Here is a 144,179-nt window from a genome sequence, read left to right as displayed (position 1 = left end):
CTTTCTCTCTCAAAAAATAAATAAACTTTGAAAATTAAAAAAAAAATTTTTTAATGAATTTAAATACTAATGAAACTTGGTTTCCTCATGCAGTAACATTTAGGATAATTCTATGGTTGGAGAAGATACTAGAGAGTGTTTACTCACCGTCCTCCCCGGTGCCCAAATTTCCTATGCAACCTCCTTGAGAAAGGAACTTTCCAGGTATTCTCACATATTTTACTGCTAATAAAGTAAAACTATAGAAAGAGTTTGGTAGACTTGAACTTCGTCTTTATATCCAAAAGAACATGAAGCATTAAGGGTCAAGAACATGGGCTCTGGAACCAGACTGTCTGCTTTCAAACGCTGACACTATGACTTTCTAGATGTTGCCCTTGAGCAAATTACTTAGCCTCTATTATTCCATCTCGCCACCTCTAGGATAGAGTAATAGCATATCCACCGCGTGGGATGATCTTTGAAGTAGATTTAACGCAGTACGTGGTACAGATTAAAACACTCTTCTATACACACAATATCCATTTATCATCTAGCTATCATCAGTCGACCTATCTATCTTACATAAACCCCACCCCATATCCCATCTTAAATAGGCAGCTGGACCACTACAGTTCCTCTCCTTATACTTACGTTCACATTGTTCTCACTGAAATCGTGAGGAAACCTTTGGGGAAAGCACAAAAATAAATTTCATTAAGAAAAAAGATATGGCTATTTGCATGTTTTTGTAACAGTTTATCCTAGGGGAAACGAATATCTTTTGGGAGACATATTGTAAAACTGGGAACCCGAACTCTATAAGGAAATTGCAGAGTAGATGTACAAGGGGGCTCTGTTCTGCCCTTTTTGTGCCCCAGTCCGTGTCCTTCTCAAGGACTAAGTGACCCAGGATACACATGTCACTAACAAGCTGTGTGGCAGCAGTGAGATGTAGGGACAGGCTGATGAGGACATAATAATAGTCTTGTCACTCCCTAGTGCCCACATAAAAACCTGCTGACATTCTGGCTGACCTTTATCATATCAGACTTTTCTTCTCTCCACTCCCAACACAGATATAAGGGCGGATTAATATTTATGTCAACCAAACTGCAATTTGATTAGCATCGTGCTAGGATCTGGAAAGGACATAAAAGTCTCAGATGAAATAACATAATCACAACACAAGCGAGTACGTGATTCATTCCTATTGTGTTGGCTTAACAGTTATGCTGTGGTCATTGGGGAAAGAGAAATCGTAATGTGAGTTATAATGGCCAGAGGAGATTTCAGGAAGAAGTTGGGTATTTAAGATTTAAAGAAAATGAGGGGTGCCTGAGTGGCTCAGTCAGTTAAGCATCCTCCCCTGCTCACACTCTGTCTCTCTCTCTCAAAAATAAATAAACATTAAAAAATATTTATTTATTTATTTATTTAATGTTTATTTGTGAGAGAAAGAGAGAGACAAAGTGTGAGTCGGGGAGGGGCGGAGAGAGACAGAGGGGGACACAGAATCCGAAGCAGGCTCCAGGCTCTGAGCTGTCAGCACAGAGCCCGATGTGGGGCTCGAACTCACAAACTGTGAGACTATGACTTGGGCCGAAGTTGGACGCTCAACCGACGGAGCCACCCAGGCCCCCCTAAAACATATTTAAAAAAAAAAAAAAAGAAAGACAAATATCGTATGATCTTCTTTACGTGTAGGACCTAAAACAAAACTAAACGGAACAAAAAAACTAAAAACCAAGAACCAAGCCACGAAAACCAGGCTCATAGATGCGGAGAACAGCAAAGTGGGCGGAGTCAAAAGGTACAAACCTCCAGTTATAGAATAAGTAAGTCATGGGGAGGTCGAGTACAGCATGGTGACTGTGGTTAATAATACTGCACTGCATCTCTGAAAGCTGCCGGAGAGTAGATCTTCCGAGTTCTCATCAACAGGAGAAAAAAGTTTGTAACTATGTGTGATGAATGTTAAGTAGACTTACCGTGGTGGTCGTTTCCCAATAGATAACAAAAACAAATGATGACATTGTATACCTGAAGCCATTATAAGGTTCTATGCCAATTATGCCGCAACAAAAATAAAGCAAAAGTAAATTCAACTAAAAGGAGACTATGCTTATGTGTATTTTCTAAAGCCTTTTGCTTACATTCTTCTCTTGTAATCCACACTAGGAGTCCGGTAAGCAGACAAATATTCCTAGATCATTCCCCAAAGAAGAAACCAAACCTCAAACGGAGAAGTGGTTGCCTAGCAGCATGCATTTTGTGACAACCTGATGTGGAGACCTGATGTGGGTCCTCCAGGCCCGAGCCCCGGCCTCCTTTCTTCTGTTTGTGGGTCTCCTGCATGTGCAGCCTGAACGTCTACACAGGGATCACTGATTTCCATATGCCCATCTCTCGTTCTGTTCCATTTTACCCTTCCTAAAGACCAGTCAGCCCTCCGACTATGAGAACGTAAGTGCTCCTGAGACATGGAGGTGAGCGATGAGGACAGAAAAGTTGTGAATAACTGTTGTGAGTTGATTTGCGATAAATGTGAAACAAAATCAGGTCTGGCCCTACAGGCAGGATCCAGGCCAAACGACATTAGGTAGCTTGTTTGATGTTTTTATATGGATGAAATCAGTTTAGAATTAAAACCAAGGGCAAACTAGAATTAGGAAAGGAATAATGAAAAGATACATATGGCTTAGAGCCTGGAGGCTATGTGTCTGTGTGTGAGGGACGGGTAATGGGGGAGGGGAGGACACCGCCGGGCAGAAATGGTGCAAAGCTGCCCCAGATGATGGCTGGGAGAGAACTCGAGGGCTAATTATACTGTTGAAGGCATTGGATTGGGTTTTTCTTGGACTGGGCGGGGGTCAGATTGCTTAAGCAACTGAAATGACAGTTAGAAATGACACTGTGTGGAGCACCTGGGTGGTTCAGCATTGGACTTTGGGTCATGACGGCCATGGTCTCACAGTTCGTGAGTTCAAGCCCCACATCTGGCCCCTGACCAGGGATTCTCTCTCTCTCCCTCTCTCTCTGCCCCTTCCATGCTCTCTCTTCTCTCTCTCTTTCTCAAAATAAGTAAATCAACTTAAAAAAAAGAAGAAATGATACTGTGTACTCAGTCAGTGCACACTTAAAGAAACCCCATGCAGAAACCCTCCTAGACTTGCAGTTAAAATGTGTGGAAGTTTGAGAAAATGCCAGACTTGGTGCACTGAGGAAATGGTGGGCAGGGTGGGCCAACCTTCAGAAGATTTAGGAAACTTCTGGTCCTCTTTGTCAATTGGACAAAAAGAAATAAATTCCCAAAAATGGGAATAGGAGTGCCCTTCCTGGAGGCAGGACATCGGTGCAGTCACCCAGTGTCCTGTGCCCTAAGGGCCCTGCTCGTGGTTTCTCGCTCTGCTTTCACCATCCTGAAATTATGTATAATTTTCAACAGGGGGTCTTGCTCTGGGGACCACAGTTAGTGTACCTAGTCCCTCTTGCACAGTTCTGAGGATTAAGTGAATTAATACACACAGAATGCATAAAATCACTCTAAGCATCATTGTTGTCTCTTGATAATGTTATTTATTATTTCTTCTCCTTCTTCGTCTCATCTTTGATGGTGTCACCCTCTTCCTCCTCCTTCTATTCCTTCTTCTCACTAGTGCCTGCGTTCCAGAAACACCGGGAGAGGAGGCAATGACCTCAGTCCATGCAAGCCTCACTAACCTCATAACCATCTGCCTAAGGCAGGTAAGTAATTCGTGAAAGACAAGGAGCGTCCTAAATGCCAGCATTGGTTTTAATGACCATGTATCCATCTTAGAAGAGTAAATGTGGGCCGTTTCTATTAAGCAACCACAACAGCAATAGCAACAAAAACAAGCAGCAATCAGGAAGTGAACCTCACACACTAAGCCTTGTACTAGGATCACATACACACACGCACACGTGCGCGCACACACACACACACACCTCAAAGCCAACGGCACCTGTAAAGAGAAATGGAAATATAGCATAGAACACACCTATTGGAATCATGAGGAAATAACGAAGTGGGTCAGAGGGACACGGGCTTAATTAGAAAAAAAGGCTTTCTGGGGGGAGCAAAGCTTTAAGCTGCATTTTCAAAGACAAGAGGATCAACATAAGTGAAGAGGAGGGAATCGGGCAGCCTCTGAGGAGAAGGTCATGACCGAAGCACGGAGGCCAGAACAAGCACTCCGTGCACAGGAGACAACAAGCAGGTCTGCTCGACAGCAACAAGGTTTTAAGCAATCCAAAGGCATCATTCCCGTGCAAAAATATTTAAGGACTCAACTACGTGTGCTTATATGTGAAAGTGGTCTGTGCCCGAATAGGACCGTGAGCCTCTACTGAGACAGCGTTAAAATAATGCTGGGAACTGCGGCCTGCTCTTTCCAGTTCCTTAATAGTTTTCTCCCAAAGGGACTGTTCAATTCTCCTTGTCTTGGGGCTGCTCTGAATTCTAGCAGCCCTCACTCCCTTGGGTCTACAGACCCAAAAAAAGAAAAGTCACAAACTTTCTATTTCCCTGAGTGCGGAATAGAATCTTAATTTATAGTTGAAATGTATTATCGGGTGTTTTCTGACATTCTTTCCCAAAATAATACCACAACTATTTGCTTTTTTTTTTAATTTATTTAATTTGAGAAAGAGAGAGAGAGAGAGAGAGAGAGAGAGAGAATGCAAGTAGGGGAGGGTCAGAGAGGGAGGGAGAGAGCAATAATCCCAAGCAGGCTCTGCACCGTCAGCGCAGAGCCCCATGTGGGACTCGAACTCACAAACCGTGAGATCTTGACCTGTGCTGAAGTCGGACGCTGAACCTACTGAGCCACCCAGGCACCCCAATACCACAGCTCTTCGTACTGAAAACATATTTTGCAGTCCGACATGTGGAAACTCATTTTGGTGAGATACTTTAATGCTTTACTGAAGAAATAGGTTTGCTTTGCTGCCTGTTATTTTTATAGACCACTTATTTGTGATGGCGAGAGCTTTAAACAATAAACAATAAATGAACACAACTCCTCCCGCCCCCCGAATCTTCTCTGGGGAGGATGTGGGGGATCTGGATGTTAACCCACACCAGGAGGAGGGGCTGACTGGAACCCTGGGGCCGATTCCTGGTTTCAACATGTCTGGGTTACGGTTATTCTCCGTGCCTCCGTTTCTTTACCTATTAAGCGGAGATTGTCATTTTCATTTCCTAGTAAATGCTTATAAAACATGTTCAAAGTCCTTGTGAAATACAAATATAAATAAATATATTTATTTAAATACAGGCATGAGAGTAATCCCTCCTAGTTACGGTAGAAATACAAAACCTCTGTGATGTTACAAGAAAAGTCCTCAGAATAGGGCACTGATCATTCCCCTCGGCCCTCTCACATGGCAACCCAAATGTCACTGACAATTGTACTCATTTATATGTGGCCCAGTTCTGAGGGAGGGGCCTTAGTTCTGGTCTTTGAATTACCCTCCTACGCTTCCTAACATGTGTATGTTGGCGGGTTTCCTTCCCCAAAATTGCAGATGTCAAAAACTGACACTTTTCTAAAATAAAGCAAAAGTGAATGTATTGAAAAATTAAAAATTTTAACTGTAGGCATACAAAAGGTTAAATGTATTCTTAGATTCCATGGACATAAAATCACTCTGTCAAATTCTGCGTGTTCCTGCACACTGTCAGCACATCAGCGAAGGACAAAAACCAATTTGGGTTCGGTAGAAGTGTGCCAAAGGACAACACTTGGAGCAGCACTACCAGAAAGCACTTTCCTCAAGCTTTCCTTCCATCGTTCCTTCCTGTGCCCACCCAAAAACTATTCTTGACATCGACAGCACGACTCCACATGGAGGCATCTGCAGCTAATGTTGGAGTTTTAGGGACCGCATCTTCCCAGACTTTTTTCCATTTCAAGTCCCAAGGTGCATCTGACCAGTTCCTCAATCACTGGGAACGGGCATAGCTTTCTTGTGCAGTAAGCGAATTAGGTGCGCCTGGGTGGCTCAGTGGTTAAGCGTCGGGCTCTCGATTTGGGCTCAGGTCATGATCTCAGGTTTGCGGCATTGATCCCCAAGTCAGGCTCTGGGCTGACCGCGTGGAGCCTGCTTGGGATTCTTTCTCTCCCTCTCTCTCTCTCTCTCTGCCCCTCCCTGGCTCGTATTCTCTCTCAAAATAAGTAAATAAGCATTAAAAAAAAAAAAAAAGCAAAATATTCTAGTCTTGCCCAAACAGCTCCAAAGTCTCCCACCGATCCCGGGCTATCTCAGAGACTCCCGAGATGTGTTGTGGTTATGCTTAGTCGGTCAAGAACACCCAAGAAAGATGCTAGATCCCAGGTCTTGTCCCAGTTCTTGTCTGCATGTCCCAGTTCTTGATCCAGAGCCAGTGGGGCCCAACTGAGTGAGGGACTGTAGAGGTCCTTTCTTCTCCTCACCCTTTGGTTTTGTTTGTTTGCTTTTGTTTTTGTTTTTGGTGACCTCTGCACCATGGTAATGACCACTGCCTCCTCAAAAAAAAATGTTTCCAGTCGGCCATCCTTATTCCTTGGCAACATTTTTTCTCTAATAACTGCATTCCTGTGATATCAGATAACTAGAAAATAAAGAACAGCCAATGGGTATCAATCTTTATGACTTTAAGACCTAAAGGAAATAAATCGCTGGAACTTCAAGCTCAGCCCTGATGATGTAATGATGGGAGGCTGCAAGGAGTGACAATTAAAGATTGTTTATCTGTGGTCCGAGGAAGATGGAGATCCAGAGACTCCCTGAAAAGCTATGAGAAGCTATGCATATACATGAATTTTCCTGTAAAATGGGGCCTCTGTTTTCATCAGATTTTCAAGAGTTGAGTAAAGAGAGGTTTAAAACCTCTAATTTAAGCAATCCTAAGTGGAAGAGTAGATCTTTTTTTACATCAGTTTTTACAGTGTTAGATTCAAGCCTTAGTTAACATTCCCTCTTCATCTAGACACTATGTTTTACAAATTACGAGTCGTGATCTATACGATGAATCACAATGGGCATTAAAGAATAAATTGGAAGAGAGTGAAATAATCACTAGGGCCTCACCTGTAGTAAGGTAGATACTATTTTACGATACTTTTGTCGTGTATGTGTACCGGGTCTTGCTATGAAATATATTTCTTTCTTCTTTTATTAAAAATGTTTTTAAATGTTTATTTTGAGGGAGAGAGAGACAGCACACAAGCAGGGGAGGGTCAGAGAGAGAGAGGGAGACACAGAATCCGAAGCAGGCTCCAGGCTCTGAGCTGTCAGCACAGAGCCCGATGCGACTTGAACCCACGAACTGTGAGATCACAACCTGAGCCGAAGTTGGATGCTTAACCGACTGAGCCACCCAGGTGCCCTGAAACGTGTTTCTTACACAGGCAGAACCAAAAAGAGTTGACAGCCACTGATGTAGAGCTTTCATTTTTTTAAAAAAATTTTAATGTTTACTTATTTTTAAGAGAGAGAGAGAATCTGAAGCAGGCTCTGCACTGTCAGTGTGGATCCCAATGCGGGGCTTGAACTCACAAACCGTGATATCATGACCTGAACCAAAATCAAGAGTTAGGTGTTCAACCGACTGAGTCACCCAGGCACTTTGAGCTTTTGCTCTTAGACTTGAGTGTATGCAAGGATGACCCAGGCAGTGAACTAAAATGCATAGTCCCAGGCTCCACCCACAGAACCTGCTCCCGAGAGACCTGAACACGCCCAAGCTCTGCAGGTGAATCTGATGGAGGCAGGCTCCCAGAGCACTCAGATGAATACCCATTTGGAAGCACAGACTGAGTACAAAGTCTTGGCAGTCACCCCGATCAGAGTGGAAAGACCAGCTCAGGTACACTGGCAATTTGCCCTGTGAGCCCCAGTCTCTTTATCTATGAAATGGTATTGAATATGCCATCATGTGGAGTAGTTGTCAGGATTACAGGAAATAGCGTGGGTACCCAGTCCGTTATATAATATGCAGAGCAAAATGAAAACGCAGCGTGGCTAGTTCAGACAGTATCCAGAATTTCAAGGTGCTGGTAGCAGATTAAGGCAAGCGGGGTCTCTCTGAGCCTAGGGATCTTGTGCGGCCACATACGTCCACACCTACGAAGCCAGCCGTGTGTGTGTGTGTGTGTGTGTGTGTGTGTGTGTGTGTGTGTGCGTGCGCGTAGAGCATCTAATACTGTCTGGAGTACACAGAAAAGGCTCACAGCGAGGGCAGCTTTATCTAGCTAGAGCATATGTAAATATAAATATGAAGCATTTTCTATAAAAGCATTTTAAACAAAAGCACTCCACTATAAATAGACCAAGGCATTAACGCACTTAAGCTAAACCATTATGATGCTGATAGGAGTTGATTTCAACTTTCTTAATTAGGTTTCCAGGATGCTGTGTTCCACAGTTTGGTGGTTGGAAAGAAAACAGCTGGGTAGGTACACCTGCAGGATCATGTCAGGCTTGTCCTAGCTGCGCTACCCCCAGGGGTACTCGCTCAGCGGGGTCCCAGTCAGGAAGGGCTCCACCTCCTTTCAGACGGGCACCCCGAGTGTGTTGGGGGGGAGGGGGAAGCCAGGTCCTGGCACACACACACCTCCACCCCCCTGCCCTCCGCATCAAAGCGTCCCAGGAACTATTCAGCAGCCAGATGAAGTCCTGCTCCTTTGATCAATCAGTACAAGAGAAATAAAGCACTTTCAAGATCTAAGAATAATTCTCAGAACTTCATATGAAGTGGAAATCAAGTATTATTAATGTCACTTTAACAATGAAAAAATAGCATGTAGGAAAACGCACTCAGAACTTCCGGGCGACTCATCCACATGCTTCAGTGGTTGTTATCTCTCTGCTTCCAACTCGCCCAATTACATTCCCACCAAGGCCACTCGTAGCTGACCTACCGCCATTTCTACTTAAACGCCTTATCCTGGAATGGGCTCAAAACCAAAGTTTGCATCATTGGTCCTCACAATGGCTTCTCTTCCTCCTGACTTTCCATTTTTGTGTTAGTATCCCAGGCCAAGACCTTGGAATATTCTGTAGTTTATTTTTCCGTATGCCGATTCCACCTAACACGTTGTTTGTGTTCTAGTTTTGTGTGTGTTCCTCCCTCGCCCCTACTGAGTTCAAGTGAGCCCAGGGGGCGGGAACCGTGATTCTTTTCGCCCTGCCAGCATCAAACAAGGCCCATCCTCCATTTCCTTAGTGGTAGAGGGTGGGGGGCATTTGTAGCAAGCCCTGTTTGTATGACACCACTGGCTGGTATCTCCACCCCCATCTCCCAATGGTTGGGACCCACAACAAATGTCACATTTGGCAATTCTTGTGTTTCCATTAAGACATAGCTGCTTGGGATCAAGTTAGGTGTGTGGGACTTCTACTTTTCCCCTTGGGTAACAAGATAACACTTAACTTGAAAGTACTTAAATTTAAGTACCTCAAACCATTCTTGTATGACTTTTTTTGATATCTTAATATCCAGGATTACCTCTGTGGTATAACGATCAGTCCACAGGCTTAAAAATAACACATCAATCAATCTAATGTGATAGGGCAGGTTCTGATACACTATTCCAAGGCCCGATTCTTGACTCCAAGCATCTTAAAATTGAATTGAGGAAACTGCCTATGAAATTCGAAACAAATCCAAGAGTCTTAATGGCTGAAAGAAGTCTTCATGGAAGTGAGTTTGGGCTTGAGCTTTGAAGGATGAGAAGGGTTTGGAAAGACAGAAGGGATACAAGAGAAGGCAGTTGGGGGAAACAGCAAAGACCCTAATATTACCATGTATAAAACATTAGCAAGGAAATCAGCCTGTCTAGGGATAAGAGTTTATATTTGGGGATAGAAGTTACCCGAGTTTGTATGTTTAGGTAAGCCTGGAACGTTAAGTCTTGGAATGATGAAATGACCTTGAACTTAATCTGGTAGGCAGGAGAAAACCATCACAAACTCTTTTTAAGGAAGCGGATGAAAGAGTCTGGGCATAAGCATCTGTCACTGGGGCATGTGATGATTTGGAAGGATGAGGACTGGGAGATGGAGAAGAGGGGGGAGGTTTTGCCATAATCCACATGTGACAGGATGAAAGTTTGGCCAGCAATAGAGGTAGTAAAATGGAAGAGAAAAAAAGAGGAACAGATCTGAGAGTTGTTGAGAAAACTTAATGCAGTCCACAAGTATCCACTGAGTGCTTACTAAGTGCTTCTGGCATGTCCTGGGAAATCAATGGCGAATAGAACACACATGATTCTGCCCTCCCAGAGGCTGTCTTCTAGTGGGGGATACAGACAAAGAAGCAGGCAATCACAGTACAGCACTGTAAGGACTCTGATGGGAAGATGGGGAGTATTCTCCACGGGCACATACAGAAGAACTCCCAACCCTAATGGGTCAAGGGCAGTGGGGAGAGTCAGGGAAGACATCTAAATAGAAGGACATCTGATATAGGAGGAAAGGGTTGAAGAAAGAAAAGTATTCTAAGCAAAGGAAATCACATGCAATAAAATGTTGAAGTCACATGCTCAACACAATACATACAGGAAAACAAATATACCTTAGCAGCATCTCTCAATCGTCAAATCATTTCTCCTTGAGTAGGACCCAGAAGGGATGCGAAATGACGATGTGATGATACAACCTTGGGGTTAAGTCTTCTTTCTGGACTTGAAGATAATGGAGACTGACCAGTTTTGTATTCCTGCCTTTTTCTCTGAAAAAGTAAAGTCCCAAAGTATCAGAAAAAGGTGCGAAGATCCTTGCTCCAGGCAAGATGCTGCCTGAAATACACTTCACGATACACTTCGCGATATGTACAAAGACAGCAAGGCTTTGGAGAACAACATGTGTCTGGTTGTTGCATCTACAGTGATACCCCATTATCTGCTTAAGGTTGGACGCCTAAATTGTTTCTATAGGTTGTAAAGACCCATTTGCAAAAGGGCAAATGGGAGGATGGATGTACCAGCCTGTGCATTCACGAGCAAAGCGATGGCAGGACAGGTAAAGTGTATGAAACAAGCTTATGGACCAGTAGCATTGATGATGTCCTCCTTATTTAATAAAGGGAATAGCGGAAAAGAAGCAGATTTGGGGGCGAAGGTAACAAGTTGAGTTGTGAATAGAGTTAGTCTGAGGTGTCTATGAGACCTTCACGTGGAGCTATCCAATTTGCAGATGAGTTTGGAGCTCAGAGGAGAGGTCAAGACACCTTGTATAACACATGCTTTCTTTGAAAAGAAAACAGATCTGGAGTAAATATTGAGAAATGTTAACACCTGCTAAGTTTCATTAGTGGAGATATCAGAGTTTGAATCACCCACGGAACAATTTTCTTCAGCTAATATTTTACCTTTTCATTAAATGAAATATTGCAAACATAGAGAAACATGAAGGGAATCATTTAACAAACATACCTACCAATCATCCTCAGCCCTGAACCTTTCAATCAATTTACCCAGAAACCACTAAGGCCGGCAGATGAAAAACCCACTCTTTCTCCTCTTTCCCATCTCTTGCCTCACCCTCTCTTCCTCATCTGTTTACTCCTCCTCCTTCCCATTTTGTCATGCCCTTGTCTCTCTTCCCTTCCTTTTCTCTTTTTTAAAATAAAGTATTTTTTAAGGTTATTTATTCTGAGAGAGAGAGCATGGAGGAGCAGGGAAGGGGCAGAGAGAGACAGGGAGGGAGATGGAGAATCCCAAACAGTCTCTGTACTGCCTGCACAGAGCCCAATGCAGGGCTCAATCCCATGAACTGTAAGATCATGACCTGAGCTGAAACAAGAGTCTGACGCTTAAGCGACTGAGCCACCCAGGTGCCCCCCGCTTCCCTTTTCTCTTGACCCTCATTCATCATCTCCATCTGGTATAGGTCTTCTATGATGTTACCTTTTCCTTCAACAGGACTAAGTTTACAACATCTTCCTCTGTATCACCCTACCTTTCCACAGCCCGTGATGGAATCTGAGAAAAAGATGGTAACTGTTCTCCAAAGAACCCGTTTACACAGGTGCTACCTCCATTCTGCTCTGAAGAAGCTCCAGTCTACAAATGCAATTTGTGAATAGCACCCATACGCCCAATAGAACACACTGCCCTCCAGACTAAGCAGGCTTAATTCTGTAACCCTCTCACCGTGTGCGTCGTACGCACTTTGCTCTTATACTTCTGCTCACCCTCTCATTTCTTCCTTGGCTTCACACCTGCATTCAAGTCATTCATTGTGGTCATAAGAGATGAAACATTATTGTCAATGTCAAATCCCTCAACACCTAAAAACTGAAATAAATATTGTAATCCCCCTTCACCAGGAACAGGGTGACCAACATCTTGTGTGCAACTGAGCACTCCATTTGGAGTGCTACATTTTGATCCCTGTTCAACTTTACATCATTTTTCTTGACTCTCCTTAAACAATTAATCATTTTTTAAAAATCTTTTTGTTAATGTTTATTTATTTTTTTGAGAGAGACAGAGCATGAACAGGGGAGGGGCAGAGAAAGAGGGAGACAGAGAATCCGAAGGAGGCTCCAGGCTCTGAGCCATCAGCACAGAGCCTGACACGGGGCTTGAGCCCACGGACCATGAGATCATGACCTGAGCCAAAGTTGGATGCTCAACCCACTGAGCCACCCAGGTGCCCCCCGTATTTGTTTTTCTTGTCTGGCTTATTTCACTTAGCATAATGCCATCAAGCTTCATCCATGTTGTGCAAATGTCAGGACTTCTCTTTTTTTTAATGTCTGAATAATATTCCTGTGTGTGTGTGTGTGTGTGTGTGTGTGTGTGTGTGTGTGTGTTTTCCCTTTATTCATTCATCTGTTGGTGAACATGAGTTGTTTCAGTAGCTTGGCTATTATAAATGGTGCTTCAATGAACATGGGGTGTATACTTCTTTTCAAGTTAGTGTTTTCATTTTCTTCGGATAAATGTGGAATCGCTCGATCATATGGCAGTTTTATTCTTATTTTTTTCAGGGACCTCAATACCGTTTTCCACAGTGGTCGCACTGCTTCACATTTCCCACCAACAGTTGCATGAGGGTTCTCTTTCTTCCACATCCTTACCAAGCCTTGTTATTTCTTGTCTTTTTAATAACAGCTATTCTAACAGGTGTGGGGTGATATCTCATTGTGGTTTTGATTTGGATTTCCCTGATGATGAGTGAGATTGAGTACCTTTTCAGATACCTGTTGGCCATCTGGAAACCGTGGCTCTTAATGAAGATGATGATATGTATTGATGCTCCTCTATGAAGCTGCTTCTTCACCCGTGTTTGCCTCAAGTGCCCTTTGGACACTTAACAATTAACACTGTATTTTGTCCCTTAACTTTTCACGTCATTCTGTCAAGATTTCATGTTCCCTAACTGCATGAGCCACATGACCATGTGTGGAAGTGATTATAAAACAATGACAACATCTCTTAAAATAGTTACTTGTCAAAGTCTTATGCTTATTCCAGACAGCCTGTCATCTTTCAGTGTTTTAAATGTCTCTTTAAAGTATGATCCACGGGCGCCTGGGTAACTCTGTCAGTTAGGCTTCTGACTTCGGCTCAGGTCATGATCTCACAGTTTGAGTTCGAGCTTTGCATCGGGCTCTGTGCTGATAGCTCAGAGTCTGGAGCCTACTTCTGATTCTGTGTCTCCTTCTCTCTCTCTCTGCCCCTCCCCTGCTTGCACTCTGTCTCTCTCCCTCTCAAAAATAAACATTAAAAAATTTTTAAAAATAATAAAGCATGATCCAGCTTGATGAAGACAAGAAAATACTGTTGCAATTATTACATTTCTTTTTTTTAATGTTTATTTATTTTGAGAGAGACAGAATGAGCACATGTGCGTGCGAGTGAGAGAGAGGCAGAGAAAGAGGAGGAGAGAATTTCAGGCAGGCTCCACATTGTCAGCACAGAGCTGTATGCAGGGCTCCATCTCATGAACCGTGAGATCAGGACCTGAGCCAAAATCAAGAGTCAGACACTTAACCGACTGAGCCACTCAGGAGCCCTGCAACTATTCCATTTCAAATGTTTGATCAGATGTGAGATTAACCAATTTATTCATTTATGCTACCCATCAAAGATGATTTGGAGTGAGTTTTTGTTAAAAATAAACTCTCAAAAGACAAAGACTTACCACCACTGAGAATACACAAAACTCGTGTCACAGGCTCCAGAGGCAATTATAAAAGAGGAGCTCCTTGGGAATGCAAACTGGTGCAGCCAGTCTGGAAAACAGTATGGAGGTTCCTCAAAAAATCAAAAATAGAACTACCCTATGACCCAGCCATTGCACTACTAGGTATTTATCCAAGGGATACAGGTGTGCTGTTCGAAGGGGCATGTGCACCCCCATGTTTATTAGTAGTGTTATCAACAATAGCCAAAGTATGGAAAGAGCCCAAATGTCCAACGACAGATGAATGGATAAAGAAGATGTGGTGTATATATACAATGGAATACTACCCGGCAATCAAAAAGAATGAAATCTTGCCATTTGCGACCATATGGATGAACTAGAGGGTATTGTGCTAAATGAAATTAGTCCGAGACAAATATCATTTGACCACTCATATGTGGAATTTAAGACACAAAACAGATGAACATAAGGGAAGGGAAGCAAAAATAATACAAAAACAGAGAGGGAGACAAACCATAAGAGACTCTTAAATACAGAGAACAAACTGAGGGTTGCTGGAGTGGTGTTGGGTGGGGGGGATGGGCTATATGGGCAAGGGGCATTAGGAAGACACTTGCTGGGATGAGCACTGGGTGATGAATCACCAAATTCTATTCCTGAAGTCAGTATTACCATACGTTACCATATGCTAACTACCTTGGGTTTCAACTTTAGAAAATGCTAAAAAACAATAACAACAAAAGAGGAGCTCCTGAGGCATAACATCACATCACTGTATACTTTCTCAGTGATCACTTTAAAGGTACAGCTCAGCTTCTGCTATTTAAGTTTTGCCGTAATTATGTAAAACTTAATTGCAACAGGCTAGTGCCAAACCTCGTGCCTAGCTCCTCTTAGAATAGCACTAAGCACATAATAAGTGCTCAAAAATACGTAATTGATTTGGGGCTCAGTACTAAAGTGGAATTAAGGGTGTGTGTGTGTGTGTGTGTGTGTGTGTGTGTGTGTTAAGGTGGAATTAAGGTTTGATCTGACACAAGCAGATAGCAAAGAATAGTCAAAAATATTACAAAGGAGGGGCGCCTGGGTGGCTTGGTCGGTTAAGCGTCTGACTTCGGCTCAGGTCATGATCTCACAGTCCGTGAGTTCGAGCACCGCGTCGGGCTCTATGCTGACAGCTCAGAACCTGGAGCCTGTTTCAAATTATGTGTCTCCTTCTCTCTCTGACCCTCCCCCGTTCATGTCCTGTCTCTCTCTGTCTCAAAAATAAATAAACGTTAAAAAAATTTTTTTTTTAATTAAAAAAAAATATTACAAAGGAAATACATTTTCTCACATATAAGTAAACCTGGATTCTGGCCATCGATTAAGGGATACATAACCTGGGTCCTTCACTCACTAATGGCAGTGTATAAAGATTGCCTGAAAGAAATTGGGGGTGTGATAACCTATGTTCAAATTCAGAGAAATGATGAAATCTAGGATTCTTTCCTTAAATTAATGTTGAGTAACTTCCGACCCCTAGGCACTGTGATAGGCCCTGGAGATACAGCCCTGGAAGGACCACCCAGAGGGCCTCCCTGGTAATCATTGTGATGAGAGCTCGGAAGGAAAAGTGGGATATACCACCAAAGTGAGTAACAGGGGGCTTACGTTTTACGGAACAGACAGGGAAGAAATTTCCAAAACTGTTCCTTGATCTGAAAAAAAAAAAGCACTGCTTAAATGGTTATAGATATAGATGCATCTTTATGACACGGTTCTTGCTGAGCTACCAAAATATTGACAGTATATCTCGGACTAATGGAAATAGGAAGAAAACTATCAATGATTGAAGGTGAAGTAGTTCATAATGGTGAAATGTAGGAAGTATACTGGGGTCAATATAGTAAAGCTCAGATAATATTACAGAACTTAGTTCCAATACAGGTCACCTGGTCAGGAAGACATCTTTATTATGGTTTTAAAGTACCCAACCTACTTGTGGAACCAGTTGAAGCTGTTTATATAAAAGCTTATTGGAGAGAGGCCAAAATATTAAGAGAGAAAGCAATCGCCTTTGGATTGGAGAAAAGATCTAGCTACTGCAATTCATTACTTAAAAAAAAAAAAATTAAATCCGGGTGCTTATGTTTGTTAAAAAAGAAAACGAACCAAGGGATAACACAAAATGTTATTTGTATGATAGGAGCCTCTGGTTTCGAACTGTCTAGACACCAAAAGTGCTTATCAAAATGTAAACTTCATGTGGGTGGGGATTTCTGTCTATTTTGTCTACTGCTCTTTCTGAAGAGCTAAGAATAGGGCCAGGCGTTAGCAGCGCTCAATATTTTTAAATGAGTGAATGAGCGAGAAGCAAAGTAAGAAATGGTGTCAGTATTTATGTAGGAAAGGAAGAAAATCCTCAAAATGTAAATCGTGTCGCCTTTAACATAACAACAATTTGAAGTGATTGAATACATTAAGTTCATGAAAAGAAACTATAAGACATACTTTCGGGCTAACCGAGGAAGTATAAAAATATAAGCGGACAGTTCACTCAGGATGTCGTCCACGAAGTCAGATAATCAAATTACAAAGCTGTTTAAAAGGGTGTTGAATTACATTATGTTCAATTTGTAGTTGCAAATTGGGTGGTTTCCATAAGACTTCCATCCAAAGGATTGTTTTGCTTGCCATGTGACATTACCAAACTGCAGTTTGGAAGGTACAATGATGTGGGTGTATCCACACCTGTATGAGTCTATACGGAGCCAGTGTCCTTCTATTTGAACATGATACTATTTTTTTTATAATTTTTTTAACGTTTATTTGTTTTTGAGACAGAGAGAGACAGAGCATGAACGGGGGAGGGTCAGAGAGGGTGACACAGAATCTGAAACAGGCTCCAGGCTCTGAGCTGTCAGCACAGAGCCCGACGCGGGGCTCGAAATCAGCGACCGCGAGATCATGACCTGAGCCCAAGTCGGCCGCTTAACCGACTGAGCCACCCAGGCGCCCCTGAACATGATACTATTAACGCTGATTTTTATCTGCATTTTTTTCAATGTTCCCACAGACCAATGTGTAACTCACCACCAGTAGTCACTTCCACGTGTCTTGTCCTTTGTTTCGCTGTCCCAATTTGCACTGCCAGGTGATGCTGTCATGCTCAGTCTGCTGAAAGACTTTTGCTTAGGAGGAGGCACCTGATTCCTGCTGACTCCTCCTGGGGCTGATATGCCAGCTCTATTGTCTTTGGCACCCCATCATTATGTCATCCAACTTTTCATTTTTTCACCTACCTTTGAAGGGCTTTCTCCTGACCAAGTGAGTCCTTGCTGTCACTGCACCTTGGCTAATGCAGATAGTCCTTCCAAAGACTGCTCTGCTGAGGGGCACCTGGGTGGCTCAGTCGGTTAAGCATCCAGCTCTTGACTTCGGCTCAGGTCATGATCTCGTGGGCTGTGAGTTTGAGCCCGGTATCAGGCTCTCTGCGGAGCCTCTGTACCCGCCTCTCTCTCTGCCCCTCCCCCTCTTGCACTTCCTCAAAAATAAATAACACAACGTTTGAGAAGAAGACTTTTATTGAAACAGCGATGACCAGCAACTCCTACGTATGGATAAAAATGAACGATTACAGTAAGACCACAGAGTAATAAAATTAGCAGTACTTTGTTCAGCTACTACTCCACAGCAGACAGAACAGAGTCACTTTACTACTCAGTCAATAACATTCATTGGAAAGATATTTTATATACTGTGTGAACTCTTATCCACTCCAATAGCCCCTAAGTGCAAACTTTAGTGATTCTCCTGATTATTTTTTTCAATTCCTATATGATGCTTCTTAGGATTCAAAAGAAGGTGGAAATGCAGGAAATTTACATGGAACAAGTCAATAAACATCCTTCGGGAAACTGGGGATCTACTAGCTGCTAGGCACTGTGCTGCGCTCTGGACAAAAAGAGTCAATTAAGTAAGGTATATTCCCAAGTCGTGGGAATAAAAGGCACAATGTAGGGATCACAGTCAATGATATAGTAAAGCATTGTATGCTGACAGATGGTAGCTACAGTCGTGGAGAGCCTAGCGTAGTGTAAGGAGAGGTTGAATCACTAAGCCGTGCACCTGACACTAATGTAACATTGTGTGCCGACTGTACTCAAATGAAATTTTTTAAGAAGACATATTCCCTTCCTTGACCTAGCTCACAGCTGGGTGGGGGACCAGCCAGGTGCACAGTGCAAGGGGAGAAACAGCAGAATGACCAGGGTCCCGGGGTAGCACCAAGGGATTAATTACGTCTGTGGGTGTGGGGAGGGGCAAGGATGTCATGGAAGCCTTCAAGAGAAGGTACTTAGAGGCCAACTCTGAGTCCATCAGGCAGAAGAGAGGGGAGGACATTCCCAGAAGAGAGAACAGATGACAGAGAGGTGCAGAGGAGTTAAGCAGTGTGGTGTGCTCCGGGATTTCCAAACTGTGCCCTGTTGCCAAGAGTAGGGTGCTTGGGGAAACGGAAAGAGGTTAAGTATTACATAGGCAGAGATTATGTTTGTGAGGTGTGGAATGGGCCCACCTAAACTCCCCATGAGCTGGATGGGGCTGACCCCGACAGCCGCGAAGACAAAGGTAGTGTGTATAATCATAGGACTCTTCTTTCTATGACCATATATACAATGTAAAAGGCAACAGTCTTATATAGTTGTTTTTTTAATGTTTGCTTGTTTTTGAGAGACAGAGAGTGCCAGCGGGGAGGGGCAGAGAGAAGGGGACCCAAGATCCGAAGCAGGCTCTGCGCTGACAGCAGAGAGCCTGATGTGGGGCTCGAGCTCCTGTCCCACGAGATCATGACCTGAGCCGAAGTCAGACGCTTAACCAACTGAGCCACCCAGGCACCCCATATAGCGTTTAAAATAAAATACATCTTTTCCCTTGAGGTCCATTTCCATTTCAGTGGTTCTACATTTTATGTGGTGATTCTGACGTGTAATAAAAATGTACCTGTTAACCATAGGAGAGCAATCAGGACCCAGTTTATTCTTTTGAAAGGAACAGAGCGTTCTTTTTCTGATGGACATTAACTATGTTCCTCTTTAGCTGGGACAACTCTTTGTTACCTTTACAGAACTGCCCACCTTGTAGTTCTCCCTGTGGGTTAAAGGAAAGATTATAGATAGCCTTGTATCCTACTGACACAAAGTATGCCTTTAATAGTAAATAGCTGTTGGCTGGCCAAGTCTATCAGACATTAGCTACATTTGGAGCACATGATACAAGAAATGCACAGTTTGGGGGCGCCTGGGTGGCTCACTCGGTTAAGCGTCTGACTTCTGCTCAGGTCATGATCTTGTGGTTTGTGGGTTTGAGCCTGGAGTCGGGCTCTATGCTGACAGCTCAGAGCCTGGAGCCTGCTTCAGATTCTGTGTCTCCCTCTCTCTGCCCCTCCCCTGCTTGCTCGCTCTCTCTCTCTCTCTCTTTCAAATAAATAAACATTAAAAAAAAATAAAAAAGAAAGAAATGCACAGTTTTACGAGTTGCTTATGAGCTCTGCTAAATCTGTCACATTTGATAAATTCTTTGTTTACAAATGAGTGCAATCTGTTAACGCTCATTTGTACGAATGCACCATATTTTTCATTTAGCTCTGTTAAAAGGATATTATAATGCTAACTGCTGGTAACTATTAGGCGAAGAATATTCCCTTTGAATAGTACAGTGTTTGGCATGTGGTAGAGTGGTAGTTAATACAATGTTTGTTGAGTCAAAACGGGAATTATTAATAGCTTCTAATCAAGGCCTTTGATTCTTCAGCAATCACATCTCTTTATTTTCAAGTTCTATTTTATGGACAAGTGCTGTCCAGTAGAGATATGATTTACATCACATGTGTAATTTTATATTTTTCCATATTCATATTTGTAAAAGTAAAAAGAAAACAGTTGGAATTAATGTTGATATATTTTCTTTAACCCAACATGTCAAAGTGTTAGCATTTCGATATGTAATCAATATCATATTTATTAAAGAGGTATCTTACACTCTTCCCTAAGTCTTTAAAAATCTGGTGTACATTTTATACTTACAGCACATTTCAATTCAGACGATAAATTTTCATCAGAAATTCTTGAGCTGCCAGTTGGTTAAGCGGCTGACTTTGGCTACCCTCACAGTCTCATGGTTCGTGGGTTCAAGCCCCACGTCAGGCTCCGTGCTGTCAGTGCAGAGCCTGCTTTGGATCTTCTGTTCCCCTCTCTCTCTGCCTCTTACCCACTTGCACAGTCTCTCAAACATAAATAAACATTAAAAAAAATACTTGAGCTGCATTTGGATTTCAGAATATTTCGTTGAAAGGGTAGGCTCCTATATCCAAGTTTTTTTCCCTAATGATTAAAAATTCCCCAATAACTGAATCAAATATCATCTTTTAAAATGGTTTAAATTACTTAAAAATGAAATCAAATAATAAATTCAGTTCCCTAGTCAATTCAGTGATACATCAAGAGCTCAATAGCCACATGTAGCTAGTATGTAGTGTACAAGATAGTGTAGTTCTAGAAAATTCCACTCCGGAGGGCTGCTGATGGACAATGCTCTTTTAGCACATTTCAGTGGAAGTTTAGAATCTTGAAGATCTTTATTTTTCTTTTGTTTTCTCGGTACTTCAAATTTTTTTTTTTTCTGAAATCTTTGTTACCCTAATACCTTAAGTTAGAAACCTCTGAATTCAACATGCCACATTTGGCTAATAATCCTAAAGAAAATTGCTCCAAGCCTTAAATTATTCCTTTTGTCACTTCTTCGCAGTCACAGACACTGGGAGCTATGGATTCTGCTCATGAGCATTCTCGTTATTAAGGAGTATAGCTAAATAAATTGTGATTCATTCCCATTACTGCTTCATGCCAGTTTGAGGGGAGGAGAATTCATACAGGTGCACATACGCAATGACTCAATGACTTTTTTTCCCCTAACCTATGCCAAATGAATTTTCATTATATACCAACCCTAACATTGTAGGCATGAAGGAGGATTATTTGAATGCCATTTTGGGGGGATAGAGTTGTTCCTAGTCTATTTTGGTAGCCAGGATTATGGACTTGAGTTATCTACCCAACAAAGACTCCCTTTGAACGTAGTGCCAGTATTATAAAATTTTCTTTATGGATTGATCTTAAAAATAAGTATCCCTTAGTGTTGCTACATAGTTTTCAGTAAGTTTCAGTACATGAACACAGCGTAGCAAACACAGCTAAGGGATGTGCCCATGACTTTTAACATACACTTTAAAAGTGCCAAGAATCTTGGGCTCTCCTTTGAGCGTTGTCTTTAATTAGCCACTACACCTTATAGGCATAAAGAACCCAATGGAGATGAACCTATGGGTACTGTAACCAGTACATGATTGAAAGTACCACATATTCCAGTAATCCCCTTTTATACACTATCAACCCAGTGCGTCTGTGATCTTCAGTAAGTCAGATGCGTGGACTTTTGTTAACATGGAAATTAAATGTCTCTCTGGGTCAATACAAGGATAAAGACATAGGCTACTATGTGAATGGGCACTGAGAAGCAAAATCCAAGCTACCAGTTGAAGGGATGATTCCTATTCCAATGGGGTTGGGCACTGTTTCATAGATCCTTGTTTATTTCCATGTTGACACGTGGACCATTATAGCACAGGGTACACTCCCGTGGCTGCGGCAGCCAATGGTGCTGCCGACACTGCATCAGCAGCCCCTATAGGCAGCAGTGGCTCTAGTTGATCCGAAAAGTACAGGCTTCTGCCCTGGCAACTTCAGTACATCTTGGTGATTCAGGATCTCCGCAGAGGGACTGTGAAAGCTTGGCATTCCCTGGTGTGCCCCATAATTTGGGATGCAGCCTCGCAGTTCTAAAGCCTGAATTTTATTCGAGGGGTGGTGACAAATGCCAACGGGATCTTGTGACTTTTATTTGTTTTGTGAAGTGGAGAAGTGTTTACAAGATAAACTGCTAAGGGAATAAATCCATGGATGGTGTTCTAGAAGTGAATATATGCTGGGTGAGAATTTTTTTCTCAGAGTATCTTTGTATGTGCTATTTTAGGTCTCTCCCAGCATGTTTTAAGGGTCGACTGTTAACTTTTCAGAAACAACCTTTAATGAGTCAGGATAAAAACCATCTGGTGCACGGATTCTTCCTTCAAATGGATGAACTTCAGGAGAGAGGAGGATTTCCCATCATCTTAAGACTCCCATTGGAGGCTTGGGAAAGTAGCTCAAACATTGGATCTACCCCCTTCTATCTACTTATTGCTCCTTTTATCTTCCTGTCCACCCATGCAAGGAAGTGAAAAAGAAATATTGGAAAGAAGAATAGAGCGATGGTGTGGTTTTTGTCCTAGAGGCTGAGTGTGCAAAATGTAAGCTCCCGGATAAGATAGAAAGAAGTGGGATTGCTGTTTAAAGGGCTAATGGGCCCTGGACAACTGCATTGTACAGGGATGTCTAAAGGATAATGTGGGAGGCAGGTGGGTGGAAGGGTGAGGAAGCCACCTGGAGGAGATAGGACTGGGCCAAAATCAAACACAGCTCTCCACCCTCCCTAAACAAGCTCGCCTGAATGACACTTCCTTGTGTCCCAGGAAGTGACGATCAGCCAGTGTAGACACTGGGACTCCCGGTCTCACCCACTCCGGGGGTGCTGCGGTGGGCGCCGGGCGACCTCTTCTGCCGCCCCATTCCGGAGGAGGCGGCCCCGCGCGGGCACCTCGGCTGGCCGCCCGGCCCGAGCCCTGTGCAACCCGCGGAGGCTTGCTGGCGCCTCCGGGGGGTGGGGGGTGGGGGGTGGGGGGCTTTTGTGCCTTTTGCCCAACTACTAGGGTGACCCTGAACCCAACGGCTCCCTGAAGAAGGGGACTGAGAGGGGGCTCAGGGGTGCCCGGGAAGTGAGAAAGCTTGGAAACGGGGGCGGGGGAGCAGAATTTAAGCACGGGCCAAGTCCCGAGGTGGGAGACTGGCGGTGGAGGATCGCACCCGTTCTTCCCGATGAAACGGACAAAAGGGGGCCGCTTAATTGCACCAGCACCCTCTCACCTCGCCCGGCAAAACCCAAACACGAGTACAAATAAAAGCCACCAGAGGCTCTCAGACGACCGTACTCCGCGGGTGGGGCGAGAAACAAAAATAAACAGCGGGGCCCGCGGGCGAGAGCGCGCGCGAGGAGGGGGAGGAGCGGCCCCGCATCCCTAATGAGGGAATGAATGGAGAGGCCCCCTCGGCTGGCGCCCGCCCACCCGGCGGCGGCCGCCAAGTGCCTCTGGGCGCTGCGTGCCGCGCCCGCCGCTCCGCGCGCAGCCGGCTCGGGCCGCTCCTCCGGCTGAGGCGCGGCGGCGAGCGCGCCGAGCAGCCGGGACGGACGCGCCGGGCAGCGGGGCGCCGGGAGCCGGGGCGCCGCCGCCGCTGGGCCCCGGGCGCGTGGCTGCGGCTCGGCCGGGCGGCGCCGCACACCTGAGGCGGGGCGCGGGGCGCGGCGCGGGCGGCGCTGTCAGGGCCGCGGCTCCCGGGCCCGAGCCGCGCTCGCCGGGACGAGCCGGGCAGTGATTTGCGGGGCGAGCTCACCTCCAGCCATGGCCCGGGGAGCCTAGCGGGGCCCGGCCGCCGCCGCCGCCGCCGCCGCCGCCCACCCCCCCCACACACCCCGGCCCCCCTTCCCCGCCTCCCCACCCCTCCCCTCGGCGCCGCATCCCGCCGGCCTCGCCGCCCGGCCCGCGCCGGGCAACCGCCCTCGCCCGGAGCCCGCCCTCGCTCCTGCCCGCGTCCCCCCGCCGGCGCCGCCGCGGGAAGCGGCTCCCCCTCCCCTTCCTCCGCGTCTTCCTCCCCCTCGCCCCGCCGGGGCCGCTTGTTGCACCGCCCCGCGGCCTGCGGGAGCCGCTCGGCCCGGCCCCGCGCCCGCACACCCCCCGCTTCCGCTCGCCACCCCCCCCCCCCGCGGGCCCGCACCCCAGCCCGGCCGGCGAGACCCCGGCCCGACCCCGCCGCCCGCACAAAATGTCGGCCCGGACGCCATTGCCGACGGTGAACGAGCGGGACACGGAGAACGTGAGTAACCCGAGCCTCTCCCCTCCCCTCACACACACACCCCCTCCTCCCGGGAGCGGCGGGGGCGAGACCCCGGGCCGACCCCCGCCTCGCCCTCCGCCGGGCCGCCCCCGGGTCCCCCGAGCGGCCGCCGCCGCCGCCGCCGCACGGTCTCCACCTGGAGCCGGCGTGCCCCTCGCCCGCCGCTCTGCCCCCTTTTCATTCCAACCCCATTTCGCTGCTTTTCCCTGCAGGGCGAGGGCGGGGGCTGTACGGGGAGCCCCGTCCTGGGTGGTCCTCCCGGAGAGGACGGGCTGATGGAGGGCAGGGAGGCACGGGCGAGGGCAGAGTGGGCATCCCAGATTGCTGTATTTGACCCTCGGCATGCTGTATCCCCACCCGAATGTTCGCTCCGCCGCCGCGGGCGAGCCGGCTGACTGCCTTTCCCCCCCCTCGCCCCCCCGCTCTTCTGGCCCTTTCGGTCCCCTGCACCCCCACCCCCCTGCATTGCCCCATGACTTTGCTTTTTGTAACACTGTGCCCCATTTGGGGTCGTGGGCTCCGCCGGCGGAAGGTCGGAAGGGAAGGGGCAGAGCGGTAGTAGGATGGATGTGTGTGTTTGTGTGGATGAGTTCCTGCTGCTGAGATACTCTTCGGGAGAGATGAGTACAAGAATTTCCCGGACAGCCTCTGTGGCCCTGGGGTTACAGCAAAAACGTTTAAAAGCCGTAGGAAGCCAGCGGCTTTTCATTCCCTTCCTCAAGTCTGGGGCGATAATTCAGGGCAGGTTTTACTTTAAATATCTCTCCTCCTCCTTGGAGTGTCACACGGTGCATTTCTTTGAAGGAAGGATTTGCTGTGTCTTTGATCAAATTGCCCTCAGGAGTTTTTATCTGGATGCAGATGTCCCTGGTGTTTCAACTCTTGAAAACCAAAAGGACCAGATCAGTTGTATTCCCACCTTCTGAAAAGTACAATTGTGTGTGGGTGTCTGTGTGAGTTTCTTTGTGGAAAAGGGTTTGTTTCCCCCCCACCCCCCCCCTCGTTTTTGTTTTGTTTTGTTTTTTTAAATCCGCATGACTTGTAAATAGGGCCTTGGCTGATTTTCTGACTGCTTTTTAAGGAGCTAGCAGGTACCAAGTTTGGTGGGCCGTCCAGATCTGTCTGGTGGTCTAGTTTAAGTTAGACTCCAGCTCTCAGTGGACCAGTGCCGTCGTATGGTTGGTAACATAAAAATATGAAGTGCTTTGGCGTTCTTAGACAAAAGGTATGCAGGAGAAGACACAAACTCCCCTCTGAAGTGTTGGCGGCTGGTATAAACAGATTATTTAATCTTGGGAGCGCAGGGGAACACAGAAACTTAATATAATTATATGAAGGGAGAAGAAATTCTAGTAAGAGACTATTGTTAGAAGACCTGGGAAGGTATTTCAGAGTGTGCTTTTGTCCTCGCTAGCTTGTCATGCATTTAAAATGGTCAACACGGTGTAAGGCTGCTGCCAGCATAAATTATAACTTCATTTTGCATCATAAGTGTTTTAAAAAATAAATAATTGATGCACAGTTTTGATTGGAAGATTGAAGGAGGTCGGGGGTGGGGGGTGAAAAATTTGGTTAAACTTGATCTTCAAGTCAAGTTTTGGTACAGAAATTTTCTAATCGTAACTCTAAAAAGGTTCTTGTCATTCAGTGTGTCATTTCAGTGTGAATGGAAAGTAGGATAGATGATGGATGACCTTTGTGTTTATTAGTAAAACACTGTGTGCTAACCTAGGAAGGGTGGAAAAATACATTGTTTGTATTTTCTTTTGGATTTCCAATAGTAAAGCTCTTTCCATAAGTGTGAGTGAATAAGGTACTTTTTAAGGACATGGGATAGCATTGTAAGAATATGCATCAAGGAATAGCACAAATTGCAGCATCACAAGTAAGACCCCTGCCCCCCTCCCAAAAAAAAAGACCCTAGTGGATTTTTAAGCAAAGCAGTGATTGTGTGATAAATTTTGTTGTACCTTCTGAAAATAATCATGCTGTATAAACACATTCGCTCCGGTTCTGAACATGTTATTTCAAAGTCACGTTTACGGTCTTGTCTTCTGTCCTTGTGTTGTAAATGACTGTATCTCCCCTGTACCTTACTTTATCTAATTCTGATTTTCTCCCAATTGCCTAATCTGTCCCAATTTGTGGAAAGTATTTATTGTTACACTCTGGCTGTTAATTTATCAGTTAATGTGCGCCCAGCTTTGTTTTTGAGCTGGAAGGCATACAGAAGTACTACTTAAGATAAGGCCTCTCCCCTCAAGCAGCTTACCCGAAATATAATCCCGAACAAATCATGTACAGTAGAAAATTGTGTCAATAGGGCTAAATTGGTTTGTGCGTGCCATAGGTGTTTACCAAAGGGACTACCAGAGATGGCTATTAAGTCGTTGCTGTTATCTCTCTGTATTCTCTGGCCTGCAGTAAGTGTCCTAATCCGTTTTTACTCACCTCTCATCAATGAAATAAAGAACAAACCTGCTTGTGAGCTAATATGTTAATGCCAGTAAGACAATCAAGATGGTCGTTGGCAGTCCTTTTCAGTTCAAGTGACATATTTAAAAAGATGGTTGTGAAAACTTATTTTCATATGACTGTAAAGGTTTCTAGGTTCTTTGAAATATTAAAGACATAACTAAAAATATTCTTTCACTGCTGGAAATGTTTTAAACAGGGCAATTTTAAAAACCATCTTTGTGTGTTATTGTCATTTTCAGCTAATATAAAATTTTGTTTAGTCATGTGAACATATTTGGATTTTGTATTCTTGGGAATATTCAATACCTATCCCATGTGTGTCACTAATAAATGTTGAGGATAAATTAAGGGTTTCAAAAGAGGTGTGTTACACCACTAATCTCCTGTTACTACCACTGTCTCTAGTAGAGGCAGCAAGAATTGCTTTTCTTTGAGAACATTCTGTGTGTACTTTTTCAGGAGTTCTTTTCTCATGGGTGAAGGGATTTGTGTGTGCATCGGTGGTAGGCCTGAAATGGCTAAATACCACAAGATAACCCATGATGGACTTTTCATGCCATCAACACTTCATAGCCAAGTAGAAAAGGCACGTTACAGATGATAGAATTAATTTATGCAAAATGTGTTTGATTTTAGGTTGGGAAGAATCCAGAAAAAGAATGGGTATTTGAAATTTTTTTTTCTTCTCTTAGATTATGCTTGGTTAGTGCCAGCATGACCGTAGGCAATCTATTACCATTACTTGTAGGTGCTTTTAAATGAAGCAAGATAAATTGTTTTTCTGTGTTTCAGAAAAACTCTGATCGTGCTGATTTTTATGAATGCAAAAGGCCCCGACTAGCTTTCTGTGGTGAATTTTAATCAGTATGAAGATAATTGATTTGACCCCTTCTTGGAATGTTTTGGTTAAACTTAACTTTGAATCTTTTAATAATAAAACCTTTGAAGGTGATTCTTTGGATAGACGTGAAACTCACTCTGATGAGTGTAGCAGGTGCTTAGCGTGTATGAGGCGCCATCAGTAGTTTGTGCTGTGGGAATCATTGTTAGTAATGTGAAAAGGCAAGAGAGAACATGCCATTGCCACTACCTTTGGGTACCTGTGCACACCTCACATGTCACAGTACCTATCCTACGGCACTCTCATTGCTGGCTTATTTTGTCCCTTTTATTCTGTATCCCCAGCACCCAGCAGAGCATCTAGTAGTAATCTGTAAGACATCAGTGCAGGAACATTCCCCTTTTGAATTTTTTCATTTATCATCAGATTAAGTTAGTGACACTGGGAAGTTATGGTAAATATTGCACAGTACAGACAGAGGCAGAAGCCTTCAGAAAGTCAACTGACCACCCAAGGTTATGATCTCTGACATCTTCCACTGTTGCTGCACTCATGCTGTTGCTTCTTAGAGGTGTTTTCTTTTTTTTTTTTTTTTTTGGTTTGTTTTTGTCTTAGAAATTTTAAAATAATATATGAAATGATATAAAATGCGTTATTAGAGGAAGAACAGGCTATGCCCTGCTCCTCTTTATTTTGAAACTTTGCTATTTTCTCTGTCTCAGGTGCCCTGCTCTTTCCGCCTCATCCCAAACTCACAAATCCCTTAAGGTATGGCTCACGTTTCTAAGAAAAATTCTGACACGGTTGCAGCAAGCAGTGCTCTCTGCTGTAGCTGAACATCGGTCTGTGCACAGTCCACACTTCTGGTCTGACAGTCCATTGTGAGAAAACATCTCTACCTTCTATTCCTTTCTGTCCAAAGTGCTGTTTTTAACTCTTCTTTTTTAAAGCCCAGATTGTTTAAAATCAGCTACATAGTTTTTGAGTTATTATTTTTTCACCATGTCTTCCTCCTTCTCAGACTTTCCTTTTTCCCAATGAACACCTTTGAAGTTCTTTTGGTGAAGGATAGTTAGCCATAAACCTTGTTTTTTAAATGTGAAATGTATTTTGCCCTTATTATTCAATGATAGTTTTGCTCAGCCTCTAATTCTAAGATGACAGTTATTTTCATTCATTGCTCAGAAGATAGTATTTCATGGTCTGCTGATTTCATTCTGCTCAGAAGTCATCTGCCAGTAGCTAGGTGATCTGTTCCATCCGCCTCTGTAAGAGTCTCTGCTTTTCTTTAGGTGTTGGACTTTACTACAGTGTATTTAGGTGTGGATTTCCTTTTTTCCTTCTTGCTTCCTATGCCTGTGATTTCCTGTTTGTCATTAGTTCTAGATACTTATCAACTTTTATCTTTTTGAAAATAGCCTTGTTTCTGCTCCCTGTGGCAGTTCATTTGGGGAGTCTGATTACATAACATGAGGCCATAACTCCTCTGTGTGCCTTAACTTCTTACTCATTTTTCCCACATGTTCACTGCCTGTCTGTACTATAAGCTGCATGATTTGTTTGGATTTATCATCTGTGGATTTGTATCTTTCATCACTTCTGAACTGAATCAAGCATGCTCTCTTTAAATATTAACTTATCTCTGTTCTCTCTAGTGTTTCCAGTGCTCTCATTAGATACGTTAAAATTTCTCATTCTGTCCTACATATGTCTTAAACTCTCCTTTCCCCCCCATTTCATTGTTTCCGTATACTATCTGCAACAGTTATGTAATATTTAGATTTGTCTTTTAGTTGGCTAAATCTCTTTAGCCGTATTTAAATCAGTTAATCTTTCTGTTAAATTGTGTTCAATTGTGGTAGGCACATAACATGAAATCTACTCTCTTAAACTCCTAAGTACGGTATTGTTAACTGTAGGCTCAATGTTGTATAGCAGGTCTTTAGAACTTTTTCATCTTGCATGACTGAAACTTTATACCATCGAGCAGCAACTCCCCCATTTTCCTCTTTTCCCAGCCCCTGGCAACTACAATTCTACTCTCTGCTTTTATAAGTTTGACTAAGTTAAATGGAATCATGCAGTGTCAATCTTTCTATGATAGGCTAATTTCACTTAGTGTAATGTCCTCGAGATTCATCCATAATGTAGCATGACAGAATTCCCTTCCTTTATGGCAGAAATACTCCACTGAATGTATATCACACATTTCTTTATCAGTTCTTCCGTTGATGGACATTTGGGATGTTTTCATAACTTGGCAGTTGTGCATAATGCTGCAATGAACGTGGGATTGCAAATATCTCTTTGAGATCCTGATTTCAATTCTTTTGAATAAATATCTGGAAATGGATTGCCAGATTATAGGTTCTATTTTAAAAATTTTTTGAGGAACCTCCATATTCTTGTCCATAATGGCCACACCGTTTTACATTCCCACCAACGACGCACAAGGGCTCCAATCTCTCCATATCTTTGTCTGTTTTGTTTTTTGATAATGGCCATCCTAACAGATGTGAAGTGATAATCTCGTTGTGGTTTTGATATGCATTTCTCTGATGATTAGTGATGTTGAGCATCTTTTTAAATACCTGTTGGCCATTTAGATGTCTTCTTTGAAAAAAATGTCTTCTCACGTCCTTTGTTCATTTTTTTAAAAGAATCAGGGTTTTTTGTTTTTTGTTTTTTTTCTTCAGTTGAATTGTAGGAGTTCCTTACATATTTTGGATATTAACCCCTTTCAGATATATGGTGTATAAATACTTTCTTCCACTCTATAGTTTGTCTTTTCACTGTGAGGATTGTTTCCTTTGCTGTGTAGAAGCTTTTTACTTTGACGTAGTTCCCCACATTTTCACTTTTTGCCTTGATTGCCTGTGATATTTGTGTTATATCCAGGAAATCATTGCCAAGATCATTGTAATGAAGCTTTTCCCCCTGTGTTTTCTTTAAGGGATTTTACAGTTTCGGGTGTTATATAAGTCTTTAATGCATTTTGAATTAATTTTTGTGTATGATATAAAAGGTCCAATTTCATTCTTTTGCATGGGGAGATCTGGCTTTCCCAGCACCATTTGTTGAAAAGATTGTCTTTCATTCCTTGTGTATTCGTGGTACTCTTATCAATAAAAGATCATTTAACCATATATACATAGATTTATTCTGTGCTTTCAATTGTCTTCCATTGGTCTGTATGCCTGTCTTTATACCAGGGTCATACTGTTTTGATTATTATAGCAATGTAATATGCTCTGAAGTCCTAACCGTGAGGCCTTCATCTTTGTTCTTCTTTCTCAAGATTGCTTTGGCTATTCAGGGTCTTTGTGCTTCCTTATGAATATTAGGATTTTTTTCTTTTTTTGTAAAAAAAATGGCATTGGGGTTTTGATAGAATTTTGTTGATCTGTAGATCTCTTTGGGTAGTGTGGATATTTTATCAGTGTTACATCTTCCAAATCATAAACACAGATGTCTTTCCATTTATTTGTGTCTCCTTTAATTTCTTTTAGTGATGTTTTGTAGTTTTCAGGGTAGACATTTTTTTGCTTCATTAGTTAAATTTATTACTAAATATTTCATTCTTTTTAATGCTATTGTAAATGAGGTTGTTTTCTTAATTTTCTTTTCACATCACTTGTTGTTAGTGATTTTTATTTGTTGATTTTGTAGCCTGCAATTTTATTGAATTCGTTTTTAGTTCTTTTTTATTATTTTAGAGGGAGAGAGAGAAAGAGAGGGAAAGAGAGCAGGGGTGAGGGGCAGAGGGAGGGAGGGGGAGAGAGAGAGAGAGAGAGGGAGAATCCCAAGCAGGCTCCATGCTCAGTGCAGAACCTGAACCCGACACAGGGCTCTGTCCCATGACCCTGGGCTGGGACCATGACCTGAGCCAAAATCAAGAGTCAGCTTCTCAACCAACTAAGCCACCCAGATGCCCTGAATTTGTTTGTAATTCTAACAGTTGTTTGTGTTTCTTGGTGGAGGTCATATGGTTTTCTACATATAAAATCATGTCATTTGCAAACAGAGATACTTTTCCTTTTTCCTTTCCAGTGTGTATGGCTTTTATTTCTTTTTCTTGCCAAATTGCTTAGGCAAAATCCTAAGATTTTCAGTACTATGTTGAATATAAGTGGCAAGAGGAGGCATCCTTGTTTTTGATAGCAGAGAATAAGCTTTTGGTTTTCATCATTGAGTATGATGTTAGCTGTGGGCTTTTCATTTCATATATGGTATTGATTATGTTGAAATAATTACCTTCTATTCCTAGTATATTGAGAGGTTTTGTTTTTTTTATGATGAAAGGGCATTGAATTTTGTCAAATGCCGTGTTTGCATCAATAGAGATGGTCATGTGATTTTCATCATTTGTTCTGTTAATGTTAATTACACTGATTACCTGTGTTGAACCATCCTTGAATCTTAGGGATAGATCCCATTTGGTCATCATGTATGATTCTTTTAATGTGCTGTTAAATTTGGTTTGCTAATATTTCATCTAGGATTTTTCCATATATATTCATCAAGGTTATTGGCCTGTGGTTTTCTTGTAGCATCTTTTTCTGGTTTTGGTATGAGAATAATGCTGGCCTCATACAATGACTTAGAAAGTGTTTCCCTCTCCTCAATTTTTGGAAAAGTTTTAGAAAGACTGATGTTGATTCTTCTTTAAATGTTTTATAGAATTTACCAGAAAGCCGTCTGGTTCTGGGCTTTTCTTTGCTGAAAGTTTTTGATTACTGATTCATTCTCCTTACTAGTGTAGATCTGTTCAGATTTTCTTTTTCTTCATAGTTCAGTCTTGGTCAATTTTATGTTCTTGGGGATTGCTCCATTTCTTGTAGGTTATCCAACTTGTTGGTATGTAATTAAGGTAGTTTCTGACCATCCTTTCTAATTCTATGGCATAAGTTGTAATGTTTCCTCTGATTTTGTTAGGTTCTTCTCTCTCTCTCTCTCTCTCTCTCTCTCTCTCTCTCTCTTTTCTTAGTCTGACTAGAGATTCTTTCATTTGTTGATTTTTTTTCTTCAAAAAACAAATTCTTTGTTGACTTAAAAATTTTTTTCTATTCTGTATTTCATTTATTACCTCTATAATCTTTATTCTGATTTCCCTCTACTAATTTTGGGCTTAGGTTTTTCTTTTTTCTAGTTCCTTGAGGTGGAATTTGAGAACATTCTTTTTGTTTTTTAATCTTTTTTGTTCTTTAATTTTAAGGTCTTTATTGCTATGAACTTCCCACTTAGTACTACTCTTGCTATATCCTGTAAGTTTTTGTATATTCTATTCTATTCTATCCTTTTCTTTTCTTTCTTTCTTTCTTCCTCCCTCCCTCCCTCCCTCTCTCCCTCTCTCCCTCTCTTTCTTTCTTTCTTTCTTTCTTTCTTTCTTTCTTTCTTTCTTTCTTTCTTTCTTTCTTTCTTCTCCAATTTGTTACTATTTTACTGATGCCCATGCTCAGGCCTTGACCCATACTAACCCAGTAGGCATAGCTGCTTCTTCCACTGCTGCTTCTTGGTCCTCAGGTTTTCGTCCTTGTTCAGCAGGGCGCGCACGGCATGTGTGTTCTTCAGCCACAGATCCAGGGGCTTGTACTTCTTGTCCTCGTAGAATTTCCTGAGGTTCTCTTTCTGAGTCTGGCTAATGGTGGTGAGAACACGGGTGATGGATTTGCAAACAGCTCAGATCTTGGAGAGCTTGGAAGCCACGCCACCTGTCTCTTCCACGACGCACAACTGGGACAGCTCCACCTTCAGGTCTCCCATCTGTTCAGCCAGCTCCTCCTCCTTGCCGCAAAGGTGTGGAGCCTTAATCTTGGCCGTAGCTGCACAATCTGTCCCTGCTGCCGAAGGAAAGAGGATTGTACGTTGTTTTCATTTGTCTCGAGATATTTTATAATTTCTGTCTTGATTTCTTCCCGACCCAATGGTTGCTCAAGAATATGTTGCTTAATTTTCACACATTTTCCAGTTTTCTTCTGTTGCTGATTTCTAGTTGTATACCATTAGTTTGCATAAGATACTCGGTATAATCTCAGTATTATTAAATTTGCAAGACATGTTTTGTACCTAACATGTGCCCTATCCTGGGAAATTTCTATTTACATATGATAAAAATGAGTTCTGCTGCTATTCAGTGAAATGTTCTGAATATGTGTGTTTGGACCTTTTGGTCTGTAGTGTTGTTCAAGTCCTCAGTTTTCTTCTTGATAGCTGTCTGGATGTTCTATCCATGGTTGGAAACGGGTTGATGAAATTTCCAACTGTTACTGTGTTGCTGTCTATTTCTTCCTTCAATTCTGTCAGTATCTGTTTCATACATTTTAAATGTTCTCATGTTGAGTCTATAAACACTTATAATTGTTGTATCTTTTTGGCCCATTGACCACTTTATCATTCTATAATGTTCCTATTTGTCTTTTCTCTGTTTTGTCATTCTTTTGTCTTTCTAACCTTTCTTGCTGTCTACCTATGTGTTTCGTTGTTATTTTTTTTAATGACATGCTTTGAGTGGTTTTTTTTTTTTCCATTTTCTTTTGTATCTTCTCTAGGTATTTTCTGTGTGGTTACCATGGGGCTTACATAAAACATTTTACAGTTATGACAATCTGTTTTAAGCTGATGGCAGCTTAACTTCAATCTCATACAAAAATTCTGCTTTTATTTCTTCCTTCTTCACATTTTATATTGTTGTTGTCACAATTATATCTTTTTGTATTGTGTATCTATTAGCATATTTTATAGTTTTATAAATACTTTTGTGTTTTAATTTATATGCCAGGATAAAAGTGATTTACATACCATATTACAATATTCTGTGTTTGTGTTTATTTTTCCCATTACCAGTGAAGTTGTATTTTCATATGGTTTCCTGTTACTATTTAGTGTCTTTTTGTTCAACTTGAATGACTCCCTTAAGCATTAGGCAGGTCTAGTGGTGATGAACTCTCTCAGCTTTTTTTTTTTTCCTCTGAAAGCTTTTATTAATTTTTGAAGGACAGTTTTGCTGGATATAGCATTGTTGGCTGGCAAGTTTTTTTTCCCCCAGCAGTTTGAATATTTTATTGCACTCTTTCTGGTCTGCCAGTTTTCTTCTGAGAAATCTGTGAATAAGTTTATGAGGGTTCCTTGGTACATGACAAGGAATTTTTATCTTGCTACTTTCAAAATTCTCTTTGACCTTTGACTATATTTGATTATAATGTGCTTTGGTGAGGACATTTTTGGGTTCATCCTGTTTTGGATTCATCCTGTTTAAATTCTGTTAGGTTTCTTGCATCTGGAAATCCGTATGTCCATTTTCGTCCTCATATTTGGGAACTTTTTGGTCATTTTTTAAAAATGTAAGCTTTCTGTCTCTTTTTCTCTTTTTTCTGAGACTCCCATAATGCATATATTGCTTTATTTGACAGTATCCTATAATTCCCTTAGACTTTCTTCACTCTTCTTTTCTTTTTTTCTTTCTTGCTGCTGCTGCTATTATTGTTGCTGTTCTTGTGGCTGGATAATTTCAAGAAAATGTTCAAATTTGCTCATTCTTTCTTCTGCTTGATCTGTGATTGAACCTCCCTAATGAGTTATTGTATTCTTGAGTTGAGTTCCAAAATTTGTTTGGTTATCTTCTATATTTTCAGTTTCTTTGTTGAAATTCTCATTTTGCTCATTTATCATTTCATGACCTCATTGAGCATCTTTATGTCTATCATTCTGAATTCTTTGCCAGGTAATGCATATACCCCTGTTTCTTCAGTGTTGGGTTTTTTTTTTTTTTTTTGAAGATTTATTTCCTTCCCTTGATTGGGCCGTTTCCCCCTTTATTTCTGTTCTTTATAACTCTGTTAGTATCCACACATTAAAAAAAATGGCTACCTCTCCCAGTCTTTCTGGACTGGCTTAATAACGGAAAGATTTTTTTTTTTAAGTTTTACTTATTTATTTTTTGAGAGAGAGAGAATATCAAGCAGACTCCACATTGTTGGCACAGAGCCCAGTGCAGGGCTCGAACTCACAAACCTTGAGATGTGACCTGAGCCGAAATCAGGAGTCGGCTGTCTAACTTACTGAGCCACCCAGGCGGCCCCTTACATTGAAAGATCTTCACCATTCAGTCCAACTAGAGATTCTCAAGGCTCTCAAACCTTTCCTGTAGATGTGTCTTTTCTGGATGTGTGCTTGTAGATGCCTGATTAGAGGGATTTCCTGGTTGTGTTTTTTAGGAGCTGTAAGCTCTTGCTCCCTCTGGTGTCTGTCTGCTGTACTGTGGTTCTTCTGAAACAGCAGCATCCTGAGCAGCCCGTGTTGCTCTCACCATACCCCTACCCCTGGCATCTAGCATATGCTGGTTCCCGTCAGCACCCTGTGTTGAGCTGGACACAAACTAGTGGAGTGTTGGATGCATGTTCCACTCTTCTCTTTCCTCATTGTTAAATTTGTAACTTCATGAATTTTATTTTTCATTCTCAAAGTTCTAAATTTTTCCCTCAAACCAGTCTGGACTAGTTTATAGTTTTTTGGTCTTTGCTTGTTTTTGTGATTTCATCTTCATTTCCTTAAACATTCAATATGTATTTACTTCCTGTATCTGGAAATTCCACTATATGAAGTCCCTGGGGCTTTAGCTTTATGGTTTGTGTCTGCTGATTCTCATTCCCTGTGGCTTGCTTTTTTCTGTATTTGCTGGTCTTTGTGGGTGAACTAGTATTTGCCTGAGTTTTATCTGTGTGAAACTTGGGGGTCTGAACTGAGGATGACTTCTAGAGAGGATTTGTTTTGCTCCTACTGGGAGCCCCTGCTGACCTGGGACATTTTTTTTTTAAGGTTTTATTTTTAAGTAATCTCTACTTCCAACATGAGGCTAAAACTTACAACCCCAAGATCAAGAGTCTCACGTGCTTTACTGACTGAGCCAGCCAGGAGCCCCTGACCTGGGACATTTCAGTCTCCTAAAGGTGTCCCAAACTCAATGAAGGAGTTTTAAGTTCAGCTCTCCAGTGTTGTAGTAGGTCCCAAGCTTAGTATGTGGACCCCAGGGCAGTGCTGGGTTTTGTAATTGCTTTCAGCTGGAGATTTTAAATGTTTGTTTATTTTTCCCTTGGATGTTTCTCTTCAAGCTCATCAGTACACTTTTAAAAAAGTGTGTTTTTTCTTGGAGAACCTTTCACACTATCTTGCCTACTGTACTACAGAGAGACTGGAATAAGCTTTTTGAAAATGGGTGTTCAGAAATGTCCATACTTGTTTGATTTTACTACCCTTAATTATATGTCATTTCTAAAATTCTCATATCTACACACTTAAACATGTAGACAACTTTCTAACCTGTTTATAAATCTTCTAGGTCAAAAATCTTAGTAGATTTTGGAAACCATTTGTTACAGATATTTAAGTGATTAATTTTCAAAAACTGCTGATTGTCTTCAGGAAGGTGCCCTACTAACATGACTTGTATAAAAAATTGTCACATAGTTGGTGAATGAATTGAAATATGAATACAGTCATTGATGAAGTCAAGTGTCAACATAAACAGAACTTATAATCAGGCCTTCAGATCTCAGTATCACAAATTGGTAAGCCAAGATTTAAAAAATCAAGAAATCTATTAATATTGCATAGTGATGTTTTTACTAATCACTGAAAAGTTGGTCCCATTGAAATTTAATCTATTTCCCCAAATTTTCGCCTTTTTGGTATTATCTGTTTTAATGTATATAATCTGTTAGTAGAATAGTATATAATGTGGTATATGTAATTATTCCTATAGTAGCCCATACTTAAAACTTTTAAAGATGCGGTAATTGATCTAAAGTTTGGAGACCATTCTGTGCCATAGAGTTTAACATTGTTCTAGAATTCTCTATGTGTAAACTTTTTCTTCCTAACTAAATTGAAAATACTTTGAAGTCAAGAACTTTTTTTTTATTTTTTATTAAAAAAATTGTTTTTTCAATATTTATTTTTGAGAGACAGAGCATGAGTAGGGAAGGGGCAGAGAGAGAGGGAAATACAGAATTCAAAGCAGGCTCCAGGCTCTGAGCTGTCAGCACAGAGCCTGACGCGGGGCTCAAACCCACAAACCGTGAGATCATGACCTGGGCCGAAGTCAGACGCCCAACCGACTGAGTCAGCCAGGCGCCCTGGGAACTACTTTTTTTTTTTTAATGTTTATTTATTTTGAGAGAGACAGGGAGAGAGCGTGAGTGGGGGAGGGGCAGGGGGAGAGAGAGGGAGAGGGAGAGAGAGAGAGTCCGTCCCACATAGGCTCCATGCTGTCAGCACAGAGCCCGACACAGGATTCAACCCACAAACTGTAAGATCATGACCTGAGTCGAAATCAACCCACTGAGCTACTCAGGTACCCTAGGGACTACTACCAATATTACTTCTGTGTATCCTATATTACCTACCATAGTATTTGGTGTATTTTTGGCACTCAGCAATTTAATAAATCAAGGTCTAGTTTATTGATTCATTCTCAACTATAGTGAGTTTATGAGCCAGCTTGGGAGATCATTTCAAATTCACATTCCCTAACCCCTGCTCTGTCCCACTCTGTATTCTGAGTTAGTTTCTCTAGGGTGAGATCGCAGACTTCCTCTTTGTAAACTTCTCAGTGATTCTGATGCTGGTGTTCACTGGCCAGGCTTTGAAAAAACCGTGATTTATGTGATGATGATGAAAATGATTGCATTGTAATAAACCTCACCTTTTGGTTAAAATGAAAAAAGGCATTATGGTTGCTGGTTATGTTCTAGAAAGTGGGGTTGGAGAAGTGATAAATCAGTCCTTCCAGTGGGTGGTGACAGCGGTAGAAAACAACAGGGAATTGTCTGTCTCGGAGGTAATCAGGTACACGTGCGTGGTATTTGTAGGTGTAAGATTGATGAAGGAGGTAATGAGGAACTTCATGTTCCTCCCTTTTCCCAGCATTATGTGCTCAACCGTATTGGGGGAGGCGGTAGCATCAAAATAAAGGGGTTCACGGCGTGGTGCCCTTTCTTTTGAGAAAGTATTATTTAATACTGTTTTGACCACTGTATTGGTTTAGTTCAGGTTGTAAACAAATCAGAAGCTAAGCAATAGTCCAAGGTTTTAATGAGCTACCTGTAAAGAATATAGTAATAAGTTTATTTCAAATGTTTAAAGCATGGCTACCTTTTATTTTGGAATCAACAGTGCTACTTTCACAATTTCAAAGGAGGGTTTGCTTTTATTTCCTTTTCTGTTTGTTTATGTCAACCGGAGACGATAGGGATACAAAGGCAAATGAAACCTGTTCCTGTTCTGAGGGCCTCAGAGCCTGACGGGGAGATAGACACAGAGACAAACAAGTGCAGTAGAAAGTTACAGTCCTTGTCACCTGAGTGATCAGAACGCGGAATAAAGAAGGCGGGGGGGGGGGGGGGCTGGGGGAGCCCAAGAACGGTTCGTAGCCTTTGAACTAAGGCTTGAACCATAAGTACTCCTTTGCCAGGTGGCTCTGTGGGAAGCAGAAGAGGACACTGGGCTAAAGGAGCATTGTGCACAGAGGCCCTGAGTGTGGGGTTGAGAGGAGGGGGCAGCAGCCCAGGGGAGCATTAGTGAGAGGACCAGGCAGGGCCTTGGCTGTCTCCGCAAGAGCTGGTCCTGGAGACAGTGGTAGCCCGTGGATGATTGAAGTAAGGGGCCAACACTACTAGATTTGTATTCTGTATGCCTGAGTGTTTTAGAAATACACTCATTTTTAAATCTAGTGACCTGGGCACCTGGCTGGCTCAGTTGGTAGAGTGTGTGACTCTTGATCTTGGGATTGTGAGTTCATGCCCCACGTTGGGTATAGAGATTACATAAAATCTTGTTTAAAAATTTCCTCTTAAAATGAATTTGAGACCTCCTTTCTCAAGGTTCACTAAACAGCTTTTAATGTAGTATTTATAAGAACTTGATTTGGCATTATCAGGAGAAGGGTTTAGTAAAGGGGAGGTGCCAATGCCAGTGACAAAGACTCTTCTTGAACCAAACTTCAGGTGGCTCCTCGGGGCCTTTTTCTCAGCTAGGTTTTGACCTTGGCCTTCATGTCTGCCCTGTCTTTGCCAGGCCTGCACAGTCTCATCTTGGCAAGAATTCTACTAAGTCAGTTAAGTGAGAAGTCCCCCCACGTTTGATGTCTGACCGCCCTGGGTATCTAATCAAGTTCCTCACCCCCCAACGTTGATGTCCTCGAAGTTGTTGGCCTGCTTCAGCAAGGATTCTCTTAGACCAGTTTAGCAGGAATCCCCTGACCCTGAGGTCTCCTCTTAGTAATTTTCCATCCACTCACCTCCTCGCTTGGTGCCACGACTGAATCCCCAGCTGTCTTTACCATAATCAGGACTGATCTCTCTCCCCTATCATCATACCCCTGCTGTAATAATGTTGAATAAAACCTTCCTTACCACTTAACAAGTGTAAGAATAATTATTTCTTTTTAACACCAGTTAAGGAAAGATTCACATTGCCTTATGAAATGCCATACACACTGCACTGTGGTAGAATGTATTGGGAGTAAGGTGAGCGAAGCCCACAGTAACCATAAAAGTACTGGTGGACCGGAAAGGAGAGCCTGCCCAGACTTAGGGCAGAGGGTAGTATGACCTAAAGGGACTAGGACAGGGATTTAGCTAAGGCTACGGTTGGTAATTCATCATTCTTTCATGGTGTCCTGTCTCTGATTTTGACAAGTGGTGACCACAGTTGACCCCAGGGAGATGATTATTTAGCCGGGTTATCTTGGAAAAGTCACTTAAGCTCTCTTTCTTCTTTCTGATGCTTACTGGTACATCTCATTTTCATATTTACCTATAAACCTGGCATGCTTTTCTCTGTAGAGATTACTAATGGAATGGCAGTACTAAGTCATGGCAGTGATCCTTCTGGCCACTCTCAATTCTGTTTTCTGCTTAAATAACAAAAACTGGAGGGAAGTAAGTTACGTACCAGTGGCCACTTGTTTAAACTCCGGGAATTAACTTTTCGGTAAATTCTTAAACACAGATACCCCGAGAACATTCTAAGTAGGAAAGCCTTGAGTTGAGAAGGGTGATAACCAGCCTGGGTGATTGTCTCAGCCTTTCTCTTTTCCCTTCCTCTCCTGGAAGGGAGAGAAATCAAGGGGAGGGAAGAGTGTGTCAGGAAGGAGACTGTGTTCTCTGTTCTGCCAGAAGTGAATTATTCATCATGCTCCTGGTTCTAGCTCGAATGGGCTTTGTGACAGTACTTTCAAAGTGTACTGACTGTGATTTCCTTAAACCTGTCCCACATATAATGCTGCACACTGCTTGGGACCGAGAGCCCCAGCTCTGAGCCAGCCGCAGTGTCTGGCATGATTGGCTTTCAGAAGTGACTGGAATTTCTTGCTGTGTTGTACAGAGAAGAGCAAGAATATGTCAGTAAAATACATTCCCTCTCTTAAAGTACTTTAGCAAGGTGCTGCGCGCGTAGTAGCTGCTTGATGAGCGTTTAGTAAATAGATACAATTCAGATTCACTCATTCTCTGGCAAATTTTGAAGTACTTCACGAGTCTACTGTGTAGACACGGTATTTACCTTTTACATTCTGGTCATTTTTCAATGAATGACGTGTTTTGCAGGCAGATTTCCTTTCACCCCTGGTATTCATGTTCATAACTGAAAGTCATCAATTAAATTTTTATTGTACTTTAAAATTTTTATTCAGAAAATGAATGTATTGACATTTAAGTTGATATGAATATTAGCTTATGTTAGGGGATAATTACTGGATCTTGTTAGATTTACTAAATATATCAGAACCTGAAGGGCTTAGAATAAAGCTTTGACTGCTAGAGTGTTAAATCAAATCAAATCTAAAGATTTAAAGAACAAACATCCATTGTAATTTCTGGCACAAGTTTGCTGTTAGGTTTTTGTACTCGTGGGAGTGAAAGAACTAGGAAGTTTCTGAAAGAATTTAATACCGTATTTTTAGATATAATTTAAGCAGATGTTTTCTTTTATCCCCAGGGGACTCAGTCGTGTTGGCTCATAATATCTTCTGGCAAGCCGTAGTGAAAGACCTCCCAAAGGAGTTTTTTGGGGGCAGGGGAGTATCTTAGGAAGGAGTGCCTCTAGAAATAAAATGCGGGCTCGGCCACCCTCTGTCTGCCCCCTGAAGGGGAGTGATTGCCCTTTGTAATACCCCAATTCAGATGTAAAGCGGTGTAACTTCTTGGTTAAGGGCACATGCTCTGAAGTCAGACTTGGTGGGTTCAAATCCCAGCTCTGCCACTTATTAGCTCTATGATCTTGGGAAGCCACTTATTTTCTTTATTGCTCTGGCTCTTTATCTGTAAAATGTAATAACAGCAGTGACTGCTTTTGAGGTTGTCGTGAGGTTTAGACGACTGAATACATCTAATGCCCTCAGAACAATGCTTGGCACCTAGTGGAAGGCACCTGTGTTAACTGCTCCTGCCGTTGTGGTGGTGGTGGTGGTGGCACATTTAGATAAAGGAGGTAAATATGCCAGGGTTTTAAGTGTTTACCTCAGAGCTACTGGATTATACATGATTTTCATTTCTTTTAATGCCTGTATTTTAAGCCATGGGTTTATATTCCTTTTTATACCCAAAATTATGAATTTATAATGTGAAGTATAACTTTATGGTTTACTAGAATACTTGTATTAAGTTTAAGAAAGCCAAGTGGGAAGCCAGATTACCTGCAGGTGGCTTGGTGAACAAGGTATTGGCAGGGTACAGAGGATAGTTGTGTAGTGACATCAATGTTCTCAGTGGGTACAGACATACCTGTAGGGTTGTGTAATGCTTAAGAGCACTGACTTGTAGACAGGACTCCCGGGGGTTGATTTCTTCCCAGCTTAGTCATTGATAAGGTGTATAACATTAGGCAGGTTTCCTTATCTCTAAAATGAGAATAATACATACTTGGTTGGGTGGATTGTTGGTTTTCAGTTATTAGGTGTATATTACAAACTTTGCAATAGCAGGTGTTCAGTGATGGTACCAAAGAAACAAAGAATTCAAACAAACGCGTTGAGGAAGTTCACATTGCTCATCGAGATACATTTCTTCTCTTTCCCCATGGTAAAGAAATGCGCAACTCAACTCATGTTCTTTGGGGTTCCCTTTTTCCCATGCTCACCATTTTCTTCATGTCAATACATCCATTCTTTAGGCCAAGTACAAATGCAGTTGGATTGATTACTGCTTTAAACATGCTAATGGAATCTCTCTCTCGAGACTGCATTGATTTTATTGAACCCAAATATAAAGACAAGTCTTAAATCAGACATTTGCATGTTGAAGATAAGTTTGATGTCCTTGTGTATGCTGGAATATAGTATCTTCTTTTGTCTTTTCTGAATCGTAGTGCTTATATTTTTTGCCTCTAGAAGTTACAGAAAAAGCTTGATAAGCAAGGTTTTGGTGGAGTTATGAAAAGTTCTTCTAATTTTATTTGGGTGCTGCTTTGGAGTCTGATATTATGAGGCTGAAATCCATAGTGCCATCAGTCAGGAAGGAGCGATGAATGTGATGGGAGAGAACGGGACACAGTGGAGTCGATGAGGACAAAAGGGAACTCGTTTCTCTCTCTCACTGCTTTCCAAGCTCTAAGAGGGTGACCGGCAGGCTGAGCTGATGACCTTCATCACAGGGCTGCTTGAGCACCTGGACCGGGATTCACAGCAGCCAAAGCAGGTGCTCCAGCAAGAGTTGGAGAGCTTCGAAGCCCGACGACTGCTCCCTGCTTGCAAGACGTGCCAACAGATCATCTAAACCAGGCGTGAGCTGCAGCTGTGTCTGGTGCAGCCCTGACCTTCAGAGCGTATAAACGACCACTGTTTTACTTCTGCCTTCCAGATCTTCGGCAAGTTTCTTGTGTCCAGTATTACCCAGGACCATAGAGGGAAGAGACTTTGGGGCAATAGAATTCCAGCTTGGCTAAATTTACATTCTAGACACCATCACAGCCCACCCCATGGCACCTCGGCCATCCCTTAGAAGTATGGGGTTTGGCCACACTTCTCTTAGCCATACCTTCTGAATGAAGGTAATAGCAAAATTATGCTTTTGCCTGATATGACACAACTATTCTAGGTATATGAAAAACACACTAACCCTCTCCTCGAAAGAAGATACGAAGTCCCTTTAGCCATCTTTGGGTGATGTTCGTTTCTCTTCTGAGTCCCACTCTTGTTCTTGTACCTTGTAACCTCAGTATTGAAATACAGAGTTAGCTAATGTTAACACTTCAATGTTGGGTGATAGGCAAATGGGGAAAGGGAATAGAAAGAAAGAAAGAATTGGTTAATTTATACACAAATATGTTCATACCAAAATAAGAGAGACTTATTGCAGTCCTTATTTCTGCAACTGGTCACGTGGTCACAGATGGTGTTTATAATGACCTTCTTCTACTAATTCCGTGTTGTATTTGTGCTCAACAAATGCCTCAGCTGCTTATAATTCCTTGCCTGGGGAGGTAACCCCAGACTTGATTCCTGAAAAGTCTGGGCCGTCAGAAATCATGCCTCCATTGGGTTATCGTAATTTTCCATTGACTTGTCTCAGGACAAGGGAGAAATAAGAGGTGCCCTAGAGGATCTCGTGCATTTAAACATACTCCTCCCTAAGCCGTTATGCAATAGCAACCCAATTTCCCCTTTATAGTCAGGATCAGTCACCTCAGCCGGTATAATAACCCTCTTCTTGGTCTACTTATTCACTGCCATGAAGCAGTCTCAACTTGCAACGTAATGGACCATTGCTGTGATCCCTGGTGGAAGCATTCCTCCCTTAGGTACTAAGATATCTATGCTAGCAGAACATAAAGTTGTAGGGGCTAGAAAGAAAAAATTTTCTGATGGGTCATTAAGAGTGATAGCGAGAGGAGATATTCCAATTTCTATCTCTTGATTCCTAGACCTATGAATCCTGGCTATGGGAGAAATGGCCCTATGTATTAGTCCCTGACTCAGAGTACATGTTGTATCCTGGAAGATGTTACCCCAGCCCTGCAAGGTGTTGTCACCCAGCTGGCATCATAACAGTCTTTAAAAGGCCTTTTCGCTGGTTCTCAAGCCAGCTGCTTCAGGGTATTGTGCATATAATAAGAACAGTATAGTCTCCCAGCATGAACCCATTGCCATGCTTCGTTTGCCATAACATTAGTTCCTTGCTTAGAAGCAATGCTGTGTGGAATATCATGATGGTGAACTATGTATACTGTAAGTCTCCCCGTGGTGGTTTTGCCATAAGTATTAGGATTAGGGAAGGCATCTTCATATCTGCAGCAAGTGTTTATTCGAGTGAGATTAAAACACTGCCCCTTCTGTGCTGAAAGTAGTCTAATTTAATCAACCTGCCACCAGGTAACTGGCTGACCTCACCCCTTCCTCCTGGCACTTGTCATTTGGGGAGCTCAGTCTTAACTCTCTGCAGTTGGCAGATTAGCCTTGGTGAGTGTTAGTCCATGTTGCTAGGCAGATGAGTGGCTGGAGAACAGCTGATAACTTTAGCATGAGTCATCTTTGGTGAGCATTCACTTGGGACACATCTATGTCCACATGCTGTACTCATTCAGAGAGACCTATCCCATACTTCTTCCTCACCATTAATTTTCAAATCTTGTTCCTTCTGAGTCCTTGATCATTCATCCAAGACGCTAGCGCTAGTCTGTCAGTCTCTGTAGATCCAGACTTTTACACTCTCTTTGTAAGTGAAATAAACAACTGGGTGCACTGCTTAAAGTCCCCCCCCCCCCCCCGCTTTAACCTTGCCAGTTTAACTTTGCCACGTCCCTTCAGTGCCACCCAGAGTGCAGCTGCAGGGCAGCAGTGGTCGAGCCCTGAGCCATCCTAGCATATTGTGCAGAACCAGCTGTAAACTAGGCTTGAACGCTTTTATTTCTCTTATCAGCTGGTCTCCCCAGGAGTCCACGGACGTGTATTTAGACGAAATAAGCACTGTAGCAAGAGTGTGGATCAAGGGGCATCTCTGCCACTTGCATGTGCAACTGGTTTGTGCCTTCAGGACTTGCTCAAGTCCTGTCTGACATGTGCCACTCCCGCTGGCTGGTGGAACGTTGCTGTGGGAGCCCAGATGTTTTGGGATTGATGAATCAAACAGCACCCCAGTGATAACGGCAAGCTCACATCGAATGGCAACTTGGTGGTCTGTGGTCACCTGTTCAGTCTCTTGTGCCTCCCGATGGCAAGCCAGAAGTGGAGATATTCTCTCTCAAAGAGAATAGTTATCTGCAGAGGGTGGCGTAGCTTTGCTCCCAAATGTTCAAAGTTCACCCTGTGATTCGCGTGTTAGGGCCCAATGAAGGCTTGGTGCTTGATTTCTCTGTGCCAGAGTCTGCAAGCCCCAGTGAGGCTTCTGGGTTCCAGTAGTAGACTAGCTTGATGACAGCCCGAGACTTATTACAGAGTCCTGTTTTTCTGGCCCCTATTAAAAATTGGCCAGCTTTCAGGTTACCTATACTGGTATAATGAAATATATTTTACTTTCAAAATTCACACGTATGGTGTCTCCTTTTTAAGGGTAGGAGGGACCAGATGCAGCAATTTATTCTTGACTCTGGAAGAGATATCCCAACATATCCCAGACCATTAGATTCCTAGGAATTTCACTGAGGAAGCAGGCCCCTGAATTTCTGTGGGATTTATTGCCTACCCTTGGTCACACATGTATCTTAGTCAAGGTATCTAGAGTAGTTGTTACTGCCTGCTTACCTGATCTAATCAGCATAATATCATCAAAATAATAGACCCGTGTGATTTCCTGTGGAAGGAAAGGTGATTAAGGTCCCTGTGGACTGGGTTAGTGGTTCTCAACTGAGGGCAGTTTTGTCTCCCAGAGGACATCTGGCAATGTCTGGAGACATTTTTGGTATCACAAGTCGGGGGCAGGCATCTGGTAGTAGAGGCGTGGGATGCTGATAAACATCCCCTGATGCCCAGAACGGTCCCCTACAGCAAGGGATTATCTGGCCCCAAATGTCTGTGGTGCTGAGATTGAGAAACCCTGGGCCACATTATGACATAGGCTGGAGGTTTGAAGTGCCCCGTGGTAGCATAGTGAAGAAGCCACAGTCTGTTCTAATGTTCTTTACTAGCATGCATAGAGAAAAACCAGGGGTTTCATTGACATGATCCAGCAAGGAAGCCACATCTAGAGTAGCAGTTGTAATTGGAATTACCAACTGCTTTGAGTTTTGATAATTTCCTGTCATTCCCTGAGATTTATCTGTCTTTTGCACAGGCCAAAGAGATGAGTTAAATGGAGATGTGGGAATTAGCATCACTGCATCTTTATGGTGGCACTAATTCCTGGGCCCCTCCAGAAGGCAGTATTGCTTTTGGTTTACTATTTTGCTAAGATCGTGTAGTTCTGGTCTCTTTCTCCCGCCCAATCCCGGCATTTTAGCCCTTATAGTCATTCATGGACTGGGGAACCAGAGTGTAGGTTTGGCAAATGCCAAGTGTGTAAATTTCAACTGTGTATTCCAGAACTGGGAAGGTAAGCACAGGAAGCATTTGGGCACTTACTGGTTCCACTGTGAAATGGGCCCAGTCCAAAAGTTCAATGAACATCTGATTTCTTTATGCTCCTGCTCTGATTGGTTTATCATAGTAGAGTTTGGGTCTTGAGGAATTACTGTTAGTTTGGAGACAGTTTGGATTTTTTCCCCACGTCCTTCAGTGCGTAGTCACCCTAGTAAATTGCCACAGTTCTCTTTTGAGGAGAGTTGGGAGGAAGATTTACAGAATGCGTTTTGGGGTGAATAGGATTTGTTTGAGGGACAATGGCTGTATTTTGGTTTGAGTCACAGTGAGAGCTACAAAAGCACCTGACCTAGACCCAGATCATAACATTTTTACTTTCTAAGTCTTGCACAAATTTCACATGGCCAGTAACTCAGAACCATGTTGAGAAGGGAATTTCGGGAAAACATTGCATCTTAGCTAAGGCGACAGTACCAAGCCACCACAGTTGTGTTGAGCACAAAGATGTTGTTATTGTTCACGATGACCATGGGTAATTGGACTTTCCAAACTGATCTGTGTTGCTTATATATACTCATATCAATTCCTGCTTCAGTTTATTACTCATTTGGAACAGCTGAGATCAAGGCCACTAAGTGTGACTGTCTACCAGTCCAGGAGCACCATTCCCATGGATTGGAACGTATCAGGTGTGCTTTGGAGTTGCACAACACAGCGGCCTTGCCAGGGTTAACATGTGACTCAGTGTGTGACCGACACACGGCGAGGGTATCTCTGGCTTCTGCTGGTTTGAGTTCTTTCTGAGCAGAATGTTAACTGGTGATTTAGAAAGTTGCAGCTTTTAGGGCACCTGAATGGCTCAGTCAATTAAGCGTCCGACTCTTGATCTCAGCTCAGGTCTTGATCTCAAGGTCATGAGTCAGGTCAAGGTCTACGCTGGGCTCCACACTGGGCATGAAGCCTACTTAAAAAAAAAAAAAAAAAAAGTTTGCAGCCTTTGATAACTACTCTCTCAAGGAAGTGATATTGTACAATTTGTTTAGATAGCACATGGGAGATTTTTTTCTCTAAATATTTGGACGGTGTTCAGTACAGTAACTTTGGCAAATAAAATGATTCTGAACATAGTCTCCCCCCATCCTAAAAAATGGCTAAAAATCTATATATTTTATTACATGAATATTTAGAACAACCGGGTGTATATATTTAATATTGAACTTCATGGTGTGGTTTTCACTCTCCTTAGTATGTAAGCATGTAATGGTCACATGAAAATCAGACCTCTAAGTTACAGTTAAGTAAAACATTGGCGAGTAGTTGTTTCAAATTGAGGTAACTTTGACATACAGAGAAATGCACAGATTGTTTGAGTACAGTTAAGTGAGTTTTGATCAAAGTATATATCACCCCCAATTGAGATAAAGAACCTTTACATAATATCCCAGAACTCACTTCTGCCATCTTTGTAGAGAGTTAATAAATGCAAAAAAAAAAAAAACCAAAAAAAAAAAACTCCAAACAGACAGAGAAGGAGCACCCCAAGAAGTGAAAATAATGGGACAATTTGGATGTAAGTTCATTTAAAATAATTTTTAAGGCAGGAATAAAAATCATAATCACAAAAGCAAATAAATAAGCGAATTAAAGAGCTATACAGAAATTGTAGAAATGTAATACATAGTCATTGAAATTGAAAATTCAGTAGAATATAGCAGCATTTAATTCTCAGTAGAATTCAAGCAGCAGATTGTACCTACATTGAAGATGGACACGATGGACTGGGATGTAGATCTGAGGAAATGACTTAGAATGAATCATAGAGAAATAGACATTGAGAATATTAAAGAGTGATTAAGAAATACGGAGAATAGAATGAAAAAGTACTACTTACATTTAATAGACATTCTAGAAAGAGGTTATGGAGGAAATCTTTGAGAGGCAGTATTTGAAAAGGTGATGGCTAAGAAATATCCAGAATTGAAAAAATGTTTATCTTCAGAGTGATGCACACTGAATACCCAGCAGAATAAATAAAAAGGAAATCCATTGGAATTGCAAACTCAAAATAGAAAGAAAATCTGAATGGCAGTCAAAAAGAAAACATGATTTCCAAAGCAACAACAGTTAGGTGAACAGTAGAGTTCTCATCAGCAATAATAAATATATTAAAAATGGGATAATAGTTTTACATAATGTGACAGAAATAGCTATCAACTTCAAATTCTCTTCTTAACTAAAGAATCCTTTAAGAGTAAGGACCAAAAACAGGTATTTTCAGACAAATGAAGACTGGTATTTTCTACCGACATAGCCTTACTTCTTAAACTTCTAAAAAAATGTAGCTCAGGAAGAAAGAAATAGAATCTAGAAGAAGGAAGTTGGGTGGAAGAAATTATAACAAGCAAATAAATTTTAGGTTGATAAATGTAAACACCTTAGAACCAACAGAGAGGAATTGCTTATGTTTCAGATGTTGGGAGAAAAGTGAACGGAAATTCTACATAAGAATTAATGTGGAAAACAACAGGAGAAACATTGGAGCTTAGGTTGCTAGGGAGAAGGATGGAAAATGGATTGGTTTTTAAATTTAAGGTATATTTTGCATTTTAAAATTTTAAAGAAAGATTCTCTCAATAGATGCAGGGAAAGCATTTGACAAAATACAGCATCCTTCCTTGATACAAACCCTCAAAAAGTGGGGATAGAAGGATCATACCTCAAGATCATGAAAGCCATATATGAAAGACCCACCGCTAATGTCATCCTCAATGGGGAAAAACTGAGAGCTTCCCCTCTAAGGTCGGGAATACGACAAGGATGTCCATTCTCACCCCTGTTATTCAACATAGTGTTGGAAGTCCTAGCCTCAGCAGTCAGACAACACAAATAAAAGGCATCCAAATTGGCAAGGAGGAAGTCAAACTTTCACTCTTTGCAGATGGCATGACACTGTATGTGGAAAACCCAAAAGATTCAACCAAAAAACTGCTAGAACTGATTCATGAATTCAGCAAAGTTGCAGGATATAAAATCAATGCACAGAAATTGGTTGCATTTCGATATACCAATAATGAAGCAGCAGAAAGAGAAATCAGGAATTGATCCCATTTACAATTATACCAAAACCCATAAAATACCTAGGAATAAACCTAGCCAAAGCGGTGAAAAATCTACACACTGAAAACTATAGAAAGCTTATGAAAGAAATTGAAGAAGACCAAAAAAAAGAAAAAAAGAAAAATTTCCATGCTCACGCATTGGAAGAACAAATATTGTTAAAGTGTTGATACTACCCAAAGCAATTTACATATTCATTGCAATCCCTATCAAAATAATACCAACATTCTTCACAGAGCTGGAACAAACAATCCTAAAATTTGTATGGAACTAGAGAAGACCCTAAATAGCCAAAGCAATCCTAAAAAAGAAAACCAAAGCTGGAGGCATCACAATTTTCAGATTTCAAAATGTATCACAAAGCTGTATTCATCAAGACAGTATGGTACTGGCACAAAAACGCTTAGATCAATGGAACGGAATAGAGAACCCAGATATGGACTCACAAAATTAGTATGGCCAACTAATCTTTGACAGAGCAGGAAAGAATATCCAGTGGAATAAAGACAGTCCCTTCAGCGCATGGTGTTGGCAAAACTAGACAGCAACATGCAGAAGAATGAACCTGGACCACTTTCTTACACCATACACAAAAATAAACTCAAAATGGATGAAAGACCTAAACGTTAAGAAAGGAAGCCATTAAAGTCCTAGACGAGAAAGCAGGCAAAAACCTCTTTGACCTCGGTTGCAGCAACTTCTTACTCAGCATGTCTTCAGAGACCAGGAAAACAAAAGTAAAAATGAACTATTGGGACCTCATGAAGATAAAAAGCTTCTGCAAGGTGAAGGAAACAATCAGCAAAACTAAAAGGCAACCAACAGAATGGGAGAAGCGATTTGCAAATGACCTATCAGATAAAGGGTTAGTATCCAAAATCTGTAAAGAACTTATCAAACTCAATACTCCAAAACCAGTCCACTGAAGAAATAAGCAAAAGACATGAATAGACACTTTTCCAGAGAAGACATCCAGAGGGCTAATAGACACATGAAAAAAATGCTCAGCATCACTCATCATCAGGAAAATAAAAATCAAAACCATAATGAGATACCAACTCACACCTGTCAGACTAGCCTTAACAACTCAGGCAACAACAGATGTTGGTGAGGATGCGGAGAAAGAAAAACCCTTTTATACTGCAAACTGGTATAACCACTCTGGAAAACAGTATGGAGATTCCTCAAAAAATTAAAAATAGAACTGCCCTGTGACATAGCAATTGCACTATGAGGTATTTATCCAAAGGATATAGGAGTGCTTCGAAGGGGCACATGCACCCCAGTGTTTATAGCAGCGCTATTGACAATAGGCAAATTATGGAAAGAGCCCAAATGTCCATTGACTGATGAATGGATAGAGAAGATATGGTGTGTGTATGTATGTATATTTTATATGTGTATATATATATGTGTGTGTGTGTGTGTGTGTAAAGTATTAATATAATATACATACACATATATAATAAGAAGTATTACTCGGCAATCAAGAAGAATGAAATCTTGCCATTGGCAACAATGTGGATGGAACTAGAGTGTGTTATGCTAAGTGAAATTAGAGAAAGATAAATATCCCATGATTTCACTCCTATATGGAGTTTAAGAAGCAAAACATGAACACAAGGGAAGGGAAACAAAAATAATACAGAAACAGGGAGGAAGACAAGAGACTCTTAAATACAGAGAACAAACTGTGGGTTGCTAGAGGGTTTGGGGTGGGGGGATGGGCAAAATGGGCAAGGGACATTGAGGAGGGCACTTATTGGGATGAGCACTGGCTGTTATATGTAGGGGATGAATCACTGGATTCTACTCCTGAAATCATTATAGCACTATATGCTAACTAACTTGGATATATATATATGTATATATATACATATATATGTATATATATATATATATAATAAATGGAAGACTTTACACAAATAGAACATATGCCAGCTTGGAGCAGGGAAGAAAATCCAGTAGAAGGAAGAAACGTTGGGGGGGAAGAGGGGGGAGGTAAAATAATCACAAAATAAATAAAATTAAACTCTCCTGTGTAAAGAAAGGGTTTCTCAGCTTGTGTAAAAACTAGTAAAACCTCACTACAACTATTTAAAGGTGACTAAAGCTTAATGACAATGAAAGGAGGAAAGGTGATAAAAAACCTGGTATATTAATGTTACTGTCAGATCAAAAAAATAAAGAACATTATTAGAGATAAAGAAGGTTAGTAGCCTAGGGGCTCCTGGGTCGCTCTGTCGGTTAAGCGTCCGACTTCGGCTCAGGTCATGATCTCACGGTTCCTGGGTTCAAGCCCCGTGTCAGGCTCTGTGCTGACAACTTAGAGCTTGGAGTCTGCTTCACATTCTGTGTCTCCCTCTCTCTCTGCCCCTCCCCTGCTCATGCTCTCTCTCAAAAATAAATAAACATTAAAAAAAAAAAAAGGTTAGTAGCCTAAATCATCAAAGATATTATTCACAAGGAGCTATATTCAGTAATCTATAAATATATAACAATGTGCCCCCCATATATTAAGCAGAAAAATTTTGATATGTTAAAGAAACTGATAAATAGATGGTCTTTAACAAACATCTGTAATGATAAAATTAGTAAGAATAAACAAAAATTGAACAAACAGAATAGGTTTTATTCATGTGTAAAATTGTGTACTCCAGACAGAATATACTCTTCTCTTTGAACATATATAGAACATTTCAGCTAAAATACAATTAGGATGAAAATGTATTACCCTTATGGCACAAATTAGAAAATAAAGGACTAAGAATTAATTTGTGACTTTTAGAAAGGAAACTAAATAGGTTCAGGTTATTTGTGAGGCTTAAAGAACAAGTTAAACATAAGGAAAATGCAAGGAAAGACATAATGAAAATTAGAGCAGACATTAATGAAATAGAAAAACAAAGGAAGCAGAGAAATCAGTAAAGCTGGCTCTTTGAAAAGATGCAGAACTAGAAAGGGGTGCTCAGGACAGGGCGCTGGTCCATGCCAACGTTCTGCGCTAGAGAGGAGGCGCGAAGGGCACTTAGGAAAATCTGGGGAGTGTTGTATTGCTTCTCAAGGCCAAGAGAATAAAGAAAAGGGTCAACGGTGTCACAGGCAACTTGTATGTTTTGACCAGAGGTAACCGATAACCTTGACAAGACTGGTCCCAGTGAAATGATGGAGATGAGCCTGGCTGGCGTGGGTGGAAACAAAGATTGAGAAGTGGTGACAGCAACTTACAAACAACTGCAAAGCCTTCTTTGCAGAATTTTTTATGTGGCGGGAAGCAGAGAAATAGTCTCAGAGTTGGTGGGGGCGGGGGGAACCTGTCATCCTGGGAGAATCTTCTCTTAAAACGACAACAAGGGGATGTTTATATGCTACTCAAGTCCATTTGTGAGGGAGGAATTAGTGAGGCAGGGGAGCAAGAGCAAGTGCAGGAGCAAAGCCCTTGAAAAGGCGAGACTGAATAGGGGCCAGACCAGGGGAGGTGGTTTGGGTCTTTGGTGACAGCAGGGACATTTCACGAAGGCTGTGGGTAGACTGTCGTCGTGATGTGAACACTGAGCATCTCTTTGAAAGCATGACATGAAGGTTGAGAGAAGGGGAAGGTGAGGGTGCGGGTAGATCCTCACGGTAGAGAGGATTGTCAGAGGACTGAGAGTCCTCGTTTGGGGTTTGAGGCCAAAAATGTAAGTGAAGTCAAGGAGCCCACTTGTCTGTGCATGTAGCAGTGTTGAGTTGTTGAGGTGCGGGTGCGGGTGCGGGGAAGGAGCACGGCGGGCTCTCACAGCGTGAAGGTTTGCCAAGCACAGGCAAGAGGTTGTGGAAAGCAGGGCAGTTAAGGATGTTTGCAGGGCGGTGTGCTTGTAGTGAAGGATCCTGGCACACCACGTGGGAAGGAGATAAGGGAGGACGTGGTGGGAGTGAGTGGTAGTGAGCACGGGGGAGGACTAGTGGATCAGAGGTTTTAAGGTTGAAGAAAGCTCTGAATATTCCAGTGCGGGGTATTGGGGACAAGAGTTAACTGCATCAAATAAATGCGCTAAATGCTCTGAGCTTCTCTGTGACAAGACTTAATCGGAGAGGATATGTGACAAGTAAAGTCACAAAGAACAAAGTCAGGAGCACAGTTTGATAATAGTATTTATTTCAGTTCGTGACAAGCTTTAAGCATTTTCCGGAAAGGTCCATACCATTCTTAAACACATGGTCAGAAGAATTTTCTTAGTTACAATTAAGATCTGCTGGATAGTGTAGACAATGGTTCCAGACAAGTGGTTAATGAAAATTGGGCTTGGGTGAATGAAGGGACAGTGTGTTAATGAATAAAAGATCAAGTTTTCTGCATTTGGAGTTTGGCCAGGCAGCTGTTCATTGTATTCTGTTTACTTCTAGATATTCTAGATTTCAGAATTTTACTGATAAAATTTGTAAAAACAACCCCCCCACCTCCACACGAAACTAAAAATGGAATGGGGTTGCCATCCTTTTGTAAATGGAATGGGGTTGCCAACTTTTTTGTCAAGTAAGTGGGGAAAACTTACCATGAGCTATTAATATAATTACTTAAAAGAAAGGACCGCACAACACCAAACGAATACAAGGACTTGGCCTTAAAAAAAAGGATGGTCCTTGGGGCGCCTCGGTGACTCAGTTGGTTGGGCATCCGACTTCATTCAGCTCAGGTCATGATCTCGTGGTTCCTGGGTTCGAGCCCCAAGTTGGGCTCTGTGATGACAGCTTAGAGCCTGGAGCCTGCTTTGGATTCTGTGCCTCCCTCTCTCTGTCTCTGTTCCGCCCCCGATTGTACTGTGTCTCCCTCTCAAAGGTAAATAAAGATTAAAAAAAAAAAATTTTAAAGGGTGATCCTTTTAAGAGGGACCATTTGGCAATTTTATACTAACATACATTTATACATACACCCAAGTATATTTTCCTTAGTTTGCTTAGGACCTGTGTAAGTCTCCACCCATGTGGGTACATTTCAGAACCACCTAACTTGGGGCAGGGGACGGCTGAATGGCTTAGTCTGTTAAGTGTCTGATTCATGATTTCGGCTCAGGTTATGATCTCACAGGTGGTGAGTTCGAGCCCCGCGAGAGGCTCTGTACTGACAGCATGGAGCTTGCTTGGGATTCCCTGTCTCTCTCTCTCTCTCTCTCTCTGCCCCTCCCCTGCTCACGTGTTCTTTTTCTCAAGACTAAATAAATAAATTAAAAAAAAAGAAACACCTCACTTGAGAGAACCTAGGCAGGTGCCTTTTGGTGATAATGTTACCAGCACAAACAGTAGCTAAGGTAGAATCTGAGCCATAATGAGTGAAGGACTTTGAAGAGCCTCATAGAATCATGTGAGGTTTTCCACTAAATGGTCAGGATCCTCTAAAAACTCCCACCCGCTGCCCCAACCCAGTACATTCTGTACATATCCGTATCCCTCCTTACACTGCATTTAAGTAGGTAGCTTGATCAGAGGCAGGCGCTAGGCTTAAGGTACAAACCTCTTGGCTAATTGGGATAGTCTTTCATTGCTATATCTGCAGAATGTGGCTCATAGAGTGGTGCTCAGTAAATGTCTGAGGTGAGCCTAAATGAAATGAAATAATCTTTATGAATGGCAGCTCCCAACAGTGGAAGGAAAAAATCTTTTGAAGGTAAAGTAATGCAATTTTTGACTTTGGTGAATAGTAAATCTGCAAAGACAATGAGAAAAGTTACTTAAGGAGATAACACAAAAGCCTGAATTATTTACCTGAATTAATTACCTGGATAATAACGGGTAACATTTATTGAATGCTTACGGAGCACCTCACTGTATCGTGTATTATTAATCCATTTACTCAACATATGGAGTTCCTCCTTGAGTTTTCTGGGCACTGCTTCTAGCTAGGCATGAGGGGTGCAGAGAAAAGTAAGTCAGACACATTTCTGCTGTTACAGGGGAAGTTATATGAAAACAAGTACTTTCTAAAAAAATAACAATGTTAGATAGCAGTAAGCAATACGAAGAAAGCAAAGGAGAGTTAGAGGGTGGAGAGAAGCCCTCAGGAAGCTGTTTTAGGAACAGTGCTCAGAGAACACCCCTCATGCAGGTGGGTGACAGTTGAACTAGCTCTTTGAAGGAGGTACTATCATCACATCTTTTTCCACTTGTGGTAACCCAGGAATACGCAGGTTCAACAACCTGCTCAAGGTCACACAGCTAATAAATTGCAGGGCCAGGATTTCATTAAGCCAAGCAGCCTAGCTCCAGACCCATTTCTCTTAATCACCATGCCAGAGGCTGTAGAAATGAATAATCAAGTCATGCTTTCAATAGAAATGTTTTGTTTGAACCCAGCCATTTTTTGCTTTCGAAAACTGATAATCCAGCGTGCCTGGCTGGCTCCAGTGGAGCATGGGGCTGGTGGTCTCAGGGCTTTGAGTTCAAGACCCATGTGGGGTATAGAGGTTACTTAAAAAGAAAAATCTGTAAAAAAAAAGGAAAAAGAACACTGTTAATCTTACTTAGGTAGACTGAATGCTTTCCATTGTGTGGTCTTCCTTTTGGCCATTTCATTGTCAATTAGCACTTCTATTAGAGCACATCACTAGCAAAGAGAAGGGTTGCCAAGTAAAATGGATTACATGCTTATTTATTAAAAACATTAGCTTGGTGAGGGACAGAGCAGAAACCGTTGCATAAATGGCTTTTAAATAGCCTTGCAATTTAATTTCTCCCTGTTTTCTCTGATTTTCACTTAATATGGATGCTTTAGAGTTTGTTTCATGATTTTTTTTGTTTTGTTTTTTATTTTGGGTTTTTTTTTTCGTCCAGAAGTTCCATTAGTGGCTCAGAGTGAACCTATATTTAACTAAAGGTTGTGTGTAGTCGCAGCAGTATCAGAGACCAGATCAGAGAGCCCAGACACAGACCTATGTATTTTTGGATGTTTGCTCATGCATTCCACACATAAGCGAGCCTGTTGTAGGCCAGGTATCTTATACAAAGTGTTTTGCTTGAGGTGAGGCAAATCAGCACTCTCTCTGCCCTCTGGGGATGTACAATTAATTATTTACTTATAGTGGTAATTGCTGGAAAGGTGAAAGTCCAGATGTATGTGCAAACTGTTTCCTATATATATTCTCCAAATAGGTCCCATATGGGACAAGGTGGGTAATAGAAGATTTACTGAATTACAGCTCTGGTGGCCTGAGAATAACTGTTTGATGTTGGGAAACAGCTCGCGCTGACAGGAAGACAGAGTCGCGTGTAGCATACCCAGCTTATCGATTGCTCTATCATAGCCAAACTGTACTGGTTGTTCCCACTAACCTTGACTGTATAGGGCCATTTCTTGCAATTACATTTATTCCTTCAGCAGTTAATACTTAGCAGTTAACAGATGATCAATTAATATTTGTTAAATTAAACTTAATAATGTGATGATGTTGAAGTGTAGTGGTTTCGTTTGATTCCTGAGAAAATACTATTTTTTTCATCTTTAAGGCAGTTTATTCGAGTACCAAAGGGGAAATTCTCAAAAGTTTCCTCTTTATTCTCATTCTCTTCCTTACAAGATTGTGGGGTTTCTTTTTCTCTCATTCTGGTTTTTCTTTTTCTTTTCTTTTTTGTTTTTGTTTTTGTTTTGTTTTGTTTTAGTTTTTGTTTGGTTTTGAGGGAGGAAAATTCTATTATAATTTAGGTCAGTACAAAGCTATCTATTTTATGCAAAAGGATATAAAATCCCAAGTGTGTACCATTCTGCTTTTATATTTCAGTAAGGTATTGTTTGAAACAGCCCTTGCATTAAGAATGGAATAGTAGATGTGAAAAATGGGTATAATTGGGGGGGGGGGGTGCGGAATTACTACATTTTAATCACATCACTCAGATATTTTTCCATTTCTTTCTCCCTGAGCATTTAAGCCATAGTGTGATCACAGATGATCAGTTTTCTTAGCAGTAACCATCACTTGGAGCCTGTGGATCAGCCAGTAGGTGATTTCAGGTTGATGCCACTACAGTGAGTTCATTCTGGAAGCCCCCAGCACCCTGGTGGTAATATCTGGAGAATATTCCTTTAATACTTGCTATGGTGAACTGGCCCACAGTCTCAACTTGTTGGCATTGTCCTCAGTGTTTTGCAGAAATAGAAGCAGATACTGAAAGAGGAGAGTGTGCTTGTATTTTGCGCTGTTCTGTGAGGGTTGGCTCCTTGGTGAGCCCTTGGTCTTGGGTCTACTGCGGAGGGGTATTTAGAGCAACAAAGCATAACTGGGAGTGACGGGAGGCAACGGCTTCCCAGTCGAAGTTCTAGCCATGGACTCTGCCATGTCACACTGGCCAGTGAAAGAGACCAATGGGATTTCTCCTTGTCCCTATCCTAAGGTCTTTCGTCAGATTTTTGATCTCTTCCTCTTGGCACCTTGCTTTTAGCTATTGGCGAGGCTGACCAACAGCGGGCCTCTGGCATCAGCAGAGTCTGCCTTGTAAATGATGAGCTGGTAAGGACACACGTTCTCTGTACGCACTCAGCTCCACGAGGGACCCTCTCTCCCTTCACCCTCCAGTGTCTAAGCAGAGATACAGTGTTGGAGTCTTGTACATACAGTTTAGCTTTTGAATAGAGAGTTTTATCTAGACTTTCTACTTGCTTAAGAATAGTGTGGGTGGATTCTCCTTGATTTACCTCTCCATTTAGTGGAAATAGAACTCGAACTGACAGCCAGGTATAAGTGCTTATAGGTTCACAGTCTCTTTTCAGTTCTTCAGCAGCCTGAGGGACGTGGTGAGTGGTAAGGAAAGGGAGACTATGGTGAGGTTGGGGCAGAAGGGAACAGGTGACCTCAGGTAAGGTGTATTTTTTTTTTTAAGGTATATTTTCTTGGAATGATTTTTATGAGTATTAAGGGTTTTGGCCTTACATCTGACCCACAGGGGAATGCTTCTTGGATTTTGGTCTTTTTTAGAATGAGCAGATTTACCATCCTTTTTACTAGTTAGGAAGTTGAGTTGGAGAAAGGTGAACTTACCATGAGATTCTTTTTTCAGGCACCAGATAGTAGATTTCTTGCCATTTCTCCTGCGGTCTGCCTATGTATCTGGTCATCAACCCTCCTATTTAGGGGTCATTAATAAGATCCCTCTGAAACTGTTCAGTTGCCATTTTTTATTTAATTTGGAGTTGGAAGAGTGGGGGTTGTGGCTGCATGATTATTATGCTGTAACTTGTTTCTTTTTAACTTTATTAATTGTGTGGGTTCTACGGAAGGAATTACGCAAGTGTGCTGTCATTCTACTATTTACCCTCAAAGCTGCACTTCAAATTTTAATTTTTTAATGAAATTCCCTCTTCTTTAAATTTTTTTTAACGTTTTTCATTTATTTTTGAGACAGAGAGAGAGAGAGAGAGAGAGCACAAGCGGGGCAGGGGCAGGGGCAGAGAGAGAGAAAGACACAGAATCTGAAGCAGACTCCAGGCTCTGAGCCATCAGCACAGAGCCCAACGTGGGGCTCAAACCCACGAACCATGAAATCATGACCTGAGCTGAAGTTGGACACTTAACCAACTGAGACACCCAGGAGCCCATAAATTTTAATTTTTAGCAGTCCATCACCTTAACCACCTGGCCACCACGTCCCCTAAATTTTAATTTTTAAAAACACGTCTCCTTCAGGGCACCTGGGTGGCTCAGTCAGTTGAGTGTCCGACTCTTGATTTCAGCTCAAGTCATGTCTCACAGGTTCGTGAGTTCGAGCCCTGAGTCAGGCTCTACAATGATACCACAGAGCCTGCTTGGGATGCTTTTTCTCTCCCTCTCACTGCTTCTCTCTCTCTCTCAAAATAAATAAGTAAACATTTTTTAAAAGTTAAATAAAAAATAAAAACACATCTCCATCTATGTGTATAGTAATAAACATCTGAGTTTGAATCCCAGTAATGCAACTAATTATTAGATTGAATTTTGGGAAGTTATTCAACCTAACACAATGTATAGCCCAGAGTGAGCATTCAGTAAATGCTGGTTCCCCCTTCCCTTTGCCTATTCTCTTAGATAAAAGTTTTTAAATTGCTTGTTTCATTATATTGAATGGTTAATATATATGCATATAGAACAGGACTCCAAACATTAAAAAGTTACATTAGGAAGAAACAATGTTCTACTTCTGTTTCCACACTTTCACCTTCCTAGAGAGAGCTGCTTATGCTGTGTCTCTTGTGTAATCTTTGGGGCATAGTCTATGCTTATGCTTATGGAAACCTGTGATGCTTCTACACTCGCACACACACATTTACAAAGAGCATACCGTACGTACATAACCAGTTCCCTACAGATGGACATTTGTGCTTGTTTTATCTTTTGCTGTTACAGAAGGTAATAAATATCTTTGCATGCATTTCTTTTTTTTAAAGCTCATTTGTGACTCTGTAGAATAAATTATTGCAAGCAAGTTTTCTAGTGCAATGGTTATGGAATTTCTTTAATAATAAATACTGTGAAATTCCTTTATGTAGAATTTGTATCAGTTCTCACTCTGAGCTATAATATACGAGTGTATGTATTTGTACTATAGTTTACTTACCAGTGCTGTCAAATTCTAATCCTTGTTAATCTGGTAAATGAAAAATAGTATTTCATTGTGCGTTTAATTTATGTTTAACTTTTGATTGACTATGCTTTCATATGTTTAAAAATCCTGTATATGTCCTTTTCTGTGAACTATTTATACCTGCCCTTTGCTTATTTTCATTTTTCTCATGAGTGTTTTTTTTTTTGCTGATTTAACAAAAATTTTACTATTAAAAAATGAAGCATTTGCCTGTCGCATGTTACAAATATTTTTTATCAATTTATTATTTAACTCTTTGATGTAAGGAGAGTTTTTAAAAGAACTCGGTGCATTTTTTTTTCTTTAATTTTATGACGTCAAATTTAACAAAAAAATTGAGGTGAGCACCCGGGTGACTCAGTCAGCTGAGCAGAGTCTGATTCTTGGTTTTAGCTCAGGTCATGAGCCCAGAGTTGAGGTGGGATCGAGCCCTGTGTCAGACTCCTCGCTGAACATGGACCCTCTTGAGCTGCTTAAGATTCTCTCTCTCTCCTTCTGTCCCTCTGCTTTCTCTCCCTCTGCTTATGCTCCCTCTCTCTCTAAATTAATCACTCCTAGAGATCCAACTTAACTTGTTTCTGGTTGTTACAATACCATTTGTTGAATTCTCTGTTGATTTCCTTATTGACATGAGATACTAACGTTGACATTGACATATCACTGATTCTCCTTTGTGCTTGCGTATATTCCTTAGAGAAACTTTTGTAAAAATTCTGTCACCTGGAAATTCTGTACAATTTCCTCTTTTATTGTTTTGTCATTCATGGGTCACAGTCCAATTGTAATGATTTTCTGGTTATCAGCAAATCATGATTCTAAAAAATTCAGCCTTCTTGAACAAATCTGGAAATAAAGTGGGGAAATGTTCCTTTGTACCTATTCTATATCCAGCTGTTTTACATATAAACCTAAAGAAGCTGCAGCAACTCAGAAGGTATATCATCTGCCCACCTACCTGAAAAAAAATTGCAAATAGAAAAAAGCAAGTCTGAGAAAGGGAAATATAGGGGTGTAAGAAACTACTGTTGAATAATGTAACCAGTGAAAATCATAGATAATTAAAGGTTAATTCTAATAATGTGGCTATGAAGTTTAATGCAGTTCTTTAAAGCATTTCAAAAATAGAACAGGACATGTAAAAATAAATCCTAAAAAAAAAAAAAAAAGAATAATTCTTGGTGATTTTTAATGAAACATTCTATACTAGTTGCACCTGCCATCTGTCCTTCTGGTACCGCGAATCCAGCCGCCCATACCTCTGACTGCAGGTACCTGGCTGTTGAGTGGCTTTCTTAGCGAGTCTTGCCTTAATTATTTCCTGATCTCATTGAGTCCTCCAGTATATTGGCCTCTACTTCTCTCCCTGTCCATCAGCTCTGTCTTCTCCTCCTTCACTATTCAGGTTAGACTTTAGGATCCATCATTTCAGTAACTCACAAATAACTGAACTCCTACTTGTTTGTCAAACCCCAGACCAGGATGAACTCTTACATCTGCTTCCTCAGTAACCTGTCTATGGACATTTGAGTATTGATGAAGAAAATGACGCAGTGGGACAGGTGAGAGCCAAATCAATTTGTGGTCACCATTCTGAACTAGACTGTCAGGACTGCGCAGCAGCCCTACTAGGCTTCTTTGGTTCACTCGTTTTTTTCCTCTTTCTACAGAGATTATTTCAAATCTTTGCTGCTCTCTGCAAACCTGTGCGGCCTCTCTTCACTCTTATCAGATGAGAGTGACACGAGTCACACAGTGAGAGACGTCGCACTGGAACTCCCTCAGCTTCCTACTCTCCAGTGTTTGCACATTTCTACATCTAGGCCTGATTTCTCTTCCTTTCTGCTCATTACAGGGAAGAAGCGTCTTTCTTCCTGAGTAAGGGCCACATGTGCTCTGGGTCTTTCTGCTTTCTGGGAACTCTGTCTTTCCCCTCTCTTGCCTCATCAGCTTCCCTCTCTGCTGGATGCTGCCCTTGGGATTTAAGCATGTTCAAGTGTCTCCCGTCTTAAAACAAGCAGATGAACAGGAACCTCCCTCACCGTGCCCCTCTTTCTTCCCCAGCTGCCACACTGTTGCCTTGTCTTCAAAGTCAAACTTGTCAGGGCCCTTACCTGCCCTTGCCACCTCCTTTTCCTTTTCCACTTTGCCCCTGGCCCACTGCACCTTGACTTTTACTCCTAACATTTTTAAAATAACTACCAGTAGACTAGACGCGGGAGGTGGGGCTTCCGAATCATTAGAAAATAAAGGAAAAAAGAAAATGCAATGAATATAGGAAAAATAAAACACTAAAAATACAAAATAAAATTTTTAAAGCTCCAAATATGTCAGTAATTACAGTGAACTTGAAAGGTTAAACTATACGGTGTGATCTGTTTTCCTTAACAGTCTAGAAAAGGTAAAAGTATAATATCAGAAGGCAGATTGCTGAGAGGAGGGCATTGTCAGCGCAGGGCACAGGGAACTTTCGGCTGTTATGCAAACATGTGAACATGATCACATGTTTTACATGTTAATTGTTGTGTTTCATGGCTTTATGTTTGCCACAATGTGTATATTTACATTTAGTGATTTTAATTGGGTGTTATCCCACCACGAACCTGACAAAAAAAATTTAATAGAAACAGAATTACATACCACTTGGCTCCTAGTAGTTTGTATTTACAAGTCCTAATCATGTAAACACAATACTTCATTAACTGAAAATGTGATATATTGCATTAGGAGGATGACCAGAGGGGAAGGGCAGCTAAAAGATCTTAATCCTAATTGACCGTTAATGGGAACTTGAGAGAATGTCTAAGACTGATGAACCAAGAATTAGCAATGAAAGCAGTTTGTTTAGAAACACCTAAGCAAAAATTGGAAGAACATGCCAAAGGAGAAGCCTCTAGGAGGCAGACTTGGGGGTCTGGAAGGGGCTGTAGGGGGGACTGATAATTTGTTGGCAGCCTGTTAGAGTTCCTTTACTTTTTTGACCTTGTGCCTATATCATTTGAATAAAAATTAATTTTAAAACGTGGGACAGTGCATAATTTAAAAAAAGAGAGAGAGAGAGAGGGCGCCTGGGTGGCTCAGTCAGTTAAGTGTCTGTCTTCGACTCAGGTCATGATCTCTCAGTTCACAGGGTCAAGCCCCGCATCGGGCTCTGCGCTGACCACACACAGCCTGGAGCTTGCTTCAGATTCTGTGTCTCCCTCTTTCTCTGCCCCTCCCCCATTCATGTTCTGTCTCTCTCAAAAATAAATAAAACATTAAAAAAATTTTTTTAGGGGCACCTGGGTGGCTCAGTCGGTTAAGCATCCAACTCTGGCTCAGGTCATGATCTTGCAGTTGGTGAGTTTGAGCCCCACGTCGGGCTCTGTGCTGACAGCTTGGAGCCTGGAGCCTCTTCAGATTGGGTGTGTGTGTGTGTGTGTGTGTGTGTGTGTGTGTCTCCCTCTCTCTCTGCCCCTCCCCCACTTGCACTCTGTGTCTCTCTCTCTCTCAAAAATAAATATTTTTTAAAAAATTAAAAAAAAATTGTTTTTAATGTGGGCCAGTGCACTGCTAGAAGTAACTATAGAAAGACCAGAAATGGACGTTGAACCCAGCTTAGCTGAAAGGGAGTGTGGAAGCTCTGATAGGAGGGACGGCTTTTCCCGGGAGCTGTTGTCCTAGCTGAAGGCAGAAGGGTGAGTTGGGGCACACCAAAGGTCCTGGCAGAACGTCACTGGTCATCAAGGATGTTTCCTTGCAGCCTCTTTCACTCCAGCAGTATTTGCAAAAGAGGCTTACTGATTTATTGCATTTTCTAGCTTTATATTCACGCCAGTGGTGGAAAGACAACACAGATCTCTCCTCTGTGTATTTTTCTCCTTAAAAAGCATTGCTGGTCTGTCTAGCACCACTATCACATCGAGTGTTTGATGGGATATTCTTACTTGTTTCTGTTTTTTTAGGAGTTATCATTCAGTGCTACTCCGTGTTTTTCAAATTTGGTGATAAATTGTGATGTTTCCGAGTTACCTTTTCCTTCCTCAATATCTCTCGTTGACTGTGATGAGAATTCATGTTGTTGCATGATATTGGCAAAGATTGTCTTTAGGTTTCTTAGACCTATATTAATAAACTGTGTTGGCCACTGTTTTCCACTGGTATCCTGCTTTTAAGGTTTTAAAATCACTCCCATTTCTGACTCCTAAAAACAATCAGGTAAATGATCACTTAGAATATGAAGGTTTGAAATACACCTATTTCTGACTTCTAAAAACAATCAGATAAAAGATCACTTAGAATATGAAAGTTCGAAATACTGTGCAGTTCCTTGTTAAGGGCAGGCAGGGTCACCGTACTGTGCACTCATGTGGCACATGTCAGGGGGCTATTAGGAAGTTTTGGAGGCAATTTATTTTAATAATGACCATCTTAACAAATTTGTTGGCATCTCATTGAAATAAGCTTTGATATATAAGATAAAATTAATTTTTTTTCTATTTGTAATTTAAGTGGGGTACCTATAATCAAAAATAACACTTAGTGGGTCCATTCATGCAGCAGCCACTGTTTGAATGATTAAGAATGATAGGTGCTTGACCACTTAGAAGCTCACAGTTTATTTAGTAGGAGGTAGTTTAAAAAAAAAAAAAGGCAACCACACTGTAAGGTATTAAGGGCTGTGTAAAGAAGCGTACCGGGGCGCCTGGGTGGCTCAGTTAAGCGGCCAGCTTTGGCTCAGGTCATGATCTTGTGGTTTGTGAGTTCGAGCCCCACGTCGGGCTCTGTGCTGACGGCTGAGAGCCTGGAGCCTGCTTCGGATTCTGTGTTTCTGTCTCTCTCTTTGCCTCCCCTGCTCGCACTGTCACTCTCACTCTCAAAAAGAAAAAAAGAAAAAAAGAAATGTCCCAAGTGCTGTAGGGAACATAGGCAGAGAAGCTACAGGCCTTCCATTTTCAATAAGTATTCTTTTTCTGCTATTTACAAGTTTTTATCACTCATAAAGCTACTGTTTTTTACTGAAGCCATTCACTGTTTTGCCATTTAAAAATGAAAATTCACCTTGAAACACTGACGTGGGGAAGGAAGGAGACATTATTGTATGATAACATAGTATAATTAAGGAAGTATACCATTGGGAGAATTTTTATTGTCTGGCTCCTCATGAAATAAGCGTTAGTCATTATTAGTGATATCTTCAGTCATGTTTTCTTTAAAAAAATTTTTTTTAATTTAGAGAGAGTGTGGGGGAGGGGCATAGAAAGAGGGAGAGAAAATCTCGAGGAGGCTGCACACCGAGCACAAGGCCCCCCATGGGGCTCGATCTCCCGACTGATCATGACCTGAGCCGAAGTCAAGAGTCGGATGCTTAACCTACTGAGCCACACAGGCACCCCTGTGGTCATGTTTTCTTACAAGAAAGATGTGACTGTTCTTTAACTTGTCCTTTGATAAAAATCCAAAGTGGTCATCCTAAAGAGAACTAAAATCATACCTGTGTACAGTTTTTCAGTAAAGTAACTTGGTGCATAGAGCGACAAGGATGTTGAGAAGGGTTCTTGACCTGGAGTATGTGCACTGTGTGCTTCGGGAACTTTTGACTTAAGTTGGCAGCGTTGTTCAGATCGCCTTTACCCATTGTGTTTTGTGTGTCTGTGTGTGTGTGTGTGTGTGTGTGTGTGTGTGTGTGTGTGTGCGCGCGTGCGTGTGTGTGGTTTTTCCTTTGAGAGTGGTGTTAAAGTCACATCATGGCCGTGGATTTGTGTACTTCTTTTCTTGTGTCATTTTTGCTTATTGAAAAACTCAGTTATTAGGCACATAGATATTTACATTTAGGATTATTACATCTTCCTGATGACTTGGCCCTTTTAATCACTATATAGTAGGTCTTTTTACTTTGTTGGTTCAGTTCTCCTTGTACTGAAGTCTAATTTGTCGGATATTATTATAGCATCTCTAGCTCTGTTTTGCTTAGTGTTTGCATTGTATATTTTTCCCCATAATTTTACTTTCAGTCTATCTGTGTATTCAGACTTAAAGTGCATCTCTTGAAGACCGCGTACATTTGGGCCTTTTTAAAAAATTAATTTGATAATCTCTTTGAATTGTCAGTTTATGTTGGATATAATTATTGATCTGTCTGGTAAGTGTAATATGCTCTGTTTTGTTTTTGTCCCATCTGTCTGTTGTTATTGTGTTGTTCCTCTCTTCTTCCTTTCTTGCCTCCTTTTGAGTTAATCAGTATTTTTTAGTATTCCGTTTGAATTCCTCTGTCAACTTCTTACCTAGGTCTCTGCATTTTTTTAGTGCATTTTTTCCAGTGGTTGCTCTAGAGATTACAGAATACGTTTACATATTATTACAGTCTACATAGGACTACTATTGTACCAGATCAGATAAAATGTAAGGATTTTGTAAGAGTGTTTTAATTCCCCTGACCTTTGGACTTTTATTTTCACATATACTCACATCTGCTTACACTATAAACTCCATCATATGGTGTCATAATTTTTTGCTTTAAACACTCATATGTCTTTTAAAGAAATTAAGAAATAAAAAAAAATCTGTACCCTTTTTCTACTCACCCACATATTTATTCCTTTCCAGAGCTCCCTATTCCTTTGTGTAGTAGCTTCAGTTTCCATCCTGGCCACTTCTCTTCAGCCAGAAAGCCTTTCTTTAGCACTTTATATAGTATATGTCTTTTGGCAGCAAGTTCTCTCATCTCTTGTTCATCTAAAAATGTTTCTGTCCTGTTAAAAACAGAGAACAAACTGAGGGTTGATGGGGGGTGGGAGGAAGGGGAGGGTGGGTGATGGGTATTGAGGAGGGCACCTTTTGGGATGAGCACTGGGTGTTGTATGGAAACCAATTTGACAATAAATTTCATATATTAAAAATAAATAAATAAAAAAAAATAAAAATGTCTCTGTCTTCTAGTTTGAAGAATGTTTTCATTGGATGAAGAATTTGGGGGTTCCATTTGGTTTTTTTGCAGCACATCAAAAATCTTTCACTGTCACCTGACCTCCATTGTTTCTGAAGAAAAGTGGGCTGCCATTTGTATTGTCATTCCTTTGGATGTATTGTGTTGTTTCCCCCACCCCCACCAGGGCTGCTTTTAAGGTTCCCCTCCCAGGGCACCTGGGTGGCTCAGGTCATGATCTCATGGTTTGTGAGTTCAAGCCCTACATCAGGCTCTGTGCTGATGGCACAGAGCCTGCTTGGGATTCTCTCCTCTCTCTGCCCCTCACCTGCTCGTGTGCACTCTCTCTGTCTCTCTCTCTCAAAATAAATAAATAAACTTAAAAAAAAAAGTTTCCCCTTCCCTCCTAAACATGATTTTTAGCAGCTTGACTGATAAACAGATACATAAAGGTTAAACAGTTTGCCCAAGAATGCATAGCTAGTGAGTAGAAAAATTCATTTCAGTTGATGTTGAAGGCAGGGAAAACTCTGTTATTATTCAAGAATTGGAGTATGGATCCATGGGATGCAGACTTGAAGAGCCAATGAAACAATGGCATTTAAGGACTGTAAATATGCTGCACACTCAGGGCAAGCCGTGGGGTCCCTTTGCCCCTGCTGCAGTAAGAATGAGGGAATTCACGGTCTACTGGGTTGAGTGGACAACTTGAAGAAAGAAAAATGCCAAGACCTAAACCTGTATTTTCAGCTTAAGATGGGGACTAAAACTTGTAGCTATTCTATAATTAAGCTAACACAATTTCTTGTATCTACTAGCCTTAGGGCTAAGATAGTTCTTAAACTCACTGTTTGATCCAACATGAGCTGAATTCATTTTCTTGCCAGGTTTTCTGTTTGAGAGTTAAGCTGTTGATCAGGAAGGAATGAGATCAGTTATTCCAAACTCTCCTTCAAAGAGTTTCTTGGGGAGAGAGTATGCTCGTAAGTGGTGCTGTGGCAATCTAAGAAAGAAAAAAGGCAGTTGTGGGGGGGTGGTATTTGTTTGAATGGGTGTTTTGTAATCAGAATTCTATAATATAAAATATTTTCCCTATATTCTATTTTATTTGTAATATAAGACTCACATAAATGCATTCTGAATAAGTTGGATGGCTCATAAAATGATCATGTTTAATGTTGAAAGTTAAGAGATCTTATTTTTAAAAAGGATTTTGGAGAATATGCTACCTTTTCCAACTCAGGGGGTGGGATGAGAAGGAATACTATTTCTAGATGAGCCCTCTGTCTTCTCCTCTGCTTTCCAGGTACAGACACAGCCATACCTGTGCTTGTCCACCAGTCTCCTACTCTGTTGGTACAATCTGCCAGAAATAATTTAATCCTGCATCCAAAAATACATGTTACCCTAGGGGTCAGTTGTTATCCAATGGGCCAAATCCAGCTTTTTGCCGTGTTTTTGTATGGCCCTAAACTAAGAAAGGTTCTTATATTTTTAAGAAGCTTGAGGGTGCGGGGAATGAATATGCAACAGAGATAGCATACAGCCTACAAAGCCTAAGATATTTATTATCCAGCTTTTTATAGAAAAAATTTGCTGACCCCTCTTTTTCACTGTACTTGCTGGAGATACAAAAAAGTAAGGATTCTGCCCACATATAGCTTATTTGATCAAGAATTTCTCATTAGGGAATTGATTATATAACATCCCCTTCTTTTTTTGTTTGTTTTTGAATTTGAACATGTCTGATAAGCATCTCTAAATTATTCATTGTGCTCTCATGTTTACCTCTGAATTTAAAAATAGTGATAGCTATGTGTATCAGCTGACATTGCTGTGTAACAAACCATCCCAACACTCAGAAGCTTAAACTAACAAGCATATATAATTTCTTAGGAGCCAGTGGGTCATCTGGGGAACCAGTTGATTTAATCTGGGCACAGCTGGGAATGGTTCTGCTCTGTGTATTTCTCATCTTCTGGTGTCAGCCCAGGCAAGTCCTTCTCAAGGTGATAGCAGAAGTTTGAGACCAAGCTGAAGCACAACAAAGGCTCTTGATGACTAGTTTGGGACTAGCTATACTGTTACTTCCAACTCATTCTTTTGGCCAAAGCAAATCATGTGAGTGAGCCTCCAAAAAGTGGGGAGCTTTGCCCTGCCCTCACTGGGAGGACATTGGAGAGTTACATGGCAAAGGGCATGGAAATTTGAGGCCAGTAATGCAGTCTGTCTTAATATGGGTTAGCACCAGGATGTGCCTTGCAACTAGCATTGGGAGGTGGGTATCATACCCAACAGAGATAAGGACAGGAAGGAATCATTCCTCAGAAGTCCTTCTCTGTGGGGCATCAGGAGTACAGGGGCCCTAAATTCCTTCAGGTTAGCTTTTATTTACTGAGTGTCTTCTTGTGCCTAACACTGTACTAAGTTATGGGACTTGGGGAGCTTCAGGTCTCACAGTGAAAACAGACCATGGACACATACTTAGAAGATGGTGTGACAGTTCCAGTAGTAGAAGTTTTTACTGGATATAGAAATAGCAACAGAAGAGAGAGGGAGTCAACTCTGCTTGGTGGAAAGACATAGGAAGCGTTGTTGAGGAAGAGATAAAATTAACTCTTGAAGGATGGACGGGCCCACAGTCCCTGCAGAACAAGTTCAGGTAGAGAAATACTATTTATGGGAAACAGTACGGCAACCTGTTAACGCTTAGAAATTGATTGTAATTAACATCTGTTTGTGCTCGGATAATACAGAATTCTCTAAGAGCCAGTGAATAACTTTGGACTTACCCCTTTTTTACATTATTTATTGCAGTAGTTTTCACACTTCAGCGTGCATCAGAGTCACCTGGAGGACTTGTTAGAACACAGATTGCTGGGCCCGCCCCTAGACTTTCTTACTCGGTAGGCCTGGAACAGGGCCAGAGAATTTGCATTTCTAACAAGTTTCCAGATGATGCTGATGGTGCTGGTTCAGGGACAACCCTTTGAGGACTATTGATTTATTGAGTCTTTCCTCTGTGTCTGGCAGTTTGCATTGTGGTGAGTATATACAAATGAAAAGAAAACATCCCTGTCCTCAGATCGCCCGTGGTAGGGTGGCAGAGACGGAGAAGTAGGTGTATAATGATAGTACGGCGGGGTGGACGATGAGCTCCCTGAAAGCACGGTGTGCAGTGAGAATGTACCGAGGGGGTACTAGTTCCCAATGAGGCTAGAGGCTGCAGGTGTGTGTGAGGCACAGCGAAACCCATTCAATTCTGAGCCAAGTTTAAAAAAACTTGAAAGTAGAAGGCTCGTATTTTTACGGAGCCCCTTTATTTGATTTTCTCCTTTAAAACAAAAATCCTAAAGTAATAACGAATAGAAAAATGACCTTGAGTCATGCTTTGCATGAGATTGGTAAATGGAGTCACCTTTAATGTTGCCCTTAAGAAATTTTCTGATCAAAATTTTTTAGACAAGCTTTTATTTAGTATTTGTTTATTTAAGAAATCTTTACCTCCAAGGTGGGGCTCAAACTCATGACCCTGAGATCAAGAGTCTCATGCTATTCCTACTGAGCCAGCCAGGTGCCCCTAGACAAACTTTTAGTTGTATGGGGAAGATGGCAAAGGCTGAGTGAGTTACTTTGTAAATAAAAGATGCCCCCTTTCTTTTGTTAATTTGTGCTACTCATCTTCAGCTATTTTAAAGAAGTTTGTTGGAGAAAGATATTAGCGTTTATTATGTGTGAGTCTATTTTCACAACTGCTAGAAATGTATGTATTTTAGGATGCAGACAAAACTGAACAAGAGCAGAACAATCAGAAGTGATGACACACAGTTCACTAGGCAGGCTGACCTGGGGCTCCACGTGCTGAGCTTGCATTGGACCAGCTGTTCAGTGCAGTTGTAGGCTAGTGTGACACCGTGGGACAAACTGACGTCCTTCCCTGAAGAGTAGCACTGAGGAGGAATTCAGGGGACGTTAGGTCATGGACACAGGCATCGCTGTCTCTCTTGGTTGGGCACAGTGAGCTGAGAGAGAAGGTTGGGCAGGAATGGACTAGAAGGACACCTGAAGCAGGCAGCTGGTTGGTCAGCTGACCAAACTATATGCCAGCAAATGAAAGAGTGAACATGGCAAGTAGCCAGGCCAATTTGGAGAAGCCGAAATGTACTCATGGAATCGTTTGTCTTGGCATTAAAGACATTCTGCCCTCGTAATGACACAGCCCTAGACTGTGTTCTCATCTCATCCTAAAGCGATAGTACCCTTAGAGGAGTATTGGTCTATATGGCTTCTATCTATCTCTTTATATTTTTTTAATCAAAAACATATACCTAAAGTTATGCAGAACATTTCATTTTAAATAGTTCTGTTCCCTCTGGCAAACCGAGCTGAAGTCAAGTAGAAATTATAAATAGAATTCTTGCACCTTAAAATTGTGTAGTGTGATGTATTTTTGTTGAAGTTGAATTACTCATGAAAATTATTTGTAGTCTTTTTAACTGCCCTTTTTAAAATAAATTTCATTAACAATGAAATCTTGTTAACCTTTTTCTTAGCATACATCTGTGGATGGATATACTGAACCACATATCCAGCCCACCAAATCAAGTAGCCGACAGAACATCCCTCGGTGTAGAAACTCCATTACGTCCGCGGACGAACAGCCTCACATTGGAAATTATCGTTTACAAAAAACAATAGGGAAGGGAAATTTTGCCAAAGTGAAATTGGCAAGACATGTTCTAACGGGTAGAGAGGTAAGTTTTCGTGATGCTTTCTAATATTTACTTGGACCTCTCCAGAGTCTTTAAAGCTTTCCTATAGTTGATGCTGGGAATGAATGACAGTTGAAATATGGTAAAACACTGGGATGCGTGTAAATGGAACATCCGTGGACACAACTATAGTTGGCCTTTGAACGTTTAGAAAAGACTCCTCCCTTCACGTAGCATCTTTTGTAAATCAGGTGTAACTACAGAGGAGCTTTTCTCAGACTTCTGTCTTCATTATACGGTTTCTGTAAACATTTCTGACTACCGTTGTTCCCTGGCCCCAGGAAGAGGGCCAGGGAAGTTCACATTAATTATTGCTTCATGTAAATTGGGTATAAATGTATATAAAGTCACCCACTAATTTTTATGTATTTAGAGCCCACATTGCACAAGTGTTATTATATTGATGTTTTTCCTCAGGTAATAAGAGAATTGGGTTTCTAAAATCCCATGTGTTTTAAATTATGTGTATGTATATAGAGAAAAAATTTATGTATTTAGTAATTATTATTGTTACTAATATTTATTTAATACTTTACATAGTAAAGACTAAAAAACAGTATTACTTAATGTTTCCCTGCTCTAGTGAGGACATTGTGAAGATCTCAGTCATAATTTGTTTTTAATAAGTTTTTCCTTCTCTCTGTCCATAATATCACTTCTGGTTGATCTTAGTCCACTTCTGGTTGATTTTAGTCCTCTGCCAGGAGCTTTTCAGACATAGGCTCCATCAGGCAGAGACCTTGAGGACATTCAAATCCATTTGCTTACTTTGCTTCTATAAGTGAGCTTGAGCATTCAATTTGTCTTATATTATTCACGTGATACCTAACCTAGTGAATTTACCAGCCCCTCCCCTCTGATAATTATAAGTTATTAAAATCATAAGTAAATGATTACAGATGATTTTTACTTTAAAAGGGGAGGCTTGGAAAAAAATAAGAAAGGTGTAATTTTATTGACTCACGATCGGATGTGTTAAAGACTTAAGTCAGTGGGATACACAGTAAGGCTGCCGGATTATCACAACTTCACCATCTGTTTATGTGAACTCCAATTATAACTATGTTACATGTAGTTGGGAATGAAACAAAAGATTTTTTTCTTTGTAATTTTTTATCCATCAAAATATGTATTCTCAAACATAGTTTAATGATTCTCTTCTTTTAGGTTGCTGTGAAAATAATAGACAAAACTCAGCTAAATCCTACCAGTCTACAAAAGGTATTTAATTATTTTAACAGTAAGTAATTAGAATGTGAGTTTATTAACATGTGATCTTCTATAAAGTCAGTTATCCTAAATTTCCTGTTAGGTAAGATACTATATTCATCAATATGTGAAGAAAAGACGTGATGTAAAGCATTGTATTTAATAACACTTCAATTATATTTATCAAGTGTTTGCTTGAGAAGTATCTACGACTCAAATGCGTGTACCATATGAGAGGAATTTACCTCTTCTAATTCAGTAGAATAAAACTTTATAACAAATGTGTTGAAATACTCAGGATTCTGCTTTGTTAAAAGTGTATTTGTAGTTACATTGTGCATAGGTGGGTTTCCTTTTATTGCTTCACTTGCTTTACTTTCTTCTTCTGCAAGAACTAGTCTCTCAGCTAACTTCGAGTGAAAAATAGGAACATTTCTTTAAACAGTGCCAAAAAAAAAAAAAAAAAAGGAGGGAGAGGAAAAAAGGTAGTTAGGGTGGAAATTGCCCTGGTAATCCTAGAAAAGCTGTTTCAGGTTGCTTCATTACTCATGTGGGAAAAGTTTCACATATTCATTTTAGTACTTTAAGAATGAAGCAAATACTTTAACACTTACGCCATATATGTTGTTTTATGTAGTGAGATAGTAAAATACATTGTAATTTTTATTAGAACGTAATGGGATCACGGTCACATATGTAAATGTGACAAATAACTTTTGAGTTCCTCAAACAGAATCTTTAATATGAGAACTTTTTAGTATGGTGTGTTTAAACTATTCCTGCTGTGATTCTAACATCTAAATAAAAATTCAGGTCTGTGATAGCAAGACTTTCCTCTTGGCTCCATGCCAGATAAGTCAGGGTATTTTTATATACGTACTTCTACTCGGAGATCTGTGTTTGTACTACTTACTGAGATCCCTTTTAAGTTTAACAGTTAATGTGACTTTTCATAGCTTTGCTATTTCTGATCAGAGAGAACAGAAAGGTTTGCTGCATTTTTTTTCCTCTGTGACCGTGAGATGGTGTACCTTATGCCTGTCTTCGGAGAGAAACTTCTAGCACCAGTCTTTTAGCTAATCAGTGATGCAGTTGTATGACATCATGCATCTGGGAAGATGCATTATCCAAAGATTGTCTTTTTCCCTGGGGTGGGGCTTCAGTGGGGCAAATTTTGCCACCCTTCTTTTTGCTGGGAAGCTTTTAAAAGTGAGCCATGGCCCTGCCCGTCACCCATCTGTCTTTCCCACCTCTCCTCAATTAATCTGTGAGTGACTCTGGTAAACTGAGTGATTTTAGATGACATTTAGAGACACTTGAGGCCGGTTTTGCTAGCTGGATGCACAGTAATAGGACCCCCATTCTGTTCTTCCCAAAGGGGCCCGGAGAAGTGTGTAGAACCACAGTCATACTTGTTGAAACGTGCAGACATGAAGCCGAATGTTGCTTTATTTATCTGAATAACTAAAAAATGTACTTGGTGACAAGTAATTTCTGTTGTAATTCTGCTCATCTTGCTGATGAAGTGTTTGCTTTTCCAAACAGGCATATAAAGACTGATGGCAATTTTGTTTTCTTTAGTCTATGAAAATAGAATCCAAGGAAAGATGAGCATTCACTTAATGTAGCCTTTACACGTGTATATGTCATTGTTTTTGAAATAATTTTCATTTATGTTCATAGATTTGCTCTCGGTTAAGAGTTTTGGGAAGAAACAAAAAACAACCCAACAGATCAAGGCTTGGTTAGTTCCCATGCATTGTAGAATATTCAGCATTTGTCCAGTCACATCCCCCGGTCAGTTATATCTAAAAAAGAAATAATGGAACGAGAAGTAATCCATTTGTTTTCCTTAGCATTGACAGTCAGGACCTGTAGATAAAAAATAGCAAAATATATTCTCCGTGTAATAGGTGTGCTTATTAAAAGGCAGATAATGGTAACACATGTATTTGGAATAAGGGTTCATTTTAATCTCATCTCCAGAAGGGTTTGGTTAAATCTTGTTCTGGACTTGATCTGAATTTAAGCTGATTCCCATCCTTTATATTCTCTTCTGTGTGTAACATATTTTTAGGAAATAATACTTCCCATTGCCAACATCAGTGATAGACAAAGTAACCTAAATTCGATACCCCAACTGTTCAAAATTTCTAACATACAAAGTTCTCAGAAACAGTTTGGACTTTGGAATTGTTAAGCATCTTTGGCATCAACATTGTTCACATAAGATGCTCATGTGATTTGTATCACATATCTTGAATTAGTGGGATCCAATTTAATGAGCTGTCATAGTTTAAAAATTAGAGTTTGATGCTATATTTACCTCTTCCACTTTGGACCATGAGTCTCACCTCATACTTTAATCGGTGTCTTTGGGGGTAGGGTTTATGAACTGTACTGGTGATTCCTGGGGATCTTTTAAGCAGCCTAATAATGTTGGAGGAACAGCAAGATAGTGAAACAGTTCTGTTCATAGTTCACGTACTTGAAATGTAAGATTGTCATTTTCTCAGAAATTCCACTAGGTTTTTAAACTTGGGACACACTAGTTTATACATGGTTGACAAAGTTTGTGTTAGCTTTCTAGTTCATAGCCACCAGGGTACAGTTTATCTGCCTTCTATGTGTTGTTTATTAATTTACATTTTCTGTTGTTTTACTGTGTTGCATTATATTCCCAATTCACAAAAATGGCTCAGTGGTTCAGAATTGATTTGCTGAGTAGTAAAGCCTGTAATGAGAATAGAAATAAGACTGTCATAACTCAGCATTATGTCCTTAATAAAGAGGGCTGTTGCATTGCAGTGACATAAACCGTGTATCTCTGCGTGAGGACATTGGTTTTGTACAAGTAGGGAAATTACAAACAATCTCCAGTAACTGATATCTGAAAATTAGACTTATTAAATGAATAATCTGCTTACTCCTAGTGTCTGGTGTGTTATCTGTTGTATAAAATGTTATCAAATGGTGACCTAAGCCATTTAAACTTTGGTGAGTTTTCAGATAAAGCCACCAACCTCCCTGGTAAGCTAGTTATGTTTTCCAGAGCATCTGCAAAATAATTTGTATCACTGTCACTACAGGCAGAGAGGAGGACAGAACCACAGAAACAATATTCAGAATTAAGTTTCTTTTAGCAAATTATCAAGAAACCAAACTTGTAAAAGCAGTCATAAAATTATTGCTGAATAGTTTTATCAAGGAGAAAGCAGAAACTCTTTGGCAATATTCCTTAACAAATACCTCTGTTGGACATATGTTGAAATGCCAGTTACTGTCACATACGTATGCTTTATAGCATATTTCGCTTTATTGTTCTTTTCACACATGCGGATCATTTGAAGGAAAAGTCTGAACCAGTCTGTTTGTGGGTCAGTGAAAATCTAAGTGATAAGAGAAGAGTTAGCAGGATTAACTGGGTTGTGGACTGCAAAAATTGGCTTAGAATTAATAATGATGACATACCGGGAGGGCCTTTTTTTGGCAAGTGTGTGTGGGGGAGGGGTGTGTGGTAATTCTGCAAGGAATGATACTGCCATGTGAATAAATAAGATTATACCTAATGCCCAGTAACTCATTATTTCATTCTCCATGAAATTAGTGCTTAGCAACATACCTCTGATCTTGATTGGGCTTTGAAGGAAAGGCTGAAAGCAGGTTATCATGAAATCATGGCTCTTTCGTGTAGAGTGTGAAGAATTGGTGGGAAGCATATCATTCACACTGAAATATGATAGATTTTGAGGGAAAAGGCATTCAAACAAGTTTCCTTTAAAAGGTGATACCAAAAATGTTAATATCTAGCTAAAATGTTGAAGATAAGGTAACCAAATTTTCTGAAAAACCAAACTGTTTCCAGTGGTCCACTGACCAAATATTTGACTTTTCTAAATCTTGTTGGCCCTCTTTAGCGACTAGCCAGAGGGCTCAGTAATGTATTATTGGGCATATTTAACACGCAAATGCTACATCCAAATATGAAGGACACCTTCTGGAGCAAGCGTATCCAAAGAGTGTATCGAGAATCCATTGCTATTAGCCTTCTCGCCGGGACTTACAGTCTTCCAGCTTTTGAGTGGGATATGATTAGCAGCCTAGACTGGAGTCCGTCTGAGAGCTGTACATAATCTTCAGGGAGAAATGTCTTTGTAAGCGAATCAGTCTGAATGTCGCTGACACATCATCTGATGCTGGTTCCTTTGTCCAATCAATCTGTGATCGTGACTTAGGATTTTTTTAATTCAATAGAAAAAAGCCCTAGAAATGGAGACCATCTTATGGTTCAAACTAAGTGTCAGGTACATGTGTTCATTATTAATTCTTAACTTAGCAAGAATTTCTTGAAAGAAAATTGTATTTCTCCATATATTGTCTTCTTCTTCTTCTTTTTTTTTTTTTTTTTTTTGGCTGCTCCTTTTGTGTGTCCTTTATGTAGAGTCATTGTCTTTTTTGTTGGCCTCAGTGTTTCAACCCCACAAAGTTCGGTCCTCTTCTCTTTCTGTATTCCCTTCCTGGGCTGTCTCAACTACAGGCAGGGTCACAAATATATGCCTTCAACTCAGACCTCCCCTAAATTTGCTCATAACCTTTCAAAGACAGCCCAAACCTATTATGTCCAAAACTGAACTCATGATCTCTGCCCCACCTCCTCAGTACCTCGCCACCTGGTGCTCTCTGAGCATCCTCTCTCAGTGAATGACAACTGCCCCTGAGTTGTGCAAGCCAAAAGCCCCAGAACTGTCCTCCACTCCTCACTCTACCTATTTTCACCATCTAATCTGTCCATGAGTTGTGCTAATTTTATGTCTTACATCTTTTGAGAAGGTCTGCTTTTATCTTTTTCTATCACTACCACTCTAGACAAAGCTGCCATTGTCTCTCCCAAGGACTACCCCAGTAGCCTTCCCGCTGTTCTTCCTGCATCTGCTTGCATCCCTCCACACACACACACACACACACACACACACACACACACGTGCACACACACGCACGCACACACACACAGTTTAAAAAGTCATCAGGGATACAGAACACGTCTCTGACTGTGCCATCCTTTATTTAAACTTCTTGATGGCATTCCGTTCTTGGAGGTCTGGAAATCGAATTCGCTCACAGCGTGTGCCAGGCCCTACCTTCCGCTTCCACCTCATGACCCACCAGCTCCCCCAGCATCTCCCTACCCTGCCTCCTATGCCTCTGGCTTCAGCACTTTCTTTCATCTGCTCCTCGTTAGTCTTCCTTCCAGCCACCAGCCTCTGCAGCTCTTCACCTCACCTTCCCCATAAGGCTTCTCCCCTTCATTAATGAATCCTTTATTCATTCATTCCTCACATTTCAGCCTTGGAGTCGTTTCTTCAGGATGACCTTTGCTGCCGCCTCAACAATGTTAAATCTCTCCGCCTTCTTTAAAATTAAGTACCCATAACCAAGGATTATTCATAAAAATTGCTGTAGTTCTTATTTGTTTTACTTTGGGTAGTAGTTCGGTTTGTTTTTGGGTTTGATGTTTGTATTCTACCTCTGACTCTTAACACCTCTATTTTGATTGCTGGGGCTTTATTGGCTGTAAAGCTTCTTTCTGTCTCTTTCTACATTCTCAGGAAACTACATAAGATTTACTGAAGAGTAGACGTGGAAGGGTTTTCTCTTGGAACTGGAGGAGGCTAGGAATCTAAATCACCCATGAGTTGTAGACTAGGCCATCTGATTGTTTCATTCATTCATTCATTCATTTACTTATTTGTTTATTTATTTATTTAAAGTGTATTTATTTTAGGGAGAGAGAACGAGCAGGGAAGGGGCAGAGAGAGAGTGAGAGAGCGAGAATCCCCAAGCAGGTTTCATGCTGTCAGCACAGAGCCCAGCGCGGGGTTTGATCCCACAAACTGTGAGATCATGACCCGAGATGAAATCAAACACTTAACCGACTGAACCACCCAGGCTCCCTTAAACCATCTGGTTGTTTTAAAAGTCATAGTGTCATTTTGTTATTTGAAGAGTCATACTCTTATTTTTTTCTAATTTGGGCAGTTTGTTGAAATAGTAAACTGGTCTATTTTTGATTCTTGGATAGGAACTTCAAAATGTCCTTCCCATTTTAAAAATAGTTACTTTTTTATGACATTTGTTAGACTAAACTATTTCATTTCTAGTATTTTTAAAGAAATAAGATAGTACAGCTACAACTAAAGCCTTATGTTTTATTTCTGGGTTCTATTCCTATATTTTCTTTCCTACCTGGAAATAACTACTGTTCTGAACTTGATCTTTCTTATTCCCATTCAAATTTAAAATGGTTTTTCACATGTGTGTTTCCATACGTAAAAGACTACATATTATTTTTTAAACTTCTTGTTTTTGTACAGCTTGCTTCTTCCACGTACCATTACCTCACAGTTTTAGTCATGTTAGTGTATATAGTCTAGTTCATTTATTTTCACTACTGCTATTGGCATGCATGAATATGCTACAGTTTACCCATTGTCTTGTTAATAGATATACTACAGTTTGTGTATTTTTTGTTAGTTGACATGTAGATTGTTCCTGGTGTTTTTGTGTTTCACTTTTTCTTTTTAAGTTAGTCAGCTTTTTGTTTTTGCTGCAGAAGCAATGAGGCAATGATCATTATTGTGTATGTCTATTTGTGAAGGTGTATAAAAGGATGTATCTGTCCAAGCAGAATTGCTAGGTTGAAGGTCATGCATATCCTCAGCTTTACCAGATAATGTCAAATTGCTCTTCAGAGTGGTTGCACCAGTATGCTAACACTGTATGATACTTACTATTGGTCTTCATTTTTGTCAGCACTTTATATTATCAGATTTCTTCATTTTTTCCAACCTTATGAATGCATTATGGTATCTCATTTTCATTTCCATCATTTGTAATTTAAACTGTTTTCAAATTTGATCTGTCTTATGTTTAATATCTTTCCTCTGAAATTATTTGATTTGTTATCTCAGTACGTTTACTTAACATCAACTTGAGCTCAGAGACGTATAAGACCTTGGGAAGGACTCAAGCAATATAAAATTAGAACCAGTTTATAAGAAATAAGAATCTTACAATCTGGTAATCTATCTAGATGAAACTTGGAAAGTGGCCCATCCTGTCATTTAAAGAGCATTTTCTTCTCTTAACTTTGCAACAAACAATTGACTTACAAGTAGTCAAGGTTGGAAAGCAATACTGAACAATTGTTCTATTTTTTTTAGTGAGATTTCATCTAACATATATTCATTTGATTGTATTCAGATCTTTTTTGAACTACCATTTCATGGGAAGAACTTAAGAAATTAGCCTGTTGTTAAATTGCTACTAGCAATAACTATATAAAATACGTGGTGTACCAATAACACGTCTGGAGACTTAAAAAGGAGTAAAAAGATGATCCTGGAAATTTAAAAGCTGAAAGCTTAATCTATAGGGTTCTGTTAATACAGGCATTTCATCTACAAAACCCCTCAATGACGGGAGCCTCTGAGAGAGACTAAACGAGAACCCGGAAGTCCCTTGGACCTGAATATCACTTGCACTTGTCACCACACCTCACATTAATAGACCAGTAAACTGTTGGGAAGCCTGGGTGGCTCAGTCAGTTAGTTAAGCGTCCAACTTTGGCTCAGGTCTTGATCTCATGGTTAGTAGATTCGAGCTCCACATGGGGCTCTGTGCTGACAGCTCGGAGCCTGGAGCCTGCTTCAGATTCTGTGTGTGTGTGTGTGTGTGTGTGTGTCTCTGTCCCTCTCCTGCTCATGCTCTGTCCCTCAAAAATAAAGAAACTTAAAAAAAAAAGTTTAAAAAAATAGACCAGTAAACTGCTATCAAAGATAGAGATAGGATTTTTACAAAGATTACAGTGAAGGCAAAGAAGGGCTTCCTGCCCCTCGCCAAACCGCAATCAGAACAAAATGCTGGAAAGGCCAAGAAGGCTGTGTCGACAGGTGCAAGAACATCTGAATGTCACCGTCCTCCTATGAGCCCAGTCCCCCAAGGCTGATGACAGCCTGGAAGATCTCGCCCAGTGGGAACAAGCTTGACCACTGTGCCTTTGTCAAGTTCCTGGGGCCACGGGGTTGTTCTCCATGTGCCTCGAGACCAAAGGAGCAGTGCAGGAATCCTGTGACAAGGGCACACGGTGAGCGGGTCTGGTGGAAGGAAGATGATGTGCATTTGACTGGCCCCTGACTATGATACTTCGGGTGTAAATAGAACGAGGATTGTCTAAGCCATATCCACGTGGCTACTTCTAAATATAACCGATTTTTCCCACCATCGAAAAAAAAAAAAAACAAGAGGCAGGAAGGAAGAGAACAGTTGAGAGGAGAAAAAGAAAATGCTCATAATTGAGGCAAATACTGATTAACACTGATGGAGTTTGATCCTGACCTTAAGCCCTAACAAAAAGGACTGAATTGAAAAGTAAATATCTCTCTTGTTTACTAACTTCACTTACCTGGAACAACGCCAGGAACCAAGAAGGAAACAAAGGCCTCTGAACAGCGAGAGTAGCTGTCACAAAGTCCAAACACTGAGGTCCCTCCCTGCCTTTTAGTTAGAGAAAACCCATCGCAAGCCTTCACTCAGCACTCATTTCTCTAATTCGGCACACAGAATTTGAACAAACTCTAGCCTCAATTTCCAGCCCACAGCAAAGGTGAAATAGTAAGTTTGGAGGGTATTAGCGAATTCGGAGCTTTCCTGCCAAGTTTGAGAATGCTAGGAACATCGTAATGTCACAGTTTGAAAGCGAGCAAGGGAAATGAACTACAAATTAGAATCAGAAACTCATCTAGTGCTGTGGGACTATTTAATATATTTGCAAACCTTTGTGTTCCTGACTTGTACCTGGGCGTATGATACATGTGATAATTGACTTTTTTTTAACAATAATTGTCTATCTCAAGGTAAACTTATCATGGTCTAAATTTTCAGCTCTCCTTCTCCCCTCAGCCCTGTCCACCTTTCTTAGAATAGCCTGGAATAGCAGGCACTGGTAAGATTGGCACCCTCACTGATAAAGGTCTTCTCTGAGCTAAAAGATCACAGACATGTGGCTCGCTGTCTCTCCCTGCTCCCTTTGACTCGGGCAGCTGAGGTGGTTAATTAGTCCCGTCTCTTTCCTGTGTGCAGCCAGCTGGAATATTGCAGTTTAGGGAAGGGCACGAGGGGAGTCACGAAGAGGAAGAGACATCTTAGACCTTTACTCAAGCCATGTGCTACTGTGCAGTTGGTCCCAGCTCTCTGGATTTGGAGTGTTAATGACCCATATCTAGCTGACAACTCAAGTGTTTCTTTGGGAGGAAGGGTGATTGGTAGGTCAGGCCACTGGCGTTTGATTATCCTGAGTCAGGATGCCCCTTAACACACACCGATCGCTCTTCCAACAGCAGCCACTCTTGGTCTTTCCACCATTGCCTGTCATTTTTAGCCTTCACACACCCGACCCACACAGACATTCGTGCTCTTGCTTATTACGGTTTTTTCCTCACTTCTTGTCAACGATTACTGAAGGAGAGGAAACTAAGGATAGGACAGTACATTGAAGACATCTTTGAGATACAGGAATCCAATGACTAGGTCTTAATTTTTTAACTGGAATAAGAAATTACCTTATGAGAACTTTGGCCCTTCCTGTGACTGTTTCTCCTGCTTCATCTCCAGATGGCAGTGGCGTGGTACTTCTGTTCAGGTATGCCCTAATGTTCACAAGATCATTGCAATCCTCTCCCCAGCTCACCTCACTTCTTGGTAGAACACAAGGGCTAAATTCTAGGTTCTTGTCAGGGACCGCATTCGTGAATTCAGTGCCAGTCCAAAACCCAGCTTAGGGAACGAACAAACCAACAAGCAAACCCCAGTATCTGTGGAGAGGTGCTTGAAGCATGTACAGCTAATCCATTCCTTTAGAATGTCAGACGTGGAGCTGCCGGGAGGCTTCAGCATGTTTTCATGAGTTCTAGGGTATGTCTCAACCAGTTTGCTTCCAAGAGTAAACCACTGAATTTGCCAGTAATTTCATAAAAATTAATGAGAAATAACCTCAAGATTATCCCTGTGACAACATTGTCTACACACTTGGAATCCTGTGTGCTTCCTTGAGGCAGAAGAGAAGGAAGAGGAGCTGGAATTAGAGCTCGTATGGAATGACACGCTACACTCCCTGGGCCACTTTCTGGAGAAAATAAGGTGGAAACCCTCTTTTGCCTGCCGTAAGGAGCGGTTAATTGGAAAAGTATGGTAAAGGGAGGAATTACGAAAACTTATATAGATATTTAACATTTAAATTGAACACATCAGTGCATACCATTGAACAATTTAAGGCCAAGGTTTCTCCCCCACCCCCCCCTTCTTAGTTTGGGCCTGTTGATTGGCATTTAGCTTTGTTTATCTTGCACAAATCTCACCCCTAAACTCACACTTGCTGCTATTTCCAGGTTTATTTTATTTTTTTAATTAATGAGGGAGAATTTAAAGATACCCAGGAATGATCTGAGAGCAGCCCCAAGATTTTATTTTAATCTTTGATATTTATTCTGCCCACACTTAAGTGGGCAGCAATTTCTCTAGCAGCTTTTATCTAGAATTTACAGATTTTTTTGTGTTTGTGTGTGTGTGTGTGTTGTTTTGTTTTGTTTTTTGTTAAACAACAAACTTGAATTCATTGGTTTACGTAACATTTAATTGTATTGGACAAACTTTAAGGCAGCTGCCTGTGATCCCCACTTCTGGTGTTCACACCTTTGTATAATCCCTTCCCCTTGAATGTGGGCGGGACCATTGACTTGTTTCTAACCAACAGAATATGGAAAAGGTGATGGGATTTCACTCCCATGATTACATTATGTTATATAAAACTGCCTTTCTAGCCAACATGCCCTAAAGATTATCCATGCTGGCTTGAATATAATAAACAGCCATGTTGGAGAAGCCTAACTTGGCAAGGACATGTAAGCAGTCTCTAAGAGGTAAGGGTGGCCTCTGCTCGAGAGCAAGTAAGAACCCAGCATCCTCAGTCCTAAAGCTGCAGCCTGGGTTAGCTTGGAAATGGATTCCTCCCCAGTCAGACCCCTAGATGAGACTGCAGCACCTCGATGGGAGCCAGAGGACCCAATGAAGCCCTACTGATGCACAGAAACTGTGAGATGATAAATGTGTGTCGTTACAAGTTGCTAGGGTGTGGTAATTTCTTATTCAGCAATAGAAAGCGAATATACGGACTTCAAGCTGTATTACAAAGCTGTAATCATCAACACGGTATGGTGCTGGCATAAGAACAGACACTGAGATCGATGGAACAGAATAGAGAACCCAGAAATGGACCCACAAACGTATGGCCAACTAATCTTTGATAAAGCAGGAAAAGAATATCCAATGGAATAAAGACAGTCTCTTCAGCAAGTGGTGCTGGGAAAACTGGACAGTGATATGCAGAAAAATGAACCTGGACCACTTTCTTACACCATACACAAAAATAAACCCAAAATGGTTGAAAGACCTCAATGTAAGACAGGAAGCCATCAAAATCCTGGAGGAGAAAGCAGGCAAAAACCTCTTTGACCTTGGCCGCAGCAACTTCTTACTCAACACGTCTCCAGAGGCAAGGGAAACAAAAGCAAAAATGAACTATTTGGACCTCATCAAAATAAAGAGCTGCACAGCAAAGGAAACAATCAGGAATAACTAAAAGGCAACTGATGGAATGGGAGAAGATAGTTGCAAATGACCTATCAGATAAAGGGTTAGTATCTAAAATCTATAAATAACTTATCAAACTCAACACCCAAAAAACAAATAATCCAGTGAAGAAATGGGCAAAAGACATGAATAGACACTTCTCCAAAGAAGACATCCAGCTGGCTAACCGACACATGAAAAAATGCTCAACATCACTCATCATCAGGGAAATACAAATCAAAACCACAGTGAGATACCACCTCACGCCTGTCAGAATCGCTAACATTAACAACTCAGGCAATAACAGATGTTGGTGAGGATGCTGAGAGAGAGGATCTTTTTTGCACTGCTGGTGGGAATGCAAACTGGTGCAGCCACTCTGAAAAACGGTATGGAGATTCCTCAAAAAAACTAAAAATAGAACTACCCTACAACCCAGCAATTGCGCTATGAGGTATTTATCCAAGGGATACAGGTATGCTGTTTCACAGGGGCACATGCACTCCAATGTTTATAGCAGCACTACCAACAATAGCCAAAGTATGGAAAGAGCCCAAATGTCCATCAGCAGATGAATGGATAAAGAAGATGTGATAGGGGCGCCTGGGTGGCTCAGTTGGTTAAGCGTCCGACTTCAGCTCAGGTCATGATCTCGCAGTTCGTGGGTTCAAGCCCCGCATCAGGCTCTGTGCTGACAGCTCAGAGCCTGGAACCTGTTTCATATTCTGTGTCTCCCTCACTGTCTCTGACCCATCCCTGTTCATGCTCTGTCTCTCTCTGTCTCAAAAATCAATAAACGTTAAAAAAAAAAATTTGAAAAAAAAAAGAAGATGTGATATAGATATGCAATGGAGTATTACTTGGCAATCAAAAAGAATGAAATCTTGCCATTTGCAACTACGTGGATAGAACTAGAGGGTGTTATGCTAAGCGAAATTAGAGAAGACAAATATCATATGGCTTCACTCATATGAGTACTTTAAGATACAGAACAGATGAACATAAGGGAAGGGAAGCAAAAATAATATAAAAACAGAGAGGGGGACAAAAATATAAGAGACTTAAATATGCAGAACAAACGGAGGGTTCCTGGGGGGGTTGTGGGAAGGGGGTGGGCTAAATGGGTAAGGGGCATTAAGGAATCTACTCCTGAAATCATTGTTGCACTATGTGCTAACCAACTTGGATGTACATTTAAAAAATAAATAGAAATTAAGAAAAAAAGAAGAAAACAGATAGACTCGTTAAATTATCTATTTACAGTAACACGTATACCCGACAAATATGTTTGGGACCTAGATCACCTCTGGTAAGCATTCTGTTCAGCTTAAGGAGTGCAAGGACGCAGGGCACACCGTGGACTGAGTGTTGAGGGTGCTCGGATAGTGCACGTTAGATTTGCAGAGGGGATGTGGGGGCCAGTTACAGGCTTCGGTACTGTAGTGCTGGTGAGTTGTGCTTTTATAGTCAGATACAACAAGTTAACAGGTGAAGTCTTAATAAGAAAGCAAGACTAAGTAAAGAAAACGGGCAGTTTATTTATATGTAAGCGTAGAGAACAAGATTGGTATTGGGCACTTTCCTGTTTCAAAGACACGATAGTGGTAATACTGAAGAATGCAAATGAAACTTACAGTATTGCTGCTCATATTGATAGCCAGTCCAGCTACTTTAAAACCTGTATAGTATAGCAAAGCCAAAACAGGGACTATTTGTGTTTATTCTTTATAATACACTCACATGTAAATTTTATCTATTAGTGTGTGAATTTTATCTGCTAATGTGCTGTAGCAAGAGAAAAAAAAAGTTTGCAACCAGAAGTACACGTTTTCTGAAAATGTAACCCACGGAGTCCTGCACGTGCCGTCAGCCCAGTGAGTCCCTGGGCAAAGGTGACGTGATGATGGGCCCCTTACTTCGTCTTTGGGAGGTACTTCCTCTTTTACTTCTTTGGGGCTCTCAGGGAGGTAAGGGTCTTGTTCAGAGGAGGGGGGCATTAGGTAAGTAGACAGGGGAGGCCTAGATGGTGTCAGCAGCTAAGGTAAGAGCGCTGTGGGGGCACCTGGGTGGCTCAGTCGGTTAAGCGTCCGACTTTGGCTCAGGTCATGATCTCACGGTTCATGGGTTCGAGCCCCGCATTGGGCTCTGTGCTGACAGCTCGGAGCGTGGAGCCCACTTTGGATTCTGTGTCTCCTTCTCTCTCTGCCCCTCCCCCACTTGTGCTCTGTCTCTCTCTGTCTCCCACCCCCCCACCCCCCGCCAAAAAAAAAAGAACTCTGTGTGTGTTCTGAGGGGACTCCTCACCCAGAACACAGGAGATCCCACGGGACTCTACCCCTGCCATCAGTCCTCACAAGTCTGGGCAGGGGCGGCATCTCCTCAGTCCTATGTCTGGTGCCCCCTGGACATGGTTCCCTCTGCTGACCTGAGCACCCCACTCAGACCAACCACTCAGACCACCAATCTCCCTGAGAGCCTCAAGGAGGAAGTGAGGGTATGTGACTTCTGGCCCCCTCTGCCCAGGGCCTCCAGGACTGCTCATGAGAATGACCCATTCTCTGATGGTGCAAAGTAGAAACAAAATGGTGTTTGATGAACAATCCATGTTCACTACTATCCACAGGCATCTGCTGGAAATGCAGGCTCGAAAATTGATTTGAAAAGACTCAGGAAAACTAACAACCAATTAAAAAGTGGTCAAATGATCTGAACAGACATCTCATCAAAGAAAACATATAGATGGCAAATAAGCATATGGAAAGATGATCAGCGCCGTCTGTTATTAGGAATTGGAAATTTGAACAACAGTGAGATGCCACCACACGCCTATTAGAATGTGAAAATACAAAACACTAACAACGCCAAATACTGCTAAGGATGTAGAGTAACGAGAACTCTCATTGCTGGTGGGAATAGAAAATGGCATGGCCACTTTGGAAGACAGTCTGGTGGTTTCTTACAGAGCTAAACATACCTACCGTAAAATCCACCAGTCATCCTGCTTGGCGTTTACCCAAATGAGTTACAAACTTACATCCACACAAAAACCTGCACACGGTTTATAGCAGCTTTATTCGTAATTGTCAAAACTTGGACGCAATCAAGATGTAGGTTAACGGATAAATAAACTGGTACATCCATACAATGAAATATCACTCGGTGCTAAAAATAAATGCTCTGTCAAGTCATGGAAGGACACGGAGGAACATTGAATGTATATTAACTAAGTGAAAGAAGTCAATCTGAAAAGGCCACATATTCCATGATTCCAGCCATATGATCTTCTCAAGAGGTAAAATTATGGAAAAAGTAAAAAAGATTAGTGGTTGTCAGGGATTTATGGGAGGGAAGGGTGAGTAGGTGGAGCATGGGGGATATCTAGGGCAGTGAAACTAGTCTGTGCGATACTGTAGTGTTGGATACGTATCATTGTACATTTGTTGAACCCCCTGGGATGTACAACACCGAGAGTGAACCCTAATGTAAACGATGGACTTCCCGTGAACGTGTCAAGAATTTTCGTTATAGCACTGACTGCAGTAGGGAAAATACATCAGTAAGTTAAGCATCCTCAATAGAACAGTGTATAAACTGTAGTTTCTTCATGTACTGTAATGGAACATGGCAATTAAAGTAAATGGACCAGATCAATACATACCAGGGAGAGAACAAAGAAACATAATGTTGAAGAAAAAATAAGTTTAGAGAGATATATTCAATATGACTCCACTTATATAAAGTTTAAAACACAAAAGAGTTAATATCACTATTTATATATGCACTATAGAAAATTAATAAAAGCTTATAGCTTGTTATATACCAGCATTAGGGTAGTGGTTTTATCTAGGATGGGGAGGAAGAAAAAGAGAGAGAGGGATACTCTAGCTATGACTAGAATGATTAATGTCTTCATATTTTATTAAGTAATTAAAATTCATAATTTTTCTTAAAAATAAAATCTCACGAAAATATTGCAGAACATTAACATAAGTTGTTTAATCTTGGTAGTGAATACGGAGGTAAGTGCTATATTTGTTTCTGTACTTTTTAACAAATTTGAAATATTTCATAATTCAAAAAGTGAATGAAGAGCATTCATTCCAGGCAGAGGGGGGAAGAGTATGTGCAAAGGCCCTGAGTAGTGAGGGATCTTAACAAGTTCAACTGAGAAAGATGGCTGGTTGCCTTAAGTGAAGTCCATCTAGGAGACATCCATGTCGATGGTACGTAGTGTCATGAGATAAGCATGGCAAGGTAGGCAAGATACTGATTTTCAAGGCCTGGTAGCCCATGTTTAAGATCTTGTTCTAATGACATTGGAAAACCAGCAGTGGTGATCAGAAGTGTAGTGCTGCATGGTTAATGGGTTGGAGGATGGGAGGACAGAAAAGAGAATGCAGAATGGATGTATAGAGACCTATGGGATCCAGTGTGACAGTGTTGCCTGTATGGATAGATAGAAGTTGACAGATGTGAGATGAATTTTGGAGGTCGGGTCAGTAGGTCTTGGTGATAGATCTGATGTGCAGACTTCGGGGAGGCATGTAGTTAAGGATGACTCCCAAGTTTCTGTAGATATGGAGGAGAGCTAGGATGAGATTTTAGTGGTAGATAAACCTTACGTAGGTTTATCATTGGTGTGAAATTTTTTGAGGCATATCAACACATTATATTCTGTTTTTAACTTGTGTTAAAGTACACCTAAGATTTACCATTTTAACCATTTTTAAACATACAGTTCAGTGGTGTCAAATACATTCATACTATTGTGCACACATCACCACCGGCCATCTCCAGAACTTTTTTCATCTTCCAAACTGAGAACTCTATACCCATTAGACAGTGAAACTCTTTGCCTCAGTCACTCCAGGCCTTGGCTGACTTCTGTGTCTATTAGTTTGACCTTATTCTACATACCTAATATACACAGGAAATCGTATGGTATTTCTCCTGCAACTGGTTTATTGCATTTAGCCTAATGTCCTCAAGGTTTGTTCATCTTAGTGTATGTCAGAGTGTCTTTCCTTTTTAAGACTGAATGTTATCCCGGGTGCCTGGGTGGCTCAGTTGAGTGAGCGTCCGACTCTTGGTTTCGGCTCAGGTCGTGATCTCACAGTTTATGGGATCAAGCCCTGCATCAGGCTCTGTGCTGACAGCGCAGAGCCTGCTTGGGATTCTCCTCTCCTTCTCTCTTTCTGCCCCTCCCTCACTCTGCCCCTCCCTCACTTATGCATGCTCTCTCTCAAAATTTAAAAAAAATGTTTTATTAATTAAAAAAAGACCATATTATTCCATTGTATGTATATACGACATTTTGTTCATTTATTCATCAGTTGAAACTCGGGCTGCTTCTTCCTTTTAGCTGTTGTGAACGTAGGTGTACGACAAATGCTTGTTTGAGTCCCTGCTTTTAGGTGTATACACTTTAACCGCATCCTTGCCCAGACTTGTTATTTTGTTTTGTTTAATAGTAGCCATCCTGAGTCTGAAGGGTTACCTCATATTGTGGTTTTGATTTGCATTTCTCTAATGATTAATGATGTTGAGCTTCTTTTCACATTCTTTCTGGCCATTTGTATATCTTCCTTGGAGAAATGTCCCCTCTGAAAGCATTAACCTTAGATCATATGTCATAATGTAGACTTTTTTCGAATATTATCAGTTATTGGCCCTTCTGTTTTCCTGAACTAGATGCTTGATTCTGAACTTAACATGTACTCAAAAGACGGCATAGAGCAAAAAAAATGCCAGATCACACTTTTGAAAAATGGGCCCTATATTGAAAACTAAAAGGCATGAATTTTTAACATTCGTGTTTCAAGCGACTTATTTTCAGTATGTTTTGGTGTTTTATATAATGTGGTAAATAAATTTTTATTGTCCTTTACTATTATACAAGTCTCCTTAAAAATGCTACTGAAAATAGTCTTGTTTCCTTTTCAAATTTTACTTAGTGTAGGTTTATATCATTTAATCTTTCATAAAGTGCCTGATCAACCAGTAGAGATGACTAAAGTATCAGAACCACCACCCCCTTCCCCTCCCCACCACCCCAGCCTCCTAGGAAGCTTGGTTTTGGATAAAAATCATGTGAGAGATCATTTAGTTTCATTTCCACAGTATTTTTCTTTTATTGCCAGTAATGAAGAGCAGTCAAATAAAAATGCAAGTTTTATTGTATGTGGTGTATTCACACACATGTACACACGCAAACAGAACCATCTGAGTTCATCTCATTATAATTGTCCTGGAAATCAAGTCTCAGCAAAGTTAGAGGTCAATCTGAGAAACAAATCTCTTGTTTCTTTCTTAGCTCATTACCAGGATCTTCTAGTGTCTTGTACGAAGATGAATTTCTTCAAGCGAATGGTTTTAACAGAAATATGTCTACCTGTTTTCTTTAACAGTTGTTTCGAGAAGTACGAATAATGAAGATATTAAATCATCCTAACATAGGTATGAAATTCATGTATATAATTAATGATGAAGTATATTCCTTAATTTGAGACTATTTGAAAAGGTAGAATTTTATAGAAATTGAAGGCTGCAAATGGCTATTTTCTACTGCATTGCTGTCTGAAGCTCTCCATTAAAATAATATATTTGACTTGGAGTTAATGCATATGAATATTTTTTTGTATCTCCTTTCTAAATTGCCCTAAATAGAGATTGCTTGCCATTGCAGTACTTATAAGAAATGAATTCCAGATAATTTGATAATATGCATTTAGGTTTGATCATAGGGCAAAATAACTAATTTGAATTTTAAAGAAAATAGGGTTGATTTCAATTTTAGTGAATTTATTCCTATGAGTTCTGGTTTTGGCCTACATTTACAAATAAATAGATTGATTACATGTAACATATCAAGTCAATGGATGATAAGAAGGAAAAAGTAATTCTTCTTTTAACCTGCCCATTTTCTAAACACTTGTTGCTTTCACATTTAAAAATATTATATTTACTAGAGATATTAATGTGATTATTTGTGGTATATCATTTCAACTATGTAAGTCTGATGATTTGGTGTTTTTTTTAACCAAAAACTTTTATAATACCACATAATTATAGAATATTTTTGTTTCTGTACCAAAGATTGGTCAACATTTTATGATAGTACAACATATGTGTTGTTATAATACAGTCTCTTTTAAGCTTTAGTTAAAATTTTATCCTGATTTTAAGCGTCTCCTTTTCATTATGTTCTTCTCATTAGAAAAAGTAATGGTTTTCAATCCCAGAAACTTAACTCTTTTGACCCAACAGATTTGGTTCCAAATCACTTTGTGGTAAGTGGTTTTCTTCCACAGTAGTAATTACCTTTGAGAGAATTTTTCAGTTTAAAATTGTCATTAATAATTTTTAGTAAATACTCAGATTTTCTACTGGCTTAGGATTACCTTAAATTTTCTTAAAGCATATCCCATATATGCTAACAATTACAGTTATATCTCTAATTTTTTTTTCAGTAAAATTGTTTGAAGTTATTGAAACGGAGAAGACCCTCTATTTAGTCATGGAGTATGCGAGTGGGGGTAAGGATGAGAGGGGTGGAAAAGTTATCTTTGATGAGACATACAGAACTATCAACACCCAAAGGTTTATTATAACACTTATGTGTTCACTGTTACTAATGAATCGACAATTTTATTTAAAATGCTTTTAAGTGGTATATCTTAAGGAAAATCCAGTGTTTGCTTTCAAGACCTATTGATCCTACATTTGAAAGTTGGATTTTTGGCTTACATAAAATTGCCTAAAGACAGTTTTCAAAACCCTAAATTGACATTGTTATGAATGTTTTGATTCTCTTCTCTACATATTATAGTATGTCATAATATTGTGATTAGAAGCACTTGGCTATAAGGAAATTTCAAATTCACAATGTATCTAATAAAGTTTATAGTAAAAGTGTGTTCTGGGCCAGAGGTTGGTCACATATGACACAGTCTCAATATACATGGATTTTCAAGATAATCCATAAAATGTCTCGATTTAAACAAGTATCGATTTATACATGTTATAAGTTAGAGGACTGAGTTGACAGAGAAATACAGATGCATGTGTCGAATGTAATGGATACTTTGACTACATAGTGTCGAAAATGGGAAGGATTCAAACACTGGTATATAACAAAAGCAGCTTCATCTTCCACACTTTCCCTCAAAGGAGACAGATGTTGGCCCAAAGTTACTGTTGTGACTTTGAGGCACAGAACTTTCTTAGAAACACATTTAAAAATTTCTGAAGCTAAATCATTGAACCAGTAAAACAATGCTTGAAGGTGTTAAGCAATTGAAAAAGAGGAGAGCAACTGAAATTATGTAAACCACTGTGGCTAATTAGCTTTTTTGCTAATCAGTAGAAAAACTTAGGGTTGAATTTAGTGTTGATCCTTTTAGCTAATGTGTAGATTTGTATGTAAGAATAAAGAGGATTTATTCTAGTCTATTATACCTAAACTATGTATTTTTGTACTGCTTCTTAGATTTCTAAAAATGTTTACTATAAATATTACATCTATTTTAATAGCTTTTTCAGTTTTTAATGCAAACTGAAAGTTCCAGTAGGTTTGGTTTTTTGCAAAGCCTTTTCTCATCCTGAAAGTATTTTAATGTAGGTTTTTTGACTTAATGTGAAAACCTATGTCATTAAGGTTTATTATTATAGGATTTTTTAAAAATATTAATACAGCCATGCAAATTTGTATGAGATGTAGGTCTGTAATAAAATTAGTGAATGTATGGATACCACATAATGGGCTATTTCTCTTTCTACCCTTTGGTTAGATTTTATATAACAATTTGTCAGCATGGGAGCCCTGGGTGTTATTTTTAGTTCACTTAGACTCTTTTTTCCCCCCGTTTGGTGATCTAAAGTGTAGAGAAAGGGGCTAGATAAGCTTCGATATGAGAAATTACAGACTGCTAAAAGTCGGTGGACACTTCTGTTTTTATGAAGGGGCACCACCACAAGGCTGTGTTAATATTGCTATGTATGCTGTTTGACGATAAACGGGAAGTGCAGTCAACTCTGTATTGGCGCTGATGAAAGGGGGCAGTGGCTGCAGGAACAGAGAGCGTGTGGGATCCTCACCGCTCTCCTTCAGTAGCTCAGTGAGGAAGGGCCGTGGGGCACAGTGTGCAGAGGTGTTTACCGGAGTTCAGCCCATACCAGGTGCTCTCTCACTCAGTTCTGGTTTCTAGCGGTAGGCTTTCGCCGAGTCTTGCCCGTTAGTGATCCTCTAACAAAACCGTCATGGTTCTGTGGTGCTAAATCTGGAGTCATTTTCTTGCCTTTTTAATCGATAACTGGCAAGGTAACTTTTATAATCGACACTTAATATTTTTCCTCTGAAATTTCTAGATATTTTAGGATTGAATCTGTCGTGAGAAAAAGAGTTGAGTCAGACAGCTGCTTCTTTGTCAGGAGTATTTAGATCAGTTTTGATCCTGGTTCACTAATGGAGCAGAAGATTTTCTGTGATTAGGTAGGCAGGGAACTCCTTTATGATTCTGAACCACATTTAATCCCAAAGAACCTATTAAAAGTATGTGTTCGGCTGCTCTGGAATGGTGTGTTTTATTTCTTCTTTCGTTCACGCAAACATTATTTATTAGACGTGTGTTATGTACCACATGTTATTCTAGCTGCTGGGAACACATGGGTGAGCAAACAGAAAGTCCCTGCCCTCAGGAAGATTACATTCTTTGGGGGAAGCAAATCATAAACAAGTAATATATAATAAGTGAAGGACTAAGTCTTGTAAACATCTGGGCTATAGATGTCCTAGGCAGAACTTAAGAGCAGTCCATATTTTTGAATTCTTGCATATGTCTTTCCCAGCCTAAACTCACATATCTGGAATTAACTACCGTGATGGGTCAACTAGAGCATCTACTCGCATCTATTTTCATCATCCCATTCAGTCATTTAAGTATGCCTGGTATCATATGTTGTCTGACACTGTAGGTGTATTAGTTTCATCTGACATACATCATTACATATTTGGTTTTTAATGTTTTATTGATATCCTAGGATTGATATTGCATACATACACACACACACACACACATATACACACACATACAATTTACTGTATACTGAGATACAAATGTATAATTTATTGAGTGCTTACTGTATGCCAGTCACTGTGCTAAGCACATGCATTATTTCATTTAATCCTTATAACAGCCATGTGAGATAGGCAGTAAATAGAAGCAGGATCTTAAAAAAGTTGAGAAATCTTCCTCATGTCTCCCAGTAGCTACTTAGGGCTAAACAGGGATTCTTAACAAAATTGGTCTGATTCTAAAGCCTGAGTTTTTAACCACTCTGCTATATTTACAAGAATGCCTTAAGCCATCTTAGGAGTTTTAAATAGACATGTATATCTATCTGGTGTAAATTATAAGGACATTAAAAATAAATTTCTCCCTTATACTGAGATATTTTATTTTTAATATTGTCACTAAATAGTAATTTAGGGTTTTTTTACAAGTATTAGAGAAAAATGAAAAAAAAAAACTTATATACATGTAAAGTAATGGGTCTAATAGGAAATTTCCACAATTTCTCATTTGAATTATTTCAACAAGTATGTATTGTCTACCCATTTTGTGTTCTGTCCCGGGGATAGGGCAGATATGATCGTTGAAGTTGGTTCAAAGTAATAGGAGACACACACCGGATGATTTAATTCTGCGTAAGTAGTTAAGAACCAAAATAGATGAAATGAGTATAGTGGGACTAGCATAATCAGAGTATAGGAAGGAAAAGCACGAAATCAGTGGGAATGGAAGCAGTCAGAAGGAATTTGACCAAGACTCCAGGACAAGTAGAATTTAAAAGAGAGAGATCCAACGTAACATGACTTTTGTTACTTTGTTTGACACGTAGCCCCCAAATACAACGCCAGGTATAATTTTTGATTGCTCATGCTGTGGCTTCCCTTTATTTGAATGCATAATAAAGAGTTGACTGTATTTTTATGTAATACTTGAAATCAGAAAGCAAGTTTTCTCAGTTATGTTTTTATGACTTATTTTTTAAAAAAGTTTTGCTAAATCATAAGCTGCTTACCGACACTCAATTCTGTGTGTAATTTTTCCCTGTTTTTTTCTATTCATGTAATAGTTTGTGATTTATGTAAAACTATCAGAAAATTGTGGGTCAAAAGCTGCTCTAAAAACAAGGCAAGAACTTGACATTGCTTGTCCTGTTAATTGGAGATTTGTGTATATTTTATTGCTTTACCTTTCTGATTCAGGTGAAGTATTTGATTACTTAGTTGCCCATGGAAGAATGAAAGAAAAAGAGGCCCGTGCAAAATTTAGGCAGGTATGGAAAGTAGTTTTTAACTTTGTTTTGTTAATGTTTTTAGTGATGTACAACGCACAGTATCACAAACTGGACTTCAGAGTACATGGTATTTTAAAGAGGAAAAGTCCTGCTATCTTATACTTTTTACAGAATGGGAAACTGAAAAAGAAGTTTGTTCTTCCTGAATTTAAATTTAAAATAGTTGCATATGGTTATTTTTAGATGGTGATAAATAGTGAAATGTCTTATAGGTAAGACAATTCATTGATAGTTCTGGAAATATAGACTAAACTAAGAAAAGAAATATTTAATCCTTTATCCAATAATTATCAAGTATTATTAGCTTAATGTATGAAGTATATATGCATTGCGCTTAAGGACATTATTCTCTTTTCTTTTGTCATTAAAGATGTCTTGGTATTAGAACTCATGTTTTTGTAGATTTACAAACCGTGGTCAATTTTATTTAGTTAAGTAGGCAAGAAGCCTTACAAATGTGGGAGAAGAATATGGTAAGATGTTTATATTTCCAGTTCAAATTGAATATGACTTTTTATAGAAAATATAAGAGAAAGTAATTTAAGTTCATCTAGGGTATTTAGTTCTAATTTTTAGGAATGAAGTGATTAAAATTAATATACTTTATAAATGATGATGGAAATGACAATTAATGAATTATAAATTGTTCATAAAATTTATGGAAGTAAAATTTCATCAGGCAACTTGCTGTGTCCCAAACTTTACCTTAGTGAATTTAAAATAGTTCAGTGAAAACTAGCTCAGTACTTCTGCACGGATGCCCATTCTCCAGTTAAAAGTTTGGGATCCACTGAATACCTATACAGAGGCCTCCTCTAAGAGATGTTACATGTATGTTAACATATAAACAATTTGAAGAAGTTAAAAGTTCTGGAGGAGAGAGAGACAGAAAAAAAAAACACAAAACCTGTTTCACCTGTTTTTGACATAGTATTCTCCAAATTGATCATGAAGTGAGTTTGTGTTATAAAACTCTGTTGTTGCTATCCCACAGAGTCATTACTTTTTGGAGCATAATATGTGAAATGCCTTATTTCAAAGATAGGTATGGCCCTTTTATTCAAACATTCATCCTAAAATGTCTGAAATCTAAAGACAACTGATAATGAGGACACAACATGAAAGAACTGGACATACCATTCTGGGCTCTCCTGTCCTGGGCCAGAGGCTCACCTTAAGTCAAGCTCTAGTCATCACTTTAAAAGCCATTGTTCTCTCAGTATCAGTCATGAAGTTATAGTTAGTAGCCAATCAGCAAGAAAATTACAGTTGACATTAAATGTTTCCGCTGGGATCTTACTGTATATTCCATAGACTGCTGCTACTCACTCTTGTTCCTTTTAGTCAGCTGGCTGTATTTATTTACTGAAATCATACTGTGTGGACAAAACTGTGTCGGGTAGTCTGTGAAATTAGAGAAGGTGACAGTGCCTGCTATTATAAAGAACTTGCCCATCTTTACTGATGGGTTGGAACAGGATAGAAGGCTGGAACATAGATAGTGTCATAAAATCCACATAATTACTCATTGGCTCATTTTAAAAATAGAGTCTGAGTTATTTTTTGAAATCAGTTTCATATTCTTCATGTTGCTATTTAAAATGTAATGCAATAAGAAATATTTCCTTTATAATTATTTATTATACATATTAAATGTATTTACTATTTATATGTCTTCCTTCAGAATTAAAAAGATAACTCATGTTCTTTAAAATGAGGGATACACGTACACACAGTTTTGTAGTCATTTTGACAAAAGGTTATATGTTATGTTTGTTTTTCAGTTTCCTTTCGAGGTACGTATTTTTCTTTATAAATTTAGTTAAGACAAAGAATAAATGTACATTTATTTTTATTTGCTCTGTATCATGAAATTACTTTAACAGTTTAGGAATGTACTATATTAGCAAGTATTTAGATATCTATGTCCTTGACTCTGCTATTAGAATCATCCAGAGACAATTTAAGAGAACTTTAGCAGTCATTGACCATACAGTGCTCCTCTATTCCTAAAGTTTTGAGGGCCTACAAGAAAATCATAGTATTGATTCCGCTCTTCCAATAACAGTAACTTAAAACTTGGGAGTTCCTGACTCACTTACAAGTTAATTGCAAAGCAACGCAACATTTGCACCTCATAGCAAAACACTGACATGTCTGGTTTTTAGCATCAGTTCAGGCCTGATTGTAAATCGTGTTTTCAAGATCCAAAAAAGAACAATCACAAGGAAGTTCCTACATCCTACTTAAGGAGGTACAGAATGTTTTGGGATGGAAGGATCTGGCCATAGAATAATGCAGTAAAATTTGGGCTTGTGAGTGGGGGATTCTTGCAGTGAGTCAGACAGAAGGCAGAACTTCTCTTTCATGGCAGAAAGTGTACCTGCTAGGTAAGTTTCGTAATACTATAAGCCACCATATTTAACTGATAGAAGTCAGAGGTCATAGAGTTTGGGGAGAATGAAATGCTTAATACGGAGCATTCTCTTTAATTATCTTTCCATTCTTAAGACTTTAAGGCTCAGGAGATTTTTATTGCAGAAATGCCTTTAGAACTGCTTTCATAGAGATCATTCTGTCTAATGTGAAATGCATGTTTGATAGCCGAATCATTATCTATAACATGCCTTCTTCACTGTTACTACGACAGAGTGTCTTGAAAACCAGTATTATCAGCAAATTTCTGTCATCCATGATACAAAAATAGCCTTATAATATATTCATTAAGATGTATTAATACTGGGTGCCTGGGAGGCGCCTAGGTGGCTCAGTCGGTTAAAGTCTCCGACTTCAGCTCAGGTCATGGTCTCATGGTTTGTGAGTTCGAGCCCTGCATCAGGCTCTCTGCTGTCAGCACAGAACCTGCTTTGGATCCTCTGTCTCCCCCTCTCTCTCTGCATCTCTCTTTCTCTCAAAAATAAGTATTTTCTAAAAGGTGTATCGATATTTACATATAAGTATGTATCTCTTGCCTAATAAACATGTTTTAATGAAAATTGGATATTAGAAATTTAAAGCATATTTGAGAAAACTAATACTTACAACTATTCATTGCAAGATTCTGCTGTATTTTAGGGATTTACACTTCAAATTGATCATACTCATTCACAATTGCTCTGCCTAAAAACATTTAGTGGTTCTGTGGTACCTGTGTAGTTTGGAATTTGGAGGTTTTTACCAACCTGTCAACATTTACTGCCACTATTACCATTTTCCCACCTACTTTCAAATACATTGTGTTGTCTCAACATCAGTACATTTCACCACCTTGCCCCTACCTCCCCATCACCAAATCTCATCCTGAAATATTTAGTACTGTCATTCAAGGATGGCTTAGATCAAATATCACCTACTCCGGGCAGCATTTCTAACTGAAATTGTTCTTTATATAATATGATTCCCCTCACTTCTTTGCACCTCTGCTTCTATGACTCTGCCTTGTATTATGGTTGCTCATAGACATGTAAGATGTGTACATATTTTCTCCTAATCAGACTTTCAGCTCCTTAAGGGCAGGGTCCATGTCGTGTTCATTTTGTGTTCCCCTAGCAGCCAGCACATTTTCTTGCACGTAGCAGGTACTCAGTGAACTGTTGAATCAAAAATGAATTTAATCGAATTACATATTGCTCATTGTGTGTTGATTTTGTTTTGAATTCATGTTTCTGTCTGAACCATTTTAATATACATTAGAATAATTTTATAGTACTGAACTATCAATCTCACTTCTACTTTGAACGTTTTTTAACCCATATTTCTATTAGCATGGTCATACTTCACATCATCTTTAGACTTTTAAAAATCTCATTTCTATCTCCACTTGTAAATGCCTTACCAGTATTCAGCATTCATAGCGTGTTTCCATTTAACTGAATCCACAGAAGTGAATGTTCTGTGAATTAAAATGGCCGTCCTGTACATCAGATGGGATTACATGTACAAAACAGTTCTTAACTTGATTACTATCTGATTCTTTGAATGTCTTTATTTTATGGAGTAAAATAACTATAATAGAATTGTTTATAACCTATTTCTCATTTGTATCTTTGGCTCTTACCATTGGGTTCCTCCTTGTTCAGTCTTTGTCCCCAAAGAACCCTATGTAATGGTTAAAAATGATGATTGCATACAATATCTAGTTACAGGGGTAGAATAATCTGCCTGACCGACCTCCTAACAGCTTAAGATCAAATTTCACTTTTCCCTCTTTTTTTTTGATACTTGGGTTTCGTCTTAAGGCCGAACAATTTTCCCATTTCTTTATATTTCTTTATATATGAATAAGCGCAGGACAGTGCCAGATACCCCTTTGATTGGCCTCGCTTGAAAAAACATGCCTTGAACACATTTGATAATGATTCCTAAAATAGACTGATTCATGTGTGCCAAAGCTGTTATCCCAACATTAGAATAAGCCATTTGATCAGAACTACAAATTGCACACATTTGATCATGTCAGCAGAGAAATATAACAGCCCACAGAAACCTTCACGGACTCTGACAAAGAAATATTTTAGTGTCTTTTAGTGAGAGAATGCTGCGTGTCTACACTGGAAAAAAGTGACCTTTTCCGTTTTAAGTGTAACATACGTAGTTTTCAGAGCTGAGAGAACAGGGAAATGGTGAAATATTACTTTGAAATCTAAGTTGGTAATTTATCTTAGTTGGAGGTGATCATTGGAGGAAAATTGCGGTATTTTTACCATAAAATAATTACACTTCTTTTATCCAAATATTTATTTTAGATTGTATCTGCTGTACAGTATTGCCATCAAAAGTGCATTGTTCACCGTGATCTTAAGGTAAGCCACTGATTTTATGACAAAAAGTCTAAATCGTTAACAGCTGCTTTGTAGTATGAGAGCCATCTTTTTGGTTGCTTAATTGTGCCGGGCTCTGTCCGAGGAAAGTGGTTTTTATTTGCCTCCTAGCAACTTCATGAAGGCAGTATTTCCACTGAGAAAATGAAGAAAATACGAAGGAGAAGTTATCTGGCATTAAAGGCTAGAGGATTTGATTCACCATTAGTGAGCTGGTTGTAAGAGATCAGTGTGGAGCTTTGTCCCCATCTAAAAATGCCTGAGATCCCATTCCGCCAGAAGGAAGGTAGCGAGCACAGGACCAGGTTTATGTGACGTGCTGCCAGTGTCCGCTCTCCACAGTAAAGCTCGAGGAACGGGAAGTCTTTAAGTGTTTCTGTGAACGTCCAATGCATGTGATGAGCGTAAACTAGCATACTTCAGAATAAAAAGTTGTGACAGTCATGAAAGGTTTGTGTCCGTGAATGTGGGAGCACAGATATCTCTGCAAGGTACCCTTTCATCTCCTTTGGATACATACCCAGGAGAAGGACTGCTTTCAGTGTTCTGAGGAATCTCTGTCCTCTTTTCCATAATGGCTCCGCCAGTTTATGTTCCCACCAATGGTGTGCAGGGGTCCCTTGGCTCCACATTTTTGCCAACACACCTTATCTTTTATACTTTTGATGATAGCCACCCTAACAGGTGGAAAGTGTTATCTCATTGTGGTTGTGATTCACAGTTCCCTGGAGGTTAGTGATGTTCTGTACCTTTTCATATACCTGTTGCCCATTTGTATATCGTCTTTGGGAAGATGTCTGTTTAGGGACTTTTGTTCATTTTTTCATTGTGGTGTTTGGTTTTTTGCTACAGAGTTGTATGAGTTCCTTATATATTTTAGATAGTAATCCTTTATTAGATGTAGGGTTTGCAAATATTTTCTCCCAGTCCATAGGATACCTTTTGTTGATCCTTTCCTTTGCTATGCAGAAGCTTTTCCGTTTGAATGAAGTCTCATTTAGTTCTGCTTTGGCTGCCTGAGCTTTCAGTGTTCTATTCAAAAAGTTAATGATATTGTATTGAATACTGGGAAATTTGCTAAGAGAGTAGATTTCGGATGCTGTCATCACACATACAAAAATGGTAACTAAATGAGGAGGTGCTATGTTAATTAGCTTGGCTGTTGTAATCATTTCACTGTGTATATATATCAAATCATCGTGTTGCACGCCTTAAGTACATACACCATTTTTATTTAAAAATGTAAAATAACTTCAGGAGCGCCTGGTAGCTCAGTCAGTTAAGCGTCCAACTCTTGGTTTCAGCTCAGGTCCTGATCTCACAGTTTCATGGGTTCGATCCCCATATCAGTCTCTGCACTGGCAGCGTGGAGCCTGCTTGGGATTCTCTCTCTCCCTCTCTCTCTCTCTGCCCCTTCCCCACTCGTTCTGTCTCTGCCTCTCTCAAATAAATAGAGAGAAATTTAAAAATATAATTTTTAAAAAGAAAGAAATGGTGTGGCCAAACAGGTGTGCTCTTGTCTTTTTTTTTTTTTTTTTTTTTTTTAATGGGAGCAGAAGGTCCTGGGGCTAAAATATTTGTCTTTTTTCCCCCCTTTTTCTCTCTTCTTCCAGACTGAACTTTAATTGTACCTTACCTAGGAGTCTATTTTTCTTTTTTACATTTTTTTCCCAGGTCGTCTGTCAGCTACCAGCCCTGGTTCATATTATACTTAAAAGTACTGTCTTAAGCAGTTGTCAAGAGTCTAATCCCATATTCCGGCCCCATTTTTCTGAGGTTGCAGATCTTCTACTGCTCCCAAATTTTCCTTCTCCATTTCCTCCCACAGCTATTTTAGGGAGAAATCACTTCCACAAAGAAAGAGACAGTAGAGGAGTGTTCCCCTGACTGTATGTTTGACGCCCAGCTTATCTCATTTCTTACATGGAAAGAAATCTGAAAAACTAAAACCATGTGCAGCACCCTGAGTTTCCCTGCAGTGTGGGGGATGGGCTCTCCCTCATGCTCCTGGAGCAGATCTCAGACCCCCTCCAGCTCTGCCCTTCCGACGCAGCCTGCGTACTTTCACATGCATCCAGACATCTTCACGGAGACCCAAAAAGCCCCACTTGCTCACGCATGGCCCCAGAAATTTACAGTGACCAGGCTCTTACATCAGAACATCAGATGGTTTTGTCACACCGGTCTGTAAATGTTAGGTTTTAATAGAAATGTCCCAAATGTATGTGCTGTTGCAATATTCATGTCATAAGTGACGCCACATTATTGTCGTATTTTTGGGTGCTAAACATACCTCCCTTTTTTAGAATAGCTATCCCAAGCTAGCACACCTTTAAAAGGAAAAAGAAGGAAGGTGAGGGAGGGAAATGCTGCAAGGTGGACAGAGTGCCTGGCTCTCCGGCGAGGCAGAGAAGTCTGCCTTTCATTTTAGCCAAATTGTACTCCCTTTGGTGACCTCATAAAACACATCTACAATGTAATAAATAATTTCCTTAGTCTATCAGTTATAAAAGAGTTTGAAACGAGACATGTACAAAAAAAAAGTTGAAATGTGCCTTTTGTAAACACAAGCAATTCAGCTTGTGTTTACAAAAGGCACATTTCAACCTTTTTTTTTTTTTTTTTTTTTTTTTAATGATTCTGTTTTAGGATCTTGGAAAAACAGCATCTGAAAACACGAGGGTGGAAATCACTGCTTTCTACCAAAATATACCTCCAGAAGAGGAGAATCTAGTTTTAGAACAGCAAAAAGAAACTTAAACAAGATCTAGTGGAGGCTGTGTTGTATTGTTGTGTTTTACTAAAAGAACAGAACTTTGTTGAGGAAGCATTCTATCAGAGAAGACGAAAGGTTTAATTCAATAGCACAGAACCCCTGACTGGCAGTTATTTTAGGTATATTCTTGAGCTTTGCATTAATCAGTGATGGTCTATTAAAATAGAGCACTTTTGAGTAAACTTGTTGGTTTTTTTTTTTTTAATATTTATTTTTTAGAGAGAGACAGAGTGTAAGCAGGGGAGGGGCGGAGGGAGAGGGAGACACAGAATCCGAAGCAAGCTCCAGGCTCCCAAGCTGTCAGCACAGAGCCCGACGCGGGGCTCGAACTCACAAACTGTGAGATCATGACCTGAGCTGAAGGCAGACACTGAACCGACTGAGCCACCCAGGCGCCCCTAACCTTGTTGGTTTAAGCCCAAGAAGGGTTAGTGTTATGTCAGCTTACATTTCTTGACATAGGTCATATTAAGGTACGGTTCCAGGATGTTTCTTACAGTGAAGGAAAAAAATGGGTTTAACGTAACTTGGAAGAAAAAGCGTTCTCAGTAACTTTTCTTAAACAGCTGCAGATACTCCTATAGACGAGAGCTTCACTTATGTAGTGTTAACATTCAGTCTTACATGGATGCGATTCTGAACAGTTATGCATTGAAACACCGTGCTGGGCTTCTAAATCTGATATTATGCATAAAAATGAGAAGGAAGAAATACATGTTTGAGATCTGAAACAGTTATAATGAATATTTTGTGTAGGCATTTACATTGTCCTTTTTCTTTTTTTTTTTTTTTTTAATTTTCCTCGCAGGCTGAAAATCTTCTCCTTGATGCTGATATGAATATTAAAATTGCTGACTTTGGTTTCAGTAATGAATTTACAGTCGGGAACAAATTAGACACATTTTGTGGAAGCCCACCCTACGCTGCCCCCGAGCTTTTCCAAGGAAAGAAGTACGACGGGCCTGAAGTGGATGTGTGGAGCCTCGGCGTCATTCTCTACACATTAGTCAGCGGCTCGTTGCCTTTTGATGGCCAGAATTTGAAGGTATCGGTGGAAGTCGGTACTAATGTTTTATCTCAGGCATGATCATTTCAGGAGCCAGTTAGGAGTACTTTCTTTGCCTTCTTAAGGAACTACGGGAGCGAGTCTTACGAGGAAAGTACCGTATTCCCTTCTATATGTCCACCGACTGTGAAAATCTTCTGAAGAAATTATTGGTGCTGAATCCAATAAAGAGAGGCAGCTTAGAAGTAAGTTATTGTTTGTACTCCACGTTTAAAGTTTCACAATTAAAATATTCCAAGAGCATTTTAAATAATTTTTCCCCTGTGGCTTTTGTTGTGTTTTTTTGTTTGTTTTCGTGTTTTTGTTTTTTGGCGTTTTGTTTCTTAGAAAATGGGCAAATCATGTAAATTCATGGCTAGGGAAGGTGGCATGATTCTTTCCCTGCTCAGAAGTTGTCATGTTCGGCTTCTTTAAAGACTGTTATTTCTTCTTTGTCCTGCAGTGAAGTATTAAATTAAAACAACATAAAAATAGGAATGAAATGGACTTTTTGTTGGAGAAGGAGGAAAACCTGGCCCATCAGAAATTGCTCCAAAGTGGGAGCCTTGTGTGCAGCAGGAAATACTGGTATTTCAAGGATGAAAGAAAAGATAGTCGAAGTTCTAATCCAGTGAATATTTCATGACCGTATCTGAAATTAGTAGCTGACATTAAAAAATTTTACAGAAGGTCCCTGGGTGGCTCAGTTAGTTGAGCGTCCGACTTCGGCTCAGGTCATGATCTCGCTACTCTGTGGGTTCGAGCCCCAGGTCGGGCTCTGTGCTGACAGCTCAGAGCCTGGAGCCTACTTCGGATTCTGTGTCTCCTTCCCTCTCTGCCCCTTCCCTGCTCGTATTCTCTCTCTCTCTCTCTCTGAAAAATAAATAAACATTAAAAAAACTTAAATTTTTTTAAAGAAAACACTCAATATCAGTACAGAAAATTTACAGTTTAAGTCGAACGTACTGGAAACAGGGATTTCATTTCTTAACACACTGCTGTGTTGCATACACACGTTCCACACGCGAGGTTATTTGTAATAGATGCTGTTGTGCGGTTGTAAATATACTCAGTACGTTATAGCCACGTAACATCAGAGGTTCACAAAACCAAAATGTCTAACCTTTTTTCCTTCTGACGCTGCCATTAAACCACTTTCTAAGGATTTCACCCATCTGTTTTGAAGAATGATATTTTAACCTGTGCTAAGACGATTTCAGAGATCCCGCATGTATTATCCACTGGTACTTTCTTGTCTTCATTTATATGCCTTAATAGATGGGGTAGAGAATTCAGGGAGTTAACCTTACTTGAACTGGACTTTTTAGTGTAGCAGTGGGGCTTTCTGGCATAGACTTCATGCTGGGTAGGAGAGAGCTTTATGGTGTCAGAGCTCACTGTGTTACAGAGCTCTCAGGTTACTTTGGGCTTTGTAACTTTATTTCCACAAATATTTTCCACCAAAAGGTACAGTATGTTTTGATGGAAGTTAAAAGATGGTGACTTCCATTGGGAAATTATTTTATAAATGCTTTATACCAGTGAATCAAATATCAGATATTTTTTACTGACTTACTTGTTTAAACGTGATTACTTCCTTCCTATAATTTTTGTGGGTTTTTTTTTCCTTTGAGGGTAAAAGAGTATGTTATCAGTGTTTTCGTACAGAGGCCTGCCTTCTTTAATATTATTACTTTTCTAAAATTGTTTTTTGGGGCGCCTGGGTGGCTCCATCGGTTAAGCGTCCGACTTCAGCTCAGGTCACAATCTCACAGTATGTGAGTTCGAGCCCCGCGTCAGGCTCTGGGCTGACAGCTCGGAACCTGGAGCCTGCTGCCGATTCTGTGTCTCCCTCTCTCTCTGCCTCTCCCCTGCTCATGCTCTGTCTGTCTCTGTCTCAAAAATAAATTAAAAAAAAAAAAAACATTAAAATTATCTTTAACCATTATTCATAGAAAGTTACGTGAGGGGCGCCTGGGTGGCTCAGTCGGTTAAGCGTCCGACTTCAGCTCAGGTCATGATCTCACGGTCCGTGAGTTCGAGCCCCGCGTCGGGCTCTGTGCTGACAGCTCAGAGCCTGGAGCCTGCTTTGGATTCTGTGTCTCCCTCTCTCTCTGCCCCTCCCCTATTCATGCTCTGTCTCTGTCTCAAAAATAAATAAACGTTAAAAAAAAAAAAAATTAAGAAAGTTACGTGAAATAGTGAAAAAAGTTAAAATTGTTGACTCTCATATCAGTTCTAAAATTTTATGGCAACAGGGGGCTCAGTCAGAGGAACATGACGACTCTTGATCTTGGGGTCATGAGTTTAAGCCCCACGTTGGGTGTAGAGCTTACTTAACAAAAATAAAGACTATTTTAAAAATAAGTAAAATTTTATGGCAACTTGAATCTTTCTTAATCCTGCTTGACCCACTTTTATCATAGGAACCTAGTTTACCTGAATGTCACTTAATAAAATGTTCACAGTTGAGGCATCCGCTTAACTAATGAGAAGAGCAAAAAGAACATACAAAAATGATTATGGATGTTACAAATCCCTTAGACAGTTGATATGATGTACTTAGTCACTTAAAGATGATTAATTTACAGTAGCCACATACTTAAGTCATTCATCCTTAGTAGCGTTAAGATGCAAAAGATGAAAGTATTGGAATTCTGGGTTGAATTTTAAAGCCAAATTACTGCATTAAAACATTTGATCATCAGAGTCTCAACGCTATGTATTTGAGTATAGACTGGAACCTTCTGTTCCAGCTTATCAAAACTAAGTTTTCCAGCCACAGAACCATGAGTCTGCATCGGAAATATTATCATAATGTTGCAGATATCACTGTACCAAGGCTAGTCCGCCTTTGTAGGCTAGTTCCCGGAAATAACTTTCCAAAGAAACCTGACACCGTTTAAAAAAAAGAAAGAAAGAAGAGAAAAGAAAAAGAAAAGAAAAGAAAAAAAGATTGCTAATACCAAACCTTGAGAAACTCCCCTTGAAATAGCAATAATGTCAAAAATCATTTGAGTCTTCACTTCCGTTTTTCGTACCAACTTTAGTAGCGACTGTACAGCAAAAAAATCCTTAAGCTCTAAAAAAAAAACCCCACAGTTTGCAAAACCCTAATCTTGAGTGTGTAAACATAAATTTTTGTACGGTAGTAATGTTTCCGTGTTGTGTTGCATTCTTTTTTTCTTTTTTCTTTTAACTTAAAAGGTTTTGGGTCGGGTACTTCTCTTCTTTATCATAAACGTGAGCTCCTTCCTTGCCAGTAGCAATGTTGTTCTCTTTGGGTTAGTTGTTTCCATGGTCTTTACTAATAATAATGTGATACGCTTTTTTTCCCTTTGGGATATATGCTTAGATATATTCTCCAGGGTGTAATTAGTGCGTCAGAGGGTGTAAACAGTCTGACAGGTCTTCTGTATCCTTGCTACAAGATTGAATGTGACCTAAGGCATTTGAAGGTATCTGTTCTCCACCTGGATTCAGTATTCGATGTAATAATTTCCCACATTTGATGCCTTTATGGTAGTTATATGGCTTGTCATAATTGCCTTAATTTATCTTTATTTCACCTGAGATAATGCTTAGTATTTTTAATGACTAGGTTAACTGTGCTTTTTTACATAGAAGCTCTCTGTGTCTTTGAACCGCTAGTCTAATGGAGTCTGGTTAATCAGCCTTACCGGATTTGTAACATCTTAATATGAAATATTTCCTCTGTTAATTCTTATATGTAAAAACAAATGAAACTTTGTGAATTTTTTTCAGTGCTACTTGAGTGTCAAGAGTTACTGATTAGAGCAAACAGTAGTCTTTCTTCACTATATAATTTGTTAATATTGAAGTTCAATTTAAGAATCTTATTATCTTGTTATCTTACTAAACTTCTAATTTAACTCTGATATCTTCCTCTTCTCAAATATAATTGCTACTTCATTAAAGTATTTCTTAAAGCCTTATATATTAAGTACCTAATTTATCGCCCATGATAATAAAATGAATGAAATTACTGCTTGACCTCTAGTTGTTTCTAGATCTAAATGGCTGCATAATTTTTCCAAGTTGTGTATGAATGCTGTCAGAGCTTGCTCACTGCACTAATAACAGGAGGGATAATATCACACAGGATTTTTAAAGGATTTGTGTTTTATATTATACACTATGGTACTTTTTTCCCTATTTATTGGAATATTGGTGTGTCTAGATATTTTTATTAGAAAGAAACTGATCACGTTTTTCTGCTATCCCCTCTGTGTATGTCCTTAATTTTCCCAGTTCTTAACCAGAATGGACTGTGTTACCTCTCAAAATAATGCAAAAAATTTGAGCCTAAGGCAAAGCTCCTCTTTCTGGCGCTTTCTCTGTCATCTATGTTTCTCCTCAAAAAAAGTATTTATTTTTGCTTTAACACCTTTTCAGCTGCTGCTAAGGTAGTCTTGCAAATCTTGCTTGGGTCTGCCCAATACAAGAGGCAATAAAGCAAAAAATAGTAATAATAACAACCTTTTTTAAAAAAATGAAAGAGGGGCGCCTGGGTGGCTCAGTCGGTTAAGCGGCCGACTTCGGCTCAGCTGATGATCTCGCAGTCCGTGAGTTCGAGCCCCGTGTCGGGCTCTATGCTGACAGCTCAGAGCCTAGAGCCTGTTTCAGATTCTGTGTCTCCCTCTCTCTGACCCTCCCCTGCTCATGCTCTTTCTCTCTGTCTCAAAAATATAAAAAAAAAAATTTTTTTAAATAAATAGATGAAAGATTTCTACATACAGATTCAGAAGTATATGGTGAACTTTTACAGGGGTTAAAACCATTTAAGAAAAATTTCCATCTGGCAATCCTGAAGTCCATAAATTTTTAATGTGAACCTAAGGTATAAGTTGTGTATTTCCACTGTTAATTTCTTTCTTGATAATTCATCTGAATCAGTTATTTTGGTAGAATTTCTAGCAAATAGTCATCTGTGTCCATTGGCAGTGGTGGCTGGAGCGAGCTCTCTCTTGTTCGGTTTGGAATCTTGTTTGACCTCTTGTTTCTCATTTTGAGATATCTCAGGGGGGGCCTGGCTGGCTCAGTTGGTAGAGCATGTGGATGTGACTCTTGATCTTGGAGTCATGAGTTCAAGCCCCACGTTGGGCTTAGAGATTACTTCGAGGGGAGAGAGGGGAGAGAGAGGAGAGAGAGAGATGCCCAGGTGGCCCAGTCAGTTGGGCGTCCAACTCTTGCTTTTGACTCAGGCCCTGATCTCCTGGTTCCTGGGATCGAGCCCCATGCCGGGCTCTGTGCTAGTGGTGCAGAGCCTGCTTAGGATTTTCTCTCTTCCTCTCTCTCTCAAAATAAATGAGCATTTTTTAAAGAGAGAAACCGAGATCTCAAATGAAATCTGAAGTGGGTTCATTTATTTGGCAGGTCTAGCGTGCTGTGCGGCCTTGAACTGCGCCTGTAGCCACACGGCGAGGGCTACGTGACCACTCGCCTGGCCCGCAGCACCTCCGTTTCCGAGGGCCTTTCTGCCTTGGCCTCGGGGCAAACCCTGGCTCCCACAGAAGAAGTGTTTAGGGCATGAGGTTCACACAGCTAAGAACAGCTTCTTGCACATGGGTCTTCCCTCTTCTACATCCATAGTTTGCTGTTCCCTGTGCCTTATTCTTGGAAAAGACCTTCACATTTAGAATTAAGAGTTTATGCCTCTACGCGTTCCTTTAAGCAGATTTTCTTTCCCACCTTTACCTTCCATTCCTTTTGCCAAAGGAAAATTTTCTTCAGATGATTCTTATTTTGCCTTGAAATCCAACTACCTTTGTGAGACAGACTGTGCTGGGTGGACCCTTGGCAATCCCCAGTGACGACAGTAAGAAACAAAGGACGGCAAAACCGCGTTCCTTCTCTCCTCGCTGCCCTGGTGTCTCCATATCCCTGGGATTTCCCCCACTTTCCCTGGATGAGCCTTGCCTCAGATCTAACTTTGTGTGAGGACCAGCGGGGTTCCTTCTCCTGCTACGTCTCCTCAGATTGTTCCTCTCACAGCGCCTGGGTGGCTCGGTCGGTTAAGCGTCCGACTTGTGGTTTCAGCTCAAGTCATGATCTCATGGTTCCTGAGTTCAAGCCCCTCATCAGGCTCTGTGCTGACAGCGTGGAACCTGCTTGGGATCCATTCATTCATTCTCTCTCTCTCTCTCTTTCTCTGTCTCTCTCTCTCAAAATAAATAAACGTTAAAAAAAAAATGTTGTGTAACATCCATGTTGGTGAAATGTAGCATTTCTCCATCGCCCATCACGTCATGTTTAAATCCAGTCATCTGAAGATACTAACTTTATCTCCCATTCTTCTGTATTTTTCCACGTTACCTTGGTTCCGAGTCAGAGAAGGGAGCTTCCTCACTGTTTCCTCCTGAATTCTTCTGCCTTGACTCTTCCACCAACCCAGATTCTCCCGGTGTTTCCAGAGTCACTTCACATTCTCTCTCCTTATGATTCCTTCCCTGAAAACCCCAGCCCACACCACAAGTCGCCCCTTTGCCCTTTATTAATAAGCACAATATGCACTGCTAATAGCACAGTTTTGAATAATTAATTCTGTCGTGTGTTCAGATACTTTCAGGTTTCAGGAGCAAATCTTATTTCCCCAGGTAAAAGACAAGTTGCCTGCGGGTTGTGGCCCACACACGTTTTTCTCCTTGATGACGACAGACACACAATGGTTATGAAACAAACACCAAGCAAGCACAGTGTAATTGAGAAATATCCGGAAATTTGGAGTATCTTCATTTTGCTTTTAATTGCCCATCTTCCAGCTAGCAAATCTGTTACTGCTCCTGCGTTTCTCACTTAATTCACGGATACAGTGTTGTTTATTCCACCAGGCGCCTGACTTAGAATCCTCAGAACCCTTTTGGATTCCAGCCTTTCTTTCCCTCGTTCCCAGAACAAATTCTGTCATCAGGTGCTTCGAATGATACCTCTGTAGCTCTTCCTTCTTCAGTGTCCTCAGGCCCAGCGCAGCCCTCGGTTGTCTGTCTCCCGGAAGTTCTAGCGGCTTCCTCAGCCGTCTTCGTTGCTAAGCTCCTCTCAACATGTCATTGTACCCGGGGCTTCTGTAGCAGCCTTATTTTAAAATATTGCCCAGGGCCGCATCGCATGGGTGGCTCAGTCGGTTAAGCGTCTGACTTCAGCTCAGGTCATGACCTCATGGTGCGTGAGGTCGAGCCCCGCATCAGGCTCTCTGCTCTCAGCACAGAGCCCACTTCGGTCCCTGTCTCTTTCTCTCTCTGCCCAGCTCGTGCTTTCTGCTCGTGCTTTCTGTCTCAAAAATAAATAAAAACATCAAAAATAAAACAAAATATTGCCCAGTCCAAACGCAGCACCAAGCGTGTGTGCTGAGAAAGGTAGTGAAGGCCCAGTCTTTATCCTCAAAGGCTTTAACTTCAGTGAAGCAGATCCCTGTGTGCCTCTCATAGCTCTCTCCTTCAGAAAAGCTCCCTCTTCTGTCCCGTCCAGCCTCCACTCTGCTGACACCTTTGTCTCACAGCCTCTGTACGTGTATCTCCCATTTTAGAAAAAGGCACCCTTCAAGCCCGCAGTCCCTGCCTAGAATCCCTCGTGTTCCTCCCTTTCCGGCCCGACTTTGTAAAAAGTAGATCCGCTTACACTGCGCGTGTCCTCGCCTGTGCCTTATTTCTCAGTGGCCCCTCTGCTCCCCTGAAACCTCCCTCAGGGACGCCACTCGTGTTTGCTCCTAAACACAGCAGGTTACTTTTTTATTATCACCTTCTTTGACAGGACCTCCTCGATAAACTCGCCTTGGGGCACCTGGGTGGCTCGGTCAGTTGAGCGTCCAGCTCTTGATTTCAGCTCGGGTCACGATCACGCGATTGGTTCATGGCATCGAGCCCCTGGTCAGACTCTATGATGACAGTGCAGAGTCTGCTTGGGATTCTCTAACCGTCTCCTCTCTCTCTCTGTCCCTCCGCTGCTCATGTGCTCACTCGCTCTCAAAATAAATAAGTGAAACATTTTTAAAAACTAAAAACTCTTGCCTTTCCTTCCGTGTCACACTGTGCAGATTTCCCTCCTCCACTCACTTCTCGGGTCACTTTTCTCTCTAACCCTTAAATGCCACTGTTCCGTGGGGCTGTGCCGTGGACCCCCCTCTACTTCTTCCGACTCTGTTTGGGATTCCTGGAGAATCCACAGCTTCTGACGTCATGTGTCAGCTGCTTCCTGAATCTCCGTCCTCAGCCCAGATTCCTCTTGAGCTTCTCTGGAGCTCACAGAACATTACAGAACATGTCTATCTGGATATCTATCCGCCAGCACCTCAAACTCCTCTGCTCCAACGCTCAGCCGCCTCTTTCCCCATCCAGTCTCCTCCTCTTTCTGAATTTGCTCTCCCAATAGGTGGTGTCCACGTCTACTCCGTCGTCTATACCAGGAACCTGGGCATCATCTTCTCTTCCTCTGAACGGTCCCACATCCTCATTCCCCCTCGTATCCAGTCACGAAGTTTTCTTGATTTTTACCAGCCCAGTATTGAAAATCCGTCCTTTCCCCTCGCCACTGCCTCCGTTTAATTCAGACAGGCATCACCTCTCTCCTAGATTCTTGCTAAAGCCTCTTAGCTGACTTCTGGGCCTCCAGTCACGAACCCCTCTGGTTCACTCTCCACACACTGGCCAGAGAGACTTCAAAATCACACCCTCCAGACGTGCCCCTTAGGTGACTGAAAGAAACCCTATTAATATTCTACCCTCATCTTGCCTCCCCACCCATCTCACCGGTCGTACTGAACTCGCTGTCCGCCAGACACGCACCCCTGCCGTTTGCCCTTGGGCGTCTGCCCGTGTGGCCTGCGTTCTCCCTTCCACTCCCTTGTCATGTGATGGACTCTTACTCTTCCAGAATCTTTCACTTGCTGCAGATCTGACTGTGACAAGTCTCATCCCACTCGTTATTATCTTCAGTCTGTTAACATTGCCATCTTGAACTTGAGAACATCACCAAGGATGTAATTTGAGTTTCTGTGAGTTCGTTTACTCTAGATCCCTCCTGTAATGATTATCTGTCCTTTTGTGGTTGGCCTATTTCACTTAGAAATGTCCTCAAGTTTCATCCGTGCTACAGCATATGGATTTCCTTCTGTTTTAAGGCTAAGTAACATTCCGTTGTGTGTATAGACGACATCTTCTTTACGCATTCATCCATCAGACGCCTGGGTTGCTTCACACCTTGGCTGTTGTGAGGAAAGCTGTGGTGAACACGGGGGTGCAGATACCCCTCAAGATCCCGTTCTCAGTTCTTGTGGGCATAAACCCAGAGGTGGGATTACCAGATCATATTTATAGGTCTGGTGGTACCTTTTGAGGAGCCTCCACACTGTTCGCCGAAGGAGAAACACCGTCGTGCAGGCACAGTGGCAGCACCCACGGGCTCCTGTTCTCCACGTCCTCACCAACACTTGTTACTTTCACTTTTTTCTATAGTAGCCATCCTGACAGAAGTGAGGTGATACCTCGTTGTGGTTTTTATTTCCCTGATGTTTAGTGATGTTAGATTAGTGACCTTTTCATAGGGTTATTGGCTCTTGGTGTATATTCTTTTGGAGAAATATCTATCCAAGTCCTTTGCCCATTTTTGAATTGGGCAGTTTTGTTGTTAGTGAATTGTCAGATTTCCCATATGTATTCTGCATATTAACCCCTTCTCCAATATATGTTTGTGAACATTTTCCCCATTCCGTAGGATGCCCCCAATTAGGTTGCCTTTTAACAAACCGGGACTGCTCGAATTCGCACCTCTCCTGGTTTTGACTCTAATTCACACCAGTCCCTGTTTTCATCCCCATCCTTGCTCATCCCTGAGTCTGGCTTCCATTCTGACATTCTGACCACTCTCCCCTTCCACATTCTCTGAGCCGTCTTTACTTACTAACCCTGTCTTCCATTCCCCATGGTGTCTGCTTTCCAAACGCTTTTATAAGTGGTGGTTTTAAAATGCAGGTGTATAAGTATACATTGGGTAGAAGACCAGGAAAAATGAATACTCTCTTCACTAATCTTAAATGCAATAGGATGAAGCAAAGGTTGAAATCACTGGGTTCTGAGATTAAAACTTGCAAATGAGATAATATTCCTTTTAGAGGAATATGGGCAGCAGGTTATTTTGAATCCATACATTCAGGGAGTGTGCGTGACGATAGTTGTCACTGTCACGAGGTATGTAAGTGTGTCCCAAAGCCTCACCCCTCTTTCGGCCTGGCAATCAACCTGCAGACTGACTTTAGATTGAAAACATCATGATTCTTGCTGAGTGAACCCAAAAATTTCACACTAAAAATAGAGCTAAAATAAGTGGTGGAATGTTCTGATTGGCCAAACATAATGTAAAGTTTATTTCCTAGCAAATAATGAAAGATCGGTGGATGAACGTCGGTCACGAAGAAGAAGAACTAAAGCCATATTCTGAGCCTGAACCAGATTTCAATGACACGAAACGGATAGGTAAGTATTTAAATACTGGGAGACGTGCTGGCCCTACACTGTAAGAGACCTGCACTCTACCAAAATAGTGTTTAAAAACATAAATAGGAAATCGTTTTTATTTGGAAAACACTTGCATTGTCATCTTTTCTTTCCCTGAATTTTCACCAAACGTTACAATTTCAAGTTTGTCCTCATGTATTTTAAAATCCATTTCAGTTCTTGACAACAGTGATACAGAAGTTAAAATAATGTAGATAAACCTAGTTCTTTTCTTTCAGCAAATCCCTAACAGGAGGAATGGTTTAAGTATCAGCACTGATCAGACTGATAAGTATCAGCAAAACATAGCGTGTATTTTAACCAAAAATGTGGAGGCACTTGAGCTGAGGGGATGAACACTTTGGCTCTCCCTTTCTATTTTCCGGCGTCTCGGCGGGGTGCATCCTCCCACACCCAGCCGCGCTCTGCTTCCAACCTGTTCTCTGCAACTCTGTCTCCGTTACCAAAGCCAGCAGAAACTCACAGCTGACTCATCTCAACCGTGCCTCCTCTCTGTCTCGAGAGCAGAGGGGCAAGGGAGGCGTGTTCTAGGGTGTTAGGAATCGGCTCAGAACAACTGCGGGATTCAAGCCTCCCAAAGAAGAATCAGCCTGCCTTCAGATCAGAAAGTAGGAGTTGTTAGGAGATGAGAGAAACCACTCCATGGGTGGGGGACGGTGTGTTAACAGATAGAGAAAAAGAAAGAAGGGGTTTTGTGTGTGTCGCAGATGGATAGTGTGTCTCTGGCTGAACAGAGGAGCTCAGGAATGTGTTAGGTGGTGAGAAGCGGGCTAGGCACGTGAATGTGGATCCCATGGTGTAGTTTCTGTATGAAAAATTGTGACTGTATAGCATCTGAATATGCAGTATCTGTGTGTTAATAATACAGAAGTTTTGGTAGTTAATGTTACTCTTTAAAATTCCAGAATTTTTCATATCTTGTGTTGGCAAACTTACATTTGTTGGTTTGTTTACTAAAATAAACCCATTTTCAGAAAATTTGCATTTTTTTTCTAGACATCATGGTCACCATGGGTTTTGCGCGAGATGAGATAAATGACGCCTTAATAAATCAGAAATATGATGAAGTTATGGCTACGTATATTCTACTAGGTAGAAAACCACCTGAAGTAAGTTCTTTACCTTTTCAGATTAATGTCAACTGTTTCTTGAGACAAGTGACAACTAAGATATAATGTTAGCACATCTGTTCTGTATGGTATGGAAAATAATATAAAGGCCCTAACATTCTTATTTTTCGAGTTCAAACTCTAGATGCTAAGTTATGAGCTGATTTCATTTCCAAGTACCAGGGGGGATTTCTGCTATGCAAGAGCAGACCAAGTACCTTGCTTAGCTCCGAGGGGCACACACAGTCTAGTCTTTGAGAATGAGAGCCCCCAGGGTTGTGTCTCCAGAAACAACAGCCCTGCACAAAGGAACATGGTTATTCTGGGTGTGCAGGAAGACGAGATGGAAGGAAGGGATGGCATTTAAAACAAAACATGTATCTGAAGTGATTTGAGTAGGTGGGAACCCAGGAAAATGTTGTTTGGTGGTATTTTGCCGTCTAGAACATCCAGTGGCTCTGATCCTTGCAATGGGGAATTCTCAGGGCCGGGAGAGATCTGTATAATAAGGAGATAGATTCAGGTCAGGAATAACTGTGTACAGATGGTGGTTGAACCATAAAACCAAACAGTCCTTTGGCACAGCAAAAATAAAGGTATGAATTGAGAGTCAAGAACAGAGCCGAGAACATTGACAGCTTGTTAATGATTAGATACCTGTGGGAGGCACTTTGTGGAATAGACTGAAATTCTCTTTAATTAGACGGTAGCTGTTGGCGAAGCAGTACATTCAGCTGACGTTTACGGACTCTGCCGTGTTCTGCTCGCAAGGAGCCCTCGTTCTAGAGGGGGTCGCAGTCAGCGGTGCGCTTACAGCGTGCCGCTGCTCTGGTCGGGGGCAGGTGCGGGGCGCTCCAGGACAGACAGGACGACAGACATCCACAGCAGGCCGACACGTCAGAGGTAGAATTAGCAGTACTTGGCGGCCTGTTGGAAATGAGGCCGAGGGACCCTCAGATTTGTAGCACAGGTGACTGGTTTTGTGAGACGTATTTGCCGGGATACGAAAAGAGTGGATTTCAGGGGGAAGATGAAGGTTTGTTCAACTTGAGGTGGGTGAATTTGAGATTCCCCTTGGGTGGAGCTCTTCAGTAGACACTTGGGTGTAAAGGTCTGGGTTGGAGGGAGTGTGAGAAGCAGCAGTAATACATTTGCGAGCTGTCGTCAGAGGAGCACGGCACTAACGTGCCAGCCGCTGTTCTGAGGACTTCGCACGTGGTAACTCATCTGTCCCTCTCTGGCCCTGCCAGCTGGGTACTGCCATTCCAGTGGGGGGAGGAGCTCAATGGAGACACGAACAGCTGGAGAAGCGGTATCAAAGAAGGCAAATCAAGAGAAGTTTAAGAAGTGGGAAATAGTAAAATGGTTGTTTCTAAAGTCTTTGACTTATTTCTACGTACGTGTTGAGATTTCACTCCTGAGATCTTTAATTTTCCTCTTAAGCAAGCACTGGCGTCATAAGTATAGAGCCCAGCCCGTGCATGAATTGAAATGAAGTTTGAATTGTATCGAATACAAACAAATGAGGCTACTCTAAGTAGTAAGAGCCTGAACTCTGGAGCCAGGTTCACTGGGTTTGAATCCCCACCCCTCCTCCACCCCAGCACGGCTGCTAACTATCAACTTGGGCACTTTCCTTAATTTCTCTGTGCTTCCGATCCCTGCTCCGTGAAATGAGGATAGCAGTACCTACGTCTGAGGGTCATTGAGAGGGTTAAATGAACTAATACTTGCACAGTTCCTAAAACAGTTTCTGGCACTTTACTGTGTGTTCCGTGTTATCTGTTACCACTTCCATCAGCATAACTCTGCTATTTGTCGTTAGTAACTTTACATATCATTTACATTTTCCCTTGGGATGCCAGTGACTCAGTCAGAAGTTTGCAGGCAACAAACCTCTTGTGGTTACAAGGAGAGGGCTAGTGTATCGACCCCCTATTCACTGTGCTTATCGAAATAGATGTAGTCTCTAAATCAGAGTCAATAAACCAAATTTTGTTCTGTAAGTGTGGTAGGAAAAAAAAAAAAGCGGATGTTTGAAGTTAAAATTTTAGATTTCATCCTAAATTTGAATTCCAACTATGCCTGAGTTTGAATCCCAAAGATTGCCCTTGGTCCTCCTAACCTCAGTTTTTCCATCTGTAAAGTTCAGGTTAGTAAACAATTGAATCTATTGTAATGACTACACAAAGTAACGTAGAAAGAGCCTGCTTAGCAAGACACCTACTATATGATAACCATTCAGTAAGTGGTAACTGGTCTTTGGTGTTTTGACTAAACTAAGGATCCCAAACCACTTGTACAAGGTAACAGAAGGGCGCACGGACTCGTGGAGACCCACTGTACCCAGTTCTCTCCCTTCCTGGTTGCCAACTCACAGTTCTGTGTCCAAACTGATTTTTCTTTTCGGTTCTGATTACTCTTCGTATGGCTTGGGATAGATTGGAAAACCAGGAGTGCATATTGTTTGCATAAACATTTTTCTTTTAAAATCCTTGCGGTCTGTCTTCTCCTTATAGTTTGAAGGCGGCGAGTCGTTATCTAGCGGAAGCTTGTGTCAGAGGTCACGGCCCAGCAGTGACCTGAACAACAGCAGCCTCCAGTCCCCTGCTCACCTGAAGGTCCAGCGAAGCATCTCAGCAAACCAGAAGCAGCGGCGTTTCAGTGATCATGGTGGGGAGAAGTCAAACCAGTGAAAAGACACCAGTCCTGCCCAAACTTGTGTTTATCGAGAACTCCGCACTCATGTGTTTATGTGCTTGTATCATCTGTTATCACAGATTTCTATTATTGCATGATTAATAGAATCCCCCTTTTAGGGACTGACCTAACTTTTATAATCAAACAGTTTAATGTTAGTTCCAAGTGTAAAATATAGAAGGAAGGATATTTTTAACTTAGAGGTTTTGTTCACCAGGAGAAACTGTGTCTGAGGATCTTCGGCTAACTGTGCTTTCTTAATGTGTTTATAGCTGGGCCCTCCATTCCCCCTGCCGTGTCATACACCAAGAGGCCTCAGGCTAACAGCGTGGAGAGTGAACAGAAAGACGAGTGGGACAAGGACTTAGCTCGGAAACTTGGCAGCACTACGGTTGGGTCAAAAAGTGAGGTGACTGCAAGTCCTCTTGTGGGGCCGGAAAGGAAAAAGTCTTCAACTATCCCTAGTGTGAGTGAACATTCTGGCACGTTGCAATTTGTTGTCAGATGGCTTTTGAAAAAAATAATCTTGGAAACCATCCTTTTAAAAAACATGTTTCGGGACGCCTGGGTGACTCAGTCAGTTAGGCGTCTGACTCTTGATTTCGGCTCAAGTCATGATCTCGTGGTCATGGGATCGAGCCCCACATCGGGCTCTGTGTGAACAATGTGGAGCCTGCTTGGGATTCTCTCTCTCTCTCTCTCTCTCTCCCTCTCTGTCTGCCCCTCCTCTCTCTCTCTCTCTTTCTCTGTCTCAAATAAAAAATAAAAATAAAAGATTCAGAAAGACAGAAGCCAGAAGGAAAACCTACTCCTGGACTCACTAAAGTGTGAAACACACACACCAAAACCAAGTGAAAACTTCTGGAAAGTTTCCAGGATAAGGTAGAAGATGACCTTAACAGGAACAAAATTCAAACTGACATCAGATTTCTCAACAGTAGCACGAATGCAGGAAGACAAGTAGAGTGATATGTTTTAAGAACTTAAAGAGACGCACACTGAACCCAGAGTTTTGTACGTAGCCAAATTGTCGTTTCAGTGTGAAAGTCCGATAAGCACGTTCTTAGGCAGCAGATATCTCCGTGGCCTCGTTACGTAGTGACCTGTTTGGAAACACTGTGGTGTGAGGAGAGCCGTACTCTGACAGGAAGAGAAATGAATCTGCGGTGTCGCTGGAAAATGTATGCAGTTGAACATGATGAAATAACTGGTTCAGGTGTGTATGTGGTGACAGACACACACACAAAATGAAAATTCAGAACCGACATTGTGGACAATACCCAGGAAGTAAGAATGGGGTGGAGATTAAAAGAAAAGGAGCCCACGCCTTTCAGCAAAAGATAAGATCAGAATAAGTTCTAAAAAAAGTCATGGGAGGGGGCGCATCTGGGTGGCTCAGTCGGTTGGGCGCCCGGCTTTCGATTTCAGCTCCGGTCGTGATCCCAGGATCGAGCCCCGTGTCTGGCTCCACACTGAGCATGGGGCCTAAGATTCTCTCTCTCCTTCTACCCCTCTCCCCAGCTTGTGCACTCTCTCTCTCTTGCTCTCTCTCGAAAAAAAAAAAAAGAAAAAAGAGGAACAGTAGCATTGAGCAAACATGAGTTCAGGAACTTAGGGACAAACAACGTAAGAACAGAAATAGAACTTACAGCTTTTAAACCAACAGAAGAAAAAAAATTGGTTTAGCCTAGGGAAAGTAGGAAAAGAGAAGAAAAGGGAAGAAAGTACTTTAAATAGAAACATGAAGTAGAATACCAGAAAACCCAGCACAACCCTAATTGCAAAGGGGTTAAAACTCCCTAGCACCAACTGTCTCATGTAGTTCGTTGAAACCATATCTTTTTAAAACATGTGATTTGATTGTCGCTGCCTAGACTCTGAAATAGGTGTGCATAACCATTTTCAGAACAGATAAATGTAATCACTCTACCTGCCCACTGATCTGTTTGGAAATGCTTTTTAACTCTAATAGAGTTTAAGACGTCATTAAGAAAAGTAGTTTTCCCAGGCAGGCCATCATTTTCCCTTACCTAAACATCCGCTACAGGACACTTTCTGGAGCATCATCACCCCACAGCACAGAAAGAAAGAAACTGGTCCCTTATTTTCTGCCACCGCCCTATAGCGATCTGTCATTCCACTGGGCTGGATCTTACTTTCCCGTCGATATACTCAGCTGCCTCTTTCCTCCCATTTCCATGTGGTACTCTTGTCTGAAGTTCCCCCCTCACGTTATGAAAATGCCATTCGTACAGGTCATTTCCAGCCCCACCTCCTGGATCGAGTGTCCTGGGACTGAGCACTCCGGATCTCGTCAGTCTTTCTGATTGTCGTATCGTGTCATCAAGCTCTCAGCTGGATGCTGTCTTGTATTGTTGGCTGTCGCTTCCCCATGTAAACCTTCTCTCCCCTTGTTTATAATCTCCTCCTGTGTGTCGACATGCTGATTCCTCAGAATCGTTGGTGCTGAGGCATGTGTGGCTTTTCAAAGCATGTTTAGTAAAGAGGGCATAACAACTCTGACACTGGTTTAAATTCAAGGTACTTATGCCACACTTCTTTATCATCTTTAAGGAAAAAAACAACACAAGCCAAAAGATTCTCATAGAGAAATTTTGTTCTGAGCCCCTTGGTTCTAAATTTATCTTCATTTACTGTATTAATTTTGGCAATGCAAGAAACCAAAATAATACATTTTGTTTGATTTTAACAGTTCAGAAATGTCTCAAGAAAAATTAACAGTTTACCCTACCTTCCATTCTCCACTTCCAATGTGACTAGTGTTATCATTTGGGAGAAATTCCTTTATAGGTTTTCCTTTTTAAAGAACACATAAATGAATATACGTGTACGTGAGGGATTTGCTTTTTATAAAAATGAGATCATACTATATCCGTTACATTTTAATTTTCTCACTTAAAATATCATCAGGTCCTTGTACATCTGAACACCCGGAGCCACTGCGGTCTCTTGAGGGCCTGCACATTCTCTCCTCGGTACCGACAGACGCGTGTGTCACAGTTTATTCCCCTGTCCGTGCGGTGTTTAGAGTTTTCAGCTTTTCAGAGTATTTGTCCTTGGATACATAACGTCATTACTGTATTTCTCTAAATACCTTCTCAGAAGTTTGGTTTCTGGGTGACCAGGTTTTTTTAACCTCAGGTGGCTCACCCCAGTCTCCAGTGTCCCTGAGTGCACAAGCCACCCCCCTCACTGCCACCCCCTCATCCAGGGCCCCGGTGCTAATGTTGGGCGCTAATGCACGCTCCTGGCTATGTGCATACCCTTGGAACATGCACAGTTAAATTTTTAACAGACGCTACCAGCATAATTTCGATGGCTGGAGTAATTAGAGTAATTCTATCTCCACAAGCTCATCAACAACTGGATATTAATCGACCTTTAAAATCGTTGCCTGAGGGCCGGAAAATCAAAAAAGTGTATCCTTTTTGCCATTAATTTGCATTTTCCAGACTACGGTGACATTGATGGCATGGCCCACAAAGCATAAAATGTTTGTCATCTGACTCCTCACACAAAGTTTCCTGATCCCAAAATACAAAAGCCAGATACACAGCTCTGATCCCTTTCCTTTGAAGTAATGTCCAGGAGGAAGGAACTGAGCATTTACAATCCAGGTGCTGTCACATTATGAAATATTGGTTGAAAAAATAAACATTTTTACCCTTGATTCTATTAATTTGTAAAATGGAGTATAATAGGGGTGGGCACCTAGGTGGCTCAGTCAGTTGAATGTCCGACTTCATCTCAGGTCAGGATCTCCCGATTCATGGGTTTAAGCCCCGCATCGGGCTCTGTGCTGACAGCTAAGAGCCTGGCCCTGGTTTCGGATTCTGTGTCTCCCTCTCTCTCTGCCCCTCCCCGGCTCACACGCACGCACGTACGCGCTTTCTCTGTCTCTGTCTCTCAAAAATAAAAAATGTTTAAACTTTTAAACAAAAAATGGAATATAACAGAAAATATTTAATGCACTCAAATGGCATGACATGGCTTTTCACTTTCTTTTTTCCTAAGTTTTTATTTAAATTCCAGTTAGTTAACGTGCAGTGTAATATTAACTTCAGGTGAACAATACAGTGATTCCATATTGCCATACAACACCTGGTGCTGATCACAAGTGCCCTTAATCCCCACCCCCTGTTTTCCCTGTCCCCCCTCCCACCTCCCTTCCGATGGCTTTTTGCTTTCTGATGGAAAAATAAATCATGAAATGAATAGATAATTTAGTAAGTCATGTAGTTTAGCAGTACTTTTTTAAGTTTTTGTTTTTTTTTTTTTCCTTGAGAGAGAGAGAGACAGAGACTCCCAAGCAGGCTCCACACTGTCAGTGCAGTCTGATGCAGGGCTCGATCTCACGAACTGTGAGGCCGTGACCTGAGCCAAAACCAAGGGTTGGACGCTTAACCTACTGAGCCACCCACGCACCCCAACAGCACTTTTAATGTTTATGAATTAGAAACCTTTTAAACCAGTAGTAAAATTTCTTACTTGTCAGTCTGCATTACTTAACATTGGTCTACTGTATGACTTAAGGGTGATACTGACAGGCTATAGAGAGCAGTGGGGGCAGGTCTGAGGTAAAGAGTTAAATAGATGTAATGGTTGGTGAAATTTGTTGGTTATCTGTATCATCTCTTTTATTTTTCGTCACCCACAACATCACAGACTCTAAACGATGGGAGTGTTTCTCTTTGTGAAAGACCTTAGGACTCTTTCTGCAGTAATAGGCAGGAAAAACAAACAATATTCTTCCCTTCCAGAAACTCCCATCCAAAAATTTTGCGCGTAGCAGTTAATGGTAAGCTCTTGGCTAGTCTAGAAATGTGGAAGCCAGATGTTGAGTTTTGAAGATGCAAATATGTTACGCTGTTTGTTCTTTTTTTTAACTTTTTATTTATTTTTGAGACAGGGAGAGACAGAGCATGAACGGGGGAGGGTCAGAGAGAGAGGGAGACACAGAATCTGAAACCGGCTCCAGGCTCTGAGCAGTCAGCACAGAGCCTGACGCGGGGCTCGAACTCACGGACAGTGAGATCATAACCTGAGCCGAAGTCGGACGCTTAACCGACTGAGCCACCCAGGCGCCCCAGTTATGCTGTTTTTTAATCAAAAGACAATAAAACTTGAAAATGTGTTTTTCAATGATATTCGTCACATATGCTAAGTAATACAAAATAGAAAATTTTGTGTCTTGTAAAAAATGCTATTAATCACCATCTTTAAAAGAACAAGGGAAAGGAGAAACTACTTTCAGGGAGACTCGGAAAGGTTAAGATAATGATTATAAAATAAAATGTTTTACATAAAAATTACAGTGTGATTATATAACATGCGGTCTAGTATAAAATAAGCCCAGGGGGTTGTCTACAGGGGTTGGTTTCTTAGGAAATGCAGAAAAATTTGTATATCCCCTTTAGGGAAGTTGCCAAGCTGAGAGTTAAGGGGTCTGCAAGGGTAGTTTCTCTCTAGGTCCCAAATCCTAAACAAAAAGAGCCTTACTTGTTCATCAGCCATCAGAGCTTTGTTATGTGAACTGGGAAAGTCAGTTCTAAAAGTTAGTTTTACAGATGAACCTGTATCACATGGAGTCAGTGAACCTGTGTTTCTATAACTTGTGCATGATCCTCGGCTGTTTGCCTGGCGGCGGTGGGGGGGGGGGGGGGGGGCGCTGCTACCCCCAGTGTCACTGGCATCCAGGGGCAAAGAGAAGGGAGGTGGCGTGGGAAGATCCCGAATCCAGAAGGCACAGTTTTGAAGGAGACACTGTTCACCCATCACACTTGGAGAAACAAAATAGTGTTACTGAAAATGGCCAGAGACAATTGGCCAGGAATTTGTGCACAATTAGGTTGCTCCTGTGACAATACAGCCCAAATGATGAAATCATCAAAAGTAAAGGTTTTTTTTAAGAACTGTAATGCAAGCTAGTTTCATAATGCATCTCTCCATGGTGAAACCTGAGTTGTCTGCCTTCACTTAATGTGGACAGTGTCTTACCTAAAAACATATTCTTCATAATCGTAGTCTGTTTTGCTGCCGTACTTTTATAGCTTTTAGTTTTTGTTTTTTGTGTAAATGGTGACAAAATTCCTTCCACCCAGGAGCCTGCACTTTTGAAGAGTTTGAAATCTGCACTTTAACAGTTTTGTTTATATGAGGCTTTTTTGTTCCTCCAAACTTAGTTGAAGCATATATCTATTAGCTTTCTTGCCGTTATGATTAAACACATTTTAAGTTGGTTATGTATTTTAGAGAAGAGTGAAAGTTCGATTAGCCAGAAATAGGGTATTTTTTTCTGTTGGAATAAGGATTCAACAGAAGATTATGTACCCCTTTTGGAAGTCATTCCTGTACAGTTTAGTACTAGTAACTAGTTGGGATTTGGGCAGGCACGACAGCAGGGGTTATAGATCAGTGCTTGTGTGCATGACAAGGAGATTCTGTCCCTTTTTGCCTATTCCCTCTCATTTCTCCAGAACTTCTCAGACTCGGCTTGCCTCCTGGCTAAGACCTGCAATGAGGGAATGTCCTGAGGCTCTGCACACGCACACTGTTGGTGGCCGCAGCAGGGCATGTCTCTGACCCTGGAGATTTAGTCCCCTTAACATTACCATTGACTGGGGTGGGGTGGGGGGGTCCCCTGAGCAGGTGAAGAATGGCAGCCTGCAGGTTTCCAGGGGGCCGCCATTGTCACCACCACAGGTTTCCGGTTTGTGGTGATGTTTCTCGTGGAGTCGTCTCTTGCCCCTGGTTCCATAGCACTGCCTGTACCCCTGCCCCCACCCTTCTCCGGACCACCAGCTTAAAGGGAAGAATAAAAATCCAGCTTCCTTGTTGCTTCCAAACACCTGCTCACTGCTGCTGTAGAGGACGAGCTAAAATCATACGAGCTTGTTAGGCTTTGCCTTTCACTCCTACAATCTGAGAGAGAGGGGGTGAGGGGGGTGTGGGGGGAGGGAGGGAGGAGTGGGTGAGATCGAGCTTATTAATGTAAGGTTCTGATAAATGAAAATGCTGCCATGGATTTTTTTTCTTCAAAGTCCTTTGCACCTTAAATTCATTTCTTTGACTTTCCACAGCTACAGCTACAATTTTAAGATGGCTTTTTTTTTTTCCTTCTTAAAGAGCAATGTCTATCCTGGAGGTAGCATGGCAAGAAGGAACACGTATGTGTGTGAAAGGAGTGCAGATCGATACGTGGCATTGCAGAACGGAAAAGACAGCAGGTACCTATCACAGCGCCACATGGTGCTGTCTTTGTCATCCTCGTGCAGGACTGCTCTTGCGCAAAGAGGAGCCGAACGGGTCAAGAGGAAAAGGGAGCACTAGAGAGAATGGTTGCAAGCAAGCGCTCTAACGAAGGCATCTCCCCTCCTGTACCAGAATGGAAGGATGGGAACCTACTTTGGGGAAAGAGGAGATAAATGCTCTTACCCCGAGCTTTGCTAGATAAAATCTGGTAGTAAGTGTTCCCCTGTAACAAAGCACATCATACTAATCATCCTAATCTGATCTTAATTTCAGTCTCGTTCTCTTATCTACGTGCTGCTTCCTTTTTATCTTTGACTTCATTTTTTTTTAACCTTTGTTTCTTACCCTTCCCCCTCCCATCAGGCCATTGTTGTATCCAAATAATGAAGGTCTGCTTTTTCTTCCTCTAAAATGTGGCCATCTTAACTGATGATTGAGAACCATAGAATTCTCAACATGTTTTATTTTCAAGAATGATAAATCATATTATTTTTATTATTTAAGAAATTTAGCTTCTTTTCATCGTGAGTTGTAAGGACTATTCGCCAATATAGTACCAAAGTGCAGGGAGCCTGTTCAAATAAAATTCCGTTCTTAGCCCCATTCCTCGTCATTTCAGTGGACTGGACAGGGCATGCTTACCACTGGTCTCCTCTGCATTAACGGACATGTAAAGTGTTATTATAAGGCATGCAAAGTAAATGTATTATCCTCAGATAGAAGATCCTTCAGGCTAGAAAAGGAGCTGAGGATTGATTTCTGACGTATTACTTTTCCTATACCAAGTCCTAATCTGTAGCTCCTTTGACCTATGACAGTTAACCTATTGATTAATAATATGAGCTGAAAACATTTTGATGATGTTTCTGGAGACTGTATTTTTGCTGTAATTACGAATTCCTATTGGATGAGGGACAATAAACCACAGCAGCATGTTACATCAAACTCTTAAGTGTTGGGAAGTGGAAAAGGTCTCTGATCATAAAAGGAACTTCATGCCTTCTCAGATTCGCATTTGTAGAGCAAGCGTGTGTGAGATCTTTTCAGTGGAAGGTGGTGGTAAATTCATTCTGTACCTTTTTGGCAAGAATACGGTTTTGTTATTCACGAATGACGCCACTAATGTAAATTCTTTTAAGTGTCTCAGTCATGAAAGGTACAGTCGATTTAGATTTTTAAAGGTCTGTTTCTTAAATTTTAGTAAACTGCAGTTTCTCTTCTTTTTTACATTTCCATGGTCTTCTCCACTGTTTTCTGTCGAAAGCCTTACGGAGATGTCCGCAAGTAGCATATCTTCTGCAGGCTCGGCTGTGGCTTCTGCTGTCCCCTCGGCTCGACCACGCCACCAGAAGTCTATGTCCACTTCTGGCCACCCTGTTAAAGTTACACTGCCAACCATCAAAGACGGCTCTGAAGCTTACCGGCCCGGGTAACGCGCTGGGTGCACCTCATTTCAAAACATAGCACCAGGGGCGCCTGGGTGGCTCAGTCGGTTAAGCATCCGACTCTGGATTTTGGTCATCATACTCTCATGGTTCGTGAGTTCGAGCCCTGTGTCGGGCTCTGCACTGACAGCGTGGAGCCTGCTTGGGATTCTCTCTCCCTCTCTCTGTGTCTGTGTGTGTGTGTGTGTGTCTCAAAAATAAATAAGTAAATATTAAAACAAAAATACATGATAGGCACCATCGCATTAAGAACTTTCTGAGAAGATTCGGTATCTGTAGCAAAGGGAAAAGTTGAATCGTAACATAAACATACCACATTCCTACCTGTTTTCAAAAATGTTGCTTATGACTTAAATCATTTCCTAGAGGAATTTTCTGTAAGGATCTTGTTTTAAATCCATCCCTGAAGTATTGCTGCCTGATTTGTCATTCAGGTAAATTGAATTTTTTATGATCTAACAACAAAAATACTTGAGACTGAGAATGGAGACTTCTGGCTAACCCTGGCTGCTGCCCGGTACCTTTTTGAAGTAAAACCAGACTTTTTGTTTCTCTGTCAGGGAAACAGATGATCTCAAAGAGCCCTTTTAGGTACAAAATGATATGCCTGTTTTTCTAGTATTTGTCTATGCTGGGATTTCTCCAATTCAGGAACATCTTTAGTTTGGTTCGTTATTCGTATTGGTGATGTCCTGTAGCATCGTGCTGTCCCTGAGGCCTAGCTTGTAAATAGAAAATGACTCCATTCAGATGCTTTCTGATAAATAGTAAAATCCATGTTCCACGTTGCTGAACGGTTGAAATTAAGAGAATAGTAAAAAAATATACATGCAGCAGCCCCAGTCTGCCATTCCTGATACTGAAGGGTATTTGTATCCTTGTTTCAGTAGCTTCTCAATCCTTAATAACTGTATTTTTATAAAAGGCGTTTAGTTGCAAACTGAAATGTTATCCCTGTCCGTGCAGTGATACCCTAAGTGCAGCTAACGCGTGGATGTCTAACATGAGCAGAGAAAACGGGGCCTAACGGAAGTAGCCATGGCAAGGTTCGGGTAGTTTCTAGCAGGAGAGCTCTCTCTGCCATTGTTGTGAATAATAGATCTTCATTTGTCCCCACAGGGCGACCCAGCGAGCGCCTGCTGCTTCCCCATCTGCTCACAGTATTAGTGCCAGCACCCCAGACCGAACCCGCTTCCCCCGGGGGAGCTCCAGCCGCAGTACTTTCCACGGCGAACAGCTCCGGGAGCGCCGCAGCGCCGCACACAACGGGCCACCCGCTTCCCCTTCCCACGAGACGGGCGCCTTCGCACACGCCAGGAGGGGAACGTCAACGGGTATAATAAGCAAAATAACATCCAAATTCGTGCGCAGGTCAGTACCGAGGTGCTGTGGTGTTTGGCTTCCTCTCGGAATTAGAAAGGAGACTTGCTTTTGTTTTGTTTTGTTTTCTTTAATCTTTGCGGTGATTTTCCAGAGTGGTTTCCTGGTATTTCACCAGAGCCCCTCTTTTACAGAAGTTTGAAGAAGAAAATCAAAGCAGATGTAAAGTATTTTTCCCCTAAGAGACAGAGAAAAAAATGGGCAAGATAAGAATTTTTAAATTGTATAAAACAGATTGGAAAGAGCAAGAATTTGACATTAAAAAAAAAAATGTGTGTGTTTTAACCAAAAGATTATCCCCAACTCAAAACCCTGGATTTAAAAAGAGGAAATCAGAGTTTCCATTTATCCTTCAAATAGTATGTCTTGGGAACACTTCTAAATCACTCAGTAATAATATCTAGTTCACTTTTTTTTCCTTCCCTGTGAAAAGCCTGTGTCCTGGAGTCACATAGATGACTTAAATAATTTTACATCCCAAAGCCTACCATGAAAATACAGCAGACACACAATGAACACAAGCATAGCAAACTTCTGATCAGATAGCGGAATCGTGCTCTCTTCTAAAGCGTAAGCATGATCGCACAGCACGTATTGATTGTGGAGGTTGCTGAACACAGTGCGGTGGCTGTCCATTTGATCTATTATTAGGTCTTCCTAAAAGCCTGCTAGAATCCTGTATGTACAAAGCCCTGTGCTAGGAGCAAGACGCAAAGGTGAACAAGACCGCGTCTGTGCGCAGTCCTGAAAGGGGCAGGCCTGTAAGCAGCTAGCTGTGATGGCAAGCAATACAGCAGCGGCCTGGGGTGGCCCGGGGACGGCACAGGCAGTGATGAGGGGGAAGGGTAAAGCTCTGTACCGTATAGACATTTGAGCAGGGAGAGTTGTTACGCTTGCTTTAAAACGGGAGGAGTTATTATGCTTGCTTTAAAAGATATTGATTAAATACTTAATTGTCCAGGTTATTAGTGTTTTAGGATTTCAAAGAGTGTGAGTAGAAAAGAGAAGAACAGCTTTAGTCTCTTGTCTTCTCATGGACCAGTTTGCCCAAGATCACAGCTGAATTTAAAACTTAATTTTTTTTTTATGTTATTCATTTTTGAGAGAGAGAGAGAGAGACAGAGCATGAGCAGGGGAGGGGCAGAGAGAGAGGGAGACACAGAATCCGAGGCAGGCTACAGGCTCCGAGCTGTCACTACAGAGCCTGATGCAGGGCTTGAACTCACGAACCGCGAGATCATGACCTGAGTTGAAGTCGGACGATCAACTGACTGAGCCACCCAGGCGTCCCTGAATTTAAAACTTTAAATACTCAAACACAACATCAATTTCTAACCGTATCAACAGTGATGTACCATTTGGGCACTGACCATGCAGCCTGACACCTTGAGAGAGAAAGACCCACAAGCTCAGACTCTGCATGACAGACTATAATGCTGGCTGTCCACCTGCAGGGTCCTAGTTAGATTAGCAGTGGTTTCTGCTGTTGGAATGTGGCTCACTATTTAAAGCCCTTTTTAAAAGCCAGTACTTTCTCCTGATTAAGCCAGGATTCATTTCAAAGTGAAGGAAAATGGTTTTGAGTTGCAAAGCCTGATCACTAATTGTACATGAAGCGTTGTGTAAAATATTTCCCTTTACTTTGCAATGAAAATTTTGATTCTAGAGAGAACATAGTAAAAGGGCCCTTGACAGGAGGTCAGGACAGAATGCAAGAAAGTGGCCTGGAGACGGTCTGTTGGGTGGTTGGATGAAGGGTTGCCACAGAGCCATCAGTTTAAGAGATGTGAGGCCCTGCCCGTGCTGGGCACCGTACCGGGTGCTGTTGGTACGGCCGTGAGCGAGACCGACGCAGCCCCCACTCCAGGAGCAGCTCGCACAGTTCTGCTGCCTTGCACGCAGTTGAAACATTTTCCCGCTCGCTTTTAGGTTTCCTCCTCCCTCTCAAACTAGCTATTCCTTCTCGGGCTGTTTGCTGGTTCTCTTCAGGTCCCCTTGCCTTTCCCCCTGACCTCTGTCAGATCGCCCCAGCGTTCAGGCTTCGGACACGTTCTCTTCTCTGGCTGGCCTCACTGTTGGCGGTGATCGCATTCAGGCCCCTGACCCTGCATTCCGTCCCACATTAACAACTCCCACACTTCTGCCTTTAGCCCAGCTCTCTCCTCTGAACTACAGACTCACATATCCAGTGTCTACCCAGCCTCTGCACGCTGACGTGTGATGGTCTCCCAGACTGAGCGTGTCCAAAATGCAGCTCTCTCTCCTCTTCCCAGAAGCATCCTCCCTCATTCTTCACCACATTGGGTACCGACAGCACCGTCCCTCTGGTTCTCGGACCACAAGCCTTGAGTTATTTCTGAGAGCACACGCCGGGCCTGCTGGCCTGTGGCCGTGGCTCTCTGCCGTCCCAGCATCTCCTGGACATAGCTTCTCGGTCACCGAACCCACCGCTCGTCTTCCCCCCTGCGAACAGGTCTCTTCGCTCCCGCCCTTGGCCCCCTATTCTGTGTTCAGCATCATCTGTCCCCTTGCTTTTACCCTGCTCAGAATACAATTTGAAACCCGCAGTGGCCTCCGAGGCCCTACACGGTCTGGCCGTGCATTTCCGCTCTGACCCCTCTTCTGCCCCTTCCCCTCGCTGGTCCCACACCGGCCACACGGGGCACCTGAATGTCCTCGCGCACGCCAGGCCCGGGCGGGATCTTGTACCCGCTGTTCCTTCTGCCCCGAGTCCTCATCCCCCAGGCCGCGGCCAGCTTCTTCCGCACCACCTTTGGGTTTTTGCTGCAGTGTCCCTTCCTCGGTGAGACCTTCCTCAGTCCCCTCTTTACAATCACAGCCTCCTCCTCCCGACACGCCCTCTCCCAGCTCTGTCTTCCTCCACCCCGCTCCACACTACCTGCCCGAACACCCCGCTCGGCGTGGCGTTCACCGTCTCTCTCTTGCAGCTCTGAGATGAGCCCCTTGAGAACCTGGATGTGCTTGTTTGCTTTGTTTTCCGCTAAATCTTCTGCTGAGTATCGAGTGCCTACTATGACACAGAAGATGACATTCGATAAACATTTCCTTATTTGGTCAAATAGTGTGGAAGACGAATTTTTAAAGTGAGCAAATAAGGTTGTCATGAATCCTGGTAAGTGCCGGGCAGGAAGCGGGTCCCAAAATAGAGAATAAGGCTGGGGGCTAAGGGCGTTCAGAGGTAGCCTCAGAGGGGAGCCAGCATGAACATTTCTGAAGTTCCACGATGCTCTTCTCAGCTTCTGAACACGTCACATAGCAGAGGGACCTGGGAGGCTGCCGGGGCGGGGGAGAGGGCAGGAAGGAGGTTGTTTGTCTGCTGACCTTTGTCAGCAGTTTGGTAGCAGATTTTAACGTCTTTTGATTTTTGACATGTTTTAATTAATCCTGGGTCTGGTTAGAGAAGAGGAAAAATTTGCACTTCTCCCGTGAGGTGACCTGTCACCACGTGGACAGCTTTGGCTTTGCGGACGTGTTTGCGTTCGCTGCCATGCGTGCGGGATTCCCTCACGTCCCACTGTGTAGCTTGAGAGCGGGCCGTGCAGACACCGCCCACGATCTGATGCAGGAGACCGGCAAAGCATCGGTCTCGGGACCAGGAGTGAACCTGCCGGCTTCTGCAGCCGCGGGCAGGCTGCAAGGGCAGTGGGTCTTCTGCACGTGCAGCATGTTGCACTTTGGGGAGGGTTGGAGCCTCGGAGGTAAACTGGAGAGTTTCTTGATGTTCCGGAGCTGTTCCAGCCTTATTATTTGTCACTCTCACCTCAGCTCCCACATTGTCAGTCCTTCCCGCTCGCGTCTTCCTAAGTCCATCCTGGGTTCAAGCCCCGCCCTTCTCTCTGTTCCCTTTGCCCTCCTCACTCCGCTGTGCCTAAGGCCGGAAGAAATGGAACCCGCACGCGGGCAGCCCACGTGGCCAGCAGCACAACTGGGAACGCTCAGGGCCAGGGCTGATCCGGGCCCAACCTAGCCCCACGACACCTCACGTACTTCGGGACCGACTACGTCGTGTGCCACCAACTGCTTAAAAAGATGGAAAGACAGGATGTTGCAGGGGAAATAGGAAAGGGATCTGGGTCGCTAAACTTTAAGAAGGGAAGGATAGAGACTAGTTCAGTTAATCATTCATGTACTTGAAAACCGTGATGACAAAGAAGAAGCCAGTTAGTAAGTTCTTCCCGGCCGGTGAGGAGGCTGTAGGCTGAAACGACCACACGAGAGAGTGGCTTTCTGGTCTTAGGAAAGAACTTGCCAGTTAGGAAGGTGATTTTCCGCTAGAGTCCTCAGTCAAGGGAGGATGTAGACGCACTATTTCAAAAGCCTTTTAAATAGCATTTAGAACCATTTGTTTTGCACAGGTTCTATAGAGCTGCTGTGTAAACTGGAGATTAGATCAAACCTTAAGAGTTTTTAACCATAGCTCTCTCTTAATAGGGAATAACCAAATTCGTTAGTTGAGTATGTCTTGCCATGTGTAAGATATTTGGCTTCTTTTTTTAAGTCTTAAATGTTGGAGAGCCCTGCCACGCTGCCTATGGTGTTAGAGCCAGCTGGCTTTCTGTACCCCCAGCCGCCTCCCTCCGTGGCGACTGGATGATTTGAAACCTTCACCAGGTAGCAGACATGCCTTGAAGTCAGGGTTTCTGTTGGCATCCAGGAGGCAGGAGCAGGGTGCGGGAACGACGTGACCCATCGGTGACAGTTTCAACAATTGCAGCAGGGGAAGTAGTGTCAGAGGAGGGTGTCATCCCTAATGCTTACAGTTCAGCAGCAGTGGAATAGGTGTTTGCTAACAATGACTTACAAGGCAAAATACAAAGAGAACAGAAGCCCCGTGAGACGTGTATTCCTTTGTATGAAAGCGGTGGCATCACTGTCTTTCCCAGCTGCTGGGCTGCCCTCCAGTCTATACCAGCACACCAACATGTGACTGAAAATGTACATGTCAGTGTTTTATTTATGTGCATGTGCTGTAATAAAGATAAATTTTACATAGATGTCATTGAAGCATTACACTTCCTGTTGAAAACGCCAGTTATTAAACATAGAAATTTAAGAAACCACAATCCGAATGCAAAAATACGTCTTCTTTGTCCTTTTTGATTCAGAGAGCGAGATGGTTTTTACACAGTATGTTTGTCAAGAAAGGCGATGCATAAGGCATTCGTATTTTTAACCTCCAGTTCGAGTTTTAGAGCTTAGTGTATGGATATGATTTGGTAATTTAGGGAATGAGGACAGTGGCCCTGATTTTCTTCCTATTGCATTCACTTTACATAAATAGTATAAATGTTTCCAGAATGGTTAAAACATTAAGAAAACATGAACTTAAGGGTTTGAGTTGGTTATTTTTTTTCCCAGCCATGTGGTGGTATTTCGCTATCCCAAGTCAGCTCCGCACATTTAAACTGGTGTGTAGCTCGATGCTCCTGTGTCTATTCTTAATTGCATTTGACAATGACAGAGTAGTTAAAATTTTGGTAGACTTAAAAACCATTCATGATGTTCAACAAAAGGACAGTTAGTGGAGTTTTCCTGGTTTTATTTCACAGGTGGATGTCCAGGTAAGATCAATGTTTCTGTTTAAGACTGATATCATGTTTTAGACTCACCTGCTTGGATAGGCTGTTGGTTTGCTGTAACATTTCATCATGTGCATGAATCATGAGTGTGACATCTGAAGTTAATTGCTTATGCAAATATCAGTACTTGTTTTTAGAAACACTTCTGTATGTTGAGCTTTAACTACAAGGCTAATTTATGTATTTTCTAAATTGAGCGACTACTAGAATTACGTTTAATAACCAATGCGAAGTTGGATCTTGCTGTTGAAAATTATTAAATGGTTTTAACTGTAGATTGAACGGAACGCAACCAAACGATAAATTCTGACTTTAAAATTGTGACTGGGAATTGGAAGATCCTGCTTAAAGAAAACGAAAACAAAAGCAGTCCTAAACTGTCAAGCTGGCATCTCCTCTCTGACAATACCCAGTAGACGCTCAATAAGATGACCGTTAAGCTGGTGCCGTGAAAGCGTGCAAAGCGGTGTCCGACTGCCTAGTAACCGAGAAGTGTTGCGCTGGAAGTTTGCTTAACGAGTTAACTTTAAAATCATGTTAGATGCAGGTTTTCTTGATCTATTTTTCACTCTTATCATTAAATCTCCACCTTCACTTTGTTTTGAGGGATCCAAGTGAAGGCGAAGCCAGTGGCAGAACAGACACCTCAAGGTGAGGAGCCACTATTATACTTCGCTGCTAGGCCCCCGTGTGTGAAGCCGCGCCCTCGAAATACCCACAGCACCTCATAAAGCTGAATAGAGCCAATAGCCAGATAGTATGTGTGTTTTCAATTGTTCTATCGGGACGGGTCTTCCTGATGTCGCCTGGCGTTTAATGCGGTTTAAGTTAATTCGAGTGTGTGTTCTCTAAACATTACTTTGACTGGTATGCCTTGTAGAGAAGTAGCCTTCCTGTCCTACAAAATACACCCTAGCAGGAGAGAATTCTTAGAGGGATATGGATCGATTTTTTTTCTCACCAAAAGGATGTAACTAAAATTAGATAATACAGAACACTGGGGTAACCAGATGTGTAGGAAGGTTTAGCGTGAGAAGGACATGTTAGGTTGAGCATTCAGTGGTAGGCCACATTTTAGGACTGTCACCCAGCCTCCCTGGTGGCTTTTGACGTTCAGCGCTGGCTGTGTGATCCTGCTGACACCGGGTTTCAAACGTGAGCCCCATCCGAATTCCGGGGGGTGGGGGGAATTGGGCGGGAGGTACCGATGCTGCTGGTTTGGGGAGCACCTTAGTGACGTGTTTGTACCTGTGTCCATGTTTTCAAACGGGAAGTTGAAGAAAAGAAGGCATGAAGTCATTTTGAGCGTATCCCAGCATTAAAGGATCCCATATGCGTCGCAGAACCTCGACAGGCAGTTCCTCAGTATGACAGATGCCCCAGCTTCATTCAGGAGCTATTTTTGGCCCAGCTGAGCACAAGCCCCAATTTAACTTCTACTTCTTAAAATTAATAGAAATATAAAACACAACGAGCTTTGGAAAAACTTTATCAGGCATTCCTACACAATCTTTTTTTTGCCACCTGTGCTCTATTTGCTTAGTCACAATAGTGGGAATGTTTCTTTATTGAGTTAGGTGCCCGAGTCACCCCGGTAGGCAGCCAGAGGGAGGCAGGACAGATATCCTGGACTTTTCTTCTGCCTGTGAAAGAGACATGAAGGACATTTGTTTTCAGCTCGTCCCTCACTCCGTCATCACTTTTGAGCCTCTTGTGTCTTTTCCTGCCTTTCCACTAAATTCCCCTGCCCAGAGACACCTGATAGTGTAGGGAGAGTCACAGGTGGCCGCTGATGGTCTGCATGCATTTTATCCTCGCGATGTGACTACATGTCCCTTTGGTTGTTGGGTTTGGGCGGCAGGGTTGTTTTTTGCTTTTCAACAAACTTCTTGAATCCCTACTATCTACAGGGTCCTAGCTGGCCATTTAATTCTCATAGTGGCCATTTTACATGGAAGGAACAGCATGAGGTCCTGTCACTGCAGAGCTGTGGCCGGGCGCGACCATGAACAGCGCAGGCTCCGGGCCAGACCCCGTGGGTCTGAGCTGTGTCTTCCCCCTTACCTAGCCATGTGACTTTAGGAGGTCACTCTAACTCTCCTGCCCCCACTTCCTCATCCCAGCTGCCTTCTAGGGTTGTTAGAGAGGCTAAATGAGTAAATAAGGCATGTTAGGCGCTTGGCACAGTTCCTGGCACCTAGTAAGTGCCCAATAAATGTTAGCAATTCTAATTAGAATTAGCATTTTCTGGATCTTTCTACAGTTAATGTCACTAGTGGCGATGCCTGTGAGATACACGTAGAGAAACATCTTGTGTGTACCTGTCGTCCCAAGGTCATCAGGTTTCCCTGGTGGAACGGAAGGAAAACTTGGTTGCTGGTCTGTGCATTTCAGCTCATTAGCTCTGTGACCTTAGAAAAGTAATGTACGTTTCCTAGCCATCAGTTCTGTTTTTAAAATGAGTGTTCAATCACGTGTTCTCTTGGGTCCCTTCCAGCCCTAGCATGCTGATTCCATAACCGGACTCATGCATACGGTCCTCACGAGATCCGCACGCCCAGGGAGGCTTACGATGCAGTGGCTTAGACTCAGTGAGCACAAAGAACATGGTAGAGAAGACGCTGAAATACTGTCCGTATTTACCTAACAATCTTTAGAAATTCATTTTCTCTACTTACTCCTCTCCTTATTTTCTCAAGCTTGTATAGTTTGCAGAGCGGTGGGCTCAGGTACCAGGAATGAGGAGGAAAGCACACATGCAAATGTACACATAAGAATTCACATATACAGATGTGCACATGAATATATATTAGAGGATAATGTTGATATAAAGTATGTATAAATACAAAATATGTATATAGTAGGTTATAAATCCCTCTCAAAGTATGTCCTTTCTTCTTGAAATCACATATAAGTGAGACAGGTTAGCAAGTAAGAATTGCAACATCTATCTTTAGAAAATGGCTCCACAAATTTAACTATAGGTCTTCTGAATCATAAATAATCTAGTCTAGCTTTCTACGATTATTTGAAATTGGTTCTCTGGTTCTGTATTATTTATGGGAGGCCTACAGTAAGGACAATTCACTAAGGTTGACTGATTTAACAAATATGTGTCAATCAGCCACCATGGGCCTGGCGCAGTCCCAGAGGCCCGAGCAGTATCAGTGAACAAAACAGGCAGGACTCCTTGCTGTCCTGGAATTTCAGTCTAGTGGTAGAGTCAGACAGTAAGTCATGAAGGTAATAAATGTATTAAATAGTACATTAGAATGTGGTAAGTGCTACAGAGGTGGAAATAGAACAAAGTTGGGGGTTGGCCATGCCATGGTAGGAGCTGAGGTGGTCAAGGTAGACTGCATGGAGAAAGTGAGCAGAGATTTGAAAGCAGTAAGGAAGCCATGCAGCCATTGAGGGAAAAGCATTCATGGCAGAGGGAGCAGCCTGTGCACAAGCCTTAAGGCAAGAACAGACCCCGTATGTTCAGGGACTAGTGTGGAGGCCAGTGTGTCTTGATAAGAGTGAGCAGGGAAGAAGATAATACAAGATGGCGGGTGGGGGGAGGGAGGTGGAGCGTGGGTCATGTGGAGCCTTGTAGACTACTTTTTAAGGATGTCTTTAGCAAAATGTTGAAACCCTCAGAGGGCCTGACGTCTACACTTCTACGTGTCGTGTGGGACCTGACGTCTTTACCGCATTGCAATACAACATTCTCTATCAGTGTTGTTAGGTATAAATAATCCCTCTGTGGCCATTACTAGCATCTTTGTCCCCAGTCTTTTTCCTACCCAAAAAAAGGTAGAAAAAAGGATATTTACATTTTTAAAATGTATTTATAAGCAGAATGCTAGTGGTTTGTATCTGTGTAAATGTGCAGAAAATGGAGAATCTGCTTTTGCAACTTAGAGAAATATGGAAGGAACTGACAGAGTATCAAGTTCTTCACTTTCAGCTGTAAAGTTGTTTCCCACAAACAAAGTCAAAGCAGATGGCGTCCCGGGGTCTGGTTTTACGACGTCAGGATGACACAAACGTTCGTATCTACCTGAAGGTAGTCTGTAACTTGGGTGGTTTCGTTAGGCACTGAATCATGACCACTTAGACTTTATGTGTGCTTTGACTTCTTTGCTGAATGGAATTTCTGTTTCCGTTCTCTCCCTTTGCCCTCTTCTTCTAGAAGCACGTCAGGGGAACCGAAAGAAAGAGACAAGGAAGAGGGTAAAGATTCTAAGCCACGTTCTCTGCGGTTCACGTGGAGTATGAAGACCACTAGTTCCATGGACCCCAATGACATGATGAGAGAGATCCGGAAAGTGTTAGATGCGAATAACTGTGATTATGAACAAAAAGAGAGGTTTTTGCTTTTCTGTGTCCACGGAGACGCGAGGCAGGACAGCCTCGTGCAGTGGGAGATGGAAGTCTGCAAGTTGCCACGCCTGTCCCTCAACGGGGTCCGCTTCAAGCGGATATCTGGGACATCGATTGCCTTCAAGAACATTGCATCTAAAATAGCAAACGAGCTTAAGCTGTAAAGAAACTCAAATTTACAGGATCAGGGAAGATAACGTTCACATATGAGGTACAGTTTTTGAATGTATTGGTAATGCCCAACGTGATTGGCCTGTGAATCTCCCCATGTAGAATTTGCCCTTAATGCAATAAGGTTATACATAGTCATGAACTGTACAATTAAAGTCAGTATGAAGTATAATATCTGTAGCTAAAAAAAGTAGGTTCACATGTACAGGTAAGTATATTGTGTATTTCTGTTCATTTTCTGTTCATAGAGTTGTATAATAAAACAGATGATTGCTTACAAACTTGTATAGTTGTCTAGATTTCTGCACATAAATGTATGTTCGACGCTTTCGGTTGGAAGTGTTCTTCCCTGTTATTTACATTCTGGTGGGTTTTTTAAATTCTTACCTCCATCATGCAATTTTGAAAATTGTGTCCAGAATTAAAAGTGCACAGAAATAGTCTTTAAAATTGTAGCATGGACTTTTAAAAAATATTTTTCAATCATATTTAAATGTAAACCACAAGCTGATAGATAGATCAGCTTTACTATACACAGAATTATTCCTGCTTATCTTTGCTCTTACCCTTGTTCTCAGACAAGGTTTAGTTGAGAAAATACAAAATGTTTACAGTGTTGGCACTTAGAGTTTTTCAGATAAATTACACGAAAATAATAATAGCTTTGCCTTGAGCTAGCTAAGAAATACTGGGGAAAAAGTTAAACCTATATCCAATTCCTTTTAAACTTTAAAGTGTTTTCTGGCCCACTGCTAAATGTAGCAGCAGAATTAAAAAGAATCGGTACTTCATCTGGCTCTTGTAACGTAAACTGTCGCTGAATACCTTAACGTGATGGCAGAAATCTAAGAACATCGGGACTGTCTCATAGCACAAACTCCTCTTCACAGTGTTGATCGATGCATCAGTTAAGAAATAATGCCACCTCAGGAAATAACTGGCATTGGGAACATTTGCCTCTTCTCCTTTCCTCTCCATCCACCCCCGACCCAGTAGTATCTGTAAGTACTTAAGAGACTTTTGAGCAAATCATGCTATTTATAACAGTGTGTTATTGATTTACGCTTATGTGGCTGTTCAGTTTGTTCCCGCGTAACCTGTTTGTTTTTCATATTTTGCCAGATTTCTTGTATTTATTCCACATCGTTATGCCTATAACGTGCAGCTTTGTAATTGGGCGTTTGCCCAGTTTTCTTTCATGATCAGTGATACATGCGATGTAAAACCACTAGTAAAGGTACATTTTAATACTTGTTATTTTATACTGAATTAGCCTTGGAGGTTGACTGTGCAATGTTATTTAATGTTGTAATTACTGTAATATCGACATATGGGCCCCATCTGCGCACTCCGGAGAAACAGAAAGCGTATCCAAGCTTCATCGCTTTAGGAGAGAATAAAGGTGTGGTAAATACTGTAATTCTGCAGTAGAGCGCTCCACGTGTGGGAGACGAGACGTGCCGTCCCGTGGTGGCTTCCCGACTGGGGTGGACTTTACGTTCTGTACTGTACTGTGACGTAGCTTTCTTCTGTAACAGTTCTGTTCTAAAATGAAGTGTATTTTTGCCTTAGCAAAGGATGGTGTTTGGAAAAAAACAAAAAACAAAACTGTGTAGCCCCTTTTTAACCTAGTGTTCATTCAGAAAAATTGATGCAAATCTCCATTCACTCTCGCTGGTGCACACTGAAGTTTTACTTGAACGGTTCTCCCAATAAAGCACTTGTCTTCTCCTCTTTACCAGAATGTGAATTACCTGTTTTCTAGCACAAACGTGTTCTGCATGGGGAGTGTATTCCTTGTGTCCTACATTTAGTCGACAGGGGGTAAAGCTATGTAGGTTTTCAAAATGTCATTATGACAAGAAAAATTTACTCTTTTTATAGGAATTCCTATCACCAGAACACTTTTTAAAAAAAAAAAAATAGCCATCATGCCTTTTCCAAGGCAGAAACTGATGGGTTGGATTTTTGTTTTGTTTTGTTTTGTTTTTTACATTTTCTCACTCTGGTTAACTCTGGTGTGTTTGTGGCAAGGAATTTCACTATATTTTTTATGAACTGAAAATGAAATCTTGATATTCACTTTAGATTTTCCCATTTTATATAACAATTTTTTTTTTAAGATTTAGAAGAATTTTACAATATGTTTCCATAAATAATACCAGTTATATTCACTGGCTGTGTGATGTCAGGGCTTCCTTGGTTTCTGTTTAAATATTATTGGATACAACATCCCTAATATTAAGTTAATTATTTTGTAGAGACTGGGGCACAGTACTTAACTTGATAAGTAAATACTCGGCAAACAATAAGATGAAATATACTCTAGAGCCTTAACCCAGTAATATTGTTCAAGGAAAGAGTTCACTTAAAATCTGGGGGCACCTGAGTGGCTTAGTTGGTTAAGCATCCGATTCGGCCCAGGTCATGAGCTCACGGTTTGAGTTCGAGCCCCGCGTCAGGCTCTGTGCTGACAGCTCGGAGCCTGGAGCCTGCTTCAGATTCTGTGTCTCCCTCGCTCTCTGCCCCTCCCCTGCTTGTGTGTGTGTGCGCGCTCTCTCTCTCTCTCTCTCTCTCTCTCTCTCTCAAAAATAAATATTTAAAAAAAAATTTTTTTTTAAATAAAATCTGAACACCCTTGGGGCACCTGGCTGGCGCAGTCGGTGGAGCAAGTGACCTTTGATCTTGGTGTTTACAAGTTCAAGCCCCACATTGGGAACAGAGTTTACTTTAAAAAAATTTTAAAAACATGAAAGACCTTTTGTGAAGTGATCTTCACCAACAGTAACATTTCACAACATGGGCAACAAAAATAACAGTGATGAATGAGACACCGATTTACTGTAAATAAATGATTCCATCAGAATGTATCCATTGAGCACAATGACCTCTGCCTTCATTTTTAACTCTGTTGAGGTACCTACTGTGTCTTAAGACATGTAAAGGAATTGTAAAAGATGGTTTCTACTTCGAGATTTGGGTCCATTTTGGAAAGACAAAATGTAAAACACAAAACCAAAAACCACACCCAAATAGGAACAATGAAAGGGCTCAAACAAGCACAGACGATACATGTGCTAGAAATTCAAAGAAAGGTGAGTTTTGCATACCTAGGAGAAAGGCTTTTAAGGATGGATAAAATTTCAGGAAGAATGGAAAAGATCCTTTAGGAAGGAACATGTCAGAAAAGGCTTCTCACCAGTAGCAGCTGTAAGACACATGTTAGAGACAAACCACTTAGAGGGGCACCTGGCTGGCTCAGTCCGTGGAGCATCGCACTCTTGATCTCAGGGTCACGAGTTCAAGCCCCACATTAGCAATAGAGTGGACTGGTGGGGTTCAGATTACATACAGCACTGATCAACAGCCTCAGCTTGGACTTGACCTGTGGTTAGAAGGGAGCAATTAAGAGGCTTTTCAAGCCAAGGAAATATTAGTAAATTGTGTCTGAGCAATTAATTAGCAACTTTGCTGAGGGTCCGTGTACATCAGATTCTAGGTTCTGAGAAAACAGCAGTAAAAATAAAAGAAAATCTAGATCTGATAGAAACTTGTGGGCTGATTGAAGGCTAGAGCCAGGCAGATCTTTTCAGAGATTTTTTTTCAGGATCAAAAAGGGTGAATGGGGGTATATTTGAGAGTCCTTTCAAAGGATGTATCTACGAGATATCACGAGTAGGATGTGGACCATAAAAGGATGAGTGGGTGGCAGGGAGAGCTTCCTGGCTTGTGATTCAAGTTTCAGCTGACATATCAAGACTTCCACTTTCATCTAACATGGATAACAAGTACCATAGTTATCCTTTCACCTCAAACAAGGAAAAAATTAGACAAAATTTATGAAACAACAGGTGCAGGCGATGTTTTCATTTTGGCGAAATGTTCTCAGGACACTGGCTACCAGTCAGTGAAGGCCAGTGATCCCTGAGAGGAAACGAAATGACCCCTGTGGTTGTTGCCCCAGCTACTTGCCTCGACAGTGTTTCCAGGCTGTGGCACAGGGAAGGGGAAGCCCAAGTAGAACCTAGCGTTCACCCTCGTTAAGGAGCCAGAGCTGAGACATCAGGGAGGTCAAGGCAGCTAGAGTCTGGAAGGGAGCTTTACAAAAACCTCAAAGGTCTGCGGAGATCAAACGTGGGAGGAAACGCGAGGCCAGTGGAAGAGCCACCTGGAAGGATTAGCAGAACCGGACCTTGTACAGAAGTCGTGCCCTTTCCGACCAGCCTTAGTGACAAACCTCATGGTTCATAGGTCAGTGCCTATTCAGAAGTTTTGCCTCAGCTGTGGAAAC

The 144,179-nt window shown here is 41.4% G+C and overlaps 1 protein-coding gene and 1 pseudogene across 4 annotated transcripts; one reads left to right on the top strand and one right to left on the bottom strand.

Moving 5' to 3' along the window:
• Nucleotides 1–24,066: 24,066 nt before the first annotated feature.
• On the top strand, nucleotides 24,067–141,626 carry MARK1 (microtubule affinity regulating kinase 1). 4 transcript variants are annotated; one of them, XM_027074999.2, is made up of 18 exons: nucleotides 24,069–24,206; nucleotides 72,206–72,406; nucleotides 73,592–73,645; nucleotides 91,723–91,771; nucleotides 92,785–92,850; nucleotides 96,585–96,655; nucleotides 101,422–101,478; nucleotides 105,081–105,317; nucleotides 105,404–105,523; nucleotides 115,702–115,801; nucleotides 116,840–116,952; nucleotides 119,472–119,625; nucleotides 119,925–120,118; nucleotides 126,799–126,899; nucleotides 128,189–128,353; nucleotides 129,489–129,740; nucleotides 135,956–136,000; nucleotides 139,527–141,626. In XM_027074999.2, the coding sequence occupies exons 1-18, from the start codon at nucleotides 24,156–24,158 to the stop codon at nucleotides 139,879–139,881; spliced, it is 2,385 nt and encodes a 794-aa protein (XP_026930800.1). In that variant the 5' UTR covers nucleotides 24,069–24,155; the 3' UTR covers nucleotides 139,882–141,626. The 4 variants fall into 4 exon arrangements, with proteins under 4 accessions (XP_026930802.1, XP_053065302.1, XP_026930800.1 ...); XM_027075000.2 differs by lacking the exon at nucleotides 135,956–136,000; XM_053209327.1 differs by lacking the exons at nucleotides 116,840–116,952; nucleotides 119,472–119,625; nucleotides 119,925–120,118; ... (3 more) ...; nucleotides 135,956–136,000; nucleotides 139,527–141,626 and having other exon boundaries at nucleotides 24,068–24,206; nucleotides 115,690–115,799.
• LOC106979490 (60S ribosomal protein L35-like) lies at nucleotides 32,912–47,580 on the bottom strand (annotated as a pseudogene).
• Nucleotides 141,627–144,179: the final 2,553 nt, after the last annotated feature.

This window comes from Acinonyx jubatus, chromosome E4 (genome assembly GCF_027475565.1).
Source record: "Acinonyx jubatus isolate Ajub_Pintada_27869175 chromosome E4, VMU_Ajub_asm_v1.0, whole genome shotgun sequence".
Taxonomy (NCBI): Eukaryota; Metazoa; Chordata; class Mammalia; order Carnivora; family Felidae; genus Acinonyx; species Acinonyx jubatus.
The sequence above is the reverse complement of the archived record's forward strand: the minus strand, read 5'-3'. Positions and strand labels throughout refer to the sequence as shown.

What these genes read in the sequence shown, in the direction of transcription:
- MARK1 (XM_027074999.2), top strand. Translation starts at nt 24,156, where the DNA reads ATGTCGGCCCGGACGCCATTGCCGACGGTGAACGAGCGGGACACGGAG. An exon ending in TCTGAAGCTTACCGGCCCGG is followed by an intron (nt 128,354 to 129,488) that starts GTAACGCGCTGG and finishes TTGTCCCCACAG; the next exon opens with GGCGACCCAGCGAGCGCCTG. An exon ending in ACATCCAAATTCGTGCGCAG is followed by an intron (nt 129,741 to 135,955) that starts GTCAGTACCGAG and finishes CTTTGTTTTGAG; the next exon opens with GGATCCAAGTGAAGGCGAAG.